The sequence below is a fragment of the Malaclemys terrapin genome, chromosome 2 (assembly GCF_027887155.1).
Source record: "Malaclemys terrapin pileata isolate rMalTer1 chromosome 2, rMalTer1.hap1, whole genome shotgun sequence".
NCBI lineage: Eukaryota > Metazoa > Chordata > Testudines > Emydidae > Malaclemys > Malaclemys terrapin.
Genome location: NC_071506.1, coordinates 47,750,611 through 47,873,540, shown reverse-complemented (window position 1 = coordinate 47,873,540; position 122,930 = coordinate 47,750,611). Strand labels below are relative to the sequence as shown.

The following is a 122,930-nucleotide window of genomic DNA, read 5'->3' as shown; positions in this document are numbered from 1 at the left end:
TTTGGCCAAACAGCCAGGTATAAAGGTTAGCAGTGACTTTCAGTGTCCTTTGGAAATTCAGAATTACACCATTTCTGGTATTCTACAGAGAATTATGATTAATATTTTGCACACTGTTTAAGTTATCTTTTGGAATTTCTATATTGGGAACAGGTTTTTTGTGTTCAACCATATCAAAAACATTAAAAACATCCATTTCACTTGTATTTCACATTTTTCTTGCTGCTTTGCAAGAAATGATCAAATATATTTGATACCTCCCAGGGGTTTTGACATTTAGTTAAGTAGCACTACTTGAACAACATATGCTGCAGAACATCAAAGTACATTACTAATTTAACCTGAGCTTTGTCCTACCAGTCCTAGTTACCATGCCAAACTCCTGTTTTTTATTGTAAAGTCATTTGTAACACACATTCACATTATGTAGGATATTTGGACCTTCTCTCTGTACATTAAGGGCAGTGTGTAACTACACACTTTCTATATGATATTAAGCCACTGCATGCTCCTGCTGATAGATTAGGAGCCATACTGTAATCTACACAGATTTTTCCCCATAGAGAGCAGGAAATTGAGCCTGACTTATAGGAATGTTAGGGTAATGCATGAGAGGTTCATTCCCCAAACCAGAGTCCTATGTGGAAGTCACAATCCTCATGGGACCCTGCACCTCCTCTCAGCTTTCCTACAAGTAGTCTCCTGTGCTTACAGAGTGAGGAGCTTGAAGCAGCTTTAACACTAGCTCACATTTCCCAGGTGAAATCCAATGTGGCTGCTCATCTGCATCGTTCCAGCAAAGAGGGTTCTATGAGGCTACAGCAAGGAGAGAAACATGCTACCCAGCAGAGGTACTCTGTTCCCTACCTGGGTTCTCACTCTTTTGTCTCTGTTTTGAGTAGAAGTGGAATAAGACTTTGGTCCTTACAAACTAAATAACATATGGAAAAGACTAATTGGCCAGCAAATTGCCCTCTCTTTTCAGCATCCAGAAATAATCACATTGCAACCTTGTGGATATGTGATGATTGTAGGCTACATCTTTTTCATCCTTGGCATTGTATTTTATTATAGATAAGAGTATTCCATAGTACCTAATAAGTACAGCAAATATTTGTAAATCATACAAGGAATGGTTCCACCAGAGACGTTTGCATTTCACTCTCTAATGAATACTTGATTTCTTTGCTCAATTCAACAGTTGCCCTCTTCACTTGGGCAGAATTGTGCACTTTCCACCTGATCTCTCACAACATACTTCAGCCTACTCTTGTTTGTGCTCTAAGAAAGGAGTCCTAGGTGGGTGTCAGACAGGCACTAAAATCCAGGCCCCAAGCAGGAATTCAGGGAGGTCATTTGAACAAGCCCTTCACCTAGCTAAGAGCATCTTAAATTTACTTTCAATTGTCAGCAAATTGACCTCTTCCCTGAAGCCATACCACAGAGGCGTCAGTTGGCTAATGTGAACACAGCAATCATTGCCATTCTTGTATTTGAATTATAAGCAATTTGAAAGCTGGGCACAAATCAGATTGTCTTCTAGATGGAATCGCCAACCATGCTTTCAACCCTGAACGCTTACAAACTAACATTCCAATGGATAATAGGGAATGCACAGGTGTTGCAAGAGAATGCTACTGCAATTCAGCCCTTACTTTACAATCCATTGCAAAGTGATTGATAAACTTCATTTTGAGGTGCCAAAAGTGAAAAGGTTTATTGATGTTACTTTATTTGCAGAAGTGGGTCAGATCTCTATTGCAATAATGGCTTAGCCTATCACTATCACAATTTGAAAATGTGTTTTGATATATTTTCCTTCCATTCCATAATCGATTACACCACCCCTGGTGAGATTCTTACTTTACCTCAAAGCTGTATGAAACCTAGTATCATGAGTGATTGTATCTTTAGTACACACAGAAGGCTTCATGCGCAAAGCAAGAGTTGTGTGGTGTATTTAAGTTTGAAATCATGCTGAGATGTTACTGCAGCGCTCCCCAAACTGTGGAGCGCACTCCCCTAGGGGGGTGTGGAGGAATGTTTGGGGGCAGTGCATGGTGGGGTAGGGAGAAAGCACCACCCAGTTCCGCTCCAGTCCCAGGCACAACTCCGCTCCATGCTAACCCCATCTCTGGTCCCAGCCACAGCTCCATTTGCCCCCAGTGCAGCTCTGCTCTCGTACCCTCTCTATAGCAGGCCAGCTTTGCCTCTAGCCCCAGCTCTGCCTTCAGCCCAAGGTCCTCTACTGAATTCACTGTGTATAATGGAGGGGGGACATGGACAGATTACATTACATTACTGGTAAAGGGGCAGCGACAGGAAATGTTTGGACACCAATGTGCTACTGGGTGTGCATTCGTTGAATTACTCTATATCCACTCTCCAGTCTGGCTCTATTCCTCCTGTCTGTGGGAGGCACTTTTCTTATATGGGCTGATTCTTGCCTTGTAGCAAGGGTGGCAGGAATCTTCATCTTAGGTATGAAGACTCCAAGGAACATGTCAGGCAAGTGTCTTAATCTTCCAAGAGAAAGTGTAGAGCTTCTTGACTATATAAGGTTCAGTACTGCAGTCTTTAGTCAGGCAAAGCTTCCATTGATTTCAGTTAGAATCATAGAAGATTAGGGTTAGAAGACACCTCAGGAGGTCCTCTAGTCCAATCCCCTGCTCAAAGCAGGACCACCACCAACTAAATCATGCTAGTCAGGGCTTTGTCAATCTAGGTAACCCATTCCAGTGCTTCACCACCCTCCTAGTGAAATAGTATTTCCTAATATCCACCCTAGACCTCCCCCACTGCAACTTGAGACCTGTGCTGCTTGTTCTGTCATCTGCCACCACTGAGAACAGCTGAGTTCCATCCTCTTTGGAATCCCCTTCAGGTAGTTAGAGCTGGTTAGGAATTTTTCAATAAAATCAGTTTTGATGAGCTTCTCTCAGGAATAGTCTATCCTCAACCCTGAGAAACTATCTGGCCAGACACACACCAAGAAGAGCCAATGTCCCAGTGGTTAGGGCACTCACCTGGGATATTGGAGGCCGGGTATGAAGTTGTTCTGCCTGATTTGGATCAGGGACTTTTGAACCCAGGTCTGCCAAGCACATACCGTAATCACCAGACTATTAGCTATTCTCAGGGGTGGTGCTCTCATTTTTCATTACTCTTTGAAAGGTCTTGGGTTTGTCCGAATGTAGAATGGCAAAATTATTTCCCATCCAGTTCGAAATTTTGCCTGAGTCATGACTGCAGGAACTGATTGTCTGTGACTGACTGACAAAAAGATCAGCAGTCTTTTATAGCAGTAGCTACAAGGTGTAACAGTCCACATTTTTCAAAAACAGCCTTTAATTGTGAGTGTTCAACTTCAGATACTGAGGCCTTCCTTTTCAGAGGTGGTGAGCCACCTGCAGTTCCCATGGACTTCAGGTAGAGTTGGGGTTGCTCAGCACCTATGAAAGTCAGGCTATGATTATATGAAGTGCAGAGCACCCAAAATTAAAGGCCACTTTTGAAAAACATTGCTTTAGTTTTTTACTCCGTATATTCAGCTACCTTTACTGAACTGAAGGCTCCTACTTTCAACAGTTTCAAGGTGACATTGAGATCTGCAGGATCATTATCCCCTTTGTCTTTCTGGTGATTGCACTGACTTTTATTGATGATGGTTTTGCAGTGTTGTCTTCTGCCCTCTGGAGATCAAAACTGAATGCACTGAAACCATGAACTAGTTGAATTAAGCCCATGTTGGTTACAAAAGCAAGTCACTTAGAAATATAAAATGAGGAGAGAGGGCAAATAAGGGCAAATATTAACAACCTCAGCAATATTAATGCAGTAACAAGGTAAAGGATTATGATAGGAAACCAGAATAGAAAAAAGAGACACATGGAAAACAAAGATCAAACCAATAAAGAGGAAAACCCTGAGGAAGAGTAATAAAGAGAGGAGAAGGAGAAGTAGGAGTGAAGAGTAAGAGATGAGTGAGAGCTTGGAGGAAGCAAGAAATAAATAGGCCTAAGGGTGCAATCTGTGCTCTAATTACTTTGCTACACAAAATGTTATACCTCACAATCAAGGTCTGGAGACCAAGTACATCCTCTCCCTGGGATGAGGGAAGAGAATAGTTCTGCACTCTGATGCAAAGCCACACCGTGCCCTCTCTCTCCTCAGAAAGATTCTAGGTATGACCACAACTCAGTCCACCATCTACTCCTGTCTCTTTTCTTTGACCTCAACAGTGAGAACCTCTCCTTCTCCTGCTATGGGGGAAGGAGCCATGCTGATGATAAGGGACTTATTAGTGATTCCTCTGAGCAGAACCGGTTTAGGTGGAGGTTGAAAATTTTCACCTGGCTCTTCCATTTGCACAGATGGTTTAGGTGGGGCTGTGGGTTCTGTTGCTGGCTCAGGTTTCTTTTCCTCTGGCTCAGGTTTCTTTTCTTCAGTTTTTTCCTGTAGCGAAAAGTTAAACATTTCTTAGTGCTGCAGACAAAATCCAAGAACCCGTATTCTACACAGAGTGTGGAGTCATAAGTATGGGTATGAATATTGGAATGGAGACAGAATTTACTACTGCCACCTACTAGTGGATAAGTAGAACAGAACAGGATTATTATCAATTTGCATATTCCCTAAAGTAGGCCACACATTTAATGGCTTGCTACTTGCTCATGTATTATATATAGAAGTTGTTTGGATTTACTCAGTTTTGGCTAAATGTGTTAATCTTACATTTGTCTCCATGATTTGCAAAGCAGTAGGGAAAAGGTGGGTGTCTGAATAGCCAATAAGTTAAGCAGTTCTTTGCCATCAGCTGGATTCTGTTGCTTTCAAGGGGCATCATGGTTTTGTTAGGGGGGGAAATGGCTCAGTTCCCCACCCCCACCCCCTAAGGCCCATATAAAAGCAGTTCTTGCTCCCATTTCCCTTGACCTTTTTTCTCTCTGCTGCCTTTTTGCTTTTGCTCACTCTGTCATAGGCAGAACAGGAATCCAACAACGTTTGAGTCAAACTCTGAACCCATGATGTTTGAGATTAGGCACTATGGGTAACATCTTGCCCTGTTGAAGTAAGTAGGAATTTTGTTCTTTCAGTAGGGCCAGGATTTCATGCAATATGTTTGCTCAAACCTGGTAAATTCCTCTCTTGGGTTTTTCCCCTGCTTATCCCTTGAGCATTCTGAACAGTCTTTTGTATTTGTTGTGGGTTACCTGAACAGTTTGCTGTCTCTTCATCTTGAGCAGCATAGCTAGGCCTCCTTTTCCTGGCCCTCCAAACATTGCTTTGAATAGTTTGGGAGTTTCTGGTTTTGTTGCAAAGAGACTGGACAAGCCTTTTGTTTGCACTTGTGGCCCTTCAGCGGGCTTACCCTTCTCCTTGAGCAGCACTCTGTAGATAAGATGGAAGATAACACACCACAATGAGAACTGACAAGTCTAATGCTAAAATATTACTAAAACTCCAAATCAAAGCATGAAACCCTTGAAACTTTTTTTCAGGGTCATTTTTCATTCCAAACTTAGTGGAAAAGAAAAAGGGCAAGAAGGTACCATTCACCAGAGTATGGATCTATGGCAAACTGCTGCTGTTTGTAGTTTGAAATCTATTTCTTCCTCTGCAGGATGCAGGTAAAACAAATGCATGCTCCAAACAAGGTCACCTCAAAGGAGGATTGTATAGGGTAAGGTCAGAAACCGGCATAAAAGAGCATACTCCATTACTGCCACGGGATGTGCATGTGGGGCAAAATTCTCCTCTGGCTGCACTGCAGATGGGTCTTTGCACATTGAGCATTCCCTCTGCTAGTGGATTTTGCACTGAAATGAATAGAAGTGATAGTGCGCTGAAGTGACCTGCAGTGTGAATCACTGTTTGGTGCTTAGACTCAGAAAGTTGGCAGGTTGGTGTATCTCTCTGTCAGACTCGTTCAGTAAATCACTGTATAGAACCGAAAGCTTTCTAATGGCCAGCGCTGCCCATACAATGTGACATCTGGAAAACAACCCATGGACTTCCCATTCTGTGCTATGCCTGATTACCACCAACAAAGATAATGGAATCACATTTTTGTGGGTAGTTTTGGTGATGATGCGCATGGCAAACTAGGCTGGATCCCACTCTTCCAAAATTGTTTTGGTTTTGCAGGCACGAACAAGAGCACGAACTTACTTGTGACAGTAAACTATGCAGATATAGACTAGAAATACAGGACAGCAGGTACAAGCAGCATCAAGAAGCAGATTAGCATGCTTTTATTTCTGTTCAAGGATTACACAGCTTGTGGGCAAACCTCTCTGTGCAAAGCTTTACTGCATTTTTTACCCCAAAATGCAATATGACCTAAGCTGCTGTCACCACTTCCCAGTGTTGCATCTTGAAGTTCTGGGGATAGGGACTGAGGAGTGGGACAGTGGTGGCGCTGATGCACCATGGCAAGGTGAATGGGAATTCTCGTTTATCTGAATGTTGGAGGGAGTTTGTAGTGAATGCAACTGTAAATTGGTATCTTCACTGTAATCTGAAAAAATCACTAATATGCTTCTGTTTTCACTTGCAACGTTCAGGAAGCTGGGAGAAGCTTCGCCAGCTGTTTTAGTGTTTGACACCAACCTCAAGCCACAATCAAGCACACACAGTTAGTGGGTTAAGCATAGTATAAATATTAACCGTTTTACCAGTGCTACATTGTTTGACCTATTTTTTTAAGTCTTTTGGAGAGACTTGTTTTCCTGTATTTTGTTCATAGTTGGAGTTTTTAATTTGATTTGCTAAGTTGTATTGATTTAAAACAGAGGTTGACCATTATTTATAGTATATTCCAGCAGCGCTGAGAGTGGCCGAGTGACACATTAGCTGATCACAGGTCTAAACAAGACCAGGGCAAAGAGGGGATCTATAGAGATACAGCCAAAGTGGGGAGAAAAGGAAGTTGATACATACAAATCTGTGCACTGACCACACCCAGCTAAACTCTGTGTATACATAGACCTTGGACATGCTTCTGTTAGTCCTAATTTAAAACCTGCATGTGTATACCCTTAGGGCTCTTTGAAATCATAGAAAGGTAGGAAGGGACCTCGAGCTCCTATAGTCCATCAGCTTGTGGATACAGAAAAGTATGTGCCTACAGGCTCAATTGTATCCACACAACTGCACCGTTGAAAATGTAGTCCTAAGTTGAGCACTATCTTGCAGTATTCCTGCACAGGAAATGCAGGCCAAGGTGAGGAACTGGTTGGGCCTGTTTGCTTCTAAACACTTATGTGTTTGTCATCCCTTATGGAAAGGAGAGTTGGGACTTGGTTCATAACTTCTTTATCTTTACTACCCTTTCATGACTACTGCCATCCCTGCCATAACATCATGAAATTTACCAAAAGTTACCATGATAATTCCACAACAAGCACCAAGAACTAGTTTTTCTAAGAAACAAATGTAATTATCTATCAATCAAAATTCTTAATTCTGTATCTAAACCAATACTACGGGGGCCATACTTAGCCTTCTTCATCAGGAGCTTTTCCGAGTCTGGATAATGCACCAAGATTTCATTGAGAGTCTTCTTGTCTAGAATAAAGAGATTGGCAAATCCATGTGCCACCACGTTAGCGGTCCGCCGATTTCCTCCACTTGCCGCTAATAGGCTGCAATGGAAAAATACAAGAAAGAAGGGTTAGAACTTGCATATGTTATGAGTCTCTTTCCAGATGTTTGGTGTTTTCTTCATTTAATTCAGCAATCATTAAAAAGTTCACATTTACCCCACCGTTACCTGAGGTACTTCAATGCTTCTCTATACTTAACACTAAAACTATACTGAACATAATTTAATTTTTCTTTGATGATTCAGAAGGCACTTCAGGATCTTGCAGTGCCTCAAGGTCATCATTATCAACATCAATTATCACCGTAGATGTTGAAGGTGTAGGAGATTGGGCTGAATTTGTAATGACCCTATGACACACCCTGGAAAATGCTTTTTTGAATAAATCCCTGATATCCGCTTGCTTACTTGTCTTCTGCCTCGTTTGCATAAAAGTAGAGTGCAGAATGTGCAATTGCATAACCTCCTGGGCAGTATTCAAATCCCAGTTACTAGATTGAAGATTTGTATTGGGAGATATCAGAAATGCTAGTTAATAGAGCTTTCTGGTTGATAAAGTGCTGGATAACACAGCTGTTACTGTACTAGGAATGTGAGAAATCTTGCTGGATAGAAACATGCCTCTCAGATGAGCCTCACTTCAAGGCTGTCACTTATTTCTAAAAGTTCCCTACGTTCTACATAAATTTGGCATTCCCTCACTATTCTGGTTGAAAACTAGTGACATCAGAAATAAAGAAGCGTGGCACTGACATTATAGAAAAAAGTTATTTGCTCTAAATGAATGACTCCTGCAGCATTACTGCATGAATCACTGTTTTGTGACCCTGATTGTGAGTCTGTCACACATTGCATCCCACACCTGGACCCTGGCAAGTTGAGTGGTATATATATAGAAGGTCTCTGCCTGACAGCTTGTAAATTGTCTGTCTGAAGGTGAGGGGAGTTTGTTTTGAAAGTGATGAAAGAGATTAGCTTCACAAACAGCAGTCTGGCATGAGGAGTAGGGTACACAAGTAAAAGTTTAGACACCTGTACAAATACAAATCTGAACTGTTGATCTTGGATTCAACAGACTTCACTTCACTGTCCCATCCAGGGCAACGATCTAAGTAAGCGACACAATACAGCGTATTCCATGTCTTAATATGAATGCTGAAAATCTCCTATCATGAGTATGAAAGGGTACCATCTGCACTAGACTTTTGTACCTCCATTGATTGTCAATTAACCCAGTTACTTAAAATGTTTTATAAAGACTAAGTGAACATTCCCTACATGTTTGTCCAAGGCCACTACCATTTGTTTTGTTGTTTTAATCGTAGGCAAAGAACAAATGTTTGTAGCCTGGATCAAGCTCTGTTTACTCATGTGTGGGCAGTTCGAGACTTTGTTTGAAATCCTGGTCCTATTGAAGTCAATGTGAGTTTTGCCATTGACCTCAATGAGGCCAGGAGTTCATCCTTGGAGTATACAGCTAGGAAGGAGGAAAGCATGTGTGTTCATTGTTCTAGGCTAACAGTGAGACTGGATCAAGCTTGGCTGGCAGGGCATAGTCTTAACACACCAAATCTGTACATTTTAAAATCCTGACACTCAGAACTCTGATGCCTAACTGCATTAGGAACTCAAAATGCTCTGATTTTATTTTAAGCAAATAATGCCCTGATGATGGTATGTGTCCACTGCAATAAAACCCCTCTTCACTGAGTCTCAGAACCCGGGTCAATTGACTCAGGCTCACAGGGCGTGGGCTGCAGGGCTAAAAATTAGTGTTGATGTTTGGGCTCAGGCTAGGGCCCAGGCTCTGAGACCCACTCCCCCTCGTGGGAAAGGGAAAGGTTTAACAATAAGGAAAGGGGGTGTATAAGGAGATGGTGTCACAGATCTTAGTGATTGCCCCTTAGCCACCCACTAAGACTGCTGTGAGTGGAGTCCAAGTCTATGCTCTGCTTCCCTTGGGATGCCATAAGCTTCTGGAGCCTGAACGGAGCCATTGCCCCAATCTTGGGGCCACTATGCACACACTCAGAGTACAAACCTTCTACCTAGCACTCCCCTCTGAGTGGTGAAACTCTGTGTGGTGCTGACCCTTCAGACTCCCTGGTACTTTAACACACCACTCCCAGCATACCACCCAAGAGGTGTGAAGCTGCTGGTCACAGTTTAACTCTCTCAGGGGCAACATGGTATTTGTGGATGCTAAACACAAACTGGCTTTGCACCAACTGTAGCACCATTGCTCTTTACTTAACGAAGTACATAGTTTTCTAAATGATCTGTAATCTGTGGCCTTGTCTACACTACTGTGGTAAGTCGACCAACGTTGTGCTACTCCAGCTACATGAATAACATCACTGGAGTCGACGTAGCTGAGGTTTACTTACCACGGTGTCTACACTGCGCTGCATTGACAGGAGACACTCTCCCATCGACTTACCTTACTCTTCTCATTCCAATGGAATACTGGAGTCAACCGGAGAGCACTCTGCCGTGGATTTAGCGGGTCTTCACCATACCTGCTAAATCGACACCCCCTCCCACCCGCTGCATTGATCACAGCAGCATCAATCTCCGGTAAGTGTAGACATGGCCTTAGAAAGGAAAGACTGGAAGGGACCTCTAGAAATCATGGAGTCCAGCCCCTTGCACTGAGGCAGGACCAAGCAAACCTAAACCATTCCTGACAGGTGTTTGTCCAACCTGTTCTTAAAAACCTCCAATGATGGGGAGCCACAACCTCACTTGCAAGCCTATTCCAGATCTTAACTGCCCTTATAGTTGGAAAGTTTCTCCTAATATCTAACCTAAACCTCTCTTGCTGCAGATTAACCCCAGAATATTAGCCTTCCCCCTGTTTTTTTGCAACTGCATCACATTTTTGACTCACTGGATTTGTGATCCACTATAAACCCAGATCCTTTTCAGCAGTACTATCGCCTAGCCAGTTATTCCTCATTTTATAGTTGTGCATTTGATTTTTCCAGCGTAATGTGGTACTTTGCACTCGTCTTGTTGATTTGCCTCTCCCCCACCACTGGTTGACACGACCCTTAGATAACTGCTCTAAAAGTAGATTTTTAACCAGTTGTGCACCCCCCTTATAGTAATTTCAGCTAGATCACATTTCCTTAGTTTGCTTATGAGGATGTCGTGGGACAGTGTCAAAAGCCTTACTAAAATTAAGATATATCACATCTGCTGCTCTGTCCCAAGCCAGTATGCCAATGACCCTCAGTCAAAGATGTCAGTACACATCCTAAACACAATGTCCCACACTAGCTCACCCTTCTCTTGGGAATCCTTGGAAGACCAACATTTTTATGGCTGACCTGGAACAACGCTTCCTCAGCTCTCGTCCACTAACGCCCCTCCTCTACCTACGCTACATTGACGACATCTTCATCATCTGGACCCATGGGAAGGAGACTCTGGAAGAATTCCACCACGATTTCAACAGCTTCCACCCCACCATCAACCTCAGCCTGGACCAATCTACACAGGAGGTCCACTTCCTAGACACCATAGTACAAATAAGTAACCCCTCAGACAGAGACCAACACCTACAAGATCTTCACCAAGCATTCTCAAAACTACGATACCCACACAAGGAAATAAGGAAACAAATCAACAGAGCCAGATGTGTACCCAGAAGCCTCCTGCTACAAGACAAGCCCAAGAAAGAAACCAACAGAACTCCACTGGCCATCACCTACAGTCCTCAGCTTAAACCTCTTCAGTGCATCATCAGTGATCTACAACCCATCCTGGACAATGATCCCTCGCTTTCACAGACCTTGGGAGGCAGACCAGTCCTCGCCCACAGACAACTGCCAACCTTAAGCATATTCTCACCAGCAACCACACACCGCACCATAACAACTCTAACTCAGGAACCAATCCATGCAACAAACCTCGATGCCAACTCTGCCCACATATCTACACCAACAACACCATCACAGGACCTAACCAGATCAGCTACAACATCAGCAGTTCATTCACCTGCATGTCCACTAATGTTATATATGCCATCATGTGCCAGCAATGCCCCTCTGCTATGTACATTGGCCAAACTGAACAGTCACTACGTAAAACGATAAATGGACACAAGTCAGATATCAGGAATGGCAATATACAAAAACCTGTAGGAGAACACTTCAACCTCCCTGGCCACACAATAGCAGATGTAAAGGTAGCCATCTTACAGCAAAAAAACTTCAGGACCAGACTCCAGAGAGAAACTGCTGAGCTTCAGTTCATTTGCAAATTTGACACCATCAGATCAGGATTAAACAAAGACTGTGAATAGCTAGCCAACTACAGAAGCAGTTTCTCCTCCCTTGGTGTTCACACCTCAACTGCTAGCAGAGGACCTCACCCTCCCTGATTGAACTAACCTCGTTATCTCCAGACTGATTCTTGCCAGCATATTTATACCTGCCCCTGGAAATTTCCATTACATACATCTGACGAAGTGGGCATTCACCCATGAAAGCTTATGCTCCAATACATCTGTTAGTCTTAAAGGTGCCACAGGATTCTCTGTTGTGTTCCGTCAGACAGGCAGACTCCTCCCTCTCCTTGCCTTCCCTGTCCCTGTGGCAGCTTCCTTCATCGTAATGCAGTGTAAAATGGCTCTCTCCTCCAGTTCCCCCCAGGAGTCCCTTTACAGACTCCTGCTATGGTCATCTGCTTCTTCTATTCTGCCCTTTGGTAACTTTCCATTCCCAGACCTGCCTCCCTTCAGCCAGAGGAGGAAAGTTTCTTCTCCCAGCTAGAGCAAACCCATTGTCCCAAGGTGTTTTAGACAATTGTTGAGTACTGATCACCCACCATTGTATCCATCCTGGCAGAGATGTGACACAACTGTGCTAATTCATGGTGGAGTCACATACATACAGGCTTTCCGTTTCACAGTAATTTCATGGTACAATTTAAAAAAAAAAAATCCACTATTCAGAAGTGGTACAGACAGCACCCCAAATATCACAGATGGATAGGGAGGGTAATGACCTTTGAAAGAGCAAAGAAGCAGTAAAAAAAATCTTTGCTCCTTAGCTGAGTTGCGTGCAACAGCCCTCCTTCTCTATACCACAGAAAAATCATGAAAACATTTAAATAAACAAAAATGCCTCGCTTGTACATAGTGCTTGTGAGCAGTGGAGCTCAGTGCTTTCCATTAAATAAGAGGCAAAGTAACTAACGCTGCAACAGCTCATTGAGGAGACACAGTTTTAGTGCCAGTTTGAATCTCCCAGCTCTGCTAGCGGGAGAGAGGTTGCAGGAGGTAAGGTGACTTGTGTCAAAGTCACACAGTCAGCCAGTATCTGACTTCAAATTAGAATCTAGTACTTCCCGGTCTTTTCCTGTAAAGGAAAAATGCAGTGGTTCTGTATGAGGTCTCAGATAGATAAACATGTATTTACTAATTACAAATGGATATCAAATACATTTCCATGGCAGTTCTGAAATCACTGTCTGAGTTTTGGTATCGCTGTTCTGTGAACAGCACTGACTCGGCTGGAACCATCATTCTGACATTTCCCAAGCAGGGGGCTCTGTAATGATGCAAACTAGGGTTGAAGAGATCAGCTTGTCTATTCGCAAGCATGGGAAACCAGACCCTGATGTGCAGCGAGTTTTCTAAATAAGTATATATGGCTTGGTTAGACAGTCCTTGCTCAGACAAATTCAGCTTTGCTTAGGGATGGGAGCACAGAGGGCATGACGGGGCCCCTTTTAGCTAGTGGACCAAGAGTTATCGTAGTGTTGGGTTAACTGAGCTTTTTTAAATGATGCAACTTGCCTTACACTGCTTTAGATGCTCTAACTTCCAATGCTCCCTAATGGGGAACTTATCTTTTCTGCTTTACTTTCCTTACAAAGAAAATCTGCTCTTCCACAGTAATCACCCCAAAATGCTGTAATGTCATTAATGTGAGATGTTGTATTTTGGACACGTAGCAATTTTTATAAGGGTTTAGAAGCTTCAAATTGCCATCCTTGTGCCTCCCTGTTTCTCAATTTGCCTCTTATCATTGACCATCATACAGTGTTACCCTTCCTGGGCATAAGATATCAGATTGATCCTGAAACTGCTGTTGTGTTGCCCAGCAGCATAGTTGCACTCTAGCACAAGTGCACGTAGAGTGACAGAGGGGCCCAAGAAAGGTGGGAGGCCTAGTTCTCAACACTGAGCAGGAAGTCCACCAGCACCCTGCATGCTGAAACTGGTTGAAAAACAGAATTTCCATCCCATGAGATGTGCCGGGATTTGAGATAGTCTCATTTGTTGACCAAATTCAGATCTCGGAATGTGTGGTGCAATAAAATATTTCATTCTGACCATATCAAAACATTTTGTTAAGGTTGAAACGTTTGGGGTTTTATGTTATAAATAATATAAAAGCCAAAACAATAAAGGTGAAATGAAACGTTTTAGATATTTTTTTCATTGAAAATTTCAATTAAATTGATCTATTCCTGGAACACTTTTTGATTTTGTTAAAGCAGCATTTTCTGATGGAAAACTGGTCCACTGGACAGTTTTTCGACTAACTCTGTGTCCACCCACTCCCTTACTGACATGCACAGGATAAGAAATGGAGAGAGCATAGGCAGTAAATGGGTGTGTGAGCTGAAATAGCTTAATGCATGATCTTCCTTGTAACAATGAGGTCCTTAGCTATGCTCTCCCTTCTTGGGAGTAACTGGATGGCTGTGCAACAAGGCTCCTACTATTGCAGGATCATGTTTGCCTGGACTCCTTAATTTGCTTCTGCTATTGTTCTGTGCAGGATTTAGCCTGTAATGCTTAGACTGTCTTTAGATTAGATTACTTTTTATATTGCATCACAGTTTTCATTTACATTTAAATTTATTATTCCTAATTTCTATTTAAAAGCAGAGAAAGGGCTAGGATTTATTGGAATCATTTTGTCTAATTATTTCACCTACCCTACAAATATGTCTGCTTATTTCTATGCTGCTCTTCTCCCACTGAAGTAATCTGTAAGGCCACTACTACCTTCTCCTCCTCTAAATCCCACATCTACTGATTTTTCCAAGGGGAAAAATTAGTGGGTTCTCTGCACCTACTGGTAGCCAAGCTCCCCTCACCCCTGCCTCACCTCCTCCTCCTCCCCCCTGAGCACGACAGGTCCCCTCTTCTCCACCTACCTCCCAGCGTTTCCTGCCCGCCCGCCGCCAAAGAGCTGTTTAGCAGTGTTAGCACGCTCTGGGAAGGGAGAGAGGGGGGGAAGGAATGTGGCACGCCCAGGGGATGAGGCAGGAAAGAGGTGGGGCTAGGGCGGGGATTTGGGGAAGGGTTTGGAATGGGGGCAGGGAAGGGGTGGGAAGAGGTGGGGCAAGAGTAGGGCCTCATGAAAGAGGTGGAGTGGGGGTGGGGGCGGGAGGTCAAGCACCCACGGGAAAGTGGGGAAGTCGGCACCTATGAGAAAGTAGTGTTGAAAGTATGCAGCTCTGATAAATCTTGAGTTTGGTTTTGGTGGTGTATTTTGATGATTTATCAGAGCTGCATACTTTCAACACTACTTTATAGTGCAGAATGTTGGGGAATGAGAAAGTATGAAATGTCCAAACTGCCTTCATTCCATACAACCTGCCTCAGAAAAATCCTCTGTATCTTTTGGCCCAGAACAATCTCAAACCAAGATCTATTGACAATGACACAATGCAGCCAAGAGGATCTGAGCACCATCATTGCCAGGAGGCGTTGGAGATGGATCGGTCATGTGCTTCGGATAGAAACTGATTCCATCACCAGAGTAGCAATAAGATAGACACCTGAAGGCAAGTGAAAACGAGGCCACCCGAAAACAACATGGCGAAGAGCTGTGGAAGCCAAGCTGAAAAACCTGGAGCACAGCTGGGGAACCATTGACAGACTTGCCAGAAACAGACAGGAGTGGAGGAGCTTTGTCACTGCCCTAAACACCAAAGGTGTAATAGGAACATGATGCTGATGATCTATGAGATATTACCCACCTGATATCAGTGAGGTACAGGGCAATTGAGGATACTTATCTGTAGTTTAAAAAATCATTGTATATTTGTTCATCTCCCCCCACTTTTTAGACTGGAAGTTCTTTGGGGAAGGGTCTGTCTTTCTATGTATGGGAAGTACGTAGCACATTGTGGATTTTAACACCATCATGAAGGGGGAAAATTTTGGAGACAAAGGACAATTATGCACCTAACTCCTTTTGAAAGTCAATGGGCATAGGGTGCCTATTTCCCATTTGTACCTCTAAAAGTTTCTGCCAGCCACCCCCAAAAGTTATATTGCCATTGTAGTGAAACATTAAATTGAAGATAGCTTCCAGTCTCTGTTCCTAGTTTTCTTAACAGGCAGTAAAAGGACCAATTTGAATACAAGACTTAAATAGGGCTCTATGGTACAGTTCAGCAAAAACATGGCACATTTTAAAAGTTTCTAGAGCCTCAAAATGAACCGGAATGTTTGGTTTCCTTCAGTAACTATTTTTTCTTCCCGGTGAGAAAGTTTTTTAAAAGATCACTTATATGCAGTTTGAACAAAAATATGAATAAACAGCAGGTATCTTGTATACCATTTTATTAAGCAAGTTAACAAGAAGGGGAAGGGTTGATATATTTCTGCAAACAAGTCCTGAGGCAGAGATCACAAGGTGAGCAAGGCACTCTGATACCATGGTGATAAGAGTGTTGTGAATAGCCAGACAAATAGGTAAACACAATTGCTATGCAATAACAGCATTTCAGTTGATCAGCTCCATGAAGGAAGGTATTTTATTTTTCCTGCTGTAAAGCACTCAGAGCACCTTGACAGAGGGCCCTGTATAAACCCATTATTTCTAACATGCTGCCACACGGATGATGATGATTCCCCAGTGATGCATTGAGTGGTTCAGCTGTTTGCTTTCCTCCAAATTTAGGAACATCTGCTAGCTGCTGAGAATTTCCTCCTTCTCAGGCCCACCCACTGCCTGCTGTTTAAGGCGAGAATACCTCATGCCAGTATTCATATTCCTCTAAGGATCGTCTGCTGTCTCCAGGAGTATAGTGGTGAGGATTTCATCTACCATAAATGATTATTTCAGAAAGAGTAAATATTTGCTGGGAAAATTACCTTAGTCATTGTGTTTGCCTCAAGGGGAAACATCTGCTTGCTCAAGACATCTTTATTGGTTCAAAAGTTGGAAAAGCACCCCAAGTTAGTAGACAAATTTAATTGGCCAAATACTTCCCTGGTGTAACTTCACTGAGTTACAGCAGGACTAGATAGGTCTAGAGCAGTGGTTCCCAAACTGGGGTTCATGAACCCCTGGGGGTTCACAAAATGTTACAGGGGGTTCTCGGGGGGGGGAATTCCCTAATGGTGGACAGAACTGTCCCTAGGGACTCCGGACAGCACGGGGCCAGTAGCCCGGGGCCCCTGGACTTCCAAGAGCTAAGCAGATCAAAGCAAGCATATCTATCACACTGAGGAGATTTAAACTTCAAGACTCCTTATAAAAAATGGAAAGGGAGATGGGTATTTTTGGCTGTTTTTAAAATTAAATAGGCAGCTAGTATTGTTTTTAAAATTATTATGAAGAACAAGTTTAAGCTTTCTTGTAACGTCCGTTGTTTGCCTGAATTCGAGACCTGAATGCTTATGTACGAGGAACTCTTTGAGTTGGCTTCTTAAATATCTTCATGCTGTTTCACATCTGATACTCCTGGATGAAACATAGGAGCCTTGTGTTATAACAGGCTTATTCAAAGAGATACAAGCTACGAAAGTGAGATCTTGGAAGAGTGTTGCCATTTTCATAATGTAATAATACTGTAATGATAAATAATAATTAATAATAGTGTGTAATAAGCACTTCATAAAAACAAATTTTATATTTCCAAGATCAATGCTTTTATAATTTATGCTCAAGTAAAGGAGAAAATCCCTGGAAATACTCATTTTTAGGAGGGGATTTGTGAGACTTGACATTTTAGTGAAAGAGGTTCACAGGTTGTTAAAGATTGGGAACCACTGGTCTAGAGGTTTCCTTAACTCTTAACAATTATTTCTTGTATAAGAATGAATCAGTGTTCATCTGGTGTCTAACTGGCTAATCCAAAAGCTAGTGGCAGGTGAGTGAAGATGTTGTTGCTCTGAGGAGAGTTGGCATTTTTTCAAAGGGACACTATTAAGGGCCCAAAAGCAAGCTATTCCGCTGGGTAGGAAAGATAGAAAATGTGGCAAAAGACCACCTTGGCTTAATGACGAGATCTTGCATGATCTAAAAAATAAAAAGGAGTCCTATAAAAATGGAAACTAGGACAGATTACAAAGGATGAATATAGGCAAACAACACAGGAATGCAGGGGCAAGATTAGAAAGGCAAAGGCAAAAAATGAGCTCAAACTAGCTACAGGAATAAAGGGCAACAAGAAGACTTTTTATCAATACATTAGAAGCAAGAAGAAGACCAAGGACAGGGTAGGCCCACTGCTCAGTGATGAGGGAGAAACAGTAACAGGAAATTTGGAAATGGCAGAGATGCTTAATGACTTCTTTGTTTCGGTCTTCACCGAGAAGTCCGAAGGAATGCCTAACATAGTGAATGCTAATGGGAAGGGGGTGGTTTTAGAAGATAAAATAAAAAAATAAATAAAAAAGTTAAAAATCACTTAGAAAAGTTAGATGCCTGGAAGTCACCAGGGCCTGATGAAATGCATCCTAGAATACTCAAGGAGCTAATAGAGGAGGCATCTGAGCCTCTAGCTATTATCTTTGGAAAATCATGGGAGACAGAAGAGATTCCAGAAGGCTGGAAAAGGGCAAATATAGTGCCCATCTATAAAAAGGGAAATAAAAACAACCCAGGAAACTACAGACCAGTTAGTTTAACTTCTGTGCCAGGGAAGATAATGGAGCAAGTAATTAAGGAAATCATCTGCAAACACTTGGAAGGTAGTAAGGTGACAGGGAATAGCAAGCATGGATTTGTAAAGAACATATCATGTCAAACCAATCTGATAGCTTTCTTTGATAGGATAACGAGTCTTGTGGATAAGGGAGAAGCGGTGGATGTGGTATACCTAGACTTTAGTAAGGCATTTGATATGGTCTCGCATGATATTCTTATCAATAAACTAGGCAAATACAACTTAGATGGGGCTACTGTAAGGCGGGTGCATAACTGGCTAGATAACCATACTCAGAGAGTAGTTCTTAATGGTTCCCAATCCTGCTGGAAAGGTATAACAAGTGGGGTTCCGCAGGGCTCTGTTTTGGGACCGGCTCTGTTCAATATCTTCATCAACGACTTGGATATTGGCATAGAAAGTACACTTATTAAGTTTGCAGATGATACCAAACTGGGAGGGATTGCAACTGCTTTGGAGGACAGGGTCATAATTCAAAATGATCTGGACAAATTGGAGAAATGGTCTGAGGTAAACAGGATGAAGTTTAATAAAGACAAATGCAAAGTACTTCACTTAGGAAGGAACAATCAGTTTCACACATACAGAATGGGAAGAGACTGTCTAGGAAGGAGTACGGCAGAAAGGGATCTAGGGGTTATAGTGGACCACAAGCTAAATATGAGTCAACAGTGTGATGCTGTTGCAAAAAAAAGCAAACATGATTCTGGGATGACGCAGGTGTGTTGTGAGCAAGACACGAGAAGTCATTCTTCCGCTCTACTCTGCGCTGGCTAGGCCTCAATTGGAGTATTGTGTCCAGTTCTGGGCACCGCATTTCAAGAAGGATGTGGAGAAATTAGAGAGGGTCCAGAGAAGAGCAACAAGAATAATTAAAGGTCTTGAGAACATGACCTATGAAGGAAGGCTGAAATAATTGGGTTTGTTTAGTTTGGAAAAGAGAAGACTGAGAGGGGACATGATAGCAGTTTTCAGGTATCTAAAAGGGTGTCATAAGGAGGAGGCAGAAAATTGTTCACCTTAGCCTCTAAGGATAAAACAAGAAGCAATGGGCTTAAACTGCAGCAAGGGAGGTTTAGGTTGGACATTAGGAAAAAGTTCCTAACTGTCAGGGTGGTTAAACATTGGAATAAACTGCCTAGGGAAGTTGTGGAATCTCCATCTCTGGAGATATTTAAGAGTAGTTCGATAAATGTCTGTCAGAGATGGTCTAGACAGTATTTGGTCCTGCCATGCGGGCAGGGGACTGGACTCGATGACCTCTTGAGGTCCCTTCCAGTCCTAGAATCTATGACATTTTAGATTTTTCCAGCTGAAGAAAAATTACGCAGTAGAAGCAAGAATGATGTCCATTCCTGAACACGTTCTTCTAGACTGTCTAGTTTTGGTTTTTTGGTTTTTTAGTACCCAAGTCTTTCTGAAAAATGTCAGCTTCCCATCTCTCTCTCTCACACACACACACATATAATGGAGCATTTTGATTTTCGGCTTTGCTCATGTTATACTGTCACAAAGAAGACTCAATTGAAAAAATAGACATCCTTCTCTGAAACAGCTGGTATAGGTTTATTTTCCATTTATATAAAAAGGGCCCTGTATCTATGGGAAACTTCCAATCAGGTGTTTGCTATTTGCAGATTTGAGCATTGGCAAGTACTGTATGCACATCATTAAATAAACTGGCATGTTTCCACTACCACAAGAGATAAATTAAGTAGAGGATAAATTTAAACTTGGCACAGAGCTGTTTACCAATTTTTAAAAGCAGATTAAAGTTTCCGGCAAGAGGATTAACAATAACAGGGTGGCAGCTGGAAGAAATCAAGATTCCATTTTATCACATGCAACAGCTCCTATATTCTGTTACTATTCTTCATGCAGACCTCAACAGTAGGTACAGCTAGTCTTGGGCTTGGCCAAAGAATAAACATGACATAGACGAGCTCATAGATATTTGCATTGCAACTAATTAGAAAATAGGGATATTGTACATTGGAATCTTAGCAGAATTATCCCTTCTAAAAGGACCATTCAAAAAAATATTTTCTGGTATACTTTACTATTAAGTAGATATATACTCTTAACTAAATACTGCCTATATTTTCAAACCTCAGTGCCTAGCTTTTAAATCCATGTTTAGGCTCCTAAATAGTTTTTCATTGTAGCTTTTTTTCTCTAGTAAAAAGGATAATTGATTTTCAATATCTGCTGCCTAAACGTGCCTAGTGATATTGTGCAAGCAATAAAACAAATATGGTCACACTGAAACGTAGAAACTGGAGCTGGAGGATGTGTTAAACCCTCTAAACTCGTGAGGAGAATTCCCTTATTATATTCCTAAATACTTTACCCAGTCTAGTTTGAAAATGCTCATTACACATTAGTCACTATTCCACAGGCTCAGAGATCTCACTGCTAGGGAATTTCCCCCTGATGTCGAGATTACATTTTATTTTGTACCCCTTCATCCCCTTACTAGGTATCTTCTCTTGGACTGTCCTAACTCACTGATTGTGAACATGTTTCATATTGTGGATCACTCATTAAGTCAGCCATTCTTTTTGGGGACTTGCCTGCTTCCAACCACAATGTCACACTTTCCCTGTGGCACCTAGTGTGCTTTGTTACATGAAAAAGCCAAATGGAGAAAAATACTATTAATCAGATGTAGTACTTGTTGAAAGATGGGAAATTTCATAGAATTATTTGTTGGTTGATTTTTGTTGATGTTGAATATTTGAGCAGCTCTATAAAACAACATTATAAACAGTTACTGGATTACCTTATCTCTCCAAATACAGCTCCTGCTTTCAGGGTAACCAGGACTTTTGTACCATCTGGACCTCCAAGAACTTGAACTTCTCCCTGCTTGATGATGTACATCTCTCTGCCAATCTCTCCCTGGATGCAGAAACATCACACTTTGAGTGGAATAGTCTGACAAATGCCTCTTAACAGACCCTGTTTGTCATATGCATGTTTCCCACGGTTATGGGGAATAAGATCTAGATTGTGATACCTTTACTCACAGTGAGTAACAGCTGACTCCACAGGCAGTCTCATTGATTTTGAAGGGACTAGTTGTGGTGTAAGTCATTATGATCGTGGGGGTTGGATAAACCCTGCTGAAGCTGGTGGATGCATAACTGCTCACCCTTCATTCGGGATAAATGTAAGACAAGGAAGCACCAGACACAGCCACGAAAGTACTGGTAACGTGACTCTAAGAAACAGCAGAGAGCATGCTTTTGGGCTTAGTGCTGGCTAGAAAAGGGCTTGGAATTGTGAGCAAATAAAATGTCTCCTGCTGTTTGATTCCTACTGTGTTCAGGGAAACAGAACTTTGGGTAATATTGTTTGTAAATAAACAGGATTGCATTAAAGAATACTTGATTCCATCATCAATTTCTCCTCCTAATGGAAATAACCCACAAGATCTTTGGATAACTGCTCAGGTCAAAAGGGGTAACAGCATGTGTATCACAGCCTAGCCCCGAGTGGATGAGGTAGGTCAGTGGTTCCCAAACTTGTTCTGCCGCTTGTGCAGGGAAAGCCCCTGGCATGCTGGGATGGTTTGTTTACCTGCCGCGTCCGCAGGTTTGGCCGATCGTGGCTCCCAGTAGCCGCGGTTCGCCACTCCAGGCCAATGGGAGCTGCTGGAAGTGGCGCAGGCCGAGGGACGTACTGGCCGCCGCTTCCAGCAGCCCCCATTGGCCTGGAGCAGCGAACCATGGCCACTGGGAGCCACGATCGGCCGAACCTGCGGACGAGGCAGGTAATCAAACTGGCCCGGCCCGCCAGGGGCTTTCCCTGCACAAGCGGTGGAACAAGTTTGGGAACCACTGAGGCAGATAATTACCATGGTGTTTTAGTTAGCACTAGCATGAACTAATTCTGAAGGGATCTGATGTGACTTGATATATTAACTTTAATGTATCTAAGAAGAGTCATACACTGTGCATGTAAAAGTACTTCAGCATTTTTAATTTTTTTCTAATGATCATTTCCATAATTTAAAAGGAAAATCAAGAATAATTAACCAATCAAAGCTTCTGCTGTCTCTTGCATATTTACCAGTGAATTTGAGCCTTTGCTAGCTGCTTAATTAGCATCCAAAATGAAGTAGATTTTACCTGGATACAAAGGATTGACAGATTGTATATGTGACAAATTCTAGCCATACTGAAGTCATCTAGTGGGCTAAAGTGTAGCATGATAGAATAATATAGGACATTTACATGTTTTATATGTTCAAAGGGCTTTACAAACATTAACTTAACAATCCTCACACAACATCCCTGTAAGCGAGGTGAATAAATATTCCCATTTTACAGATGGGAAACTGAGGAAGAGAAGTGAAGTGACTTCAGTAAAGCCATACAAAGCAGTCAGTGGCAGAGCCAGGACTGAAATTTTCCGGGTTTGATTCCTATCCCTCTGCTCTGCTCATTCCTCCAGCCCACACTGCCATTAGAGCGAACTGAGCAGGGGTGGGCCAGTGTTTCTGTATTTGCGACTCTTATCTACCCAACTATATCCTTTCTTTACAATTCTATATTCAGTTCCAATTACAGCTGCAGCTTTGAATTAATGTGTCATTATTGGCCATGATATATTTTATTAGAGCAACACAAAAGCCTTGCGCTTGTAGTAAGCTATTTACTAAACACTGTGCTTGGGTAAAGCAATATATTTATTTCTAGGGTTTCATTGCTGAGGAAGATCACCTGAATCTAATTGCAGGATCAAGGCTTTAATCTATTATTATTTTATTATTTGTACTACAGTAGTGCCTAGAAATGGTAGCCATGGATCAGGACCCCATTGTGCTAGCTGCTGTACAGACACAGAACAAAAAGGCAGTCCCCTGCCCCAAAGAGCTTACAATCTACGTAAAGCAACATATGTAAAATTGTACAGATGTGACTGTATCCCTTCCCACCCACCCGACCACCTTACATTACCTGGTGCCTAAGGTCCCAGTTCTGCAGTGAGCACCACATGGGCAGGCCTACTGACCTGAGCCTTCAAAACTTGTACATAAAGTTAAGATTTTGTTATGTTTATTTTTAGTAAAAGTCACAGATAGGTTGTAGGCACTAAACAAAAATTCACAGAAGCCCTGACCTGTCTGTGACTTTTACTAAAAATAATGGAGGGAGGGAGGGTTGGTCGGGGGGAAGGAATGACACCTGGATCCCCATGGGGGGGACTGACAGAACCACAGCCATGGGGGGCACAGCTCCGGCTCCAGATCCTGTCCATGTTGCAGGGCAGGGGCACACAGCCACGACTCCAGCCCCAGCTAAAGCCACAGAGGGAGAAGGTAGGGGTGCACAGCTCTGACTCCAGCCCTGGCAGAAGCTGTGGGGGAAAGGGGACACAGAGCCCCCACCAACCCTCACTGAAGCTGCGGGTCAGGGGCGCACAGCCCCGGTTCTTGCTGCAGCTGCGAGGAGGGTCACACAGCCCCGGCTCTGGACAAAGCTGCGGGTTGGGGATGCACAGCCCTGGCTCTGCTCCCACTGCTGACAGCTGAAGCCAAAGTCACAGAGGTCCAGTAAAGTCACAGAATCCATGACTTCCCTGACCTCCGTGACGAAGTCGTATCCTTACTTATTACTCCTGGGGGAATTCTGTGCCAACAAATTAAACATTCTGCAAAATTCTGCGTATTTTATTTGTCAAAATAATGCAATATAATCACACCAGTGTCACATATTTTGTTAATTTATTTAAACTACCTTAACTACCTTAACAGGGAAAAAAAATCACAATAACTGTTCAGCATTTCCTAAACACATGAAAATTAAGTCACAAATACTTGATAACTAATACCCTGCATTTCAGTTATAATCCTGGATTTTCATTTAAATTACATTACAGAACACCAAAATAAAAGTGAAGTAGAATGTCGCTCTAAATTGCTCAGACTTTCACACATGAAAGTCATACAGGTTTGCTAATCATTGTCCTCCATTTTTTTTAAATGGGTAAGTAAAATAGATCCTGAGCTGTGATCTAACCCTATTGTGCCACCCTGGCACAGGAAGAAAGCCAGAAAGCACATAGATCTTCCTAGCTGAGGATTCCCTTACTGTCACAATAAGGGTCCTTTATACCACTCTGGCAATGTAAAGGAGCCTTAAAACTTTTATACATATTTTAGGCTCCTGGGGGAATTGACTAAGAATGGGAACAATTCACTGACAATGGGAACATTAGCAGCCTGCCTGCTTAGTTGTTACATTTCTGTTCTGCCTCAGCAACAGAGCCTGCCTTACACAGCCCTACCCATCCAAGCTGGAGACACCCCAACAGCATGGGAGAGAGAGTGAGTATCTCTCGCTGGTTCACACACAGGCAGGTGCCCAGCCCCGCCCCCTTAAGGTCTCTCCAAAGACGCTGAATCAACAGGACTGCACACAATGCAGAGAGTTAATCATGACTTTGCATCTTTGCAGCATCTAGAGCTTAAATTGTAAGCTCTTTGGGGCAAGGACTTTGTCTTCCTATGGGTTTGTACAGCACCTAGCACAATGGGGCCTGAGTCTAATTGGAGTTTCAGAGCACTACTGCCATATAAGTGCTAAATAACCACAACTGGTAAAACACATGCAATGTTTAATTTGAGCACTTGTAACATCTCAGATGAAGATCTGTAGTCTGTTTGCGTGTGCATACATGCAAAAGTTTTGAACTTCTAACTTCTGCAACACGCTATATCCATTTTAAATATTCAAACTTAATGATGTGTGTCAACAGATAACTTGTGTTTGTACAAAGCAGTTTCCCAGGCTACCAAAATTTTATGTTTGATAATATAAATAATAAAATCCATATTGTCTTGTTCCAGCTTGAAACCTGAGAACACATTATTATTACTACTCAGTATATCATAATTATTTTTAAAATATGTAATTCACCCAGGATTAATTTTCTTTAAAGTATACCCTTGACCTATAGCTGAACTTTTGTGCTAATATGTTCATTATTTTTACATTTGAAAAACAAATAGTCAAGCTCACCTTTTTGCAGACAAAGTCACCAGGTAAATACACAATGGATTTCAGTCTCAGCAGCATGTCGTAAATCATTTGAGTATCACACCCCTGTTAAAAATAATTAGAATTTTGCTATACTTGTGCAGTACTTGAAATGATTACTGAGAGGTTTGTACTAGGAAGCAAGAGATAGCAATACAGGAATGTATTGAGCTAATGCTTCAGGTACTGAGTGTGGATTTAAAGCATCATAAAGGTCAATTTCGAGGGTAGAGAGAATGCTGGAGGAACTATTTGGGTACCTTTAAGGCCCTTATCATGATATTAACTGAGTGCCTCAACCTCTATCTTCTCTGTGTTTTGAAAGAATAGTCTTTCTACCTGTGAGATGTCTGTATATGTATGTGACTCTTGTGCTGGTCTAATTAAATGTGTTCAATGCTATGGTTAAAGCTGTGGGCCAGATTTCTGGTGCATTATTGCTCAGGTGGTATAAAAAGGCGCCACCATATGGTTGTTTTTAAGCAAACATGGCTCCTTGTCCGATACAATAGATTTAAAATGATGAGTGCAATGTTACTAAGCGGCTTTAAACAACGTTTATGGGTGAGGGGGAAGCACTGGGTCAGATTTTGCTATTGGGACAAACCTCTAGTGCTGTAGTGTCTTCAGAAGCTACAGGAATGTTCTGACATCAGCTACAGAGATTTGTACCAGCAAAGGATCTGGCCTGATCTATTTAACCTCTCTCATAATTTCCCATGACAAATGAATTAGGACTAAAACTATTGTGTGTCATGACTTTTCCTTATGATTTTTTATTAATCCCATGGCAAAGACCCAACCTTAATCATTTATCACATATGTCCATGAGACAACTATAACTACTTATAGTAATAATCATTAGAAAGTCCATTTGCACACAGTTATCAAACAGTAATATCCAGAGTGTCACAGTTATTTACCTATACCTGGAACAGGTAAGAACTGTGACCTCTCACGTAGCACTGGGTACAAGTGGGCAAATGACACTTCCTAGGGAAGATTATTTTTCCTGCTACCTCATCCTTCTGCCCCCTTGGCTTTCTTATACTCCCAAACTGACATGCAGACTACACCACCATTTGCCACCTCTGAATCTGGCGGATAATGTCAGTGTAACTGCACTAAAATAACAACACAGTATCACTCAAACTTTTTTGGCTTCTGCATTGGATGAAGAGACAGGCACTTGGCTCAATCCAACCATGAGCTTCCATTCACTTGGCAACCTCTTGACCTTATTTTGCCTTTAATATAACTAATGAAAAAAATGTCCTAAATACTGCAACATGTGCAAAACTAGATTTTATAGCTCACAAGAACAACATGTTGCTCCGTTCTCCTTTAAAACTACTTGCTTTGAATAGGTCAACTTTATTGACAATGGCAAAGTTCACATCAATTGCAATGGCTAACTGCATTTTGGTTGGCATCTGCTCCAGTAATTCTGATTCATCTGTAAGAGAGAAAAAAAGACCCCAAAATTCCTAATTACAAAGTGGAAATGCAAAGGAAGAAAGAAAAAGAGCAGCAGCAAGGGAATTTTAAAAAAATCAAAATGAATCTTTCCCTTGTAAAGAAGAATAGCCTAATAGAGTTAAATCTAACATACATGAGATCTAACAGAGGAATATTCTTTCAGACTAACAAATTGTGCAATAAATTAAACTGCTTCTTCAGAATTCCAAGCAGAACATATTACAGATGGATAAACATATGTAAACCCCTTGGTTATTTTTAGACTCCAATTATTTTATATATAGAAAAGAGAATTCCCAAACTGTAGCTATTGTATTACAACAGGTGCTAATCCTGGGTTTAATCTAATTTTCAAATATTCAAGGTAGCCTTGGAACTACATATGACGACTACCATAAATGAAGACTTGCTGTGCTGCTAGAAGTTCAGGTTAGTGATCCGTCTTTAGACACTACACTTTTACTGCATGAAAGTACAATATGTAATAATTCAAAACCTCTTAGAAAACACTTCAATCCACTGACACCAGTACAGATTTTTCTCTTAATAATATGTGTGTTTCTGAAGGCCCTACAAAACAGCACATTGGGTTGGCTTTTTTGACGCTAGTTAACTAGTGTGTGTCTCTCTCACCCACCCCTAGACCATTCAGAAGAGATCAAATGAGATCCATGTATTCCTTGGATCTAAATAGAACATTTCTGCTGTGAGTCAGTGTGTGAGCAGATATGGTATAGTTTGAGAGTCATCTTACCCAGCATTCCTTGAGAGTCCCATGTGTATTCGTACCACCTTCGAACACGATTCTGAACTACTTTTGGAATTGTATAGGTGTTCATGTAAGAGACTGTGTTATCCATGTTGGCACGGTAATAATTCTGTCCTGCTGTAGCTGCTCCAATTACATCCCGCATCTGCAAATATCAGTTATTACTACAAACACTTTTCAGTGTTAACAGTCTCCGTTTTTAAGTGATTAGTCATTTTGCAAACACAAACACTTTGCTTTGTTAAGACACCTCTACCTCGATATAATGCAACCCGATATAACACTAATTCGGATATAACGTGGTAAAGCAGCGCTCCGGGGGGGCGGGGCTGTGCACTCCAGTGGATCAAAGCAAGTTCAATATAACGCAGTTTCATCTATAATGCGGTAAGATTTTTTGGCTCCCGAGGACAGCATTATATCGAGGTAGAGGTGTATAATTGTATATGGTATAATGTACCATTAGTGGTAATGAATGGATTGAAACTAAGTTGCATTAAATAGTTGTGTTTTCACCTGTTTTTATTTTTTATTTTAGAGGGACATTGACAACTTAATGTAGCCATGTTAAAAGTAGTTTCACATACCATAGCTACCCCTAAATGCCCCTGCCAGTATTTGTGATTTTTATATTTTTCTATTTTAAACATACTTTTCTCTTTCATGTTTCAGAGTTAAAGTGAAAAATACAGTCTAATGCATAAATTAAACAAAGTGTAAATCTTCCAGTTATAGGAAATCTGTGCTATTTGTAAGTAAAATATTTTCAGATGGAAGCATGATTTTTAAATTGAAGGTCTTCCTTTAAAATGCAATAATTAGGCCCCACTTTGCTTGGCATGCAATGGCAAATCAGAACTGAAGTTAAAAATGTAACACCAGTTGATGCCACTAGACGTAAGAGTTTGTCAGTGTTTCCCTCGTTAGATATTTTTTGATCAGTCATAAAAATCAGTGTTCAGCCCAAGTTGATCTTGAAGGTCTTAGCACAAGAGCACAGTTTAACATTTCTACAAAAAGAGTCACATCTCTTTTCAAAAATTTAAATGCATTAATGTTTGAAAACACCCTATTCTCTAGGTACAGTTACATTTTTGATAGAAGGTTCAAATATCATTGTGTTGACAAATTACTAATATGATTGTGGGCTAAATTCTGCTGTCACGCTGGTCGAGGTCTGGAGGAACTCTACTGAGCTCACACTCTCCCCATCCCAGCCCTTCCCACCTTATCTGGGGAGGGCCAGAGCAGGATGTCTCTGGCCTGGCTGGAGCTGCTCCGGCGGGCCAGGCAGTGCAGCCACAGCCTGTTCTGGGGGGCGGGACTGAGCGGCACGGCTGCAGCCTGCCAGCCCCGGAGCTGCAGCTGCTTCGGAGGCTGGGGGGAGAGCAGTGTGGCTAGAAGCGGAGAGACTCTGGCCCCACCTCTTCCCTTCTCTGCTGGCTGTGCTGCCTCTCCTTGCTCCCTCTGTTGGGGGGGAGGGGCTGTATCCCACCTCTCCCTCTCTATACCCGTTCATAAGCCGACCCTCTTCTCTGGTGCTTCCCTTTTTTACTAAAAAAATTCTGCTTATGAACGAGTATATACGGTACTCTGGATTTACACCAACGTAACAAAGAAGAACTTGTCAAGTACCTTTAAACCTCTTTGAAAACACAGAAGTTATCCACTGACTGAATATTCACGTATCTTTTCACTTATCTATATTTAGGCCTTGATCCTTCAATTGACTCTGGACTGGTGGAGCGGTCCATTTGCACAAAGTCAACTGCAGGACTGGGGCTTTAATAAGGGACCTAGGTTAGATGAAAAAAATATTAGGTTTGCAAACTAGATACCCAAAGATTTGGCTGTTTGGCCAGAATTTCTTCAAGTTTATCTAATCATCAGGCTAGAAATCTTATATGAAGAGATGCGCTGCTGCTATTTCCAGTGTTTGCTGGATGCACAGGCATAGTCTGTTTCTTGATATTTTAGTATTTCTTTTCCCACTCCTTGTGTTACCAGGAAGTTAGAGGTATACACCCTGTTATTTACTTGAGACTTACAGACTTCTTTTACTTGATTTGCTGAACTTTTTCAAATCTTGTGGTCAATAGAAATACAATTAAATGCAACAGTTCCTGTGTTTGCCTTTTCATTTGAGCTCCCCATCATACAGGGATTTCTGCAAGAGTCCAGTAGGACTCACTGCCACATGTAGGAACTGTAACTGTTGTTCTTCTGCAGCCAGGAAAGTTCTTTTCAAACCTTTGGATATGAAATGTAACTCCAGTAGTTAGGTTGGAAAAAAACTTTTGTTGCTGCCTATTACTTTGGAAATTTTGCAGATTTTTCTCTCAAAACTGGATGCAAATGAATTGAAAACAAGAACACTGATTTAATCTTACCCACAGGTTATCATGTGCCAAATTTGCAGCTGTAACATATGGCAGACAGTAAATCCCTCATTTCATGGAGTTCTTAGGACTTCAATGGGTAGTGATCAACGGCTTCTCAATGGGTAGTGATCAACGACTCAATGTCTAGTTGGCAACCGGTATTAAGCGGAGTGCCCCAAGGGTCTGTCCTGGGACTGGTTTTATTCAACATCTTCATTAATGATCTGGATTATGGAATGGATTGGACCTCCAGCAAGTTTGTGGATGACACTAAACTAGGGGGAGAGGTAGATACGCTGGAGAATAGGGATAGGGTCCAGAGTGACCTAGGATTGGGCTAAAATAAATCTGATGAGGTTCAACAAGGACAAGTGCACAGTCCTGCACTTAGGACAGAAGAATCTCATACACTGCTATCAGCTGGGGACCGACTGGCTAGGCGCCAATTTTTCAGAAAAGAACCTGGGGATTACAGTGGATGAGAAGCTGGATATGAGTCAACAGTGTGCCCTTATTCCCCTCTATTTGGCTCTGGTGAGGCCACATCTGGAGTAGTGCATCCAGTTTTGAGCCCCCCACTACAGAAAGGGCAAATTGGACAAACTGTAGAGAGTCCAGCGGAGGGCAACGAAAATGATTAGGGGGCTGGGGCACAAGACTTATGAGGAGAGGCTGAGGGAACTGGGCTCATTTAGTCTGCAGAAGAGAAGAGTGAGGGGAGATTTGATAGCAGCCTTCAACTATCTGAAGGGGGGTTCCAAAAAGGATGGAGCTAGGCAGATGACCGAACAAGGAGCAATGGTCTCAAGTTGCAGTGGGGGAGGTCTAGGTTGGATATTAGGAAAAACTATTTCACTAGGAGGGTGGTGAAACACTGGAATGGGTTACCTAGGGAAGTAGTGGACTCTCCATCCTTGGAGGTATTTAAGGCCCTGGCTGGGAAGATTTAGTTGGGGTTGGTCCTGCTTTGAGCAGGGGGTTGGACTAGATGTCCTCCTGAGGTCTCTTCCAAACCTTATCTTCTATGATTCTATGAAAACTTTGTAAAATCAGGGGGAATACTAAATAACCTGCAGATACATCAGTATTGAGTGCAGTGTTGTACCATTCATGTTTTTAAGAGTGATAACACTTAAATGCAATCAGGGCTGCTCAGGGGGGCAAGGAGGATAGGGAAAGGGGCAGTTTGCCCAGGGCCCTCTATTTCAGAGGACTTCCAAACCTGACTGACAGTGTGACCTGGCAGATGGGGTCGCAGCGCCACTCATGGAAATTTGGCAGCTGGGCTAAGCCTGAGAAGCGCTGCAAGCCTATCCATCAGGTTGCAATGCCAGGAGTGGGGAGCCAGGCCTAGCCCCACGAGACAGGAGCTGAGCCACCACTGCAAACTGTGTGCTGTGTGGTCTTGCTTTCCAATCCACCTCCCGCCCTTCCCCGGGGCTTCCCCTCAGTGGTTCTATTTAGGAAGGGTGGGAGCAATCAGTTCCAGATTTTGCCATAGGCCCCCCAAACCCTCTGTGCATCCCTGATTGCAATTAACAGCAAGTGCAATTCATTAATGTCTAAAGATAAATCCAAAAATGGATATTAAAATTATAGTGTAGCAGTGCTGAGTGACCCAACAGAGATTACTCTCCCAGGCCATGAGTGGACCAAGGCATTTCACGTAAGCCAGTTTCATAAATTTGTGAGCTCTGATACTGTAATCTGAGCCATATGGGCAGACCTCCCTGTAGAGTTCCACCAGACAGGTCCAACTGCAGGATTGAAGCTATGGCCTCCAAAATTGGGGTCCACTGTAAATTACGAAGGGCCATATTTGGAACTACAACCATAGATAAATACATCTGTCAGAAAAATATATACAATGGAGACTCAAAAGAGTCCTTGAACTTTTTTGATCTTCTGCTTCAAACTTTTCTGTATTATGTATATGAATGGGACCATAAAGAGTACATTGTATTTACACGGCAGTAATTTACACAACTGTATATTTAGCGATTAATTCATTTGTTTACCTGACCAATTAAGCTGGAGAACACAAAGACACCCGTGAAAAAATTCAGTAGCTGAAAGATTATCTCAAAGAGGGTTTGCGGTTCTGCAAGACCACCAATGGTAATTAAAGTGCGCACTGCCCAGTAGTAACACCTCAGATACCTGGGGATACACACAGCAAACATTTTATTGACTTCAATGGGACTATTCACATATTTAAAGTTATGCATGTGTTTTGCTATTTTAAGTCCAGGGGGCTCAGCATCTTCCAGAAACAAGCCCTGTGACGCCTTTCAGCTTAAAAGCTCTCTAAGGCTTTACAAATAATTGCCCAGTCCTACAAACCCTTAATAATGGGAGCAGACCCAATAAAGCCCCAAATTAGGTGCATACAGAAAATACAGCAGCTACTTACCAGTGCCCAGTAATTCTATATGACAGTTTAGGACAATAGCTACTTGAAACTGCCAGGGAGGATTTTAGGCAGGCAGAATGCAGTTATCCTTGATGTAAATACCATGGTGATAAGGGCACAATTAAAACCTTGCTAAATAGATTGAAGTCAGGTCTACACTAGCAGCACGTTGCATGTATAACTACACTGATAAACTAAATTAGCAAAGAACTCCTACTGTGGACGCAGCTTATACCAGCAAAACTGGACTTTTGCTGGCCCAGTTAATTTTAGCTTTCCTCCCGCTGAGTGAAATAAGTTATATCAGTGTCACATTCCGATGTGCAACCCAGACCAGTGGGGAGCTGTGTCACCAACTGCCTTGCAACCTTGAACCTCTCACAAACAGCATGCAAGTCATACCCTAAGAGTCTATGTATTGCTGTAGCCTTCGAGCAGCACTCCAGTCACACTCTGGCTTCCACCAGCCTTGGCTACCACTTGCAAGGTGGCCCCAACACACTCCCAGTCCTGAATTTTCTCTAAAACTGTCCAGCCCTCTCCCTGGGCAGTTCTGATATTAAAGGTCCATTGCCCCTGTAAGGGGTCAATATTCAACAGTTTGCTATTTCAACTGGAGTACCCTAACATTTCAGTTTAAACACAACACTGGATTAGTTTTGATTAAAAAATAAAACAGGTTTATATAACTACAAAGAGATTTTAAGTGAGTATAGGTATAAGGTATTAAAGTCAGAAATGGTTAAAGGTGAACTGAAGATAAAACACTTTCTAGTAGCTACAACTTGACTTGGTTCAAGCTAAAATCTTTATCACATGTTCTCTGCAACATTGCTGACCAAATTCTCAAGTCAGCATGTGCCACCAAATTCAAAAGGCTAGTTCCTTTGTCTTCTTAGGTGAGAGAGGGGGAGAAAGAAAGAGAAATGGGGGAGTTTTTGCCCCTCACTTTTATAGTTCTATCTCCCTTTGAAATGCATTTTTCTGAGGTTACCCCTAGATAAAGTTCCTTCCTCTGTGAGGATGGAGACAAGGAGTCTTGTGGTGAAAGAAGTTCCATGTTGTTATTTACGAAAATGCAGCGCAATCTGTTCCTGCCCCGCTTTGTTGCCAAAGAACGGCCACTTGACCAGTAATTGCCAATCAACTTTGATGACACCTGGCTAGAGGCATCAGCTTGTCTTTTGTCTTTGAGAAACAGGTTTAGCCCTCCCCAGACTTGTCTGATAAACACATTTCAGTCATAATTTCAGCTTATGCTCAAATCATTATATATAATGTGGCTACACACATTTCACCATATTATAGACCCATGAGCTATTAGTTCTCAAATGATATCTCACAAGGCATATTTTGCACAAAGATTATTACAATAGCGTGTAGGGTGTGAATACAGGGGTGCATTCAGTCGCAACCAGCAAAAGTGCAGTTTTGCTATTTTAACTATGTTTATGTGAGCAGCTTTTTGCCACCACAGCTATGTCAGTGATAAATTGCACCTCATCACAGCCTGGCTGACATAGCTATGTCAGCAAAAGTTTGAAGTATAGACCTGGCCTGAGATTAGAAATTAGCTAAAACACCAGTGCTAACTCCCTCACTTTTGCCAAAAGTGCATTGGGATGTTTAAGAATCACAGCAGAACATTAACTCTGTTTTAAATGACATTTGAAAGATGGCACTGCAAATAGCACTACATCATCCTAATACTAAAATGGGATTAATTAGATTTTTAAACCAGTTCATCGTTTTAGTGAAAGTGATAGTGTTCCTTGCTCTTATGAGCTAAGGTATTTTTAAAGAGGTAATTGAGTCTTTAAAAAATACTTTTCATCCCTAGTAAAATCACTAATTAATATTTATAATGGAGCATTCTGAATGTCTTGACAATCAAATTTTAGATCCTTTTCAGATTATTAGAGTTGTTAATTTTCCCTAACTGTACAATAAACTCTTCGATTTTGCGTATGATTGCATTTTACATACTTTTTTTTAAAGATTTATTAACATTTTATTAAATTTAGAAAGAAACTTAATAGGCAGTACAAATAACTTGAGGTCTCAATCCTGAAAATAGATGCTCCAGTGCATATCCTTTCTGTCTGCCTTGAGTCCTGAAACCACTGACCTGTTTGCAGGATTGCGACCTAAGTTTTAATTTACTCTTATCACATATATCCTTAGAGGGGTAATGCCATTAATATACTGTATAGATGACAGTACAATTTGAGATCTATGAAGTGGTAGTTTTTTATATAAATTCTGTGACAGCTGAATGAAGGGCTACTTCCAACAGGCAATTCCCTGTTTTAAACCACTTGATATACCTAATGTTTTCAGTATGCTTTTATTTGACCTTTTAGTTAAAGGGCAACCTGTGATAAGCAATCGATTTTTTGCTGATCCCTTGGGTGGTCACGTTAGGCTGGCTTCACTATAATGTGATTTAGTAATTATCACTTTTACCACAATTATCCACTTGCAGACTTTAACAGCTAGAATTGTCATTTTTCATTAACAATTCTGACACTGAAAATGCAGATCTGTTAATACTTGAAACTAATCCCGTCCCTTGTCCCCTCTCCCCAATATTGTAGTTATAACATGGACATCTAGATTAAACCCCTCTATTGTTCAAAGAGTTCCACAAATTCAGCATCCTTCCAGCAAAGTCTGTGTAACCCACATCTAGTGGCACCAAGACCACTTAGAGAGAGAGATAAAATGAGTCTGCTCTGCAGCCTTAGCGAATAGCCAGTTGACTTTTAGCTCATGCGGTAGAGGCTCATGCACTAAGCTCCAGAGGTCCCTGGTTTGATGCTGGTGACCGGGGTCTGTCGGCGTACATCTGCACAAGTAGTAGCTCTGTTTCCCATGGGTCTGTGGTCAGGTAAATGTAAAGTGAGGAAAGGTTATGTTTCTGTTTTGCACGTATCACAGCTTTTAGGGTGAAAGGACATTCCTAGCTCATTTGGAACGCCATAAGGAGTAGGTTAGTTAATGCCTAAAAAGATATCCTGTCTTCACTGGACATAACTGAGAATACTGTGCTGGTCCTGAGCTACAGCCTTAAGAACTTAAAAGTAATAAAGGAAACGGTGCTACTTCTGAACAAGTGGCCTCGGAAATTCAGAGTGAGTAAGATGTAGCATTGGCTTTTGGCGTGATGACTTCAGCATGATAGAGATTATAACACTGATTCTGGTCTATGTCTCTGAGGATGTCTGGAAAACAGATGATACAATGTGAGTGCTATATAGATAGCAGCCTGAGGAACTTCAGGGGTTGGTCTAATACTGTGTATGTATCTACCTGAAAAGCAAGTGTATGTTTTAAAAATAATCTGTTCATTACTAGCGATACGTTTAGTGCAGTGCATACAGTACTTCTGTGGTCTCAGTTCACACAGATACTTTTTACAGCATGAGTCATATGCTGCTCACTATATGTCAGACACAAGTTTTATGTTTTCCCCATTTATTCAGTTTATTGTTTTTCCTTTAATCTGAACTAAAAATTCAGAAATATAAGGTCACTCTGCCAAGAAAAAAAAAAAGGAAAAAAGAAGAAGAAAATGTAAAAACAAGGAGCCAAAAAAGATAGATTCCAAATGCTATGGTATTAGCAGCTCTGCTTCCTGCTAGCTAATTATATCTTGAAATCATCACTGCTTGTCAAACAGCAAACTGGATAGCTGAAAAAATTAATGTTAAACCAAAGTAGAGACAAGAGTGGGATTTTCCCTTTACATAATATAGACAGTATGTTTAGCCCTCAGGCAATCAAACCATCAGATTTTTCCCTAAAATACGGAACACAAGTAAAAACAATCATAAACAATGCAAACAAGATAACTCTATGCAAATGGGAATATTTCTCTTTCATAAAAATTCATTTCAGAATACAACAAACTGTTTGCATGGCTTTGGTTAAAATAGTCAAACTTTGATGTGTATGAAGGATAGCATAACTGAAAATGGTCTTCAAGTTTTAAGCTGGTACTTGTGCATCCATTTCATTCAAGAAGACTTAGGTCTTCCATATTAGAGTCCTCCAAAAATACAACCCAGACAAAGCAAGGATAGTAAAGTGGTGGGTAAGTTCTGGCCTTCTAATGTCTCCAATCCTGAAGCTTCTTTCCCTTAAATTGCTTTTTGTCTGTTGACCAATAGCTTGCTGACCTCAGCCACTAAACAGGTGTGCTATATACATTTAAATAAAAAAGGAAAAAGCAGAAAGCCCATGAAAGTCAAGTTCTCAGACTGAAGGACAAAGCTGAACTAGCTAGAGGACATAGGAGTTGCAATAATGCAATAGGACTATCCTACTACAAGCAGCTCTGAGGTCAACACCCACAAGAAGGAAAAAAGCCTGGTCACATTTGACTTAATAGGCTGAAAATCTAAGCTGTGTGCCAAATAACACTCTAACTAATCTGGTTGCAAATGCTAACATAGACCATCCACAAACTGTTGTTCTATGACACAAATCTTTGTTCCTTGTCATGGTTTAGCCTAGACCGAGCCCAAGGCTGAACCAGAACCAGGAACAAAAGTTTGTGTCCTGGAACAAATCGTCGTGGAGAATTGACACTCACATTTACAGTCACATTAGCCATTAACTTGCCTTAGCTCTCTATTATCTCATGCTACAACATGACAACCCCCGTACCCCAACTTGTCCAGCCAAGCCTACTGAGAAGATTGTGACTGCCACAGCCAGACAGACAATTCAAAATTCATGTAGCTACATTAATTAAGGATGTGCCATAATTTAGTTGCAGACATTAGAGAAAACTGCACTTCAATTGTAATATTTGCTCAGTTAATCTGAGGGCCAGTAACTGAGCTCTTCGGGCAGGGAATGTGTTGTTTTTATAGTGCTTGGCATGACGGGGCCCTCATCCTGATCAGGATAATCACGTACTATTTCAAAACCAATGACAATTTTGCATAAAAAATACATTTTGAGACTTTTGCAATCTCTTTGTGGATAATTTTCAAATAAAAGAAATAAAAGAAAAGGTGAAACACACTGAATACATTTATTGTCAATTATTCACTCAGTCGTACTTAGGAGAGGTTAGGAGACCCATGCAACATACTAGCATGTTGGGTTAGAGACTGTACATAAGGCACTTGACTTGGCAAATGTCATAGGTTCGAATGGTTCCATATTCTCATGTCAGGAAAGCTTAGATGTAATCTATCTACATTCTTATGCTATGCTCATCACCACAGCTTTTGATTTGATTACCTCTTGTGGGGCTGTGTTGTGGACACTATTGTGAGGGTTACGGGGGAGGGAAATTTTGATTGACACCTAGTCTGTGGCAATGGGCAAGGACTTTGACTGAAAGCCTCAACCCCGAAGATTTTGATGGGTTTGGGGAGAGGTTAATGAAGACACTGCAAAGTCTTAACACAACTTGGAGAGACAGACAGCAGGCTGGGACTTGAAAAGAGAGCTCTTTGGATTGTTTTGCCGGTGGTCTGAATGTGGTGCTACATGTGTGAGCTTTAAGTTGACATTTGCTTTTACTGTTTAATATACCTGTTCAGAAATGTACGTGTCCATTAACTAGACTAAGAAAACTCTTCTCCATGTCTACTTGTTTCTATTCCAACAAAGAAATAACTAACTCCAGGAGTGCCAACTTTATTTGACCACTTAGAAGTGACAATGTTTTTTGTACATACCAGGAAGTGTACATAAAACATTCAGGCCATTAAATTAGTGCTAACTCATTTGCTTTGGGTCAGTGTAATGTGAGACCACTAAAAATTGTGCTGCGTCCAGTATTAGTTGAAATGCTGACTGGTGTCTTTTTAACTAACTACAAAACCTTGTCTGGCTTATCTTGACTGTGAGCAAGAGCTCCATTTTAATCAGTCTGTTATCACTCTGTAGGTCTGAGACCACTGAAATATTTTCCTTCTTAAAATGCTGGCAAGTCTGATTGGTACATGAAAGGAAATATATGCATTTCTAGGCTCAGAGCCTAATAACATGCTGTGAGGCTGGCTGTTTTTCTAATTATTTTTCTAGGTTGCTCGTGGTTTCTGCTTTCTAAGGAGGCAAATGTTCCAAGAACTGTCTGACATGTTTAAATTCACAGTAAATCTGCAATAATAACTGATGTTCACACAATGCCTCTGATCAAAAGATCCCTAAATATTCAACAATCAGCTAACATCACAGGCCCAATCCTGTAAGTTGCCGATTGCTTGTTAGCCCCTTGCAAGAGGCATTCACCCATTTGCAGGATACCTATTTGCAGGTAACCCTCAGCATTTAGTAAGACTGGGTTATATATCAACCCCCTAAGTGCTACTGTAATATAAGTGTGAGATAAGAATAAGAAGAATCATTTAATTCAGTACCAAAGTGCATTCACCTATGGGCTGACTTTGAAGTTTATATATCAATATTATATAATTTTATAAACAAAGTGAAGAAAACTGTATTCCCAGGGGAAATTGTAGGTAAGCAAAATGCAATTACCCAATAGGAAAAAGCCAGGCTACTTGGGCTAAATTACCCCTACTCTTTACCAAAAATGACACAGCATTTTTAATGACAGGAGACCAGGACCTTAGCTTTATATGTCCTCCATTAGCACGGTATCCTCTTAATACTGGAGCACTGCTTCAGTATTGACTCAGGTCCAGATCCATAAAGGGCCTTAGGTGCCTAACATTTAGGCACCACTGTCTTCCCCCATCCTTGCTCAGCTGCCACCTAACCCTTTTGATGCCTAAATTCTCACTGCAAAAGTTCCCTTGGTGCCTATGTTTCTGCATGAGCACTGCTGCCTCGGGCACAAGCCCAGAGACCTTTATCATGCCTAAGCTCAAGCACGATTCTCAAACCAGGTTGTAACAGGGTGGCTTGCCCTATTGACTGGAAAACCTGAAAGGAATCAGCTGATTTTTGTATAAAAGGAGTCAGATTTATGTGTTGAGAGGACCAGCTGGAGAAAGGCTGGATGGAAAAGACTGCAGGTTGCCAGAAGGCACCTATAGGTCCTGGAGTCAGCAGGGAGGCCTGGGAGATACCCTGAATAACTGGGGATGAGACTGGGAGATTCAGAAGGGAGGAAAGAGCCAGTTAGGCATTGGCCTAGAGAAAACAGCCATGTGGGTAGAGGGTTGTAACTAGCTGTGCATCACAGGATCCTGGGCTGGAACCCAGAGTTGAGGGTGAGGCTGGGTTCCCCCACTGGCCCCATGGAGGGAGTTACAAGCCTTTCAGAAGGGTAGTTGAGCTCAGCACGGGGCCTGCAGACAGAATTGAGGACTCTCTGAAGTAGAGCCCCAGAGAGGGCAGAAACTTTGTTCTGTTTCTGTTAAGGACATTTTGGACAATTGGGACCTGGAAGGGATAGACTAAAGATGGTGACCCCACCGGAGGACCAAGTTACCTGACAGAGAAAACACCACAGTGCTGAAGCAACTGCCAAAAGGGGGCACTATCCTGGCGTGAGAGCTGTGGCACCATGCCGGCCCACGAGAGAGTTCATAGTGGTGAGTAGACTAGCAGTGAGTTACACAGGTGAAGATAGATGTTGCCCCCACCTGCCGGGCCGGATCCACACTTAGCTCTACACCAAATAGCTGGCGAAGGAGGGTGCAGTGGCTTCTGTTATAACTTCTAGCCAGGGGTTAGGGAACTCACCTGGGATGTGGGAGCCCCCCAGTTCAATTCCCCCCTTTGCCTGATGAGAAGGGATTTGAACAGGGGTTTCCCGCCTCTCCTCCTCATCCCAGCACCCAGCTGCTTGGTCTGGAGTTAGGCATGTGCTGCCTCTGTTCTTGCAAGAAACAGCTTAGGCACATGACTCCAGGAAAGACTCCCTTTGTGGATCCCAAGCAGAGATAGGTATCTTCCTCCAGCCTAGACTTGGGCCACTAACTCTGAGAGGGTGCTGGGGCTTAGAACCCATCCCTCTCCTTGTCATCTGGTATTGTCTCATTTAGGCAGCTCCCCACCTAGTGTGCTGGCTTTTATAGATCCCATTCTCGGGTGACTCTCTCTCCCCTTGCATTACAGAGGGAGCCTAGGTGTCTAACCCAGCATTTGTGGCTTCCATTGGTTGGCTAGTCGTCTAGAAATTAGGTGTTGAAATGTTCAGTGCAGTGCAATCAGCTTTATTTGAAAAATACACTTTGGTGCATTCCGAGCACATGTGAAATAAATTGCTGATTACATCTGATTTCTCCTTTATAAGTACAATGATACATGGAAATAGCGGTAAGATCATATGTTGGTGTTGTAAAAGGTCATCTTCAGAGGAGAGGGAGGGTGGGTTGTTGAATATACGTCTGCACCCACACTTTGAAGAACAACAGTTACAATGCAGTAAGTAACCCTCCTTTCTTCTTTGAGTGGATGCAGATGTGCATTCTGCTCAGGTGACTCACAAGCAGTACTCTCAGGAGGTGGGAGTCAGAGTCCACTTAAACAGTGACTGCAGAACTGCCTTCCCAAAGTTTGCATCCAACCTAGATGCCATGGTATATGCATAATGTTTGGCAAAAGTATGTATGGAAGACCATGTAGCAGGCCTGCAGATGACCAGTATTGAAACATCACTAAGGCTATGTCTCCACTACCGCGGTAAGTTGACCTACACTATGCAACTCCAGCTACGTGAATAACACATTTGGAGTCAACGTACCTTATGTCGAGTTACCGTGGGGTCTACACCGCGGGGGGGTCGATGGGAGAAAATCTCCCATTGACTTACCTTACTCTTCTCATCAGGGGTAGAGTACAGGGATCAACTGGACAACAATCTGCAGTTGATTTGGCAGGTCTTTACTAGACCCGTTAAATTGACTGCCAGTGGATCGATCTCAGAGCATCGATCCCGTAGTGTAGACCTGCCTTAAGAAATGCAGTGGATGTCACTTGGGCTCTTGTGAAATGAGCCTATATTGACTGTGGGAATGTAGCCTGAGCTACTTCAAAAGCCATGATAATGCAGGAAGTTATCCATTGGGAAATTGTCTTTGTAGAGAATGGTGGAACATTCATTCAATCCACACAGGAGACAAAAAGCCAAGGTGATGAACAAAATGGTTTAGTCCTTTCCAGATAGGACACCAAGCACTGCTTCACCTCTAACGTATGGAGATATCACTCATCTTGATCTGAGTGCAATTTACGGAAGAATATAGACCCTGTCATTATTGCAGAAGGCCGTGTGGGGACCAAGACATCTTTACAGTCAGCTCTGGATGCAGCGCATGCTTCATCCAGACTTATGGCATACTGAAATGAAGTTGGTACCAGACCCCCAGACGTAGACTGCACTGGAATTGCCATTGGTACTGAAGATAGCACCTGCACTGGCAGTCTCCTCAGTATCAAACTGGAAGCTGACTGAAACCCAGGGCCCTTGGTATGAGGTAGTATAGAGGATAGCGCTGACACTGATAAGTTGGTCACCGGGTGCCAACAACGCCGAAGGCAAGACCACCATAGTCAAATGCTCTTGAATAAGTGGTGAGTCAGGAACAGGCAAGCCCAGCAAGTCCACTGCTTCCTGATACATTGGCAGTGTGGAGACTATTGGTGCCGACATCACTGTCATCAGTACCAGACTCAACGGACAACTTTGGAGCAGTACTGGAATCGATGGTACAGAGTCGGTTGACGACCTGGCTCTTTCCCACTTATTGGGAGACTCACATGCCAGTCTGCATTCCTCCTAGATGGGGAGGAAGAAGAATCTCTTCAGATTCTGGAGCAGTCTCAGGTTCGTTTTGTGGGTTCTCTTCTTTGGGGAACCAGAGAAAGGGGAATGATCCCTTTTCCTCCTGGGTGAATGAGTCCGGACATGGACCCCAAGTCCATACTGGTTCAGGAGCTCTCTGAAGGAACCTGAGGATCTGTGGCAGTCCCTGGAGCTGAAGTGGTCCTCAGGGCCTCCTCCATGAGGTGCTTCTTCAAACCCAAGTCCCTTGCCACCTACGATCTCTTCTTAAAGGACAAGCAAATAGAGCACCTTTCCTTAATGTGCTCTTCCGCAAGGCACAGTAAACATCAAGTGGGGGTCACTAGTAAATATAGCCACCCCACACAGTGCAAAATGTTTGAAACCCAGAGAAGGCATGACCCCGGACTAAACTCTAATACCTACATGACACTTATGGTACTACTAAACTAACTATTTACAGAAAAAAAAAAAAACCACTGAAACACTGTGAGGTGAACACCACACTGAATGCTCTGATTCAAGCTGCAGGCAGTGAGAAAAAACTGAGGTAGGTTAGGGCAGCACCAGCCTTATATAGCCACGGAGGGGCTTCTAGGGCCAGAGAACGCAACCACCGCCCTAATGGGTATTGCTAAGCACAGTTCTCTGGCTTTGGTGTACTAGGCACGTGCATACCTAGGTGAACTATGTATCTGCAACCACTCAAAGAAGAACTAGTAGGTCTTCTAAACGTAAATGTAAAATATTTCTGTCCACAAAAAATGCGAAGACCTTCTGCTTTTGTCTTCTTGTCCGTTCCAGAAGAAACTAGAATTTTAAAGGACAAAGTAAGTTCTCTACTGACAGAGCACTCATTATGTTGCCCAGAATCAGTATGAGGCAGGAGCTTGTTGTCTAGGTCCCTCCTTAATTACGAGGCAAGTAAATCAAGAATGACACTGACTTAAACATCTATACTTGAAATTCACTCTTACTCATTCTTGTCAGAATCCTGGCAATCTGATGCTCTGATTTTATCAATAATTACATGTGTTTAGCTTTAATTTTATGAATAGGCCTAGTGTGTTCAGAAGGACTATCTGTTTGCAGGACCAGAGCCCAGGACAGTAGTGGGATATGGAAACTTAAGGCATATACTGAACCTTATTTTTTCTTAGAAATAACCTAATTACTACTAATAATTATCGATTAATAATACTGCCTTCCATATGATCTTCCATCCCCAAATATGCCTACTCCACTTTCTGCAGCATCTGGGTTTCTTTTGCAGATCTCCCATCAAAATGCTGATTCCCTGCTTAACTTTGCATTGCTCAATAAGTCTGATAAAATCAAAAGCTAATGCTCCATGTTTGCACATTATTAAAGATAATGGCTACAGCTGGATTAAGACTTACTTACATTGCCAGTTTCCTGTTCTTTTTCAAACTATGTAACGAATGGACAAATTTAGGTCTCTGTGGCTTTAAATTTATCACTGTCCTTGAAAGAAATTCAAATGCTTTTATACATCTATACCTACAATATATACTGTATAACTTTGCTATTTTTCCTTCTTTCTTTCCTTCATCTTAATTAACAGCTATTCCTTGGCACCAGTTCCACAGTTGCTGTGAGCAGCCATTGGCAGAGTATGCCAATACCTACGCCTTCCCACTGGAGATTTTTTTTACAACATGCTTAAGCATGACCTTCGTCGAAAATGACAGAAACCCTGTGGGACCTCTTTCAGACCAATAACCATGGAGTCTAGAGGGGGTAAAATGTTATATTAAATTACATGATGCTTCCTTGAAGTATAGTCTGTCCCAATTCCACTCCCCTGACTCTTTCAAATGATTGTAACACTTCCCATGTGCTTACCTAAAAGTAAGTTTAATTTATGACCCGCGTTGCATTTTAAATGTTTAATTAAGTTAGTGGTTAGAACTGACTCATAAACCCATAAAAATGGAAAGTGGTAAAATAATTATTCACTGCACCTGCCCTCCAAATAATTAGCACCATTCATTACCCACAATCAGCAGTAATGGTGCTAAAAGTTAGCTATCCAAGCAGTTATAAAAATAAGGGCAGACCTTGCAAGCAAAGCTGGGAAAAAATCAACAAAAATCTTTTGCAAAAAAAGGACTTACATATTTCCTTTGCCATCATACACCCATCTGGTGCTGCCAATTCCTTCAAAATCTGAGGCCCAGTAATAAATGCATGCATTAATGTGCAAGATAAACAGCAGGTATCCAGTTGTTCGAATGACTCTGTAAAGGACAACATATTGCAAATCACTGCTGATATAATTCCTGGAAAACAGTTTGTTTTTATTTTCCCTTTAATATGGAACTCCCTGATTTTGATCAATAGCTGTATTAATACCGGCTATTACTTGCCACAATACAGCACCTTGACCGGTATTTGCTAGCTGTTTTTCCACTGTGCCATCTCCTGCCTCTGCCTTCCTCCAAAGGCCAAATGAATCACCTTCATAGAATAGTGAATTTACAGATTCAGACTAACACGGCTACCCCTCTGATACTTCATAGAGTAGTTGATGCAGGGTCATTCCTAAATTAGGTTTCTCTTAGGACTTCATAAACCATTGGTTTAACTGGTTATAAATGTTTATAGAAAGGTGAAACTGTATTAATGGGATTGTAGAGTATGAATCAATGTATTGTAGACTCTGCTGAAGACAGGCTCAGGGCTGGAGCAGAAATTATGTGTATTGAGAGCTGCACGAGGAAGCTTGCAAAATGCCTGTTCCTGCCAGTACTTTTGGTTCCTCAGTCTCTTGAGTCTCTTGAGCCAGCTCATCCCTCGCCCGCGCTGCTTCCCGCTGCCCCCATTGGCCCGGGACGGCGAACCGCGGCGAGTGGGGGCCGCAATCGGCCGAACCTGCCACATCAGCAGGTAAATAAACTGGCCCGGCCCGCTAGGGTGCTTACCCTGGTGAGCCGCGTGCCGAACGTTGCCGACCCCTGTATTAGGTTGTAATATATAGATAATATTCTCCCTTCCTTTTGAATGTAACTTCTGTGCCTAAATCTCATAAAATAGTTGGTTTGTAATGCAAGAATCCCAAGTCTATAATTTAAATGTAATTGTCTGAAATATAACAAGGTGTCATGGAAGGGATTCTTGCTCCCACGGCAGCAGCATACAAGAACCCATATAAGCCCCAGAGCTGCGTGGAGGAAATTTTTCCGGCTGCAGGCATTACATACGGCTACCTGTGCTGCTCTACAATCCACACTTGGTATAAGGCAAATGACATTGCACAACTGGGGGCGAGGGGGTGGGGCTGATTAAGTTGGGAGCAGCATTATGGGCATTCTTAGCCACAGTGCAGCCCATAGGGTAGTGCTGTTATTTAGGAGCTGTTTTGCTTCCTAGAACAGCCTGCAATAAAGAAGGCACAAAGTCGCCACTCTCCAAGGTCTATGCTGCATTGATTCTCACCCCATGTTCAGCTAAGAGAGTGATTGGAGGAAGATTCTGTACATAGCAAAGGCAAGGTGAAAGCAATGCATAAAGAAAAACATTCAAACAACCTTGGTATCATGACTGCTGCTATGTGCCAGAAAACTACCACACAGAATCTCACTTCAGCCATAAGCAAAGGAAGTCTCCAGTAATGATCCCATTAAATAAACCCTTTATGGGTCTTCAGATTCTGTCTGGTGTGGTGACATGTGCCCCAGATAATAATAATAATAAAAAATAATATATGGAGATATACCTATCTCATAGAACTGGAAGGGACCTCGAAAGGTCATTGAGTCCAGCCCCCTGCCTTCACTAGCAGGACCAAGTACTGATTTTGCCCCAGATCCCTAAGTGGCCCCCTCAAGGACTGAACTCACAACCCTGGGTTTAGCAGGCCAATCAAACTGAACGGAATGGGATAACTCGTATGAATAAAATTACCCATATACATTAGTGTTTGTAGGGTCAGGGCCTATAATGAAGAGAGACAGTTAAAAAATAACCGAGAGGAGTCGTTTGGGGTTTAGCATAGTCAACACTGTGCTTGACTGACAACCTGGGAGACAGAATGCAACCCCCACAACCAAAAAGGCTTTGTCTGGACTGGTGGGAAAAAGGGCAATGGCTCCTTTAAGGGTCCCCCCACCCTTGGGGTTGGGAGTTGGGGTGACCAGTAGTGGAGAAAAGGTATCATCTGAGCCAGTGGATAGGCTGGTGGGGCTTAAGTAAGCCATTAACCCCTGCATACCTGTGGGAGGGTACCCTGTCCCCCCTTTCATGCCTGGATTAACAGCTCTTCTCTCCCCTTTTTGGTCTGTTGTAGTCATTGCATTAGTTGCCTTTTTTGAGACTGTGAAAAGTCATGCCTGGCATCTTGTCTTTCTTCCCGCATGTTCAGGACAATGATTGAAATTCTGTGCCAACCTTTGCATACTGTAAGTCTACCCCTCACATACCTGTAGATGTATGCTTTATCCAGGATAGCTTCCAACCGGTCATTGAACTCAAAGAAGGCCATATGCTAGACGGAAACCAAATAAAAGCAATCGAACCATTGTCCTTATAACATATATTTTTCTAATGGGACTAACATTGGTACACATACATATTTTGAAAATAATGTATTTTTCACTTGTATGACATTCCTTAAACATCTAGTTTAAAGGTGAACTGTGAAGCTAAAATGAGAAATTGAGCTCAGCATAGATTTTGGGTGGTGTTTGTCCCTATTAGCTATGTTATGGATGATGTCTTGTCATTAGGGGAGTCATTTCAGTAAAATTTGGAGCAGGGCAAAGTTATGTCGGCATATAGAATATTACAAGATATAATCACGTATAAAGTTGGTGGAGGCAAAAAGTGGCGCATACAGACCTATGAAAAGTCTGGGGGTGGGGGCAAACCAACGTATGGGAGGGGCAACTGACCTCTTTGTCCCATAGCAAATGACGTGCCTGCTTGCCATTTACTGTGATGACTGATGATGTTGATGAATGACTTTTTACTCAGTTAAAATTGTACTTGCTTGGGCTGAACATAATTTTGCCAAAGTAAATTAATCATTTAAAAAAATCCTTTCCCCTATTCTTGAAATCCCTGTCATTTCCTAGTTTGTTGAGGGTATCCCGGACTGTAAAAATTCATCATGAGACCTCAAGTGATGTTAAAGGTTAGTTAATCTACTCCTGTGTTGAATTCCTCCCACATTAACTATTTTTACTTTAGTTTTGCTATACGCCTTTAACATTAACAGGTACTTTTTGCTGTTTTCTGTCTAGCACAAATTTACTTGCCTGATATTATATAGCATTTTGCTTTACATTCTTCCTTACCATTTTGGTTCTGTGTTGCCAGTCAGGACATTAAAAATCAATCAAACCAATGCCACCCCTTCTCACCAGCCCAAATTTCTTAAGTCAGTACAGAGCTACTAAATATAATAAGGGAAGCTATTTCCTTAGGTAAATCTGTAGCATAAGTTTGCATCTAAAATAGACTTCCAGAAAGGGTTTTGCCACTATAACAGATGCCATTCCCATTGTGCAGTGCTTAGATAATGTGAAAAGTGCTTTGTACATGTAACAAAGAGAGAGATTTTGACATTGACTAATTCAGCAGGGAGTTTTTCAAGGGCAGGAATAGTAAAATGCCAGGGCCAAAGGATGGCAGTTAGCCACTAGCCTGAGTTGGGGTGGGAGGTGGGTGGGTATGTGGAGCTCCACTGCCTTATTTGGCAGCTCAAAAAAAAATTGGGCTGATGCAGGGGGCTGTGCAGGCTGCACCTTCCCATGATACAGCTGACCTGTTCTGCAAGGTGATGTAGAGATGGGGCAGAGTTATAATCTGTCTCTTTCCCACCCCCTCCATACTGGGTGCTGTACATTTCTTGCACTTGATAAGAAAAATATGCTTATGTTTATTAAATGGGCAGTGTAAGATATATGCTGTCCTTAACCATCCACTCCCTTGCTTTTAAGTGGTTGAATTTTGTAAGTAGTGTGATAGGTAAACAGTAAGTACATTATTCTCATTTAGCAATCTTAACTGGTTTTTTACATGTTTTTTTTGCAAATAGGGTATTTAAAACAATTTCAATTTAAACTAGTAGAAACAAACTAGTCTAGATCACAGAAATATTGTTTACAAGTCAGAAAGTAAATATAAATAAAATCAGCTGAAAAATAACCAGAACAATTATCCTATTATTAAAACAACATATTTTACTTATTTATTTGGTGGTAGTTTGATTATGTAGCTTAGATTCTTAGAAAGAGGAAACATTCACAAAATCAAAAACTAAAGACTCCCAAATATTTATACTAAATCTTCAATAGTTTTTAAACTTTTCATATTTTCCAGTGGACGAGCAGTCATAATAAATTCTCTGGTCTTACCTTTAACAGCTTGTTTGCTCTAAACACTGGGTTAAACCCAAAGATGAAGTATAAAACATCAGCTGGTATTACTGATGCCGCATCAAGCTGTTGAAGAGCACAGTTCAATTAAGACTTGACAATGACTATAACTTGTTTACATTCTGTAGTGAACATGGCTAGATTTAATAATCATTGCACATGAAAGTTGAACAGTCAACATACAGTGTCCATCTATTTCTGAGTAACTGACAAGCAACACCATCTCTAGGAAAACACCAGGAGCTTTCTTCTGCCCTTACTTCTCATGTCTCAGATCAACATGTCTCAGATTCTCATATAGTTACTGAGGATTATTGACAATGTCTTGGATATTTAACTGTAGCATTGCTCTTAATAATTAAATGATGTAGGCTCAGTTATGGTGCCGATGAACCTGAAACATGATGAGGGTTTAGGAGAGGGGGTGAGGGCTCACCTCACAATCATTTCTGAGAAGTATTATGATTTTCAAAGCCATAATACCTCCAGGGACCTGTGGGGAGCACGAGGAAGGGCACCCCCTGCTATAACTATACAACAGATGTAGGCAACGCTTCCTTCAAGGCAACCATTCTCTTCTATCCCATTCAGGATCTTTTATTGCCCGCATTATCATAGTTTCAGTGTGCCTTCCAATAAGTGTATTTTTCACATGCGGTTCCCTCTTTTTCTTCCTGATTCTTTCCAAGTGGAAACTCTGCTTTGGGGAGAGAAAGGAAGCTGTACCAACCAGGTCAGGGGTCTCAAACTCAATTTACCTTAGGGCCAGTGCCAGTTCTCAAATCCTCCCAGAGGGCCAATGTCACTCATGCCACCCAGAACCCGCCCCCCAAAAACTCCACCCCCCACCTGCCTAAGGCTCTGGGATGGAGTTTGGGTGGGGGAGGAGGTCTGGGGTAGAGGATTGGGGTGCAGGCTCTGGGAGGGAGTTTGGGTGCAGAAGGGGTAAGAAGTTGGGCTCTGAGAGGGAGTTTGGGGGCGGGAGGGGGTCTGGGGTGCAGCTCTGGGATGGAGTTTGGGGGCTGGGGATGCAGGCTCTGGGAGGGAGTTTGGGGACAGGAGGGGGTGTGTGGGAAGGGGGTGCAGGCTCTGGGAGGGAGTTTGGGGTCTTGAGGGTTTGGGGAAGGGGTGTAGGCTCTGGGAGGGAGTTTGGGGGCTGGGTGTGTGTGGGGATGGGGCACAGGCTCTGGGAGGGACTTTTGGGGTGGGAGAGGATGTGTGGGAAGGGGAAGGGGTCCAGGCTCTGGAAGGGAGTTTGGGGGCGGAAGGGGGTATGGGAGGAGGGGGTCGGGATGCAGGCTTTGGGAGGGGGTTGGGGGTGCGGTGCATACCTGGGGCTCCAAGGCAGGGCGGGCCAGGGGTCCTCCACGTGCCACTGCCCCCCGCAGCATCCCATTGGCCGCAGGGGCACTTGGGGTGGGGGCAGCGTGTGGAGGCACAGCCCTGCCCCACCCCTATGCCTCAGGGAGGGGCCGGCAGCCACTGGAATGAGCAGGCAGATGCTGCTCAGCTCCACTGCACTGCCGGGGCCCCTGAGGGGGGAGCACCCGGGGGCTGCAGGTGGGGTCAAGGGAGAGACTCAGCCCCAAAACTGTTGGAGTCCCGCGGGCCACACTGGGGAGGCTTGCAGGCCACAGATGGCCCATGGGCCAGGAGTTTGAGACCCCTGAACCAGGTGCTGTGTCTTAAAAGGAGCCGCTCCTGGAAGTGGCTCCTGGCTTAGACCCTACTCTGTTGCTGCTGTGGTGAGGGAGCAAAAGGGGCTCATGGAGGTCAGAACTCTGCCTTCAACCTCCCCCAAAATGCTTCCACCCTGAGAAATGCCGTTAACCACTAGCTATTGACTCCATCCTTTTTCTTCCCCGTGCTGAGAGATGGATTGTACCTGACTCCTGAAAAAAAAAGTACTGACTGGGGAAGGAGTTTCCCCTGGCCACTGTCTCTCCTCTAATGCACCCACAGAAGGAAAGGCAAAATTTAGACACATACATTTTAATATGCAGTGACAGTTAGTCAGTATTTAATTAAATGATTAAATTCCAAAATGTAGTGTAGCCCAGGCCTGGGAGCTGAAGAGAACCATCAACTCCCACTAACTTCAGTAAAAATCAAGGGCACTCATCACCTTGCAGGATCAAACCTAAGACACAGGTCCAATATACCCACTCCATCACTTTGCTTTCAGGTTGAATCCCTTCCCTGCTCCATTGTCTGTATTCGGTCTGTTTGGGCTCTGATCCTGCAAACACTTCTGCATCGCTTAACTTGAGGCATTCAAGCCCTGCCTTTGGAATTATGAGACTTCTTGTGTGCTTAAAGTGGAGCATGTACAAAGGTGTTTGCAGGAGCAGAGCCGTAGGTTGTAATTTCAGAGATGCTTGGGGACCTGTGGCTCAGTAACTTTCAGTACAGTGTCTTTTCACTCTTGCTGAGAAAATTACATTTCAGAGTAAAATGAAATAACTGCCCTAAAATAAAATGGGTCCTTGATTTTATCTAAGGCACTGAGCTTTAAAAGTTAGAAGGAGTTTTAGATTTACTTGCGTGGAGCCAAGGTGATATCTACTATTTAAGACCACGTGTTACTATCACAAGTACATACTAGTGTTTCTTAATTAAAGTTACCATTTGATTTTAAGCTGGGCACTGGCTTCTTTCTTTAACAAATCTCTACTGAGTCATAGTTTTGGAATCTAATGCATTCACAGAGTTATCTCCCATTGCAGTCAATGGGAATCATACAGCCAAAGGCAATATTTTATTAATGATAAACAATATTTATGAGCATGGCATTTGATTTAATTGGTGAGAAGCTAAAATGACAGTCAGTCACTGACCCTTAGTATTATTCCTTGGTCTACAAGGAATATTGGAGCATGGAACTCCAAGGCTAAAATTTAAAGCATTGAAGCAACTCTAAAGTAGCACACAACCTACTCACCCGAAACCTCAGAGATGTCTGGTAGTGTTTCTTCATTTCTACTTTGTCTGACTAAAATTATAAAGAAAGGGGGGAAAAAAGCATAGTTAAGAAAAATCTGCCAAAACCCTGTCCCTGAGAATGTTCAGGCCAGAGTTTGACCCTGCACCCATTAAAGTCAGTGGCAAAGCTCGGTGGTACAGGGCACATGCAGGGACTAGTTCTGAGTATCTCTGAGAGGGATCAGGCCTTTGAAAGCTAAATAAATGCACTATCATTAGCATTATAACAATCAACACTGAATTCATTAATAATGATTAGACATTTATTTTCAAATGGCTCACCATGGGAACTGACGGTAATACCTTATTAGGAAAGGCTAATCAGAAGTCTCTAAAGGACTGTATCTATTATTATACTTACTGTATTTATATCAGAGGTGTTTTTTAAAATAACTTTAGAATCATAAGGGCTTTTTTCATACCAAGGCAGAACTATTTTTTATCTTCCCTTATTATCACTTCACACCTTTAAGAGAAATGCAGGAGTTCAGATTAGATGATCATAATGATCCCTTCTGGTTTTAAAATCCATGAATTGTACAAACAGCTTCAAGTAAAAGAAAAGTGGTCTTCATTATGCTACACTTTTAACCTTATTCACAAAACTCAAGTTTACTGGGATTTAAGAAGGGTTGTGAATGACTAACTTGGCATGGAAAAGTATATTTCTTTGCACTACAATTAATATAGACAGACATTGTCTATTTGAGACCTGAAAGTAGAGTTTAAGTAATAGCCTATAGCACAGAAGGTGCAGTGTAGTATACAAAAACACTGAGTTAAAGCTGGTTCCAAGTTACAGGTGGAAATACCAGTCTGAGTGTATGTCTACATTGCAAATGGAAGTGTGATTGCAACTTATGTGGGCATACACAAGCTAGCTTTAATTTAGTGTGGCTAAAAATAACAGTGCTGATGAGAGGGGGGGGGGGGGTTATACAAACCAATATACACCCCTCACTATGTACTCATGTTCCTAGTCTGTGCCGAGGTCTGTGCCATTGTGTCTTTTCTGCTATTTTTAGCTGCAATAGCTAGATTAAAACTAGCTTGTGGATACCTATCCAAGTCGCAATTACATCTCCAGTTGCAATGTAGACATATCCTTGGTTTTGAATTTTCTTGTTGCTGTGCACTTGTGATATCTGATGTCATCTAAGCTCATTTTTGCATGTTAATTTCATTTGTTTATTAAACTTGCTACTGAAACAAAGTAATCATGCAAGGGGGAGAAGGGACCAACCAAAATCTCAGATCCAAATGCCTCTGAAAAAGGGAAAAGTCCACATTTGGGTCTGAAATTTGAAGGCAGGTCCCATGTTTACTGGAAGGTGATGCTCCAAGACTGGGATTGGGAACATGTGCAGGAAAATCAGCAGTAACTATTCAGTAGATTCAAAATTTCTAGAGGGGTAGAGCACAGGAAAGTTTGCTTGTGTTCAGTTCACTTTCAGATATGGTGGGTTAGAGTCACCCCTGCTGCCATAAGATGGTGCAAACTACATCTTTTCATGCCAGTGAGCATCACTGCACTCCACAGGGGACTCTCTCTCTCTCTCTCTCTCTCAATTGAAGGCAGCATTTCCTAACTTTAAGTGTTGCCAGGGTCTCCCCAGGAGTCCCACTAGTGGAGGCTCAGCGAATGTGCTGAGTCCGTGCATCCCCTAGCTGTCTTGGCAGCGCTGATATTTTTTGGCTGTGTTAGTCACTTGTGAGCCTACTCACTGGCAGAGAGGTGGCAGGTGCCTTGTACCACTGCAACCCCCGCCCCCCTTATGGCAATTTTTCCACCATGGGCCCTACATTCTGCCCTCCTAGACCCTTGGGGAATCTGGCTTGCTGAATTTCAGCTGTGTCAGGAAGTGAGTGAGTGAGTGATGGAATCAGTCAGTATTATACTGTTGTACTGAAAATTCTCTTAGGCTGAAATGACACTGGAGGAGAGCCCAGGTAGAATAATGCAACCTGAGCATAGTAGGCCAAATGTTTAGTTTACTCAGAAGCTGACTTTGCAAGATAGTCTTTGCCAGCCTTAGCTCAGCAGAGGCTTTATGGATCCCTTCTAGCTCCTCTCAAATTTTCTAGCTCCTCTCAAATAAATTGCCACATCCCAGTCCTTCCTAAGCCACTCTGTTCATGCAGCTCTAGATGAAGTGTGTTTGTCAATATCAGTGCCCTCTCTACTTACTATCAGATGCTTAAAAACAACGAGGAGGCCGATGGCACCTTAAAGACTAACAGATTTATTTGGGCATAAACTTTCATGGGTAAAAAACCCACTTCTTCAGATGCATGTTTTTGATAGCTAAGTAGTCTCTACTTGTTTCCTTCTTTTCATCACTGACTTCAGATTTTTTGAGACTTGCTGCCTTTTGATGTCAGTAAAGAGGCTGGAAATTGAATAGTAAATCTCTAACCAAAGGATATTGTAAGGAAAAAGTTTGTCATGTTAAAAAGTGGCCAAAGCTTTTATTTAGGTGACCTCTGCATATGCTTTTGCCATGTTCCCCATATGTAACTGAAGCGTAGAAAATTGGGCTCGTAGAAAAGCCTCTGTTTTCATCTGCAACATCTGTACTATATGAGTGACTCTGTGGAGAGTTGCAAATTTCAGACACATTTCTTTGGCTATATTTCCATGTGGTCTCAGCTGCCAGAGAAGCTGCATCGAGTTGCTCTTTTCCAGCTGTGTAATTTGGGTGAGTAAGAGCTTTAAATCTGACCTTGCTGCTATCATGTAACACTTTTGAATTCGCCTTCAACTTTTCAATGGCTGTTGTGTGTAATTAGAATACTGGTATAGCATGTACAGTATGAAATGTATGTTGCCTCTTTTCCAAAGCAAAAGAGCTGAAGATCAGTGCAGAAGCACATAAATATACTTGGCTAAATAAAGAAGCGCAGGTGTGCCTTGCAAGAAAAAGTCTATTTGAGGTTTAAACAAGTTTCTGCTTCATGTCTAATAATGTAGTTCAAAGTACAACAGCAAATGTGGAAATTCCACTTCCCACTGTTACTTACTATTATATCGCCACCTTTTACAAATTGCATTCGGGGCTGGAACACCAACAGATCACACAAGTAGCAAATATCACAAATGGTGTCTACGAGGATCCAATAGAATATGTTGCTTGGTGTTTGTACTGGGAACACACAGCGCAGTGGAATGAACCAGCAGTTCCAGTTATAGGCAATGGTAACAATCAGGAGCCACACTACATAGCGGCGATCTGGAAAAGAAAACAGGAGCTGGTGACTTAATCAGTATGAAATCATCATCTTCTTATTTCTCTCTGTTTGGGAATAAAGGGCTCATCCTCCAAGGAAAGCAGAGCAATTTGCAAATGTACCAGACATTGTGATCTGGAGGAATAAACACTGGCCTGGGAGGTAGGAAATCCTGAGTTCTAATCGTGACTAAGCCATTCCCTTGCTGTGTAACTTTGGTAAGACACTTTACTTCTCTGCATTTTCCCCATCTGTCAAACAGGGATGCTGATGATAGTAATACTTATTCACCTCACTCATGGAGTGATGTGAGGATGAATCTGTTCATATCAGTTCAGTGCTTTGAACATATGAGGGGCAATATGAACACGATGTAGTATGAGGTGAGATAACATTTCTGAAAACTTATGACATATTGCTAAGGAAGGAGATCTTTACAAAAAAAGACTCTAATGTTACTGTTTCCTCCTTCGTGGTACCCCGGGTTTCAGCTAGTGTACTATCTACATGCCTACCTAGACAAAACTAGAGAAATAACCCTATAGCATTTTTGTTGTCAGACTCTTATAGATGGAATTATAATTGCTTTCCCCAGATATCCAGAAAGAAATAGGGATTATTCCCGTTTATAGTAACTATTCATTGCAAAGGTTCCTTATAGTAGTTTACAACAATGCACGCCACGTAAACACAGATCTCTAAGGATCTATCTACATTGCAATTAGATACCCGTGGCTGACCCAGGCCAGCTGACTTGGGCTCTCAGGGTTTGGGCTAAGGGGCTGTTTAACTGCGGTGTAGACGTTCAGGCTCCGGCTGCAGCCTGAGCTCTGGGATCCTCCAATTTTGTTAGAACTTGGGCTCCAGCCCAAGCCCGAATGTCTCCACTGCAGTTAAATAGCTCCTTAGCCTGAGCCCCGCAAGCCCAAGTCAGCTGGCATGGGCCAGCCACGGGTTCTTAATTGCAGTGTAAACATACCTTGAGTCTTCAGAATGTTTCGCAGCATTTTAGACATGAGAATACCATTGAGTTTAATTGGTGAGTTACAGTCAAAAACCTGTGTAACACTTCAAACTCAGGAGTGGAAGTTCACTCATTTAACTATTTTGACTTGTGGGTTTCAGAACACTTATACTTTTCTGAAAGATCCCAACCCTTATAGTTAAAAACAGAAGCAAACCTGTTAGATGGAGTTAAGCTAGAAAACAGTTTCTGTGGAAGAGAGAAGATCACCCTCTGCCTTTTATAACACAGCATGGTCTGTTAAAAGGAGTCTGGTAAGAGCTAGGAGTCACACATGGAATTTATTAAAGGAAGAGGGCTGGATTCACTTCTGTTTAAAATAGGGCTTTAAAATGGGAAAAAAGGTAGAGACTGAACAAAAAATACCTGTGCAGGGCTTTTTGGGGGAGTACTTATAAAACTTGTCCAGTTTGGGTAGAGTCGGATTTTCATGACAACTCTTTGTTAAGCTTCCAAGACATTTCAGCACTGCAGGGGCAGTGGCCTTAGGGGATCAGGCATTGGACTGGGAATCAGGAGACTTGTATTCCTGGCTCTGCTGGTGAGCTTGGGCAAGTCACCTTGCCTCTTTGTGCCTCTATTTTCACTCTCACTATTTGGCTATTGACACTGACAACTCTTCAGGGAGGGACTTGTGCAGTGGGGCTCTGACCTCAGATACGGCATCCAGATGCTACTTTAACACATACAATAATTTTCTTTATCCCGCCTTTGACACCTTCCTTTGTGTGACTACATTCGGTTTACCTGTGTATGCATCTATACTGTCTGGTAGCTCCATCTTCTTCAGGTATTCTTTCAATGGTGGTTTCTTGAATTTACAGCACAGCATGTCACAGTAATGATCCTCTGGCTTGGCATCACCTTCCTCTTTTTTTTCTTCATCTTTTTTCTCTTCTTTTGGTGGGGGTGGAGGCGGAGGCTTCTTTTTAGATGGAGCTAAGCATGTAAATGTCACAGAAGGGAACATTTAACAAGGACATGCACACTGTCACTGTTGTGACAGATCTTGAGAGCCCCAACGTATTAAAGGCCATGCAATCGACTCCTTAGTGTTTACTGCTACAATTTTCAGTTCTGTTTTCAGTTAGAAAACAGATTGGAGAATAAATTCACACTGACATAGGCAGGCACACTCCGGCTAACACCAACAGGATATTTAGTGCTGGGTGTCACAGAGGGAAATGTGATACTACACAATCTTTCCCTGGACAGTCAATGCTTATACAATTAAACACTTGCAGAATTGAGATGGGGTAAGGCAGGAGGCACCCAGGCATTTATTCTTGCATGACTGTTGTAAACTTGCCATGGATGGGATAGAATTGCTCTGGGACCAGTTCTGCCACACTTGAGCTGAGTTTCTTACTCTAAAAGTAGTCACTTGATTTCAGTGGGGCAACTTGCAGAGTAAGACAGAACTGAGTATGAGTAGTAAATTGGCAAACTGGACCATCTATAATTTAAAAAATAAAGTAATGCAAGTGCCAGAGAGAGGGGTAATAGGTTAACTGACACAGAAGTAGTTAAAAAAATCTGACCGTTTCTTTCTTAGCTGACAAAGTTTATAATAGTTTAGACACTCATCCTGACACTCATCCGTCATGCTATATTTTCCAACTTATTAGAATTTAGGAGATCAATAAATAGCTTCTGAAAAAAATGCGGAATATGAAGATTACACACTCTTCAAAGTGTGCAAAGGAAGAAAACAATTTTTTTCTGAAGAGGAATAACATCAGTACTATGTTTAATTATTTTCAGGTGAGATGTATTGCCTTGTGCTGCTGGATCCCATTCTCACCTACATACCTGGCATATTTAATGGTGCTGGAAGATTATCGCCAGACCTTAAACTTTGTTTACTTTCACAAAAGAGATCTCATTTCAGTATCACCTATGTGCCCGCATGTAGCATATTGCCACATATGCCTTCCCATAAGGAATATATCTTTGATCCCTAAAAATACAGATAAAATAACTGAGATGAATCTAGAAAGTAGTTTGAAAATGGTGATCCTGAACAGTCGTAGTTGGAGACTTACCTCTATTAAAACTTTTTAATGAGGGGCCTCAATGGGTTTAAATGGGGCCACATTCTCAGCTGCTGTAAGCTAACACAGGGGTTCTCAACCAGGAGTATATGTACCCCTGGGGGTATGCAGAGGTACATCAACTCATTTAAATATTTGCTTAGTTTTACAACAGGCTACATAAAAACACTAGCAAAGTCAGTACAAACTAAAATTTCATACAGTGACTTGTTTATACTGCTCTATATACCATATACTGAAATGCAAATACAATATTTACGGTATATTCGAATTGATTTATTTTATAATTATATGGTAAAAATGAGAAAGTAAGCAATTTTTCAGTAATGTGCTATGACACATTTGTATTTTTATGTCTGATTTTGTAAGCAAATAGTTTTTAAGTGAGGTGAAACTTGGAGGTACGCAAGACAAATCAGACTCCTGAAAGGGGTACAGTAGTCTGGAAAAGTTGATAGCTACTGCTAACACAGCTCCATTGATTTCAGTAGACATATGCTGATTTATCCCAAATGAAGATTTGATCCATGATTCTTGAAATATTATCTTCCAGCATTTTAAACTCTCAGAACTCTCAGGACTTTCATCTTTAAACCACCAAATAAATAGTTATCTTTTGAGAACTAAAGCAACTTACAAGTTGTAGGACTGCCCTCAGGAGAGGACTGTAGTGGGTCAGTCAGTTTTTCTTTATAGGCTGATGTCCTTGCCCTCATTTTTTTGACAATCTCTTGCAGTTGGGCTTCAGTATACTCATTTACAACACGGCCTTGAGATGAGCTAATTAAGACAAAAGGAGAACAGTTAAGAGTATTGGAAAGGAATGAAAGAAAACAATCAGCATCAATGCTATGATATGAGTAGAATTCAAATGCAAGGGCAAGATGCTGGTTTGTCCTAAGGTCCCTTTGTGCTACTGAAGTTATAATAAATAGGTAGCCAAGAAGTCTCCCAGGGTATGCAGTGGAAGCCCAGGGTCAGTGGAACTTGAGTCAGCTAACCTTGAGTTTGAGAAACCAGGGTCTGAGCATCTACACTGATTGCTGACCCTAGATGAAGAATATTTTAACTCAGGCCAAAACCTGGGACTCTAGCATCCTCACTGGAGTACTGCAGACTTCCTACCACTCTCCCAAAATGTGGCCACTCTGGCCCTTTGTTCATGGCAGTGTGGGAAAACTCAACTGTCCACCCCATATGTTACAGGAGGTTTGAACAGCCCACCAAAACATCCTGCAGAGCCATCCTTTTGATCTGCATGCTCCCAGCAATCAGAGACAGCAACTTAGAGGAGGCACCATGTGAAGAACTTCTCTTACTTGCGCTTTCATTCCTGTTTCTGGAAATTGGCAGAGCTTCCTTGAGATGGTGGTGGACATTTCAGCAGCGTTTTCTGACCCATTGTAGGCATCTGACAGAGCTAATGATAGGATGGGTGTGAGGACACAGACACCTGGCAGACTCCAACTTGCTCAGGCTGCTTGTGACACTCTATGTAGCTGCTGATGCCCCCTATGTAGACGGATGCTTCTGGAGCAGGGCCACAAGCACAGACTGGAGAGGCCACATCGTCCTGCAGATGTGGGTCCAGAACTTTCACACGAAGAAAGCTTCATTTATGGAGCTTTCTAAATAGCTTGCCTCCTGGATCACAACACATGCTGGTTCTGAAGTGAGTTGCTACAACCATCTGGAAGCTGGCTATCCCAGACTGCTACAAGTCTGTTGCCAGCTGCTTTGGTGTTGGGAAGGTGACTCTGAATAAAGTGGTGACAGAGGTTTCTGAGGCAATCTGGCATGTGGTTTATCTCAGTGTGACAGGAATAAAAGATATTCCTGAAGTAATTGCTGGCTTTGAGAGAATGGGGTTTCCACATTACACTGGGGCCACTGATGGGACTCACGTGCCCATAGATTGCCCTCCTCAAGGAGCACATTAAACCGCCAAGGTTACTACTACTCCATTGTTATGCAGGCCCTCGTAGACTACAGCAGCTGATTAATGAACATCACTGTGGGCTGCACTAGTAAAGGTCATGATGTCAGGTTTTCCGACAGTTGGGAATCTACATTCATGGACAGGCTGGGCCACTAGTCCCACCAAATTTTCATAAGTGAAGTTGCTGTCCTCACTGTTATTCTGAGAGACCCCACATATCCCGTTTTGCCTTGGCTTATGAAATTATATCCTGGTCTCAGAGGTTCTGGCAAAGAAGGTTTAATTACACTTTCAGCAGGTGTAGAATGGTGGTTGAATGTGCATTTGGCAGACTGACAGCCCGGTGGTAATATCTACAGACCTGTTTGGATTCCATTGTCATCAGCGCTATCTGGATGACTGTGGCTTGCTGTGCTCTTCACAATCTTTGTGAAACCAGAGGTGAGCCATTTCCCCCTGAATGGATCTGTCACAGTGATGGACTGCTGAACCAGTACACCCAGCTTGACCTGGGTGAATCAGGGCAACAGAACTCAAGGATGCTCTGTGCTCCCACATTATGCACTTGCATGTGCCCATGGAAGAGGGAGAACAGTACCTTTTATGAATGTATGTGTGTCTGGTGGGTTTCATTGCTTGTGGGGGAGGGTTTTATTGCCATGCATTGTATTTATAAATGATATGGCAGCTTATGAGATGGGGGGAGGGTGGACTCACAATATGGATTGATGTAAATAACTCATTGATGTAGATAGCTGTATTGAGAATTATATTTTGCATACAGCTTCCCAGTTGTCCCTGATAATGTCACTTTTATTATTTGAAACAGACATTAGATGATGTGATGCAGTGATGGCAATACCATTTTTTAAAATAAAATAAAAACCTTTATTTTTAAATATTTGTTGGAAAGGTACAATATTAACCATTGCTAGACAGGCCAGCTGCCGTTAGCACACTACTGACACCAAAACCTTAAAAACAGAACAAAGTGCATGTACATGTACAAAAAGTGAAACCATTTACAAGACAGAACCCCCTGACTGTTATGAGTCCCCTGGCCTTCCATTCCCCTTGTCCTTCCTTCCATGTTTGCCTCCCACTTGGGGCCAGGGAAGGGGAGTGAAGGTGCCCAGAGGGGAAGGGTGCAGCCTGGAGGACTTCATGGGGGCACATTTGCCCTGTGCAGCCACTGACAGGGCCTGGTTGCATGGGCCACGCAGTCGTGGAGTTGTCCAAGCTGTTCCTGGACTGCTGGACAGGGTATTGCCCAGGGGATGCTGGCCACGGGACTGATGCAGCAGGAACCTGCAGTCTTGCGGACATTAGAGATGGCATTCGCCCAAACAGTTCTTTCTGCTGAGCTTTCTCATCCTCCCTTAACCACCGTTCCTGTTCCAGGAACTGCAAAGCAAGTGTCTGCTCCAACTCTGTGCTCCAACTGTGAAGCCAGCCTGAGCCTTTCCTTTTGCCTCTCAGCATGATTTCCTCTTGCCGAAAGTCCCTCTGTCTTATGTACTGGACCTGGTTGTTGGTCCTGTCCAGAACTTCAATCATAAATTCAACATGGAAGCGCTTCCTCTTGGAATGATCCAGGAAGGTATGGTGTTTCAGGCTTCCGCTCCAGTGTGGGTGAGCTGAGGAGGTATTGCAGCAAGCCGAGGTTGATGGGCCTGTAATATGACAAGACACAGTGAATTATTGTCTCAAGTTGCTCAGTGCAGGAGCACAGAAAAAAAAGCTGTTTTGGAATTTCAAGGAATTAAAATGTTACCTTTTAATACTGAACTACAATATATTGAGAGAGGGATGCCTCAGACCACAGACTCCCTGGACACAGCCTGGTTATCTCAGTGAAAGAGGTGCAGAGAACATGGTAAGTTAAAAAAATCATAACTGCTTTTTTTTCTAACAATTGCAGATCACCTGGGCTTTGGGGGGAGATCAGTGGCTGAGACATGCTACATAAACCTTCTCTGATGTTTCAGACATTCCACATTTTGGAGGACATAACAGATTTTGTGGTGCCTGATTGGCAGAGAGGTGTTTTTCCAAGCTGCCAGTGGGAAACCAGCTGTGCACGTCCTTGAAGTATTTAAGCGGATGGTGACCAAACAGCACATTTAAAAACTGAATGTGCTGGTCAGCTACTGAGATGGGCCTGAAAAATATGCCCTTCCCCAAAATATGACTACCTATCTGGAGTTCCTGCTAAGGGAAAGTTTGCAGCTGTCAGCACCCAGGATTGGGTCACAATTCATGAAGGAATCAAAAAGATGCTGCGCTAACATCCACATGGCTTAGTGTTTCCCCACAGCTTCCAATACAGCCTGTTATGACTGCAAGCAAACACACAGAACTCCACTGCCATCCCTCTTCCCCACCCCTGGTCTCCCCCCACCATTCCCCAGCATATTTCTGGACTGAATTCAAAACCTGTCATATTTGGGATGCATGATGTCATCACCCACAGACTGCAAGCATTGCATTTAACAGAAATGGATTACATTTGAAAAAGAGTTACATTTCAACCTTTTCTCGCCAACTCCACCACAATTCACTGTTTTCATTTGGAATGTTGTAGCAAAAAATATGCAACTTCCCAGAAAAAAAAAATCTTTACAATGCTTCTTTTACTGCTTGTGTTTCCCAGTCTCCATTCTTATTTACATGTGGTGGGCAGTGAGGGGACACCAAAACACTGGCATGCCATCCAGATGCATACTGCTACCCAAGGTTTGTAATAACTTTTGCATTGGTTCATAGAATGCATTTCTATGTTAATAAACATAAAAATGGAGCTATAAACTTACCAGGTTCTGGGGTGCTTCTGTCTCTTCCATCTCTCCTGCAAGTTCCATGCCAGCTTCTTCATTATTTGCTGGTATGCCTGGTCATTCCTGATACTCTTAGTGAAATTAGCTGTTTTGCTGGTTAGGCACCGGAGATTAACCAAAATCTAGCTGTACTCCCATGACTCTTAGGCAGGGTTCTTTGTAAAGGACTATTTCTGATTGGTGGCCATTGCAAATGCAGAAGGTTCTCTGGAAGTGTGTTGCTCAGCAGTCAGAATAAAATTGAAGGGTTAAATGCCAAGCTGCTGTGCTAAAATCGGGGGATGGGGGGTTGCTTCTGTTTCCTGGAAGTTGACTGGTGACTTGTGGGATAAAGAGGACAAAAAACACTGGACCATGGGATTGTGGGATAGTGAAGATGGACTCCCAGGGTCTAAGTCTGGCATGGCTGCGTGCACACGGCAAAACACTACTGCTTGAACCCTGGGTCCTGGCTGAACTCAGGCTTGGACCCTCCACTCATGTAGGGTTTTGCGACCTTGGGTACGAGCCCAAGTCTAAGAGATTTGTGTGTAGACAGATGGGGGCTTAAGGCTTGAGCCTGAGTCTGAGCCAGGGCTTTCATTGCAGTGTAGACATATCCCCATTGTTCTTAAAGCCATCATAGCTGGCTCTATGCAAGCCCCCAACATCAAGAGTAGGAGAAGAATATTTCAAGGAGTTGGGATCAGAATATAATGTGGTCTGACTTATGTTGCTTCTATAATAGCCCAGAGGGTGAGGTGGTATAAACTGGTGCTATTCGGAGGAATCCTTAGGGCAGCTCTAATGTGCTCCAGGGGCTGTTTCCTATCCCTCATCTGCATTGAGCTCTACCCTGGGGATTTAGCCCTGAGTGTGTTTTCACTAAGAAAAAAAGTGTGTTCATGGTAAGTAACATGAGGTAAAATCCTAGTGAAGACAAAGTAGTTTGCTGTTTTCACACCTGTTAGCAGGTTGAAGTAAAGAGTGTGGGGGATCCTAGGGTTTACCTTGACTTGCTAACTCACGTTAAAATTGCACACGGTCCTGTCTTTACTAGGACTGTACTTTGTGTTAGTTGCCGCATATTAGCCAACATCTTTTCTTCCTAAGGAAGACAAGGCCATAGCATGGTAGTTACAGTTGCTTCCATATACATAGCAGGGGCTCCCGTACATTTTTATTCAGTGGGAAGATAAGGTTGAGATGTCAGCCTGAAATTCTTCAGAAATCTATGCAACTGAAGAAATAAATTATCTGAATTTTAAATATGCTGGACACTCACATCCATTGAAATCAATAGCTCCAGCAAGAGCTGTGACTGCTCAGTACCTTTGAAAATCAGCTCAAAAGATGCTTAAATCTCTAAACTGGAACCATTTTGACCTTGGAGAACTTAAAAAGCATTTCTGGATACTCCATATTTTAATGTAATTCCACTAAGGAAATGTGTCAGAGATGAAGTAAAACCTAAGGACTCTGAAAATCAAGCAGCCATGGTTCTTTTCTGAAATTTACTTATAAAGTAGAAACCATTAAAATTGATCAAACACATTAAAACTGAGCTCAGCCTATGTTTTAGATGTATGAAAGCTTCCTCAATACATTGGCATTTTGTCAGCAGTCCACTGAAATAGGACTAAAAAGTTGATATAAAAGAATTGTCCCCACTTCAAAGATAAGATTTAATGTAATTCTAAAATGTTTAATATATTTCAAAAACATCTGGAATACATTCAAAGATGGTTTTGGGTGAACCTCCAAAGATGAAAATTTGGGGTGGTTCGGATAAATATTCAAATATTCAGGATGTTTATTTTAACTTCTTATGTGCAACTGGGCATCGCAGGCATCTTTAGCCCTTTGCATGATGTGCAGCAGGCATGCCATCTCCCACGCAGCTACGGCCTGCTCCAGCTGTCTTTGACTGCAGTGAGACTTGGATTGAATCCGTCATCAGTTCACAAGGATGATGCAAGACAACTTCTTCAGCATCATCTGGGAGGGGTAGCATTGTGTATATTTGTGTAAGCCAGTGGTCTAAATGAACCCTTTCCTGACATCTATTGGTAAAGTGGGGAAAAAGACCTCAGGAGCAGACCGTATTTGTTTAGAAACACTTATTTGTCAAGGTGATCAAGAGACATAGCGATTTTCTTATTGCATGACTATAGCAGAACTTTACTTAATATGGCCTAATTGAGGGGCCACCCTAACGTGAACCTCAGTCACTAAGACCAGCTCTACACTACACAGTTAGGTTGACACAAGGCAGCTTACATCAACCTATCTGTGGATCTAACTTCACTTAAATTTGGCTCTTGCTGATAATAAGTGACCTGCTATGCTGATTTAATAACACCCCCTCCCTGAGAGGAATAGTCACCCTCGATGTAGTTAGGAGTGTAGACACTGTGTTATTTATGTTGACTTCCAGCAGCCAGCCCACAATGCCCCAAACTGACTGCTCTGGTCACCATTGTGAATTCCGCTGCCCAAGGGTCAGGTAGACAGGAAGCCCCCACTCCCCTTTAAAGCTTCACGAATTATTGAAATTGGTGAGCACATCTAGCAGCTCTCCATTATTGAGTGTAACTGCCCTTCTGATCATGCCAGCTACACACTCCAGACACGGTTCTGCTTGGAGAAGGCAGGAGATATTGGGTCTCCTGAGCCTGTGGGGAGAAGAGGCAGTGCAGGCACAGCTCCAAATCAGCTGTAGAAATGTGGACATCTAGGAGCAGATTGCTCGGGGCGTGCAGGAGAATGGCTACCACAGGGACCAGCAGCAGTGCTGCATGAAATCCAAGGAGCTGTGGCAGGCATACCAGAAGGCAAGGGAGTACAATAATCGATCTAGTGCCAAGAAGAAGACCTGCAACTTTTACAAGCTGCATGCCATCCTTGGCAGAGACACTCCCCCTTCCCCCCCCCCCAAGAGCACCGTGGATACTTCCGAGGAGCCCAAGTCACAGGCTCCTGCCTTGAACAGCGAGGAGCAGGAGGTAGACAAGGAAGAGGAGGAGTAGTATGGGGGACAGGCAACTAGGGGATCCAGCTGTGCAGTGAGCCAGGACTATTTTTGACTCCACCACAGTCCAGCCAGTTCTAACAGTTGAGCAGCCAGCATGGAGAAGGATAGAGTGGAGAGGAGAAAGACAGAGGAAAAGGAGAGGGACATGCAGCTGGACATGCATCTGCTTCTCAGACAACAAACGGATACTGCAGACTCTGGTGGACCTGCAGGTTCAACAATCCCATGCTCACCTCCCCCTGCAACCCATAGAGAACTCAATATTGGGACCTCTTCATACCCCCCTCACCATTCCATGTGGCACCAGCAGCTGCTGCATGGCCCTTACCACCTGGGGGGACAATAAAGACGATCACAGATTCACATGCCCTGACCTGTGAAAGCCACGGTGAATGTATGTGTAGCCGAAATGGAAATGACTCTTCTTTCCTCTTCATAAGTTCTCTTGTCTTAATTTATTAAGTTATATATATATATATTCAATTACCTGGTTCATGTTACAGAATAAAATTCTATTTTTTTGGAACAAAATTCATCTTTATTAGTTCACAACATATGCTGGCTGGTGCTGAGTAGGTCTGACAGTGACCAATTTCATGTTACTGCACCGTGTCACAGAACCCATAACATAATTCAGAAACAATATGAATAGCGGCACTGACAACATTATATTCCTACATACACAGCACTCACTACAAGTTTCATACCGGGTCACAGAAGAGCAAGGCCAGGTAGAGCATGCTAGAGCAATGCACATACTCTGTCTCACTATTAAAATGGTCTTTCAAAGCCTCCCTGAGCCATATAGCTCCATGCTGTGCTCTTCTTATAGCCCTTATAACTGTTCAAATTCAGCAGACAGCCGTTCCACCTCCACCCCGAAGAAACATTTCCCCCTTTGCTTCACAGATATTATGCAGGACACAGAAGTCAGTTATAAGCATTGGGATATTTTTCTCACTGAGGACCAATCTTGTAAATAAACAATGCCAGGGACCTTTCAAACAACCAAAGGCACATTCAGCTGTCATCCCGCACCTGCTGAGCCTGTAGTTGCAGTGCTCCTTGGTGCTGTCGAGGTGGCCGGTGTACAGCTTCATGAGCTGGCAGACCAAGGGGTAGGCTGGGTCACCCAGGATCACTATTAGCCTTTCAATATTCCCAATGGTAATCTTCTGGTCAGGGAAGTAAGTCTCTGCTTGCAACTTTGTGTTCTTAAAGATATGAACATCATGCACCTTCCTTGACCAGCCCACATTGATGTTGGTAAAGCGTCCCTGATGATCCACCAACGCTTGCATAACCATAGAAAAGTAGCCCTTTCTGTTAACGTACTCTGTGGCAAGGTGGTCTAGTGCTAAAATAGGGATGTGTGTGCCACCTATCACCCCACCACAGTTCAGGAACCCCATAGCTGCAAAACCATCCACTATGTCCTGCATATTTCCCAGAGTCACAGTCCTGTGTAGCAGGAGGTGATTAATGGCTCTGCATACTTGCATGACAATGGCCCCTGTGGTGGATTTTCCAACTCCAGACTCATTCCTGACTGACTGGTAGCAATCTGGTGTTGCAAGTTTCCCCAGTGCAATCACCATTTGCTTTTCAACTGTCACTGCAGTTCTCATTTTGGTGTCCCTGCGCTGGAGGGCTGGGGCCAGTTCAGCTCACAGATCGACGAGTGTGGCCTTGCACATCTGAAAGTCCCGCAGTGACTGCTCATCATCTCAAACCTGCATTACGATGTGACCCCCTCCAGTCAGTGATTGTTTCTTGGGCCCAGAAGTGGCACTCCACCATCTGCAGCTGCTCCATGAACGCCACCAACAACCTTGGATTGTTTCTTTTTATGTCCCACAGTAATCTAGCCTCCAAGGAATTGTTATGCTCCCTGCAGCTCCTCTTGCAACTCTGCAAATACTGCAGGATCGCTTGCAACGCTCATGGCAATAGTGCAGAGCTGTGCAGGCTTCATGCTTCTGTCAGAGATGGTGGACAGGAGAAGGGACTGTATGGGTTTGTGGGATTTTGAAAAGAAAGCACAAAAATAATGGCATGCACATGAAATTATGAGATGGACAACACTGCATTATGGGAAGTTGATCCCATGCTCCCAGACTCATTTTGGCCCCATCAGGCATTGCAAGAACTTCCCAAAAGACCCTGCGCTAGAGCATGGCAATTGCACAGTGGGATACCTACCCATGGTGCACTGAACTGATGTAATTTAGGTCAGCATCATTTTGTAGTGTAGACATGTCCAAGTGTGAGGTAGTGAAGTAAATCCAAGTAAAAGTCAGATGGGGTGGGGACAGGTGTTCTTACCTAGTGGAGAGAACTTTGTTTAGAGTCCTAGCTGCCATTTGATCCTCCCTCTCTAGTGTTTAAAGGCAAAACTAATTAGACTTAATTGAATGTCCTTGTCTCTTCTCATTGATCACCAGTAAATTAATCTAGGGGCTGAGCCTTAGACCTGGTGTGGAAACAATAGTCCAGTGAAAGACCACACAGAGGAATGGTGGCAATGAGGTTCCTCACTACCCAGTGAAATCGCTAGAGGTGAACTCACTAAAAACCGGGCTAGGTGGTGGAACTTCAGAACATGGCATTGCGGCTAAAGGCAGTATAGTGAGGGATGCATCAGCATCAGCATCCAAGGCACCTCCTACCCAGAAAATCCTAGAACTGTGATTGTGGGGCACTGTAAGACCCGACTGGACCCGACCGGACTAAGGACACAGCAGAGCAGCAGAGGTGGCAGCAACAGCGGTGGGCAGTGGCAGAGATAGCAGTTACAGCAATGAGAAGCAGCAGAAGCATCACTCACCCACCTCATCCTGGGAGCTGCAGGTGAACCCACCTGAATGCATCCCTGGACTCTGTCACTTTGCTGACCTCAGACAACAAACTGTGAGTGGTGTGCAGTGGAGGCATGTTAAAAGGACATCCATCCATAGGGTGTGCACTCCACCGCGTGGGAAACTGAGGTAAAGGTAAAACTGAGCCCAAGCTATTGTGGGGGAAGCTGTTTTACTTATTGTTTGCATACTTCTGAGTTATTCCTGTGGTGTTTTTCCAAATTAATGCTGTGTTCCCTCTCCCCTTCATACAAGTTTTCTTTTTGTTATACACAGACTCAGTGCTTGGGAATGTATTGCACTGCATGGGTGCCCAGGGGAAGTATTTAGTTTTTTCCAGATTTCTGGAACTGTTTTGTAGTTTTAAGACAAGTTCCTGGATACTGAAGCTGACCCTTGTTGCTGCTGACCCCATCTGGCAGAAGGATTACATTGCCAAATTGAAAAACGCCTTTAATGAAACAATTTTTCACTTCTCCTGGTCTTCTAATGCATTGCAAATTGCAGCAACCCAGTGGACAGGGGTGCTGGAACTATTTGTATGGTGGGGGTGCTGAAAGCCATTTAACCAATCTGTGAATCCAGTATATAATAGAAACCACTTCAAGCCAGGGGATGTGGCAGCAACCCCAGCACCCCTAGTTCTAGCATCTGTGCCAGTGGACAGCATAAAACAAGTTGATTTGTTTTACAAACATCATTGCACTTTCAGTTGTTTCCACGGTAGCAATGAACTCTTCCATTGTTTTCCTACCACCTTTATGTTACTGGATTACATTTTATTGACTTGCGAACTCAATATTTTTCATTTGGTGCTTTTCTCTGTTCCCTTCCTACCCCTCTGACTGCATCTGCAGCCACTGTCACCTTTTCCTCGACACTTTGACCAGCATATTGGTTTCTAGCACAGGATGTCGCAGCAATACAAGGCAGCAGCTGGGAGAGTCAGCAGGAGCAAGAAACTCATTTTGTAGATGACCACATTTCATAGGAGGTAATTGATATACCTGGGTTAGAAAATCTAAGGGGAAATGAAAATCACCTGGCTGGAGAAGTACTATTTAGCGACAGCAGTAAAGACAGATTTCCCTTTATTAGTGTAACTGCTTATTATATGATACCTAAAATGAGTCCTCTGAGGCATATACATCAGTTTTCCAAAGGCAGCTATATAAACCAATATTTGATATGGAATTTCTTGTTGTTCAAAATATTGTTATGGCAGGAGTCACCAGGTGGCACTGTTACACATAGTCTTCCAAGTGCTTTTTCTCAGTACGTGAGGAATTTTTTTAGTCTTAGAAAATTGCTTGTGTTGTCGACAGTTTTTGGTTGTACATGTCTCTGGGTAGAGGAAGCAAAAGTAGCTGTCCACCACTTTTACACCTCCCTGTTGCTAGGACCAGCTAAGGGCTCATTCAGCCTCCAGAGCAACTTAGGACAGCCTTGAGGTTGCACCCAACTGCATCAATCTGTAAAGGGTTGTTCTGGCAGCTGAGGGCAGTAGGAGAACTGCAGTAGCCTGGACATGTCCCTTTCTACTGACTGTTCTACTGACCTGCCCCCTTCTCCATGGGCCAAGAATGAGAGGTGGCTGGCTATGCTGGATCTATGTCACTGGAGGATTCTTCTATACAAGGGGAGGCTTCAGCGGGGTATTTAAGACAGCTTTAGGTCTGCTTTGCACCACCATAGCAGTGCAAAGGAAATTTAACTGCTGTTTGGGTTTCCAACCTTGGAGTGCAGTGGACAGATGCAGGGGGAAGAGGGAAGGGTTGTTCTATCTGTCTAAAATATGTGAGAGGCTCTTGGATACACCAGTGATGTGGACCATATAAGAAAAAAGAAATAGAATGAAAGCAAGGCCTGAAATATCAAACTCCTCTGGAGGAGGGGAAGTAACATGGGAGAAGTGAGGGGTTTAGAAGGAAAAAAAATCATAGGTGTCATGTGTTTTGATAAAATATGTGGTTTTAGCAAAATTAGCTGCCATAATGAATCACAGAACACTGTAATTAAGAGAGGAAAGGGCTGAGTGAGGGAAGGTGATTCCAAGAGATCCATTGCCCAAAGGCCCCTTCTTGAGGGAAGGGAGGCCAAATTCTGATTCACTCCAAGAGGGCATTCACCTCTATTTCCTATTAAACTCGGTTCATTTGTGTGGATCCCCCTTGCTTTTTGTTCATGGACTACCCTGGAGGGGGAGAGACTTTAAGGTGACCTGGCCAAGTCACAGGAAGAGGCAGGGCACTGCAGAAGCAGAACAGCCATCAGCAGGAGACACCTGGCGGGGAGAGAACTGCTACGCCATTCCTGGCCACAAAGAGGCTCGAGCAGTGAGTCAATCCCTTCACAGAGGCGTATATGTTGCTGAAAAGCTTTGTTCTTACAAGACACAAAACTGATCACACTGCCTAAGGAAGAGTAAGGTAAGGATGTGAAAACCTTTCAAAAACAAAACCATTTAATAAAATGGACACAAAATGTTAAGAGCATCTGGAGTTTGTATCAATCACCCCTCCAGGTTAAGTCTGCTATGTTTTCTGTTTCCTAGAAACCCTAGAACAGGAATCCTGAGTGAACTGAACATTTATTGTGTATTTTGTAATCTTGCCACAATTTCTTCCATCACGTATCCCTGGGTTTGCCCTATCCATCTGCAGTGCAATTAAATGATTTTCTTGTTTTAGCCAGTATATCATGATGGATTTTCTGACTTCTGCACAAAGGATTTTAAACACATTTCCTTCTTGTTTTTACATTCTTTTGATGTGTCTGCAAGTTTATAATAAATGGGCTTTATTGTATGTCAAAAGTTCCTCCGGTTTGCTTATGAGTCATAGGCCAGAATGAGTGTATTTTAGGTCACTCCCAATAAACATATGTGTGATTTTTCTCACTAGTTCACAATCTTTCCAACAGAAATCCAAGTTTCCTTTGGTGTTTGTGTGGGGTTTTGTCATGGGTGTATACCTTAGTGGAACCTTGTCATTCTTTGGCAAAGGTTTTCTCTCCCAGATGGAGATGATGCTATTCTGTATCTGTTTTCTGTTATATATTCCATACTTGTTGAGTGATTGATTTTTTCCCCCTCAGTCCTACTTTCCATTTCATTTTTATTGCCTCCTCCTCTCTACTGTCATCTCCTAATAAAATGGCATATGTTAGATTTGCTGTGGTTAGTACATAAGGAAGAGGCTGCTTGTGGAGAGCTGGCAATCTGGAGAGGGTGCATGACCTGCATGGGGCTATGCTTTAAAATCAACTTGTAAAATCAAGCTAGTGCAAATGGCAGTGTCTCTCTTATGACCACGAATATATGACACTGGGGCTTTTTTAGTTCAGACTGGCTGCCTGTTGGTTTCGGCCGACACTAGTCAACATTTTCATCAGTGATCTGGAAGTAAATATAAAACCACTTGTAGTGAGTCGGTGTGGCTCCCCTCCTGTCCAGAAGAGGGAGCCCACGTGCCGGCACCGGAGTGGGTGGAACCACCACCGCCTGTCCCCGCCCCCCGGAAGTCAAGGGGCGGGACAGGAAGTATAAAGGCCAGCCGCCAGAGCTCAGTTGGGTCTCAGCCACCACAGGGAGCAGACGTGCGGCCGGTAGCTCCTGGCCAGGAGACCGTCGAAGACCGGGGCTTGGACCCTGGCTGGCCTGAGCTACCCCGGGCCCACTACGAGGAGGAGCCGCCGGAGCCCGTTCACGCCCGCCACTGGGAGAACCCCTGGGAACCGGACCCCACTAACCCTGAGGGTGAGACTGGACCCGAACCCCTTCACCCCTGCTGCTATCCAGAGGAGCCGCCTGAGGACCATTGGCCAGACTTCCCGGCAGAGCTACCAGACTTGCCGCCGAGCCCGGGCAGAGAGGAGCCCATGGAGATGGACTGGCCCGATCCCGGCGTAACGAACGAGGTAGGCTGTGAGGGGGATCACGGAAGTAGCCCGGGGATAGCCGACCCCGGTCCGGCTGCAACTGAGTGTGAGCCTATGTCAGTGTGTTGCGGTCTGGATACCCCACTGACCAGCAGCGGCAGCAACCGCTGTTAGGGCCCCGGGCTGGAACGCAGTGGAGTGGGTGGGCCTGCGTTCCCCCCTGCCACCCCCTGCACGGGTGGCAGGCTTCCCCCTCACCCAACGCTCGGCTACAGCAAGCCTAGGCGTACCTTTGAACTATTTGCTCGCTCAGCCCCTGCAACAAGGGCCTGAGCCTAACTGTGTTTGCCCTGCCCTGATCCAGGGCCTGGGCTCTGAACTATTTGCTCGCTCAGCCCCTGCAAACAAGGGCCTGAGCCTAACTGTGTTTGCCCCGCCCTTATCCAGGGCCTGGGCTCTGAACTATTTGCTCGCTCAGCCCCTGCAACAAGGGCCTGAGCCTAACTGTGTTTGCCCTGCCCTGATCCAGGGCCTGGGCTCTGAACTATTTGCTCGCTCAGCCCCTGCAAACAAGGGCCTGAGCCTAACTGTGTTTGCCCCGCCCTGATCCAGGGCCTGGGCTCTGAACTATTTGCTCGCTCAGCCCCTGCAAACAAGGGCCTGAGCCTAACTGTGTTTGCCCCGCCCTGATCCAGGGCCTGGGCTCTGAACTATTTGCTCGCTCAGCCCCTGCAAACAAGGGCCTGAGCCTAACTGTGTTTGCCCCGCCCTGATCCAGGGCCTGGGCTCTGAACTATTTGCTCGCTCAGCCCCTGCAGTCAAGGGCCTGAGCTTTAACTGTGTTTGCCCCGCCCTGATCCAGGGCCTGGGCTCTGAACTATTTGCTCGCTCAGCCCCTGCAAACAAGGGCCTGAGCCTAACTGTGTTTGCCCCGCCCTGATCCAGGGCCTGGGCTCTGAACTATTTGCTCGCTCAGCCCCTGCAGTCAAGGGCCTGAGCTTTAACTGTGGTTGCTCCGACTCTGCACTAAAGAGCCGGAGTTTCGGGACTAACTGACTACTTGTTCCCACAGTAGTGAGTCGGTGTGGCTCCCCTCCTGTCCGGAAGGGTCGAGCCCCGGCTAGGACCTACTACACCACTGCTGATGACATTTGCAGATGGCACAAAGATTGGCAGAGTGGTAAATAAAAATGAGGACAGAGCGGTCATACAGAGTGATCTGGATCATTTGATAAGCTGAGCCCATTCACACAAAATATGTTTTAATACAGCCAAAAGCATTTCTTCCATAAGTACATTAGGGATTATGAGGTGCTCAGATATTAGGGCAATGGAGGCCATATAAGATAGATAGAGACAGAAAACATAGTTGTGGCATAATCAAATTGCCCATTTCCTACTGTGCAATGCTAAGACTGGCCCGAAGCTCTAGAGATAAAGCATAAAATGGTTTAACTTTTATTACCAACATCTTAATAGCCTGAGACTTTACAAATGCAAAGGCAAGGTTCCTTCAGAATTTCCAACATATATACACATTTCATTTTCCAGTCTTGGAAACTAATTGGTAACATTTTAGATCCTGTGCCATTACAGAAGAACCTTAACTCAACTATTCTTCTCATTAGGGCTTTTGAAACATATTTATTGTTCAGTTTCCCCCAGTGCCATCATCTCTCCCTTTCCTTTTTTGTGGAACAGTATTTGAAATGTAGAAATGGTGATATCTGCAATGATAGAAAGGAACAGGGACTTTTCTTGTATAGTACAGGCACTCTGAAGTGATGACAGCATTCTCACTTTTTCCCTTTACAAGGGATGATAGAATTTTTATTTACATTGTATTCTGAAACTTGTTTCATGCTTCACCAGACATTTTGAATTTAGATTGATGTTACTTTCATTCTACTATCCACTTTCTTAGTCAGTTAACTAATGTAAACATGATGATTAATAACATAATTAATAGATAGTTTAGTTGCTCTGATTATGTACATAATCAACACTATAAAAGCAACTATGGGCACAATAAGTTTCATGAAGGTACCATGCAAACTGAACCATCCATCACAATTTATGGTTTCACTTTCTTTCAGAACATTTGTACAAGTAATACAGAGAGATGCTGTTGTCGGCATTAATCAAGTGAGCTTGAAATAAAGTGCACAGATAGTTATCTTCCAGCCCTGTTTGTGTTTTCTTCATCAAGCGAGACAGCTAGGGAGGTGACAGATGTGAAGTAAGCCATTGCCTACATGGAGTTATCCAGCGCCATTGAAATAAAAGTAAGCTTCTAGATAATGTCAAACTCCTAACTAACCATCTGAGTTTCATGAAATTCCTTCTGTTAAATTCAAAGATTTGCCACAGCAGTTTTTTTGAGAATCCTCTTAATCATTTAATCACAACAGGCTGTGAATCCTCTAATCTTCTTTAGAAAACTCTCTAAGGGGAAGTCAAACTCAATACTGAGCACACAGAACTCAGGCTCAGGTACCAGATTAAAACGTGAATAAGATTTTATTTTAATTACTAATTTTGCAGCATGAACCATGTGAGAGAAAGTCAAAAGAACATATAAAGTATCAATTAACTGTTTTTTAAAAAAAACTTCCTTTAATCTCAATGCAAAGAAGTTTAATTGCATTGAATATTTACTCTGATCTCATTTTAAATAAAGACTTAATCATTTTAAAAACTAATTACCAAAGAACAAGTTCACCATCTTATGAGAAGCAGCAAGTTACAGGATTATCTCACTTAACTTCTTCATACATCTGGTACTGTTGTGTCATGGGGGCTTTCCTATTCGTGAGTGATTAAGTCTGCTCTATCTGGGGAATCTTCAACTTACCTCAGGAATTATTAAAGAACATGGCCTGAAACAGCTGAAACACTTATACTCATAACCATTTACTTATACACACAGTAATTTATGAGTACAGAATTTCCAGGAAATAGTATTCTCACCAGATTATAATCAGAATGTATGGTTCAGAGCTGGATAGAGTTGACTAGTATAGGAAGACTAATTCTTCTTTTGAATGTACATGTATCATTTTCTATTAACGTTCAGTTTGTGGAAAGATGTTCTTGATGAGGTGCCTCATTACAGATGACGCTTCTGCAGTGCAGGCTTCAAGTTCTTTCTCGATGCTGCCCATACTATTGATAACAGAGCTGAGGTAGGTGAAATACCAGACAAACTTGAGGGGGGTGATCACCCACTCACATGCTAGAAGCCACTACATGTTCCACATTGTCAACCAGAATAATTTTGTTTTTACCCCAATTAATTTTCAGGACAATTTTTGTTGCTGAGCTTTTGAGGGCTTTAAATGCTGCAACAAGTTCGTCCATTGAGTTGGTAACTAGCGCTATGTCATTGGCAAAATCGATGTCGATCAGATTCTTACCATTAAGGCATATGCCTAAAATTCATTTACTTAGTGTCAAGCATATAGTCTATGATGGCATTGAAGAGCTCAGGGGTGGCAACGCATTCTTGTTGAACACCTGACCTTCAGAAGAAAGTATTTTTTTCCATTTACAAGAATGAAGCTTGAGGGTCATCATATAAGAGATGGAACACCCTACGGAGCTTGTCAAGGAAGCCTGCAAGTTTCAAGATCAACCAAAGAGATTCACTGGCAACAGAGACAAATGCGGTCTTGATATCCATGAATGCAAGGTGAATGAGGTGCGTGAATTCTCATGCCTTCTCAATAAAGATGGCATAATGTGAAGATTTACTTTGCCATGGAATGGCTGGGAGTGCGCCAGCTCGTTGTGGTCTTCTCTTGCTCCTTAAGATACTAGTGATATTGGCATGGGCCAACAAGACAGAAGCCAGAACTTTCCCTGGGATAGATAAACAAGTAATGCTGCGAGAGTCACAACAGTCTTGTTTGCTGCCTTTATGTTTCCAAAGTGGTAAAATAATGTCTTTTTGCCAGTTGGACAGAACCAACTCTGTTCTCCAGATGATATTGAACAGTGTCTGCAGCCACAAAAGAATAACTGGTCCAGTGCTTTTTAACATTTTCACAGGAATTCCACAGATTCCTGCTGCCTTATTTCTCTTAAGCACCTTTACATCTCTGTGGACTTTGTCTATAGTAAATTTGCCAGGATCATTTGTGCAGAATGTGTCAACTTAGCAGCGGCCTTAATGTCTGGGTCCAAAGAAATTGGGAGTGGCGGGGGGTGGTTTAGCATCTGGCTGAAATGTTCATTCCAGCATGCCATGCCCTCTGTTTATATATTGATTAGCTGACCAGAACTAGAGTAGACCACCCAGAGTGAATGACATCAAGTCATTCATATACCGAACACCCTGATAACTAAAGGGATGAAGCTGAGGAAATAAAATGCTTCGGTGGTCAGTGTTCTGACTTATGGGACTGAAACATGACCCCTCAATGTCAAGATAGAAAAAAAGTTGGACATCATTCAGATAAAGCATCTCTGAATGTCAAAAATGTCAAATGGTACTAATTTAAGTTGAATGCAGAGATCTGCCTTCTGACTAAACCAGTCTTGCTCTCTTAAATGGTTGCCCAGTGCTCTCTAAGGTGGTATAGTTCTCTGCTCCTAATGCCTACCAACTTCCCTGCGAGAATCATCTTTGACTTTGACCAACTCAGAGCAGGATGGAAAAGACCCTCTAGAAGACCTAAAACATGATGGCTGGACAGTGTCAATAGACACATGTCCATCACATGCATTCTATCCCATAACATGTCAGATTTGGTTAAGGACACATCTTGGAGCCACATAACGTGTTTGGTGGCCTCTACGCTCTCCAACCAACAGCATGAGAACTAGCCATTTTCTGTTGTCAATTGAATGACAAATTGAAACAGAAATTTCCCATACGGAGGTTCCCAAATATAAATGAATATGTTCTCAATGAAAGACACTGCCATTTGTTATCTGATTTGGGTGTGGATGGTACCATTGGAAAGCCAATAACCTGTAAGTGTACAATAAGATTATGGGGATTTTTTAACAGGATGCAATAAAAACGATCACAGATTTGTTTAGGGGTGACTTCCTCTGATCTCAGAATCTTGCAACTCCCACACTGGGTAGAGCAGAGGATAGGGAGAGTGGGATGTCACCTTTGATGTTAAAATCCCATTGAGGAGGAGAAAGGAAAAGAGAGACAGGAAGGTCTAGCTACTTTTTTTTCATGCCAAACTCTCATTGGGGAGGCAAAAAGGGGTGGAAAAGGAAAAGTCCTGAAAAGAGAGAGATGATTGACTGATTCACCTCTGATGATACAATTCTACTAGGGAAGATGTTAGATAATCCTGCCACCCAAAAATGAGCCGTCCTAGAGCAATGACAAGGGGGAGAAAGTATGTGGGAGTGGAGAAGCTTCCTTGAGCTCATGATCCCACTACTCAACATAAACTTTCATCGACTGGGGTGAAGGAGCAGAGAACAAAAGACAAGAAAGACCAGAGAAGTAGTGGGGGACTAGAAGTAAGGTACTCTGCAGAGTGCATTAATGGTTTGACACTTAGGAATGTTGGTAAGAGATTCGTCCTGACCCCAGTCACCTGACCTGAGTCACAGCTCCAAAGGTCAAAACTCCTGTCAGATAAGAGAGGTCACTCTTCACTGAGTCCAGGGGTTACAGAAAGTGAGAAGAACATTCATTATGCCTATCATGGAAGGCGCTACCAGACAGAACTGTGAGTATGAATATAAAAACATTTAAACCCAAATATATATTTAACATTACACACACACACACACACACACACAAAACTATGTTAAAAGCAAGTTAAGATTGCAAAGTCAAGCCTCTAATGTTAGGAGATGCCAGAATTAACATTGCCTGTGCAGCCATGACTCAACCCCCTTGTACGTATACATAATATCCAATATACATAATATTCTTTTCCAAGGAGCCCCTGGCTCATTCAGTGCACAGGATGGATGGACATCACTGAATGAGCAGCTATTCAGTATTTTGTTTTCTCCTCGTTGTTCATTCAGTATGTTGGCCTATGTCTTATTTACTGCATACCATTCAAACCCATTTCTGAAGACAGAATTATTAATTTTCTCATGGCCTTTTCTGTGTGTTGGATTTCCCCCTGAGATCTCTTCCACTTGGTTCCCCAGTCTCGTCACACAGGTTCCTTTATTTGGCAAACAGCAAAGCAATGCTGGGTTAATCTGACTCAAAGGGGGATGGCTATAGGGTGTACCTGTGACACTAAGCTCCCCTGTATTTACACCCTACACACTACTGTAATAATCTTTGTACAAAATATGAAAATTAATAACTTGCTGGTCAATGATATCATGGTGAAATGTATGTGGCAACATTATATGTAAACTTATGAAATCCCCCTATATGGTATTATTAGCACATGTACAAAACCACACAGTCCTGCCTAGGCAAAAGTTGTTAAACAGGTCTGTCCTAAACAAAGGAATGTGTGTTTACATCAATTTACATATAAGTTATAAACAGGGTCCTCAAGGCAGCAGGGAAACGAATCTGATCTCCTTCTTTGAGAAAGTAACGGACTTATTAGATAAGGGAAATGCGGTGGACCTAATATACCTGGATTTCAGTAAAGCGTTTGATACAGTACCCCATGAGGAACTATTGGTTAAAATGAAAAACATGGGGATCGATATGAAAATCCAGAGGTGGATAGGGAATTGGTTAATGGGGAGAATGCAGCGGGTCGTATTAAAGGGTGAATTGTCGGGTTGGAGGGAGGTTACTAGTGGAGTGCCTCAAGGTTCGGTTTTGGGACCCATCTTATTTAATCTATTTATAACTGACCTCGGGACCGATTGCAAGAGTGGGCTGATAAAGTTTGCGGATGATACGAAGGTGGGAGGAGTTGCAAACTCGGAGGAGGATAGGGATACTCTGCAGGGAGACTTGAATGAGCTTGTGAATTGGAGTATCAGAAATAGGATGAAATTTAATAGTAAAAAGTGTAAGGTGATGCACTTGGGGACGAATAATAACAATTTTAGTTACAAGATGGGGACGCATTGGTTAGAAGTAACGGAAGAGGAGAAGGACCTAGGGGTCCTTGTGGACCACAGGATGACTATGAGTCGGCAATGTGACGTGGCGGTGAAAAAAGCCAATGCGGTCTTGGGATGTATTAGGCGAGGTATATCTAGTAGAGATAGGGAGGTCCTGCTTCCGTTGTATAAGGCGCTGGTGAGACCTCATTTGGAGTACTGTGTGCAGTTCTGGTCTCCAATGTTTAAAAAAGATGAACTCAAACTGGAACGGGTGCAGAGAAGGACAACTAAGATGATCAGAGGAATGGAAAACCTGTCGTATGAAAAGAGATTAGGGGAGCTTGGGTTGTTTAGTCTGACAAAGCGAAGGCTGAGGGGGGATATGATTGCTATCTTTAAATATATCAGAGGGGTTAATACAAGGGAGGGAGAGGAATTATTCCAGTTTAGTACTAATGTGGACACGAGAACGAATGGATACAAACTGGCCGGGGGGAAGTTTAGGCTTGAAATTAGACGAAGGTTTCTGACCATCAGAGGGGTGAAATATTGGAACGGCCTTCCGAGGGAAACGGTGGGGGCGACGGACCTGTCTGGTTTTAAGATTAAGTTGGATAAGTTTATGGAGGGAATGGTTTAATGATAAAACATAGTAGCCAAGGATAACCAAGCAATGGTACATGAACAGCATAATGGCCAACAAGGGTCAGGCTAGAGACTCTTGCCTATATGCTCGGGGTATTACTGATCGCCATATTTGGGGTCGGGAAGGAATTTTCCTCCAGGGTAGATTGGCTGAGCCTCTGGAGGTTTTTCGCCTTCCTCCGCAGCACGGGGCAGGGATCACTAGCAGGAGGGTCTCAGCCGATTGAAGTCACTAAAACACAGGATTGGGGACTTCAACGGTAGAGTCCAGGGAAGGGTCTTGCGGCCTGCAGCATGCAGGGGGTCAGACCAGATGATCATAATGGTCCCTTCTGACCTTAATGTCTATGAGTCTATGAGTCTATGGCAAGAGACACAGCAAATTTGCATTTCAGCAAACAGTTGAGGAGAAAGAGCATGGAGCCTCCTTCACCACCAGACTCCATCACCTTCTTTACTGCTAGAATAAACTTTACTTTGAAGAGTAACCTTCAGAAGAATCCACTTCAAAGGTCCAGTGGGACTATAAAAGAGAGGGGCAGAGAACCCCAAGTTATCTCTTTCCTCAAAGAAGGCAAAGGCAGCAGCACTTTTGGGCCTCTGGGAGAGATCCTGGCCAAGGAAAGAGTCAGTCATCATCTGGCTGGAAGACTGGGGATGAGAAAGGCCATTTTCATCAAAGCCTTGAACCAAAACTTGCTAGGTTAAGTTTTAGACTTTAAATGCATGTTTTCACTTTTGTTTGCTGGCAACCATTTCTAACTTTTATCTTCTGTTATTAATAAATGTGTTTTATTTTTAATCTATACCAACTCAGTGCTATGCTTAAACTGAACTGTTTAGTAACTCCAGTTAAAGTGGCAAAGTGTTGAATATTGAGTCTTTACAGGAGCAATGGATTTTAATATCATTATATGTTTTGGGGTTGGCTTGGTCACTTTTTAGGAATCAATCCCTGTACTCTGCCCATGCACTGTTCATGCACAACTTACTCTTTTCCTCATCTTACATTCCAGGCATATATTATTCATTGTTATCTTATCTATTGTAAATGATTCCTTTGGTGTCCCCCCTTATCTTAGCTAGTACAGACATTCTGTTTACAGCCTGCTGTTTCATTTACCTCTCTAATTCTATCTCCCAAGAAAAGAGATCTCACCCATGTTACTCTGGTCAAGTCAGGTCTACATTCCATTGCTTTTGTTTTTCTTTTTTATATTAGCATTTGTTTATTTACATAATATTTTTGATTTTTTTTTATGCTTTTTTTTTAAAGTTTGGTACCCAGCAATGTATTCCCAAGACCACAGTAGTTGTAATTATTGTAACTACTATGCACACTCTGGCACTCATCACAGTAGCATCTGAGCATTTCACAGACATTCATTGATATTCACAACATCCCTATCAGGTGAGGTGGTATTATAATTCCCATTTTACAGATTGGCAACTGAGGCACAGAAACACTAACATCAAAAGTGTTGGCCCAATTTGTGATGCCTGTGACCTGATTTTTCAGACAATTCATCATTCTATAGCACTTCATATGTTCAGAAAACAGCTCTGATTGACGTTAGTTGCAGGGGGTCTCGCTTTGAGCACCCAGAAAATGAGGAACATACAGTAGCCATCTGTGATGGGGTGTACCTGGCTTTCATGGCTCCCTACAGAAGGCCACACTGTCCTACTATGCCCAGCCCTGGGAAAGGAGCAGTGAAGGCAGGTCTTCCAGGCTTGCCTAGAGGCATCACGGAAGCAGCCAATCAGAGCCCAGCAGGCTCAGTTAAAAGAACTGCATGGGTTTAGCAGTTCAGTTCCTGGCTTGGAGCAGAGGGGTAAGAAAGGGAGGGCAGGCTGGCTGGCCGTAGGGTGACCAGATAGCAAGTGTGAAAAATCGGGACTGGGGGTGGGGGGGTAATAGGAGCTTATATAAGAAAAAGCTCCAAATATCGGGACTGTCCCTATAAAATCAGGACATCTGGTCACCCTAGCTGGCCAGCCGGCCGGCCCCTCTGGCCAGGTGAGCTGAAGGGATAACCAGAGCTTGGTTCTGGCTGCATTTGCTTAAGCTGGGAGAGAGAGGCATTGAGATAAAGGGGCTGGGTGGGAAGAGGGTTGGAACCTGGAATAGGGGGCAGGCCTGGGTTTCCCTTCCCCCCTGCCCCCAAGCCACCAGCAAAGTGATGTAAACCCTGAGAAGGGGGACAAGGCTTGTTTGGAAGCCCAAGTGAAGGGCTGAATTTAAAGGACCCAGAGCTTGGGGCTAAAGATCCTGGTGAGGGCAGATAAAGGTTTGTTGGACTCTTTGCTACCCCAGAAGGGGTTCATTTTGATTGTCTGACCCAGCTGGAGGGCCAAGCTACTGAAGACCCACCAAGTGTGGTTGATAAACTACAGGAGGATTCCAGGAGCAGGAAAAGGACTGCAGTACCAGACACAGCAGCATGAGGCTCTCAATAGAAGAGTGCACCCTGTTATGCTATCTGTGAGAAGTCTGGTGTAAGTGACATTCCCAGCATCACACAGTAACTCTGTGGCAGAGGCAGAAAGATTCCAGAGCAGCATTCAACTGCCTAAACCCCTGCCATGTTCACCACGCACATTCCAAGTTCCACAACAAACGAGGCAGGAGTGCTCATTCATTACAGAGCCTTGATTCATCCCTAGAACAGGTGCAGGCTTGGCACTGAATGAGGCAGTTCTCCCTGACCTCCTTGTCTCTCTGTCCCAGTGTCTCCCCATATCCCCAGTTCCCCCTTCCTAACCCCTCATCTCAGTTCCCTCCCCCAGTCTCCTCAGCCCAGCCTTTCCCATCTCTCTTCCTCCCATCCTGATTCTTCCTCCCAGTCCCTCAGCTGGTTCCTCATCCGTCTCCCTCTTCATATTCCAGTTAGATAGCTTCCTCCTTCTCCTCCTCACTGTCTGAGTGCCAGCATGGGGAGCACTGGAGAATCAGTTTGCCTCCTCTCAGTTCCTGTGTTTGGTCCCATAGCAGGGACCAAACACAATTGGTTTGGAAGGAACAATTGGAGGGAAAGTTCTGCTCAGGCCCTGTAGCACTGGGCTAGTACATGCTTGGCGCAGATGGAATCTTCAGAGTTTAGCTGCCAAACGCTAGCAACTTTCTTTATTTAATCATATGTGAACTGAGATTTTTCAGAGGCTCATAACTTGGCCAGATTTGGGCAAGTTTTCATAAGGCTAGCCAAAGGCACTCACACACCTTGACGCAAAGGCCACCCCGTCAAATTCCAAGTCCCTACTAAAAAGTATAGAGGAGCTAGATCTTCTCAACAAAATAATAAAAAGAATCTTAAAACCAATGTGGACAAAACAATGTTTTGGGGTTTTTTTTTTTTTTGTTAACTTTGTTCTGAGAAATGGCTCAAATGTTTTGCTGAAATTTTCCAAAATAATTCAGCCTGAGGAAACAGCTGGCATAGAAACTTTCAGCCCAAATGGCTAAAGTTTGAAGCTATAAGGATCTGAAAACAGTGTCCTATAATGAAAAATGTCAGGTAACCTTAACTATAGGTGTGCTATATGCATTACTTATAATGGAATCATCAGTTTTCATTTAACTAATTTAAAATGAGCATTGTAAATAGTTGTTTCTTGAGACTTAGCAAGATTATTGCATTGTATGAACTGAGTGACTTTCATATTTTTAACATAATATCACTAACAAGGTTAAATCTTTTTGTTGGTGAGTTTTTTAAACAAATAACCAGACAGATTAATAGAAGAATTGAATATTTTGAGCAAAGTTCATAATTCTTGTTTCACATAATGGTATCTTTCTTAGTTTTACTGTCCTTTATATTGATATCTTGCAAAATGTTATATCAGTGAAAGACTTTATACAGAATATTTATAATTAAAGAAGTAAATCAGCACCATAGTATGAGGAACTATAGGACTCCAGCTCTCTTACAGAGTCTAAAGTAAGAATTATTAACCACTTATTTACCTAGATTATGTTTATGACTAAATCTTAGTATAAATCAATACCAAGAAATGAAAAAAGAATACAGCCTTTCACAGACTGTACAATTAAATGTTTGTGCTTTTACTGCATTTAGAGTCTTTACTGAAAATCTCTCTGTGTTACTCTTTCAATTGTAAGCTTGCTACCATCTTGTCCTGCAGGGTGAAATCCATTAAATAACATAGACTTGCTTCCTGCAATACAGATGGAATTTTAAGGCTCTAGGTCTGTATGTCTCAGTTCTGACCCTTGCTAGTTTAATCCATTTTGGAACAGATGGTGCATCAGTATTTTTCTATTTAATTTACAACTACACAATTTATCCACTGCAATAAACCAACTTTAGCAACTGAAAGTGACAGTCCCTAAAAGGTCTATGCAGGGAGAATATAAGTGATAAGAAATACGTTTGGAATTTTTCCTTCCTCCTACATAAACGAAAAATATTTGAACAGGAGCTGAAAACATATGAGAGGGCTTTCCTTTGTCTATGGTTGGATTACATCTTCTATGATGCATCACTGTCTCTCACTGGCTGAGCTGCTGGAGTGGGACCATTTCAACATGGTGTGGGCTTTCCATCTGCTCTGGAGCATTGCTACTTGGTAAGCCCTGCACTGGGATATGTTAGGATTGCTGGAGGCAAGGGCTCCAGGCTCCATTTTAGCTTCTCATCAGATACTGTGAGGTAAATACAGTAGTATCTTTAGTTGTGCTGGGTGACTTTAAAGGTTCTTATACCACATCATCACTATAGTGCAGATATCATACAAGTGCCTCCCAAAGCTAACAATAAACACGGTGACTAATATTGGTCAAGTCAGCTTTTCTCTCATGTTTAGATTTTTAATTATTTTTTAAAATACAATCTGCTGCTGCTACTGTGTTGGGAAGGTGGGAAAGCCCCCTTGGTTACGCAACACAGCAACTGCTCACTGTTGTTTATTGGATAAGACAGAGGAGAAGGAGGAAAGGTTTTGTGGAGGAGGCACACTATGTTTCTCTTCCAGCTTGAGCAATAGATACAGCTGGGAGCCAAGGCTTTAGAAAACCATACTGAAGGGGCCACAGAGCAGAGAAGACTTTAAAATTGCTACAGCCATTTAAATACTGAGGAGACTATGGATATAGGGGTGGGAAGCAGGGTTCTCTCTTCCTTTGGATTCAAACAGGAACTGGAAGAGACACAAGACCAATCTTCTATATTTTTATTTTTGATTTTGTTTTTTTAAATAAACCTGGGGGGGGGGGAGAGAAAGTTTGGGCTTGGGATGTTCAACATAGCCAGGGAAAGGTGAAGCTGGGTGAAAACACAATTTTTCAATGTGTAAAGCTGCCTCTCGCATTCTGATTGAGACACAAATAAGTTCAATATTCACCTGAAAATTTGGAGCTAAACTCCCTTTTTCAGGTGTATTCATCAGAGCTGAATTAGGAACTCAGTTATATCAAGAATTCATTAGTTCATGATACCTCAACTTTTATATCCAGAATTGGCAACCCCAAGTTGTCACAAATCATGAGTCAAGTCCTAAAAGCTCATGATTGCTTAAAAACCATGAGACTTTAAAATATAATATACTTTGGGTGCTTTTTGCCTGCTGTGTTTTTGAGCCTGTTTAGTGCTTTTACAGCTCTTTTTTTTCTGCAACCACAAGGGCTAGATACTTTCTTTAATTTAAAAAAAAAAAAAAAAAAAAAAAAAAGCTAAGATTCCCTCCTAATCATCTAACATCAGGATCTAGACTAAAATGACTAACTCTTTATACCTAAACCACTGAACAGCTATCAGATGTTAATGACTTTCAGTTGATTTGCTCAATCAGTTAAAGATGAGGGTGCCAATCTCATTACCAACCACTTGAGACCTCAAATCCCCCATAATTAAGTAAACATGTTTTCATAAAGTCTATGTACCTAGGTAATACTGACATATGTATTAGTAGCTGAGAAGCCATCATATGATTGGGTGCAATCTATAAATCATGTAGACTTGCAGATCAGTACATTTCAGCAATTGGCTATCAGTGTTTGTTTGGTGTTCTTTTCTGTCTCCTTTTTACTAATGAGTTGTCATTTTCAGCTCAGAGAGCCAGATCCACAAAAGTGTTAAGCATTCCAGTATCGAACTTTTAGGTGCCTATCAACTGAGTGGAAGCCTATGTCTGGCACATAGAGTCCCTGGAGAGACACAGGCACTCAAAAATGAGAACCACAAAATCTAGTAGGCTAAGCAGGGAGTCTCCTAAAATAGCCAACAGCAGATGCTGGGGAGAGGAGAATCCTAGATCCTACTCCCCTTTGGTAGTTGAAGGAAGAGACCTCCCTTATAACCTTTAGCCCAGCAGTTAGGGCACTCTAGTTCAATTCCCCCTTCTACTGAATGAGGAGAAGGGATATGGACAGAAGTTTTCCACCTCCAAGTGATCAGCCAAGCCATTGTTCTTTGGGATACTCTGCTATGGGTCCCTCTTAGTCTCTGCTGTTGAAGTTGTTCCCCTTTGTATAAATAATTAAATATGCATGGGAGCGAGTGAGAGGGACTCGGTAGTTCAGGGGTTGAGGCACTCATCTGAGTGGTAGGAAAACCCATGTTCAGATTCCTGCTCCTCATCAGGCAGAATGTGGAATTGAATGGGGTCTCCCACATCCTACGAGAGTGCCTAATTACTGGACTAAAGGTTATAAAGGAATCCTTTTCTCCAGGCTGTTCTGTGTAGAGGGCCCTGCAAATGAGCTGGGTGGACCACTGCTTTTCTTCACCTAGTTTGAGGATTGGGCTGGGGCTTGGGCATGAGATAGAGGCAGCAGTGCTCATGCCCAGAGGCAGAACTTATGTACTTGGAGATCTTTAACAGTGAAAACATAGGCATCTCCAGGATTAGGCAGCTGCTGAGCAGGGATTTTGAGGATTTCAGTGGTGCCTACATTTTGGATTTAGGCATCAAGTCCTTTTGTGGACCTAGGTCTTAGTGATTGTGGGGGACAAAAATCAAATTCTCTCAGGAGGAAGCAATGGAATAAGGGAAACTCCTCTTGATAAGTTCCACATCCCTATAAACTATGCTCAGGTAAGGTTGCAAAAAATAAACACATTTTTTTTCCTGGTAAGCAATCCACATAACTTCTCAGTCATGCAACTGACCAGTTAACTGATTTGAGAAAATCAAAGGGCACATCTACACCAGAAAATTGCAGTGGCTTAATTTAAATCTGTTTTAAAATCATTTTAGTTAAAGTGGGGGTAAAGTCACATGTACATACTCTTACTTTTGTAAACACATTTTTTAGCTTTAGTTGGTAAAGAATAGACTTCAGCTGAATCAATATAAAGCAAGCCACCATTAAACCGAACTAAGCATCTACACAGGGTTGTGCATCTGTTCAGCTAAACTGATTTAAAACAACACATCTTTAGTTGAACCTGTGCAAGTTTGCCTGTAGACCCTGCTATCACCACTTCTGACATGTATTGATTATTAAAACTATCTCACTGATAGTTCATTATGGGGGGGATTTTTCTAATGGATTATCTGATTAAGAAGTATTTGAGTTAATATTTTTCTGCATAACTCTGGATAAGTCACTTAATTTTGTGCCTCAGTTTCCCCATATGTATAATGAGACATTAGTAAAGTGCTATATGAATTTAAATGTTAAATATAGTCGTTGGCGAAATTGCTAGGACTACATCTCAGGGCTTCCTGGCTTTGGTTCTTTGCCAAATCCTCTAGATTATGTAGTTTTTAAGGGCTCTTGATATTCAATCTCTTTTTTCAAAATTCACTATAACAGCTGTATTTAAAAGCAACTTTTAATGCTTTGGAGTGTTTCAGTGTGAATAATTTTCAGTCCCTGAAACTTCTCAGACAGATTCTTGAGAGGATGAGAACATGAAAAATAAATGTGTCAAATTTTGTGCGAGTTTTTGCATAAATATTTTCCTGATTTTTTTTTCCCTTTTCCCCTCCTCCCCCAGCTGTAGTCACATCCTTAATCAGATTTAAATAACCATAGCCACACACACTTATTAAATGTAACAGATTTTAAAAAACACCATTAAACTGTCATGACAGGCTCATGTATTTCTTTTCCATTTATTTCTGCATAGTAGGGTTTCTGTGAACAAACCATGTTTTCTCTTTTAGCCAGCCTCCATAACCTATTGAAATCATTCATTATAGACAAAATCCACTATTGCCAACATACACAAAGACATCAGTCGCTTTGCTCAAAAAGTTGTGAAACTAACTAGAGTTGGGCTAAGGAGTGGTGAGGCTTGCATTTGTAAAACCAGCTCTTTTGGGTTTTGGTTTTGCAAGCCAGTGATAGTTTGGAACCACTTTCCATGTTATCTAAACCATCAAGGTTCTGGTTATGTCACATCTTGGATTAGACAAATCAAGGCCCCTGTCCTGCAAGCTGCTCTGCATGGTCAGATCCTCCACCTGCATGGAGCCCCACTGGTGTCAATGGGGATGCACAGGAGCTAAGGGATCTGCCAGCATGGAATCGCTTGCAGGATTTGAGCCCAAGGTTTTTATAAAATGTTACTAGACAGATTTTGATTTTTGCAAAACCTGAATCATGGAAGGTGTGTTTAAAATTGCATTTCATTTTATCTGAAGATTCTAGATTCAGGGGATGAGCTACTTGATGAGCTCATTTCCCTCTCTAGACATAAATGAACAAAGAGAGCTTCTAAAGTTCTGTTTACACGTGTCTCTTTTCACAGTCCAGCATGTAGATTGTGAGCTCTCTGGGGCAGGGACTATCTTATTTGTGTGTGTGTGTAGCATTTATGCCAATGACCCTTGACTGGAGTTTCTAAGTGCTCCTATTAGACAAATAATAAACCTATAACAACTTAGTATACAAGAAAGATGAGAAAGGAAATACACTAACACTTTACCCAGGGTCTCCTTGCATTCTGCCCACACCCCTCCATTTCAGGGACTCCCTGCATCAACTCTCCCAACCCACTCCCTCAGGCTGGGGGCTCTGTGTGTCCTCTGTGACCTGCTCCCTTACAATTCTCGCCATTATGCCAGGGGTATATGTGGCCTCCCATTCCCCAATTTCCTCCATGCCAGGGGCTCTGTCTGACCCCATTTTTAGAGCCTTGCAAATCTGCGGATACCTGCTTTATATCTCTGGATGTCTGCGGATTGGATGTGGATAAAACTTTGGATTTGTGCAGAGCACTACCCCCTTTCCCAGATCTGCGTGCCTCCCTCCTCCCATACCAGGATCCTGCATTTTCTCTTTCCCATGGCAGCATCTCTGTGCTCCCTCATTTCCCCCCACCCCCAGGTCCCTGTTTTTCTTTCCCTGTTTCTGGGTCTTCTCTCATCCTTCCTGAGGCCCTGCTTTCTCCTCCTCATCTCCACTCCAGGTCCCTGCTTCCATGCCCACCCATCCAGTTCCCCTCTTAGATCCCTGCTTTTTCTTCCCCACCACCCCCAAGCTCCTGCTTTTTCCCTACTGCCAACTCCAGTCTCTACCCACACTCTTACCCCAAACCTGGGGAAGCCCTTCCCCCCAGGTCCCCACTCTCCCCCTCTACAACCTGAAGGGTTGACCCCCTGTCCAGATATTTTTTCTAAGTTGGGGTCTCAGGAAATTACTAAATCTTCCCAGGACATTAAAAGTCCTGGTTTTGGTAAATCCATTCCCGTGCCCTCTGCCTGCCTCTCCCTCCAGGTTTCCTTTCCATACAAGGGGCCTCCCATTGTATGATCCCCTGCAGGCAGCACCCCACATGCTCTACTCTGAGGCAGGCTGTGCTTCCTCTAGCCCCCAGGGCACAAACTTTTGGGACCAAACCAAGGGTGGCCCCTCGTACAGAGGGGAAACCTCCAGGGAAAGGCAGGCCGAGGGCAGGGAAATGGGAGGTAGCAAACCCAGGACTTTTAATGTCTTGGGAAGACTTAGTGATTTCCTGGGACGCCAACTTAAAAAAAGGACAGTCCTGGAAAAACCTGGACAGGTGGCAAAGGGCTTCTCCTTGGGCCCAGCTCAGGTGTGAGGGGCTGTGGGGCCCATCGATGGCTTCACGAGGGAAAGCTGGGCAAGGTCTGGGTATGTGGGGCCCATAGGGGTGCTGGAACAATTTTTATAGCAGGGATGCTGATGATGGAAACCATCTTGGTGTTTGTTATTACAACTTCAAGCCAGAGAGTGTGGCAGCTGCCCTAGTTCAGCACCACAGGGAGCCCATTGATGTTTTAGTGCTCTTCCCTCTAGCTCCCTGCTGTGTCACCATTTCAAATGTTAGAAGGATGTGGAAGGAGTGAGTGGCACCAAGCTCCACCCTCCCATGGAGGCCCAGAGAGCCCTTCCCCATGCCCTGGTTTTCTGTACCTCGGATTTTCTGGTGTTCCAATTTACACCAGAGTCAGTAGAGTTGTGCCCATTGGACCCTAGACCATTCAGAGGTTTTTAAGGCCCGGCTTGACAAAGCCCTGGCTGGGATGATTTAGCTGGGAATTGGTCCTGCTTTGAGCAGGGGGTTGGACTAGATGACCTCTTGAGGTCCCTTCCATATCCCTCTGATATTCTATGATTCTATGATTCACTAAAATCTTGGCATAGATCAGATGCAGCATTCCAAAGTTAATGCATTACAAACAAAAATATCACTGAGTGTTAGACCTTGCTTTGCTCGGCCAATTTTGTTTTTTCTGTAGTGGTTTTCTGGGTTTTATAAATCATTTTAAGGTCCTTGTCGCACATTTAAAAAGACAAGTTCTAAATTCAAGTTTAAAATTGCTAAAACCAAAATGCAACATAGAAAATATGAAAAAGAGCAAAGATTAGATGCAACCTTTGCTGTGTATGTATGTAATACTTGGCAATTTGGTTTTATTACGTACATAGTGTATATTCCGTTTTAAAACTTCTCAGTGTGTCTATATACAGTAATCTTTAAATATCATAACAGCTGCAATTGTCTTGTTATTCCAAGACTTAACTGTCTTCTATTAGAATGCTGATAAGATTCTGAATGCTAGACTGTTCTCACTGTCCCTGCTGTGAAGAGACTGCATACACTTCGCCCCCCAAAAGAGATTGCCCTATCTCAGCAAAAAGTTATTTATAGAAATAACCCATTGTTTTGTTATAGGTGGGGTGAGAAACAATATATTAATGGACAAGCCAGACTAGTACCGAATTCTTATCTGAATCATTAGGAAACAGACATTAAAAGTTTCAGTCACTGAGTCATCATTCAGCTACACAGCACATCAGCCATTCAAGTGTATCTCCCCTTTTTAGATATAATGCTTAGATGTTACTAAGGAATCTGTCTCCCTACAAAGGAAGCTACGTCTGCCTACTCTTTATTAATGCCCATCACCATTTATTTTTTTATATTTCAAAATCAGAGTGCTGAAATGCAAAGCCCCAAACAGGTCATTTTTCTTGCTAATGGACAAACAGCATCCATGGAAATGTCCAGGGGTGAATACTGTCATTGCTAGGAGCTAAGTGACTCATCCAACAAGATAATAAATGGATTTGTTCTTTCAGAAGAGAGTCACAAAAAAGACAGGAAGTGCTGCATCATGAGTTAAAAGCTAATTTAGTATAGATGAATTGGAAGGTGGATACACTCATGGCCCAATCCTGTAAATACTTACACTTGTGAGTAGTTCTGCTGGCTTCCGTGGGATTATGCCCATGACTTATGTTGCTCCTGTGTGTGTTTGCAGGACTGAGCCCTCAGACTTCAAGCTACTTAGGGGGAAAAAATCCTCTGTCCCCTCCCCAATTTTCGTATAGTATTGAATACACTGTCTGTGCTCTAACCATTTAAAAAAAAATTAAACCGTCTCTAATGCAAGCATTTATTGATATGTTATAACCATAACAGTGCAGCTTTTGTGATATGTGGATTGTCTGCGGTCATGTGTGCATCAGCCTTTACATACACAAAATGTAGCATCTGATCCATAATATGTCCATTCAGGGCATTCCAACATGAATACTCACGACTTCTAATCCTCTAGAAGAGCAATCATCTCCTTATTATGCTTTGACTCTTAGTGGGTAATAAATAGATATTCTATAAAAACAAAATATAGCGGGCAAAACAGGGCATACATACAAGAGTTAAGAAAAATCTACTTCACAGGTTGACTTTTCTCTCTTGTTAATTAAGCAGCATATGCTTTTATTGTTTCACAAGCATATTGCAATTATGTTAACCATGGTTACACAACTCAAACTGGAACAGCAGGCCCATAATAACATACAAAGCAATGGCACAATGAAGGCACTTTAGCTGGATTTTCATTGTTGACCTGCTGATTCACATTTAAATTGCCAAGTTATTTATAAGATTTCCAATCATTCTAGTGGGAGTATTTGGGTCAAATGTATTCTTTCTAGAGGAGTGTGCATTACTATTTTGCTCATTTATTCCTGGTCGTTGTACTAAGAGCTCTCTTGGTGAAAAACAGGAAATAGTTAATCTCCTCTATAAATAGCAGGTCAGGGAGTGGCTGTTTTTTTGTATTCTGGATAGTTATAAAGTGTGATGAGTAAATATAAGCAGGAGGAATTTTCACCCGGCTCTGAGAACTATATGCATAATGGTTAGAGTTCAAGCATACTCCTTTTCCAAGATTTGCATTTATTTTTAACTTAAAAATGACAACAAAACATAAGTTGAAACCTGAACTTTCTCCTGAGCTTGGTTGTTCCTAGAGGGCAAAACTCTATCCCTGCCCGTTTCTCTCTTCTCAGACAAGCATATCCCAACCCTTTATATGCTGTCTGGAAGCAATGTCTATCTGTTAACATGATTCAGGAAAAAAACCACCTTTACATCTCTATACAGGGTTCAAGCACCTGCCACACACAAATAATAACTGAGGAAAAGAGATGTGCATTTGGATTTCCAGACAAATTATGTTACTGAAATGGGGTAATTCATTGAGGTTTTGTTAGCTGCTGAATCAGAATTCAAGTAGAGGTACTAAAGCTGGGGTTCTCAAACCGGCGGTCGGGACCCCTCTGGGGGTCATGAGGTTATTATATCGGGGGGTTGCCAGCTGTCAACCTCCACACCAAACCCCACTTTGCCTCCAGCATTTATAATGGTGTTAAATATATAAAATGTGTGTTTTTAATTTATAAGGGGGGTCGCACTCAGAGGCTTGCTATGTGAAAGGGGTCACCAGTAAAACAGTTTGAGAGCCACTGCCCTAAAAGAAGGAGGTGAAATTCTATCATCCCAGGAGCTTTACTGTGTGAGGCCTTTGATGGCTGCTTTGATTTCATTGGGTGTTGTTGGTACCTCTTCTATTTCTTAGTATTTCTGTTTCTAACTTAGCAATGCTGCAAATAACTTAACATTGGCATTTATCTCAAACTTGGGCATGATTGTGTCCTCTGGACAACTTAATATGGAATAGAAATGTTCTTTCCACAGTCTGGCTTGTTCTTCATGCATTTTCAACGTCTATTCATGAGAGTCCCTGGAGGGCATCACCTGTGACAGTCTAGCTCTTCCTGAGAGGTCTTTCACTAGTCTATGATCTGCCCGCTGTGGTGCTGCTTCTGCCTCTGCAACCTTTCCCCGAACCCAAACATTTCTATCTTGCCTCCATCTCTGAAAAGATGGCATCATTGTGGCATTGACAAAAAAGGGTGGTGCTACTCAGGGCGACACTAAGAACACCTGTATTCACGCGCTACTTGCTATTGTCGTAATCTTTGTACAAAATGTGCTTTTGAAAATTAAGGACTCACTGATGATTAATATTCTTGTGTGACATATGTACACAATGGGTATTAAGAATTTATGAATATATTCTGGAATTATAACTAAAGTTTGTGTAAATCAGGTGTGTCTGGGGAGTTGTTAAAGAAAGGAATGTGTTTACATCTGTTTACCTGTAAACAGAACCATCAAGCTAACAAAGGGTGGAGGCAAACTTCACTGTAACAAGTGTGTGTGTAAAAGACAATATGGCATCTACACCCAGCTGGAGACAGAAGCATGGTCTGGGTTTTACTTTTTAAAGAATCCATTTCAAAGGTTAATTGATCTATAAATATGGGAGGGGGGAAAGAGATGAACATCAAGTGATGATCAACTGATTTTATACAATGTTCCTGTATTATAAGTGTATACAATGAAGCCTTTTCTGAAAGTTAATGACACACTGGTGATTAAATCATTGTGAAATGTACGTATTAGAATTATGGATACTCACTGGCATGAGGCTGACAGGAGAAGAATATTACAGCTATCTACCTGTCTTCTACGTAAAATAAGCATGATGGAATCAGAAACCATGGAAGCCTCATTTACATACAGGGGGATGGGAAGCCCACAGAAAGGGAAGAACAGCATGAGGTCATCCTGCCTCTTGAAGTAAGGTCATTGAACTTTGGGAGATATAAGCAAGGACAGAAGCCATCTTTGGCATCCCATCACTAGACAGACACAAAGAGGCCAGAGCTCTCGCAAACTGAGAAAGATGAGTCCTTCAACCAAGGGAGGTGGTGGGGGATGCATTTGATGTCTCTGGACCTGAACATAGGTGAGAAACCTGCTTAGGCAAAGCTCTTTCACCTAAGAAGACAAGGGAAGCCAGCATCTTGTACTTTTGAGGAAGGTCCTGACTGAGGGAAGGTCAGCCATGGCTGGGAAGATGAGTGACTGAGAGAAATCATTTTGAACAAAGCCTGTATATTGCTAGATTGAGTTTTGGACTTTTAGAAGCATTTTGTTTTTTCTTATTACTTGTAACTCCATCTTCATTCCTTGTACTTGAACTCATGTAATACATTTTATTAATAAATATACATAGTATTTCTTTGTTACCATAAAACAACTCAGTGTGTTTAAATGGAAGACTGTATTACTACCTCCTGCCTTGTTAACTTAAATTGTGATGTTTGTGTCTTTAGTGGAACAAATGAACTATGTTATTTCTCTGAACTGTGCAGGAGAGGACTGGACACTGAAGAACACATGGTTTTGGGAAAATTTGGGACTGGGAGTGTGTTAGGGTCACCTTACAAGAAGTAACCAAGACTAGTGGAGGCCAGAGCGCGGCTGTGGACAGGCTGCTGGGGTCAGAGCTGCTAAACTAGGGCTCTAGCCCACAGACACTTGGGGTGTGGCCCGCAGGCTGGCTGTGAGTGGCCCTGATTGGGAGCTACAATAACCAAGCATTGCGAGGCACAGGCACCCAAGGCTACAGGGCAGATGGTGACACAACCCATAACTGGTCTGAATTGCACCCCAGAAAGTGACAGTGCATGAACTGGAAAGGTATTGTACTGCTATCAATCCTGGCAAAGTATTGGCTACCGTTATGCTGAATAGAATGAAGAAGGCAGTGATCAGATACAGGCCTGGATGAGTTGTTTGATATTGTGACTAGAGTTAGGCAAAGGTGTGTGTTATTAACAAGCTTTTTTGCTTTAGTAATAAATGGGGTGATGAAGCGAGCAACTAAAGACATTGTGGACAGTGCAAAATGGATTAGCTGAGATGAGTCACTGGACTTGACTTTACCAACAACATTGCTCTATAAGTATGCTACGGAATGGAATTACTGTGTTTACAGAGGTAGACCAGGAAGCAGCAAAAACTGGATTGAAAGTAAATGCAGAGAGAACCAACGTGAAGGTAGGAGGTTGGGCAACAGATGCAAAGTTGTACGTGGATGGAAAAGAAATCTAACAGAATTTTGCTATCCGGGGAGTGTGGTGACATTTGAAAGTGGCTGTGATTAAAGATTTTCCTATGAGATTAGGAAAAGCAAACACCACTTTTGGAAGGATGAATAACATCTGGTCAAACAGAGGTCTCCACATCAAACTAAAGGTCAGATCATACCATTTGATTGTAGTGTGCTCAGTACAATACAGCGCAGAGACTAGCCAATGATAGTAGCTAACAAAAAGAGATTGGAGGCTGCTCATCACAGATGGCTCAGGAAGATAATACACACATCACGGAAAGACATAAAAACAAATGTAAGAGTAAGGGAGCTCACAGAGCAGAACATGTTAGAAAATATCATAAAAGAGAATGCTCAGGCATCTGGGACATGTACTCCATGTATCAATGATGGGAGACACGCTAAGGAGTATCTGAGGGAGGAAAGTGAAAGTGAGGAAGGCCAAAGGAAGAACTGATGGGAGATAGTATTGGAGGATATTGAATGTGCTGGCTTCAACTGGAAAGAAGTACCACAACTAGGGAGTGACTGTAAGCAATGGGGGAATTGGACTGGCCAATGTGTCAGTGGCACAGGAGGTACTCAGGTCTAAAGTAATTTACTGGGGACAGAAATTTGCTCTTATCAGTGCTTGAATTGAGACTGAGGTGGGTGGGAATAGTTAGATTAGCATACTGAGTGCAGGTGAAGTTATCCAAAGTGCATGATACATGAGAAATTTCATTTGTGGTGGCGTGCTGATGGTTGTCATAGAATTACATGAGATAACAGTAATATATTCAGGTTCTTATATTATGTCATTACCATGGTATCTGAGGGCCTAATAGAGAATTGTAATATAATAGGCTTGGAATGATTAGATTTTAACAGTAAACATCAATTTCATTGTACACACACAAACCAACAAAAATATTTCCACTGATATTTGGAATTTACAGAGCAAAATAGCTGTTTGAAAGCTTAGTTTGATTTAAGGTTATTTACTTTGTCAACATCACATTTTAAACTATACAATCCATGTTATAAAGCTTTAATTCTTTTGAATCTAAATGTCTACTGTCATTAAATAAATAATGGCTGACCCCCCGCATAATTTCCCACAACTGTGAAATATAAATAAAAATAGGAAAAAAAGCTTTAAAACCATACTTTTGTGCAATTGTGACAATTGAAATTGATACAAATAAAAAATGCTTATAGAAACATCCAATCTATCAACATTAAAATTAAAAATTAAATTCTGCCAAGCCTAAATACAGGACACAGCAGCGCAAAGTTATTATCAGATGTTAAGAAGAAAAATAAATGATCTTTTATAGAAATTACTTACTTAGCATCATCATCTTTCCTACTGTTGGGCTGTTGACTCTGTTCCTGTATTGTTCCAGTTGGTTCTGCTGACTTTGCCTTTCCTGGAGCTGTGTCTGCATCTGAAACAGAGAGTAATATTTAAAGCACTATTTTAGAACAGCTAATGAAAAAGGGCATCTTAGATGCTATTGCTACTTTTATGGACAACTCCACAAGTTACATTTGGAGGCCTCAGTTTTCTGAACAACTCCCTGCATAGATTTGATTTAATACCAGTGGCACCAAAAAGGTTGATGATGAGCGTATGCTGTGGAAGAGGTGTATAATTGGAGTTTATCAGTATAGATTTGTTGGCAGCTCTCAAAACAACAATGATCAGTTCAAACAACTAGAACTTGTGCAGTATTCTAGGATGGTTTGTATATATGACCATCAGATCATATAGTTTGAAACATCCAGGATGGTAAAACGAAGAGAAAATTCCGCCTGACTTCTTTGCTTTATGGTTCACATTAGGGAAAATTCATACGAAAGCATTTTGTTCTTAATTTAATCTTCTCTTGCCTTAGTCTGCACAAAAGACCGGCCTGTCTCCAAAATGTCACCTAAAAATGTGTACGTGTAGAGCAGGGGTCGGCAACATTCGGCACGTGGCTCGCCAGGGAAAGCACCTGGCAGGTTCAGCCGGTCGCGGCCCCCACTGGCCGTGGTTCACCGTCCCGGGCCAATGGGGGCGGCAGGAAGCGGCATGGGCCGAGGGATGTGCTGGCCTTGGCTTCCCGCCGCGCCCATTGGCCTGGAACGGCGAACCGCGGCCAGTGAGGGCTGCGATTGGCCGAACCTGCCGCGTCAGCAGGTAAATAAACTGGCCCGGCCCGCCAGGTGCTTACCCTGGCGAGCCGTGTGCCGAACATTGCCGACCCCTGATGTAGAGCTTTTTGGCTTTTAAAGAAAAACGGAACTTACAATTTACTTAGTTTTAAAAGGAAATTGGAGCTAAAATTTGCTTTTATGTATGCATATTGTAAGTCCCCCTGACCTTTATCCTATGTAATTCCTTTCTCTAATTAGTCTTAGTTGATATTTAAATGTTCATACTGAAAAATCATCTGTCAATGGGCACAATCCCAGCCTTAATAAATACTGTAACTGTAATATGATATGGAAAAAGCCTGGCAGCTAGATCATAACAAATCTGGAGCCTTTCTTGTGTATATACTGTGTTTCAATTTTAAGATGCAAGGGAGTTGAGGAGAAAAAGTCAATCCACACATAATCTTTAGATAAAATAAGATTAGTTTTATGATTAACGTTAATCTCTGTGTACAAGAGTTGATGTTCATCAGTATGGCTTCTCAGAGGTGCACAGCCATTCACTGCAGTGAACTGTTCAGTTGCCAAGTCACAAAGCCATTGTTTGCTATAGCATTTGAAAAGAAGCCCTAATGAAGGAAAGCAGGCCAGTTTGGTGACTATAAAAACACCAACTGAACTAGACCACAGTGTGACATTAATTGATCAGCAAACCTCATCTTAACAGGAGAGGAGACTGGGATACCACAGCTGTACACAAGGCAGCTTAATTTAATAGATAATTTTAAAACCTACATTCACAGTTTAACAAGCAGGGAGAAAAACAATGCATTAATTCTAAAGGTAAAAGAAGTTACTCTCTGAGCTGCTACCTATGGTTCTCTTAGGCCCAGATCCACAAAGGCATTTAGGTATCTCAGTCTCAGTTTTATACGCCACTGTGATCCACCCCCACCACCCCAGCTGCTGCCTCAGCCTGCAGACATCTAAACTCACTTGACAACTAAACTTTTGCTGTAAAAGCTCTGTAGGCACCTCAATTTTTGCATCAGGGCATGCATGCATGCTACTGCCTCACTCTAGGCATCCAAATGCCTAAGCCTCAGCATGATCCCAAACCAGGGGAATATAAGTGTTCATCTGCCTTTCTTGTCTGCAGGGCCTGATCAGAAGCTGCCTAACTCCACACATAATCCCTGGAGAAGAGGACGACCTCCTTTTTATAATCCTATGGTTATTGTACTCACTCAGGCTCTGGAAGACCCTAGTTCAAATCCTGCTGGTATTCCCCACCTCTCAGGTAAGTACCCTAACCACTGGGGTACTCTGATATAGGAATCTCTCAGTATCTCTTGTTGAAGCTGTTCCTCTTTAACTGGGCCAGAGAGAGAATCAGTCTATAATCTAGTGGTTAGGGCACTAACTAGAGAGCTGGGAAACCCCTCTTCAAGTCTCTTCTCCTCAGGCAGAGTGAAGAACTGAACTGAGATCTCATGCATTCTGGGTAAGTCCACTAACCTGTGGGCTAAAGGCAGGTCCTGCTCCCTGTGGCTGTTTTGTGTGGAGTTAGGCTGGCACCTAACTTCTCATAAGAAATAACGTAGTCACTAAACTGTTCCCTTCCAGGAGAAAGTTCCCGGCTGTGAATTACAAGCTGAAACAGGCATCTCCCTGCAGCCTGAATTTAGAGGCTGAATTCTGTGAACACTCCTTTCCGCAGCGGTTAGCTCAGGCAGCACCCTACCTAGCATGTTTGCTTTTGTGGATGTTTTTAGGGACCAGATTTTTAAAGGTATTTAGGCACCTAGTAGAATTTTCAAAAGCACCTAGATGCCTACAACTCAGGGCCGGCTCCAGGCACCAGCGCAGCAAGCAGGTGCTTGGGGCAGCCAAGGGGAAGGGGTAGCACGTCCGGCTGTTTGGCGGCAATTCGGCGGCTGGTCCCTCAGCCCCTTTCGGAGGGAACGACCTGCCACCGATGTGCCGCCGATCGCGATCACAGCTTTCCCCCCAGCCCCCCACTGCCACTTGGGGTGGCAAAAACCCTGGAGCCGGCCCTGATACAACTCATTAATTTCAATGGGTGTTAGGTGCCTAGATGCCTTTGAAAATTCTACTCGGTTTCTAAATAATTTTTTAAAAATCTGGCCCTAGATGCTATTTCTCCCCATGCATTGTATAGGGAGCTTAGGTGTCTAACTCAGGCTTTGTGGATCCCATTAGTGTCAGTGATTTTTTCTAGGCACCAAAACATCCCTTTGTGGATCTAGGCCTCAGTTACAAGTCTTCCTGTGAATGCTGAAGAACTGGTGGGCCAGGGGACTGAAGTGTATCTTCCCCCATACAGAGGCATAACTTACATGCAACAAAGCTCAGAAAAAGTAAGAAACAAATTGGAATAAACCAAAGCTATCTAACTGAAATTCAGAGATTCCCAGGCCAGAAAGGACCATTGTGATCATCTAATCTTACCTCCTGTATAATACAGGTTATAGAACTTCCCCAAAATAATTCCCAGAGCAGATCTTTTAGAAAACATCCAACCAGGATTTAAAATTTGTCAGTGATGGAGAATCCACCATGACCCTTTGTAAATTGTTCCAATGGTTAGTTACTCTCACTGTTAAAAACTTACACCTGTTTTCCAGTCTGAATTTCCCTTCCAGCCATTGGATTGTTATATCTTTCTCTGCTAGATTGGAGAGCCTGTTATTAAATATTCATTCCCCAAGAAGGTAATAATAGACTATAACTTAACTCAACCCTTAACGTTCTCTTTGTTAAGCTAAATAGATAGATTCAAAGAGCTCAATCACTATAAGGCAGGTTTTCTAACCCTTTAATTTAATTTAATGGAAAATAGCTAATTTGTCAAAGAAAATTGACATTTCCCACAGAAATTTCCCTTAAAAAATCAAAAATCTGAAAATTTTAGCCAGTTAACAAAATCCTGAAATTTTGATGAATGCTTCCCATTCCCTTTTTGTGTGAAGGAGGGGGGTGGGTAGGTTGAGCCGTGGGGAAATGGACATTTCCAAAACAGCTCTATTGAATAGTTTTGGTTTGGTCTCCTAAAACAAACAGAAAAACTGTTTGTATGGATTAATGTTTAGAACTTTTGCCTCTGGACATGAGGCCAAGTATTTCCAGAGCAAGTGAACTTATGACATTAGGATATAATGTCTATACTGTACTCCACTTCAAGGGTTGCGTCTTGCACTATTAAAGGTGCTGTCATTGGGACTATCTGTTAAACCCAAGGTTCTTTCTGCTCATGTCTTGCGGAAATTCCAGACAGATACTAATAACCCCATATATGCCATCATGTACCAGCAATGCCCCTCTGCAGTGTACATTGGCCAAACCGGACAGTCCCTCCGCAAAAGAATAAATGGACACAAATCGGACATCAGGAATGGTAACATACATAAGCCAGTAAGTGAACACTTCAATCTCCCTGGTCATTCTATTACAGATTTAAAAGTCACTATCATTGAACAAAAAAACTTCAGAAACAGACTCCAAAGGGAAACAGCAGAACTAAAATTCATTTGCGAATGTAACACCATTAATCTGGGCTTGAATAGGGATTGGGAGTGGCTGGCTCATTACAGAAGCAGCTTTTCCTCTCCTGGAATTGACACCTCCTCATCTATTAGTGGGAGTGGACTACATCCACCCTGATTGAATTGGCCCTGTCAACACTGGTTCTCCACTTGCGAAGTAACTCCCTTCTCTCCATGTGTCAGTACATAATGCCTGCATCTGTAACTTTCACTCTATGCATCTGAAGAAGTGAGGTTTTTACCCACGAAAGCTTATGCCCAAATAAATCTGTTAGTCTTTAAGGTGCCACCAGACTCCTTGTTGTTTTAATAAACCCATGATACTTCTTGCAAGGAGGTAGAAATAACCCTAGTAACCTAGTCACCATTCCTCTCTCCAATAAAATTTAACAAAATCAGCTGCCAGATAAGCTATATGTTCATCCCTTTCCCAGTCCCTGGTGCTCAAGGTAGGCCAGGACTGAGTGCACTAGACTCTCTGTATTCCCAGTTCTCTTTCGATAGGGTTGCCAGGTGTCTTGTTTTTGACCGGAAAGCCCACTCGAAAAGGGACCCTGGCAGCTCTGGTCAGCACCGCTGACTGGACCATTAAAAGTCTGGTTGGTGTGTGGCTGTCAGGCTCCCTACCTGGCTCCGCGTGGCTCCCTGGAAGTGGCAACATGTCCCTCAGCTCCTAGGTGGAGGGATGGCCACGGGGTCTCCTTGAGCTACCCGAGGGGAGTGCCACACAGAGACTGCACCCTGAAACTCCTCCTGCACCACTGCCCCAGCCCTGAGGCCCCTCCCGCACCCAAACTCTCTCCTGGCGCCCATACCCCAAAACCCCTCCTGCACCCCAATCCCCTGACCCAGCTTGGAACCCCTTCCTGCACTCCAAATCCCTCAGACCCAGTCTGGAGCCCCCTCCTGCACCTCAAACCTTTCATGCCCAGCCCCACCCCGGAGCCTGCACCCCCAACTGGAGCCCTCACCCCCCCAACCCAACCCCCTGACCCAGCCCAGATCTCCTTCCCGCACCCTCAACCCCTCGTTTCTGGCCCCATCCAGAGCCCACATTCCCTGTCCAGAGCCCCTACCTCTCCCACACCCCAACCCCCTGCCTCAGCCTGGAGGTGTGCAATTAGAAAGTTGGCAACCCTATCTATTGGCCATGCAAAAAGGGCTACATTAGAGCTGCCACAGGCCTGCTCTCACTTACAGTAGGGGGCCAGATAAATCTGTGACTGCCCCAGAATACAGGAAACATAAAGGTATCTTAAAAGTGAGCTCAGGAATGGAAGAACTCAGAATCAGACCCTTAATGTCCCTGGTTGAGTGTCAGCTGTTGCTGAGTGAGTTAATAGAAGCTGCATTTGTAGGGCTCTGTGTTTGTCACGGAGGTCACGGATTCCATGACTTTCCACAACCTCCGTGACTTCTGCAGTGGCTAGTGCAGCTGACCCCAGGGATGCCTAAGCAGCTGGCTCTGGGGCCAGCTGTTTAGGTGGCTCCAGGGTCAGCCACACCGGCCGCTGCTGCAGCAGTCCCCCAGATGCCCCCCCAGCAGCGGTCCCCAGGGGTGCCCCCCTCAACAGTGTCCCCCCCCCAGAATTTAGTCAGAGGTATTTAGAGTATAAGATGGATAGGTCTCAAGACGTGAATTTGTGTTTATTGCCCATGACCTGCCCTTGACTTTTCCTAAAAATATCCCTGACTAAATTGTAGCTTTAGTCATTTGCCTCCAAATGTCACTGTATTGCTAATAACTAACATCACTCTGTAAAGGCCTATGAAACACTGTGGGTGTGAAAGGTGTAATATTAAAACCAAACCCTACCCTGTGTTTGTGTATCTAAGGTACACACCTGGCAGGATGGAGGTGGAAGTCTAAACTGAGTGCTATAGTCCCCCATGGCAGCTCCCAGAGGGAAGGGTGTGTTAGAAAGGGTCTGATATAAGATCTCTGGGCTGCATGGTCCCTGAGCCCTATATTGCGCAATGTGGGGGGTATGCCTCAATGTTTCTTCTACCTCTGGCATGGATTAGGAGTCTGGCTTCCTGCCAGAGTCCCAGGGCAGGTCTGGGAGCAGAGAGAAGGCATTGCCTTCATACCCACCCTCTGGTTTGTATGACCCAGGGTCGTGATGTCCAGGTCAAGTCTTCACTGGAGTGGCCCTGCCTAGTAGGTTGGGGAGTGTTTCCTCACTGGTTGATTAGTTTAATAAAGTTGTGGCCTCTGCCTTCAACTATGTTCTGGAGTGTGTATCTCATTGAGTTCATGGTTAATGATCCTGCATCATCTTCTGCTAGCTAAATAAATAGGCACACATGGAACCAAATTCTTCCCCCATTCACACCAGTGTAATCCCATTGACTTCCATGAAATTACTCGTTTAATTGAGCAGAAAATTTGGCCCTTAAAATACACAGATTTTTCTTTCAGACTAAAAAGAAAATATTGCTGCTTTTTAAACCTCTCCTACCTAGTAATGGCATCTTTAGAACAGGCATGATCCATGTTATCGGGGCTTTGTGGGGAAGCTTGGTCTGCCTCTACCTATTCTGTGGCGAGAGGCCTCCAGGGCTCTCAGCCTGACTCTTCTCATGAATAACAAATTCAAACAAAAAATTATGAAGGAAAATATTTGTTTTTCACCCCCAATATTTGAGTCTGAGCCTCCCCAACCCCCAAACAAAAAAACAGCTTCATAGAGATAACTAGAAAGAAGGTGGAATGTGGCCAAGAAGTTTACATGACAGACCATGAATTGCAATATATTCTTGAATTTAGGTCTCCTAGATAACTTTTACTGACTGCTTTTATCTAAGGGAAATAATTACTAACTTCCAATCTGTGTTAAATAAGATGAGCAAGGCTCCCTGACACAGGGCCACCTGCTATTTGCCACCCAAGTAGGCACTGGTTTTATTAGTAAGCATTTGGCCAAAGTGCAGCTGCAGATTCCATGATGATAATGGCATTTATTTGTTCTCTTCCCCTATTTTTACTCCTCCAGTGGAGATGATGCTGACCAACTGTTGCAGGAACCAGCTAGAACAGCCAAAAGATCTCCCCACATAAGTGCAGCATGAGAAGCTTCTTTGATACTACCCTGTTTCTCTTTCATACACTTTCCTAAAACATTTTTTATCTGACTCTACATTTCACTGCTTTGGAAAGCAAAGGAATGTCTACTTTGTCAGCCTTTCCCTTCCCTTTGATTTTTTTGGTCACCTTTGCAATTTTGCCAAACACCAGGGTTCAAAAATCATGTCTTAAAAGTCATGAGTTTTTTAAAATGATACATTATAGATTCTTTTTATTTGCTTTCTGTTTCATGAGCTTTCAGGATTCACATTTTCCAGTTTTTTTTCCTCTGCAACCAAAAGGGCTAAAAATGTAGGTTTTTTTTTTTAAATGAAAGCTAAAATCTCACATAATGACATGACTCCAGGAGCTGGGGCTTAAATAGAAGCACAAAATATTGTGATACTAGTCATAAAATTAAAAATTGGCAACACTTTGTCTTTAGTTTAAACTTTTCAGATAAGGACTATTTTTACGTATCACACTAAAGCCCTGTTCCTGTTTAGAGCTCTTAGGCACTATCATAATACTATCAATAATAAGTCCCGCTCTTGGGGACTGCCATTGTTTTCAGTGGTGGTTTCAGACATAGGCAAACTCTTTGGGCGCCACGTTGCAAGGGGCATCATTGCTATCACAACCTCTTCAACTCTTTCCTTAGGTATTCACTCCTGAATACAAACAATGCCTGGCAAATGGGGAGTGCTCCATCAAATGGTACTGCCCCTGCGGGGGGCATAGTTGTCTCACTCGAAGGCCTGGTCCCAGGCAATGGGAACAGGTTGAGTAGGAGCTTGGGCCACCGGCCCTACAAATCTTTGCACTAACTGGTTGCTCTGAGGGTAGCAGGTGGAGGGGGAAGAGTGGGGGAAGAGTGAGGGATGGGCCAGGCAGGCCAGCTGGCCAGGAATATTATCATGCTCATTTCATCTTCAGAGCACAGGAGGAGGTAGAAGCAGCAGGAATTTGAGTTCTAAGTAGGGAAAAAAGGTTCAGATTCGCAAAGGTGTTGAGGTGTGGTGCCTCTCAGCCTTTCAGTTCCTATCCCTGAGGCACCAGTTGCCTAGTGGAATCCTCAGCCCAATGCTAGGTGCTCAGGTTCCTTATACCACTCATGGGGAGAGTTAGGTACCTAAGAAAAGGATCCTTGGAAGCCAGCAAGTTGAGCAGCGGGCGGCCTAAGCTAGCCAGGAGTGAAATGCTGAGGAGAGGGTGGCGAGATGAGGGGTTTAGGTGCTAAGCAGCTGACCTGATATGCCTGGCTGATGAGTAAAAGGTAGGCACTGCCTCCCTCCCATCCTGACCCCACTCAGGATTCTCAGCCATTAACCTTCTTGTGGAGTTAGGCACCTAAGCCAGATCAGCCGCTATGTCCTAGCAGCTGAAACAGGCTCATGCTCAGTACCTCTCTCCTGTTCACCTAATGTTTCCCTGTGCCCCAGGCTTTATTTTGTGCTGGTGTCAGGGCTGGCTCCGGGCACCAGCCCATCAAGCTTGTGCTTGGGGCGGCACCTGGAGGGGGGTGGTGTGGTGCTTCGGCTCCGGCCGCTGGGGGGAGCGGAGCCCCGGCCGGGCTCTCCGCCCTCCTCCCGGCGCTCTGGCTGCTGGGGAGAGCGGAGCCGCGGCGGGCTTGCCGCCCTCCCCCCGGTGCTCTGGCCGCTGGGGAGAGCGGAGCCCCGGCCGGGCTCTCCGCCATCCTCCCGGCGCTCTGGCCGCCGGGGAAAGTGGAGCCCTGGTGGGCTCGCCGCCCTCCCCCCGGCGCTCCGGCCGCTGGGGAAAGCGGAGCCATGGTGGGCTCGCCGCTCTCCCCCCGGCGCTCCGGCCGGTCGGGGAGAGCGGCCCGCAGCCCGGCTTGGCTCCCTCCCCTGCCGCACTGGGGCGGGGGGAGCAGCAAAAAAGCCAGAGCCGGCCCTGGCTGGTGTGGTGCTGCCCCCTCCACCTGCTCCCAGCCCTCCTGCCACAGGATCTGATAGGTACATAAGAATGGCCATATTGGGTCAGATTAATGGTCCATCTAGTCCGTATCCTGGCTTCTGACAGTGGCCAATGCCACGTGTTTCAGAGGGAATGAACAGAACAAGCAATCATTGAGTTGATCCCCTGTCATCCACTCCCAGCTTCTAGCAAACAGAGGCTAGGGACACACACAGCGCAGGGTTGCATCCCTGTCCATCTTGGTAAAGAGCCATTGATGAACCTATCCTGGATGGGTATCAGGTGTTGGGGTGCTCAGAACATGACTACAGGATTGAGGCTGACTGGGGAGATAAGCATTCTGCTGCCTGGTTTGAGAATCTCACTTCAGGGAGTCTGGGGCTCGAGCTCAGGCTCATTAGCAGTAGGACAGCATCAAAGCTTAGGTGGCTGTGCAAATGCTGACCTGCAGAAGCTTAAACACCTACCGTGGTAGGCAGCAGCTGGTTCTGGAAACGTCAGTGATGCAATGGTGGGCAGAGGCTGACAGGTATGTGAATGCCTTTGAGTGTCCAGGCCAAAGCATCTGGATTTTTTTTAGACAGGCAAAAAATGCTTCTCCCTACCTTTGCAGTCAGATAACTAAGGAATGGCTGATTTTTTTTTTTGCTACTTTCCAAAAAAGTCCAACAATTAGACTGTAAGTTCTTCAGAGTAGGGACTGTCTTCCTATGTGTTTGTACAGCACCTAGCACAGCGAGGCCTCAATCCTGACTGGGGGCCTTTGGGCACCACTACAACACAAATAATAAATAGTAATTCCGAGAAACTTCCGCTGGATGGATAATGTTTTTGAGACAATTATGTGACTAAAAGCAGGGCATTAGAATGGAAGTCAGATTGGGCCAGTTAGGCACATCCCTGGGATGGATGGATTCTGCTTCAGGAAGCACAGTGCTTCTTGTAGCTTCCCAGTGCTCAGAAGGACTCATACTCTGGAATGGTGCAACCTCTTCCCCCTGTATGCCCAGCCAGTTCCACTGCACAGTGCAGGCAAGATTGGAGCTAAGACCTTCCTTGTCCTTTCTCCCACTCTTTGGAATGGTGGGTTCCTAAGGATGTGTGGACACTCATAGGATCAACTCTGCCTGATTTACAATTATTCCTGGTCCTTGTGTGAAAGAACACAGTTGCACAGTTTAGACCCATATAGTCATAGTGCGACATTTCATTTTGAATCAGCTGTATATTACATTTTACTGGCTAATTCTAAAATGTCAACCTGCCTGCTTATATTTTTTTCTTTGGTGGGGAAAAAGGTTGCATCACAAAAAACAAGTACAATAGGTGTTCCATAGATTAATAGATTCTAGGACTGGAAGGGACCTCCAGAGGTCATCGAGTCCAGTCACCTGCCCACATGGCAGGACCAAATACTGTCTAGACCATCCCTGATAGACATTTATCTAACCTACTCTTAAATATCTCCAGAGATGGAGATTCCACAACCTCCCTAGGCAATTTATTCCAGTGTTTAACCACCCTGACAGTTAGGAACTTTTTCCTAATGTCCAACCTAGACCTCCCTTGCTGCAGTTTAAACCTATTGCTTCTTGTTCTATCCTTAGAGGCTAAGGTGAGCCAGTTTTCTCCCTCCTCCTTATGACACCCTTTTAAATACCTGAAAACTGCTATCATGTCCCCTCTCAGTCTTCTCTTTTCCAAACTAAGCAAACCCAATTCTTTCAGCCTTCCTTCATAGGTCATGTTCTCAAGACCTTTAATCATTCTTGTTGCTCTTCTCTGGACCCTTTCCAATTTCTCCACATCTTTTTTAAAATGCGGTGCCCAGAACTGGACACAATACTCCAGCTGAGGCCTAACCAGAGCAGAGTAGAGTGGAAGAATGACTTCTCGTGTCTTGCTCACAACACACCTGTTAATACATCCCAGTGTCATGTTTGCTTTTTTTGCAACAGCATCACATCGTTGACTCATATTTAGTTTGTGGTCCACTATGACCCCTAGATCCCTTTCTGCCGTACTCCTTCCTAGACAGTCTTTTCCCATTCTGTATGTGTGAAACTGATTTTTTCTTCCTAAGTGGAGCACTTTGCATTTGTCTTTGTTAAACTTCATCTTGTTTAACTCAGACCATTTCTCCAATTTGTCCAGATCATTTTGAATTATGACCCTGTCCTCCAAAGCAGTTGCAATCCCTCCCAGTTTGGTATCATCCGTAAACTTAATAAGCGTACTTTCTATGCCAATATCTAAGTCGTTGATGAAGATATTGAACAGAGCCGGTCCCAAAACAGACCCCTGCGGTACCCCACTCGTTATGCCTTTCCAGCAGGATTGGGAACCATTAATAACAACTCTCTGAGTATGGTTATCCAGCCAGTTATGCACCCACCTTATAGTAGCCCCATCTAAATTGTATTTGCCTAGTTTATCGATAAGAATATCATGCGAGACCGTATCAAATGCCTTACTAAAGTCTAGGTATACCACATCCACAGCTTCACCCTTATCCACAAGGCTCGTTATCCTATCAGAGAAAGCTATCAGATTGGTTTGACATGATTTGTTCTTCACAAATCCATGCTGGCTGTTCCCTATCACCTTACCACCTTCCAAGTGTTTGCAGATGATTTCCTTAATTACTTGCTCCATTATCTTCCCTGGCACAGAAGTTAAACTAACTGGTCTGTAGTTTCCTGGGTTGTTTTTATTTCCCTTTTTATAGATAGGCACTATATTTGCCCTTTTCCAGTCTTCTGGAATCTCTCCCGTCTCCCATGATTTTCCAAAGATAATAGCTAGAGGCTCAGATGCCTCCTCTATTAGCTCCTTGAGTATTCTAGGATGCATTTCATCAGGCCCTGGTGACTTGCAGGCATCTAACTTTTCTAAGTGATTTTTAACTTGTTCTTTTTTTATTTTATCTGCTAAACCTACCCCCTTCCCATTAGCATTCACTATGTTAGGCATTCCTTCAGACTTCTCGGTGAAGACTGAAACAAAGAAGTCATTAAGCATCTCTGCCATTTCCAAGTTTCCTGTTACTAGAACAGGAGTACTTGTGGCACCTTAGAGACTAACAAATTTATTAGAGCATAAGCTTTCGTGGACTACAGCCCACTTCTTCGGATGCATCCGCAAAAAGAACAGGAGTACTTGTGGCACCTTAGAGACTAACAAATTTATTAGAGCATAAGCTTTCGTGGACTACAGCCCACTTCTTCGGATGCGAGAAGTGGGCTGTAGTCCACGAAAGCTTATGCTCTAATAAATTTGTTAGTCTCTAAGGTGCCACAAGTACTCCTGTTCTTTTTGCGGATACAGACTAACACGGCTGCTACTCTGTTTCCTGTTACTGTTTCTCCCTCTTCACTAAGCAGTGGGCCTACCCTGTCTTTGGTCTTCCTCTTGCTTCTAATGTATTGATAAAAAGTCTTCTTGTTTCCCTTTATTCCTGTAGCTAGTTTGAGCTCATTTTGTGCCTTCGTTCCATGTTCATTATAAATGTACAAAAATGTGTTTTACCATCATACTGCTACAGACTTTTTTTTTTAAATGAGCATTTTTAATCAACTTTGTTCTTATGCTTATGAAATCATGTCACCCCCAAGGACATCTTACTAAATATATTAAACTCATGCAGTCTGCAAGTTCCAAATTTCTAAACTTTATTACTAACATTAATGTTGGCAGTTTTTACTTAGGAACATTTGTTCTCTTCCAAACCCTCAGTATAAGAAATCTAATTGGACTGAACTGTCTCTCAACAATTGAGGGAAATATAGAAGAGAATGCATAAGAGGGAAAAAGTCCCATATAAAATAAGATGCAAAGATATTTTGAATAGTTACTTCTTTGTTCAGTAAAACATAGTTTTAATGGTTGCCTGGAAAACTAGTGTAGATTTATACCTGATAGTAAAGGCTAAATGTGTTTTTAGTTCCTAGAAAGATTAAAATGTTGGCCAACTGAACTATGCATGGTAACACTTTAAAAGCACAGTTTGAAGTGGAAACTAAATTGCATTGAGGTCAGAGCCTAGCTGCAGGAGGCTGAGTGTTGGCAGATTGCGCAAACTGCTTTCTAAACAGCATTTCCTTTAAACTATAGTTCAGAACACTCAAAGCCAGAGAATTTTTAGCATTCCCACTTTGTGCTAACTGCAGCATATTATGCCTAAATAAGATTTTTAAAACCTTGCCTTGGTATATGACATATAGAGCAGGTTCATAGCAGAGAGGGAGGAAGCATGATCTTGTGGTTAGGTACTAGAGTGGGACTCAGGAGATCGGAGTTCAATTTCCTTCTTTGCCATGGACTTCCTGTGTGACCTTAGGCAAGTCACTTAATTGCTTTGTGTCTCAGTTTATGTACCTCACTTGGGTCATGTGAGGATAAATCCATAAATTCTTGGTAGATGTTTAGATAATATAGGCGTCATAAAACTATCTAGATTCTCTTATAAGTTTGAGGAAGAGGGAGCTAGCTATTAGAAACATTCTGAAAGAATCCTTTCTGGGCATGGTAACCTACACACTTGTATGACTTCCCTGGAGGGGAACTTTGATTCTATGAATGTTTTAACAAATAACCTAGGTGAAGAAGGCGGGTGGAGAAATTAATGTGGCTGAAGTGGAACAATCGGCAAATCAGACAGTCTTCAATGAAGATACTAATTTAATCCTCGTCCTTAGCAGTTATCATTGCTCAGAACAATGTTCCCATTAAAAATGAAGCCTGGTTCCACAACATACACACACAAAAATCTACTCTGAAGAGAGAAGGATAATTTTCTTAGCATTTAGCTTGCCACTGAGGTGAAAAAGAAGAGAGAAATTAAACAACATTTCATAGCAGCAGGAGTGAAAGCAAGTAGATTAAACATAGTCAAGCTCCATGTAATCTTTAATGACAAAACATACATTTTATGGGATCAGAAGGCTGCATTTTAACTGTTGGAAAAATTCAGTGAAGAGTGTAAAGGAAAAGAGGATCAGAAATTAGAATGATATTTAAAAGGCTCTCAGACCCCTTCGCTGAGTTGTATCACATTAGCACTAAAATACTATACTTGCTAAGTATTCTTAGAACATCATCCATATTTTTTAAAGTCCTGGACTTTGATATTCTTTGGGGATACATTTTTTGGATGTGTCCAATTGAATTCGGAGGAGCTAAGTCCATTGTCAAAAGTGTCTAAGTCACTTCAGAGCCAAGTCCCATTGAATGTTAATGGGACTTAAGATCCTAGGTGACTAAGGAACATAAATCCCATTTTCAAAAGCATCCAAGTCACTGAGGTGCTTTTAAAAATTTTACCCTGGGATTTGTGAGCAGAAAGTCTGACTAAAACAAAGGTAAATCCTTTTTGTGCAAACACTAGTTATTCTTCCCTTTCCTTTCTCCTTCAGGGAAGTGTAAGTGCTTTCTGAAAAGCAAGATTCTCTTTAGAAACTAATCACTTGTTGCTCAGAAAACATCAAATTACTGTGGTGGCAGTAAGGTTCATAGATAGGAGAATGGACCTTGATTTTGGAAAAAGAAGTAAGAGTCAAGGATGGTGTGCAGAGCAAGGAAGAGGGGAATGAGCATAGCTGAGAAACCACAGATCTAGACCTAGATAGACTGGTTGGAAGGGTGGGGAGAAGGAGATGGAGTGATGTTGGAGACAAGGTGATAGAGACCGGGAACTCAGCAATATAAAGATCAGAAGGGGAGCAGTTCTCAGTGAAGAAAAAATCAAGGGAGTGGTCACTTTGATGAATGGGAGAATTGATCCAAGGCAGAAGGACAAGTAAGGAGGCAAAGGCTGAAGGCAAAGCCTAAGGGGTAGGTGGAATGTCATCATGGAAGTTGAGGTCACCAAAGATGAAGGTGGAAGATGGAGCGTCATGAGTCAAAATCAAAGACAGTGGAGAGGGCAGAATCAGGTGGATGGTGGATAACGGCATGGGGTGGGGAGAAGACAGGAACTGGGTGGAGTGTTGTTCAAAAATAGAGAAGTGAGGAGGGGCTGGAAAGAGAGGGAAAGGAGAAACCCAGTGCCCCCACAGTATTCCTTTAGTGATTATTTGGGGTGGGCATGTGTAAGAGGTACACAATGAGTGACAGCTGGGAAGACAGCATTAGAGATAGGGATCCAGGTTTTAGTGAGTGCCAGGATATGGAAGAAGCAAGATATGATAGTGTTGGGTTTATCAAAGGTAGATGACTAATCTGATTTTTTTTTATAAGAACTGTTGTTTTTAGACAGAGGAAATGCAGTACATCTAATCATTCTGGGCTTCAGTAAAGCATTTAACACCATACCACATGGGAAATTATTAGTTAAACTGGAGAAGATGGGGATTAGTACAAGAATTGTAAGGTAGGTAAGGAACTAGCTAAAAGGGAGGTGGCATCAATTGGTGCTGGGAGGAGAATTATCAGGTTGGACATTGAAGTGGATTTCCTCATGGACTGGATCTTATTTAAAATTTTCTTTAATGACCTTGGCACAAAATGCAGGAGTGTATTAATGAAATTTGCTGATGACATGAACTTTTATCAATGGAGGCATCGTCAATACAGAGGAGAACTGGAATAGTACACAGGAAGATGTGCATGACCAACAGGACTGGAGTAATAGAAATGTGTAAGGTGATCACATGTAACAAAAATTTCCCCCCGTAAGTATGGAGCTCATCAGCAGGAAACAACAGAGGAGAAAGAACGCATGCATTAGTTGATCATAGGAATACTATAAGCCACCAGTGTAATGCATCCATAAAAGAACCTCACTTAGAATCACATGGGTATCAGGTGAGATATCAGGCAAGGTATTTCCAGTAGAGATAGGGAAGTAGTAATGCCACTGTACAGGATTGTAGTAAGATCTCATCTGGAATACTATGTACAATTCTAGTCACATGTTCAAGAAAGATTAATTCACACTGGAACAGGTACAGAGAAGAGCTACTAGGATGATCAGGGGAATGGAAGTGTCCATCTTACAAGAAGAGATTAAAAGAGCTTGGCATGTTTAGCCTAGTAAAATGAAGCATAAGAAGGGATATGTTGCGCTCTGTGAATACATCAGAGGGGAGTAAACACCAGGGAGGGAGAAGAGCTATTTAAGCTAAAGAACAATGTTGGCACAAGAACTGGCCTTGAATAAATTTAGTCTGGAATTTAGAAGGTTCCTAGCCTAGAATGTTGTCAGCCATGCCCTCACGAGCAAATAAGGGCAGAGTGTCACCAGTCAGTCAGTGAGATATCAGAACAAAGTGAAATGAAGTGAAAGCCCAGCTGCGATATTGTGAATCTTATTTTACCGTGTAATTGTGAAAGTGTTCTTGTGTTTTAAGACTTGAAGAGTGTAAGTAGTGACTAAAAAAGGACAAATGCAATAAAAATAAGGTATTCAAATGTTTAACAAATGGGGCAAGGGAGTGCCAAGGACACTCCTCACCTGGGGTGCCATTTAGTTTAGGGCCAGCCCTGTTCCTAGCCATCAGAAGAGTGAGATTCTGGAACAGCCTGGCAATAGGAGTAGGAGGCAAACAACTAACTAGTTTTAATATGGAGACTAAATTTATTAATGGGATTATATGATGGGGTAGCCTACAATAGCAGGGGACTGGACCGGATGACCCATAATGGACCAATAAGGTCCCTTCCAGTCTTAAGAAGTCATGGATGGAGGTAATGTTTTAAGATATAGAATAAGTATTCCAATGGGAGGAGAAGGAGGGAAGGTCAGAGCTTGGGAATGGGTATGAGGTGAGAGGAGAGGAAGGGTCAGCAGGATTAAGGTGTTGAAGGAGAAGAGTAGAGATGGAGGTAGGAACCAGGCTGGGGCAGAGGTCACTGGAAGAAGAGAGGGAGAAGGTGAGGGAGAGGCATACAGGTTTGTAAATAGTTTTGTGGGAGACATGGAGAAGAAGTGTGGGAGGAGGGAAGAAACTGAAACAGACTCTTGAGTGGAGAGAATGACCAGTGGATAGAGACTAGGCATCAATTATGCTGTGAAACAATCAAAGGTGCTATTGAATAATAGTTCAAAGAACCAGTGAAGCAGTAGTATGGTCAATCAGTTATGGCAGGCAGTAAATATACAAAGCAACAGCAACATGAATCAATAATGCAGAGAATCTGCAATTAGGTGACTCGGAATCAGTTAAGCAGATAAACAGATGTAGAGAATCAGTTAAGGAATGAATCAGTTATTGAGCAGATCAGTTATGCAGAGAATTAATTACAAAGCGAGTCAAACAGGAAGAGAATTGGTTATGGATCAAAAATACAGAGAATTAATTACAGATCAAGTGAGTTATATAGAAGGTAATCAAAGGGATTAGGGTATGGTAATGGATAGTCAATGAGGAAGCTGAATATACCAGGTGTTCTTGAGTGAAGTGAGTAGCCAAGTACTAATGAAAAAGGTTATAAATATGTATCCTGCTGAGTACCCAGCTGTGCTGCAACACTGCGCTGCCCCAGAAGGCACCAGAAGGCAGGGAGGAGATGGTGGCTGGTCCTGGCTGCAGGAGGATGTGCCAATAGATGCAGGAGAGGTCCATCTGACTTGCCTCCAGCCATGCTGAGTCTCTAGAGCCCAGTCAAATTTGTGTTTAAATGCTATTCAGTTGCATGAATGGAATGTGGCCAGAGACTTTGCTTATCTATTTTATTTTGATTGTACCAGAAACCCTGTGTACAAATCAGAAATCCCAGATACGGTTTTCTCTGCTTAACCTTTAACTTTTAGATCTGTTGAGCTGGGTGTAACCCTAGCCCTATCCTGGTAATCATAACTCCCCATGAGTATCTAAATATTCAGTACAGACAACTGTAAAGGGCCAAGCATCTATCCTGTCATTACATGCTTCCCACAGACTTTCTAGACTTTCTACTCTGTCCAACAGCTGTTCCCAGTGACTATGGACCTGTCCCAAATCCTGTTAGAGTTAATAGGAGCCTTTCCATTGACTTCAGTGGGCATTGGATCAGGTCTTGTAGCAGTCTACTACTTACAACTAATGGAGCTACTCCTGTACCTTACGTGGTAGGAACATATGCTTGTGGTACTGAATTGCCCAGGTTTTCTATCTATGTACAGTCATGAGTTCATGACACACACACAATCCCTATTTGCTGTATAAATCAAGGATTGCACAACTAGAGTACCTGTCTGGGGTAAAAATATGCATTTGCAAAACTAAAACATGACTTGAGGCTGGCTGAAAATTTGTCCTTAAGCATCCTCCAGAACATTACGGGAGGGTGGGGGGAGGAGGGCAGCAGCTGAATGTGAACACATTGGATGAAGATATAGTTGCACTGCTGAGCTATAGCAACATGGATAAAATGCATTTTAAGTTGTAGTTCCCTTCTATGCTATCCCTTTATTTATTTTTGACAGGGAAATGGTAACTCAGTACTGTAATGAATAGGGTCTTGCATAAATTCATCTGCAAAAATAAGATCAGCTTTTGGATGGCAAAAGAGGCATTTGCCTGGATCAATATTTCATTTTTTCATGGAATAGCATCTGTGATTTAATGTGGCTAAAGAGCCACATAACATGTTAAATTTTGTTTTTCAATTGTTGCTTACTGCTACGGTCAATGTATGTCAGATTTTGTTTATTAATTCATGGCTTAGTTCTACAGCTATTTCAGAGCAGAATGAGAGCATGGAATTACTCGATTGTTTTTTCCTTCAAATTAAAAAAAAATTGTCATGAAAAGAAGGAATTAGTAACACTGTTTAAGATTACACAAAATGCAAACAGGGATTTTGCATCGTTCCATATTCTGTTCTTCCAGTGATCCTCAATCCTTTCTGGCTGTATGCCCATACGTTCCAGTCCTGGACATCTTTTGAATAGAGTCTGCCAATAATACCAGACTGTGAGGTGGGTCTGTGATATGGGTAAATATCCACTATGCACACCACTAACTTGATTTTTGTGTGAGCTCTACACGTGATTTGAATTCAGAACGGGAAAGGATATCTACCCATTGTGCCATTAGATTAGTTTTTAAATGAAAAATGACCATAAGTACATTTAAGGGATATGCAGAACTCCTTCTCAAATTGAGAAACACAAATGCTTTAAAATGAAGCTACATTGTGCATAAAAGGAATGAGGCTGAAGCCAAGGAGAGAGATATGGAGTGATGAAGTATATGTGAATCATCACTGTAGAGGTATTTATTAAATCCATACGAATAGCGGAGATCATCTAAAGATGGGGCATAAAGGAAGAAAAATGGGGGCTAAGAACACAAGGGGATTGGAGTGGAGGAATAGCTGCCAAAATCTGAAAGGTCAGTGAGATAAAAGGAAAGGAAAGAGAAGACAGTGTCAGTAAAGAATAGAATTTTGTAATGGATTGTTACCAGTTTGAGGTCAATGGGAATTGAAGAGGCTTAACCCCTCACAGGAGGAGCTCAGCACCTGGCAGAACTGGCGACCCTGTGGGGAAAACACTCGATTTTTCAGAGGAACTTTGATACTCAAATGCACATTGTCTGCTGCTCTATACTATCTGAATATTGTTCAGGTACAGTTCTGGTTCAGGTAAATGGAATGTTACTGACCTTGTTGCTTTGGTTCTGGTTGTGCAGTATTATCAGTCTCGCCTTTCTGTGGCTCATTTTTGTTTTTATTTTCATCCTGAAGGAAGCAAACAGAAGAATTTAAGATGTATTTTAGGAAAAAATATGGTTCAGGCATAAAAAAGTGTGAAAATTCATTACTTAACTGCATTTGTCTCTTTTAACAATCTTTACTCCTATAATATTTCTTTTCACTATTGATGTATGCATGATGTATGGGTATATATATGTATCTCACACACACACACACAGCCCCCCCAAATACTAGAACATATATTTATATGCGTACTTGAAGGCATATTATTTTTATATATAATTTTATATATATATATATATATATATATATAAAAGAGAGAGAGAGAGAATGGTCACGTGGTTATGGCCCTACTATAGGACTAGGGAGATCCAGGTTTAATTCAGTTCTCTGCCAGAGATTTCTTAGCTGAACTAGAGCAAGTCACTGAGGGTATGTCTGCACTAAAATTGTCAGGGGTGAATATCAGCTAGAGGAGATGTGTTCTAATCAATCTAGATGTGTTCTAATCAATCAATATAGATGTGGTGGGGATGGGGCTAGCCACCCCAAGTACAATCCTATCTGAAACTACAGGTGTGTACTTGGGGCTGCTTGTGCAGCTGCACTTCTATTTCTAGCACAATAGCTCAATCAGAAATTACACCTTCCAGCTCTGTGCCTCAGTTTCCCCTCTGCAAAATGGGGATACTAGTACTTCCCTACTTCACAGAGGTGTTGTGAGGATAAACACATTAAAGACTGTGAGGCACTCAGATATTTTGGTGACAGGGACCATATAAAATAGATTGTATCCAGGGATAAATATATTTAACACTGAAGTGTTTGTCCAAGGACACAGTTATTATTCAGTTAACAGGAAGTATCTTCATTAACTATGCTGGGCTATTCTACTGCAGTAGGGAAAGTTGGTGGCTGCCCAATGATTCCTGCCCTCATCCGTTTTTTAAAATATGAATCCTTAAGTTTCCTTGCAAGACATCACAAATGTTTACCATCCCAGGCACAAAGCTGACTTGTTCGCTATTTATCACAGTGATTGATGATGAAAAAATTACTGATATTTTACATGATCATCAAAAAATACTAAATTTGGATGAGCAAGAGAGTAGAACTTAAAATAGCTATAGGTAAGGGGTTGGGCTTTTTTTGGGAGGAGGGAGGCAAGAGGGGGGAACAAAAAGCTAGGCACCACAGGGCATATGAAAATGAAAAGGTTTTGTTTTGTTTTGAAAAAGTTAACAACTTTTTACATTCATTTTGGGTTTGTTTTGAGTTTTCGATGAAAGGTTGGATTGGTTCTTATTTTACTCTGAGTGTTTGTTCTTCCCTAACTTTGATCACAGGATCTTTGTATTCTGAAAGTTTGATTCTGAGATCTTGGGAAACAAACAAACATGTACAATTGCAATTCTAGAGAATCTGTGCATTCTCAGGGTAGTGTGGGTGTATAGCAGAACCTGGGAATATTTTGTTTGCTTCTCAGTTGCTAAGTTTAGTTATACAGTCTTTTGCTGTACAGGTTGTTTATTCTGTTTCAGGCTTTTGCTCATGTGAGCCCCGAATACAGTCATGTTAGTTAATACTTGTGCAATGCTCTGAAGATGTAAAATGTTACCCAAATATTATTCACACATTCCATCTTCTTTTACCTTTTACATGGTTTTCCTTTATAGAGTTTGCATGAACAGTATGCTTTGGTCTTTGATTCATCTATCAGCTTGCAACCTGGATCACTCAATGCATCTTTCCAGATGGAGTTGGAAGTCCAGGTTATGGATAGTACTAGGCAGAAGTGTGGACACATCAGAAGATACTTCACCTGTGTGTAGGACTGGTGTGTGTATAGAGTAATTTTGGGTCATTGGTGATAAGGGCTGTGTCACAGGGTGACACCGGCCCTTTAAGAAGAGGCAGTGAGGTCCAATTCACCTGTGACTCATCATCTGCCTCCCAGTTAGGCTTAAAAGAGGGCACGTGGGCCTGAGAGGGGACAGAGATCTGGAGAGTTAGTTGGCTGAGAGCACAGACTGCAGGAACAAGGAAAATGGCAGTTGAGAGCTGCTGGGGAGAGACAGTCTGTAGAGAGCAGAAAACTTTGCAGGCCCGCCCTGGGAAGAGGGAGGAATTGACGGATGTTGGAGGGGCTGGCCTGCTGACCTTCCAGAGCTAGGGAGCCAGTGCAGGATAGCTGAAAAGGGCAAGGCTAGGAGGCCAACAGAAGGGCGAGCTTGCTGACCTTCCTAAGCTAGTGAGTCCACTCAGGGTGGCTGAAAAGGGCTGAGTCTTTGGACTGTGTTTTGAGCAGAAGAGTCATGAGATTGGGCACTCTCAGATGGATGGCTTGGCAAGTGGAGGGTCCCTGGAACAAGGGTGGGAAGGAATTGGGAATTGAGTGCTGGTGGTCTCATGGGTGAGTGACCTGGAAGTGATGTCCCTGGACATCTGTACCTTTACTTGTACAGACTATTGTGTGTGTAAATGAATAAACCATGCTCAGAGATGGGCCTTTGTATCGAACAGTGAAAGAGGCTGTGCTCTTTTTATGGTTGGACTCTGGGGAAACTGAGGCAGATGCACATGGTGTGTCTTGTTGAAGGAGGGTGCTCCAGGTGGGTCCTCTTTATGAGAGGCCATTTAAGTGTGTAGATAGGAAAAAAAGATTTATACTAAGAACAGATGTGCCAGTTGTAATATGCCAGATTATGAGGAAACTCAGTTTCTTGAATGAAAAGTGATAGAATTGATGTGAGTAAACAGAAGAGCAGAAAGTGAAACAAAAAACACATGGGCAATGTTCAAACTCACACAGTTGCTATATACACACCTTCATTTTCTGTAGGTAGTCTTAAGTGTAGAAAGGCAGTAACTGGGTGCTTTCCTTCTTAGTACTCACTCTTAGTATGTATAGACTAGTTCTCTCACCATGAGCATTTTACAATGTCTCATTACTTTTTTTTTAAAATAACTCCCTCTTTGTTTGGTGTGGACTCTGGAATTTTCCCTCTAGCTCCTCCTCCTATCAATCCCAGAGCAGGGTAAGGCTGCCTGCTCTATCTTTAGAGAAATCAGCCTGACCTGTATTGCTGGAAACATCATTAGCGCCTTCCTGCAGTGCAAACCTTTCCCCAGGTAAGTATCAGTCAGAAGAAACTTTTCAGACCTGTTTATAAGAAATCTAGTGGCTACCAATATCAGAAATAGAAAAATGAAGGTGCAACACATACAACCTTGTCCATTCTTCAGGTCAATTAAAGGTGCAGTAGCACTGCTCCTGAAAGCAAAATCAGCTTGGGGGTGGAGGGACACAAAAAACAATCCCTCGGGCAAATCTCAGTATAAAATACAGGTCATTATTATCCACAGCTGCTGGTAATACATATAACTCGGCATGACCACTATCCCAGCAGGATATAAAATAATTGAGTTATCAGGATAATAATAGTGATGGATGCACCTCTACATTTTTATATAAAATTCCTAAAGTGTATTGCCTATCCAAATAGTATATGAATTGGTATGTATTCCTACCAGTTAAGCAGTTCCTGTGGGATCAGAGGGAGGAATATCTAAGAGACTTTGCAATACGTGATACACTCTACAATTTAGGTTCTGTAGGGCCTTTTGTAACTGAACAGTAGAAAATCAGTGGATCAAAGTGGAGAGCTTACGTAATGTGGCACTGGCGGCACATCTGTTGCCAAAAGAGGACTTCCAGAGAGGTGGACTACTACCCTACCCCAAGAGGAAACCAAATGCCAGAATAGAGGAGCAGGCTGCCTCATCAATCCTGAAGATGAGACAAGATACTTGAGGGCTGGGGAGTCTAAGGCAGCTGGGCTGCAGAATATCCTGTGTACCAGATCAGAGTGCCACAGAATTCAGGACTCTTGTCTTACAATTTATACCCAGTTTAAGTGGTGTACACATGGTCTTGGCTATGCTGTATCTTGCCACTTTTGATCAAACACATCCCATTGGGGGGATATATGAGCACAAGTGCAGAACATATGCAGACCTCTCTGAATATGTATTTCTAGCATGTTATTATCAATTAGGGCCCAGGTCCATTGTGCATCCCTGAAACAGAAAATTATTCCACTTTTTAACATGCTTGTGCTGATTGGAGGTCAAGATAAAATACAGGTTGGGCTGATCAAAATTTGCCACTTACCCAGATGGGTACAATTTCAAGAACATTAAATAAATGAACCTCATTTTCCGGATATCCTTCCATCTTTGAACATTCCAGTTAGCGTCCATTTTAGTCAAAACTATGAAGGAGGCCTGCAGGTGCGTCCCCTATAGCAGTGCTACCAGAAGGGATGTCATAGAGATGGTTAACACTGGCAGAGGTGGTGCTAGCTGATTGGGGGCCGTAAGCCAGAATATTTCCCTCCCCCAAACACATACTAAAGCAGTGAATAGGGGGCCCCCCATGAGCTGCTCAGGGCCCTAAGCAATTGATTAATCCGCTTATGCCTAGTGCTGGCTTTCAACACTGGTCAGGTTGTGACCTTGTGGAGGTGACACGGCACATCCTAGAGTGATAAATAATATTGTGGTTTGCCAGTGTTTGGTATACTTGGGCAGACATTTTTATTTGTGGGAGAAAATGAGTTCCCTGAATAGGATTCTTGATGTTAAACAGTCATTTAATTAAAGTAATAAAGGAAGAATTTCCTTTGCTCCCAAAGCAGCAATGAAGATTAAAGGCACTGGACTGTTTGTAAACAATTTGTTTTGCTTTGGTTACCAATATCCCAATGACTTGCCCTGTGAAATTATGAGTTATGGCAAGTTACAGCAAATTCTGGATACTAAAAATCCTCATTTAAAAAAGACAAGTAAATGAATGCTTTTTGGCCTTAGATAGCCTTGAGTTTTTAAATTTTCCATTAATGTATAGTGCACAAGTGAGTTAATACTTTAAACCAATATTTATTCTTTATAATGGAACAAAAAGGTAGCTTTTCTATAGATTTCAACTGGAACTGTTTTTGTAAGACATAGCCAAATGATATATGAAGAACGTTACTAAGTTACTTTGTCTTTCCAAGACCGTATATGGCCCAGTAATCATTCAGAATAGGCCCGTTTGTAAAGCAACTAAATCAGGGTGAGTGACAGTGTGAAGACAATATAAGGAAAACAAGGAGCAAACCAAAAGGCAGCTGTCATTTAGCACAGATGAGGATATTCAGTACAGTAAGCTTCTGGGAAAATCTAAGTTTTGGTTATTGCTACATCTAATTAAATCAGTGATTTCTAAGCACAGACATAATATTAATGGATCTGTGTAAGATTAAATACTCTACCTGCCCTGTGGGTGGAGGCTGTTGGGGTGGTGGGTTAGGAGGGGCCTCTTCATCCTTGGACTTTTCCTCCTCTGGTTTTGGCTTCACTTTGGTGAATCTTGCTTTCAGTTTATTAAACATCTTGCCCATGAGACTGTTTTGATACTTCTGCTGCTCTTTTACTGTCAATAGGGACAGCCCATGGCTTTTCTTGCCACTACTGTTCAAGCCAATTAGACATTTAATCAGGGTTTAGTTCTGGTTAATGCCTTGAAGCAACTCCCTACATGGACAGGCTGTTCCAGTGGCTGCTTTTCTTGCCATTATTACTTTTGTTTTATATCCTAGAATAAGTGACTTCTAGCTTAATCGTTAAAAATTATGCAGAG

At 42.7% G+C, this 122,930-nt stretch overlaps 1 protein-coding gene across 1 annotated transcript; it reads right to left on the bottom strand.

The window, feature by feature from the left end:
• Positions 1-4,209: 4,209 nt before the first annotated feature.
• CNGB3 (cyclic nucleotide gated channel subunit beta 3) lies at positions 4,210-122,682 on the bottom strand. Its single transcript, XM_054017097.1, has 18 exons — positions 122,563-122,682; positions 117,193-117,268; positions 61,153-61,645; positions 58,671-58,813; positions 56,727-56,918; positions 54,749-54,957; positions 51,687-51,737; positions 48,725-48,811; positions 46,787-46,851; positions 44,483-44,605; positions 32,229-32,370; positions 27,815-27,974; positions 26,940-27,037; positions 25,564-25,647; positions 21,318-21,436; positions 7,500-7,646; positions 5,214-5,391; positions 4,210-4,455 (listed from the first exon to the last, which is right to left on the bottom strand). The coding sequence occupies exons 1-18, from the start codon at positions 122,680-122,682 to the stop codon at positions 4,210-4,212; spliced, it is 2,733 nt and encodes a 910-aa protein (XP_053873072.1).
• Positions 122,683-122,930: the final 248 nt, after the last annotated feature.

Coding starts and splice junctions, on each gene's coding strand:
- CNGB3 (XM_054017097.1), bottom strand. CDS start 122,682: ATGTTTAATAAACTGAAAGCAAGATTCACCAAAGTGAAGCCAAAACCA. Junction 46,852..48,724: donor GAGCAAACAAGCTGTTAAAG/GTAAGACCAGAG, acceptor GTTTCCGTCTAG/CATATGGCCTTCTTTGAGTT. Junction 44,606..46,786: donor GATAAAGCATACATCTACAG/GTATGTGAGGGG, acceptor TGTCCTTTACAG/AGTCATTCGAACAACTGGAT.